Source organism: Neopelma chrysocephalum, unplaced genomic scaffold (genome assembly GCF_003984885.1).
Source record: "Neopelma chrysocephalum unplaced genomic scaffold, ASM398488v2 Primary Assembly neopelma1_83, whole genome shotgun sequence".
In the NCBI taxonomy this organism is placed as follows: domain Eukaryota; kingdom Metazoa; phylum Chordata; class Aves; order Passeriformes; family Pipridae; genus Neopelma; species Neopelma chrysocephalum.
The window spans coordinates 2,084,685-2,226,480 of NW_020897745.1; the positions used below are offsets into that span (position 1 = coordinate 2,084,685).

Genomic DNA, 141,796 nt, shown 5'->3' on the forward strand with positions numbered 1-141,796 from the left:
ATCAGCCTTGCACAGCTTCTACTTTCCATCATTTCCACAGCATCACAACTGCATCCCTGCCCAGCACTGCTGCCTGTGGCACCTCGCAGCAGCAACCAGCTGCTTTCTACTGAGTTTCTTTTAGAGAGCCCAAGGATGAGGAGCATTCATTCCAATTGCTGTCTCCACACAGAGCAGGAAAGTTCCTGTGTGTTCACCAGGATAACTTGCAGCCATCCCCAGCCCAGTGCTGATGAATTTTCATGCACACCAGAGGTACACAGTTCAGATCATGGCTCAGACCACACTGACACCCATATAGTTCTTCTGTAAGCTGCCCACATCATTCCTCACACACCATCCATCAGCATCCAGCCTGGTGTACTTACCAGGATGGTCTTTCAGGCTTGACTTTTCTGGCTGCTCCTACTCTGCCTCCAAGGCAGATGAAGTGGGAAAGTCCAGAACTTAAATTCTTTAGATAAATTCATTCATATGCCAACTGTCCTTTTCTAAAAGCTGAGTGCATTTAACAGGAAAAAAAGATTTAAAATCCCACAAAAACAAATGGCACTGTTACCTTGAGTGAGCTCTGGATCAGCCCCGTGGTGGGTACCAGAAGAAACCCACCAGACACTCTCCCATCCTCATCTCTCTCACCCCTCTGGGAGATGTCCCACCACAGGGCATCAGAAGCACACAGGCAGAGGCTGCTTTTCCTGAGCAAGGGGCATTTTTCAGCTCAGTGGGGTTTCTGCTTGGTTACACCACTTCAGTGGGCACCACAGAGGATTGTCGGCTGTCTGCCCTCACACTCCACTGAAGCACACAGGGACATTTACCCTCAAACAGAAATATTTGCAGTGTTGAAATTCACAGGGATTATTCACAGGTTTAGAATGAGGCGAGTCCAAGTCCTGAGGGAGACCACAGTGAAACACCACTCGTCGTACACCTGTGTGTGACAAAATATCGTTTTGATTCGATTTACTTTTGCAGTAATAAGAAAATCATACCTTGTGTGGTGATACACACAAAGACACTTGGAAGGTAAGTTTTTAAATGGTCAAATTCACAGTCATTTATATCTTCCTTATGACCAAACAAATTAGGGAAATTTTGTGTAGAGGAAAGCCAGAGTTGTAATTTGACCTCACATAGTCGCCACCTTAAAAATCTTAATGAGCCAAAGATGACAAATAAATTCTAACATGTGAAAAGGCACATGGAGCCACAGAAGAGACTTGGGATGCATCATGTGATAGTGTGGGAGGGCAGAGCCAACACGGGTCCTACCAGCAGGGACCAAGTCGTCTGCTCACTGGATATCCATCCAACACCTTTATTCCCTGGAGCAATGCCCTTACATTCCCTCTAGTTCTCCACGTCCACCTCCTGTGCATTTGCCTGTTGCCTTTGAGCTCAGGCTGCTGTCCCCTTCTCATCCACACTGGCCTTCTGTGCTTCTTCCACGCTGGGGTGAACTGCAGAGGAGGAGCTGGACCACAAGTTGGGAAATGGATCACGGGGGAGTAACTGGTCCATGGCTCTCCACTGATGGACTGTAACATGAACCCAGAGTGGCACAAAGCTGTCTGAACGGCCTCAGTCCATCATCAAGCCATCATCCATCTCAAGCTTGGACAGATGGTTCCCACCCTGTTTGTCTACATTTGCCTGATTTGCACAACTTGCCTGTCACGAGATTATTTAGTAGAGAGATTTTAGTCAAATTCCTCTTCTGCACTTTGAAGCAATGCTTTGTCTGTCTGACTTCATATGCAGCCTAAAACCAACTGAGGCTGGTAAGTCTGCTCATGCTGACATGCTTTGCCAAATGAGCATCTCTGTTAGACCCAATGACACTTTCTTTTGAGATAATACCAAATCACAACTCACCCAAGCCTGGTGCCAACTGCCCTTCATGACTGGAGGGAAAAGGAACTCAGCCCATAATTTAGCCCAGAAGGGAAGAGAACAGCGAAAGGGAGCATTTTTCCCCCTCCTACCCTCAATATGTAGCCCAGCTTTTCCTAAGTCAGTCTAGTAAATCCTAGATGAAAACATTAATAATCATAGCTGTAGATACAGCCCATCTCCTGCCCCATGTCAGCCTGCAGAAGCACCATGTGAGACTCGGGGAGGCTTCTTCACATTGTTGCACTGCCCAAGCTGTGCCAATTGGACCAGACAATCCTCAGGGCAAAGAGGGATGGAGCTGTATCAGACATGTCCCAGATGATCATCTTCAAGACACCAAAGGTTTGTTGTGTATTTTGCTTTCACTGCGTGGGCTGACCTCCCCAAGCATTGCATATGTTTGTCTGAGAGTCCTTGTCTATCTCCAGAAAAACAGGATGGTTTCAAACCATCTGTTTATCAGCAGGGGTGACAACTAGTATTGCCAGGTGTAAACTGAGAGCCCTCATCTCATTTGTCCCTTGGAATTGTATTGCAAAAAAAACAACCCCATGGCTGGTCAGGCTTGGCCACGATCCAGAAATACTCTTTAGCAACCTGGCTGCTGGCACCTGAGTGCATTAAATCAGACCTTTGTGGGTGATGAAGGCAATGACAGAGCTGACATGATGGCAAGCACTGCATGTGGGGGGTGTCTGGCTGCCTGGCAAGCAGCCCCATCCCCAGCACAGCCACGTTTCACCATCCATCTGATGGAGAGGTAACGACATAAATTTGGGGGTGTTGCCCTTTGTCTCACTCTGCAAAAATCAGCTGTCGCATTTCTCCCATGCCCTGGCTTGTTCCCAGAAAGCATCTCCCACTCCCACACAGCTTTCATGGAATTTTTCAGCACATGAATCTCCATATCCTCCCCCTGAGCAGCCGCACCGTAGAACAAGTCCAATAAACGTGTCACATCAGGGATTTTCCTATATATCACCTATATTTTTTAAAACTGCATTTCATTCAAAATTTCAAAATATGTTCCTTCTCTGTCTTTGGATCCATCTGCACCTGATACTGATTTCTGGTTCATGAGCTTCACCTGCCTCACTGGAGTTGTTCCTGCTTGGAGTGGAGGTGAGGGACTGTGGATTGTCACCCTCTGATCAGTGGAAGCCTTTTACTAGATTGCACTTCCCTAGCAAGTAAGCAACAGCTTGGACCAATATGAAGTCCTCTATACTTGAGCAGATCTGAAAAAAATCTCTCTGCATCCTCCACTGAATATTTTGAACTCAGGAAAATCTTGTATTCATCCTTTTCACTTCAACCCATCTCTCCTAAAATTGAATTTTCTGCTTTAAGTAATGCAACACTTTGCTGAAGTGTTATTACAGTTCTCTGATGTTGAGAGACTTGGAGGCAGGAGGGGATGTGAGTTGCCTTTATCTGGGTTAGGCATTCCCAGGAGGTGATGGGTCCTGCCTAAAATACATGGGGTGAATCCACTTGGCTCTTTCCACAGGGCTCCACGTTTGCTCAAGCTCATGTAGCTTCTGAGTGGGAAGTTGCGTGAGACAAATCCTGTTACTGATGGGGTAAAACTAGGAATAAGTTGCTCCTGGTCCTGCTCAAGCCATCTATTTGATCAGCAAAATGGGTGTAGAGATGGATCAATAGACAAATAAATGTATTATAGCAGACAGTATTTGTCCATGCTTGCTCAGCCATCTGGCTAAATAGCAGTATTGATCTTGTAAAAAATGACACCCCTAAAATACCTAACTTACTCCTCAAGCAGTAAATACAGACTTTAGGGCATTAATTTCTCCACAGAATTTTCTTGGGAAAGGCAGCCACCTACCACAGAGTAACAACATTATGTGGACTCTCTCTTTCAGATAGGTTGTATCATATATTTTTCTCAACTTAGTCAAATGAAGACTAGAAAGATGTCAGGCTTTTCCATCTCATTTAGTGAATATTCAGTTTGGAACTTTCAGTATTATTTAATCCAAAAATGTTCAGGTTTTCTAAGAATTCATTGACCAAACAAAGCTTGTTTGTTCATTTATAACCGAAATGTTCCCAACCTGGATGATTGAAATAAGCTACAAGTGCTCACTTTAAGCACTTAATGACTGCACCACTTTTTATGAAGCTGAGAGTAAGAGCTGTGTTTAGACACGGGACACGTACAGAAATGGCATATGAGCCCCCATGTGAGATGCTGCTGTCAAGGCTGGGAATAAAATAAAGGCCCAAGGCCAAGTCAGTCCTGAGCCAGAGGGAGTCAGAAATCCAGAGTGAGGGTCTCTGTGGGGCCCTGGGCACCAGGGCTCTCTCCCCTCAGGATGGGAGAGCAGGGGCTGCCCCGTGCCAGACCTAGCTGGTTCCAGATGGTTCCAGATGTTTCCATGACTGCTGGGGGTGCCAGGGTGTCCCTTTGTGACAGAGGCAGATTCCAGGGCGCTTTGTAGCATGGGGGCTGTGCCATGCCCAGAGGTCATTGTGTCCCCAGGGGGGTTTCAGAGGCTCAGACCTCTGGGGCACCCACTCCCAGGAGAGCCCCTCTTTCAGGAGGCAGCTGCTCCCGGGAGTGTCTCTGGCAGAGCACAACGGAGATGCCCAAGGAGGAGGAGACAAACCCCAAATCCCAGCCCACTGAGGGGCCGCCAAGACTGCAGAGGAGGCAAAATGTGAGGGACGGGGCAGGAGGGTAGTGGGACAGGCTCGAGCTGTGCCAAGGCAGCTGCCTTCATCCCTTGCCTCCTCCTCTTTCCCACAGGTGGACCTCAGGCAGCCACAGGAAGAGCAGCACTGCCCAGCTCGTCTTCCCGAGGCACAGGAGGCGGCAAAGGCAGGACCTGCTCCTGCCTTGGGCGAGCAGGCGCCAGCAGCAGGGCCACAGAGCCGGGGCCCTGCCCCACACAGCCCCTGCCCTTTGCCCACCCCGCTGGCAGCCCATGTCCTCGGCGGGCAGCGGGCAGGGACAGCGCCGGCAGCGCCGGAGACCGAGGAGAGGGCCTTGGCCAAGGAGGAGGGAGAGAGGAAGCTCTGCAGTCCCCGAGAGCTGCAGCACGGGGAAGACAACACTGCACAAGAGCTTTCTGAGGGGGAGCTCAGTGGACAAACAGAGCTCTTCCCAGGCGAGGACAGCAGTGACCAAAGGTCACCACACGAGAGCTGGGAACGCATCACCATCCACACAATCTGGGTCAACCCCCAGTACGCAGAGCTCTTGCAGAAAACCCACACGGCTTCCCAGGAGCAGGCAGAGGCAGCAGCTCCTTCTGACTTGGGTGGGCAGGTGCCAGCAGCAGGGTCACAGAGCCAGGTCTCTGCCCGGCACAGCTCCTACTGCCTCTCCAGTTCCTCGTCCGCCCTGCTGTCGGCCCAGACCCTCAGCGAGCAGCAGGGTTCCCACATGCTGCAGCCCTCCCACTCCAGGAGGGCTCTGCAGACTCTCTGCAGCCTGTTCTGGTGCTCCTGTACGGCAGAACAGCCACAGGATTAGTGCCCACTGCCAGTCTCGAATTCAAGTCAGTTCATTTGTTGTTTATAAATATTTTTATTTTTGCAAAGACCTCTGGAAAGTTGTCATTGTCCTTCGTTACCACGCAGAGACTCAAAACAACCAGTGGCTTTCCCCGGGGAGGTGATACATCAGTAAAAGATGCTGATTTTCCAACCATGCTTGCCTGGGCCTGGTCCATCTCAGGAGCCAGACGGGTTTCAGCAGTATCAGAGATTTGAAACTCAATGGTTTCATGGTTGCTCTGGCCAAGGAAGTCCCCAGTCGCTACCTCACCCATGAGAGCCTCTCTGGGAACAAGCATGAACTCACAGGGGCACCTCTTTGGGTCAGCTTCCTGTGGCCCTGTGCCAGGAAGTTGTTATCCAGATGTGTTGGGAATCTCCTGGACCTGTCTGTTCCAGCTGTGGAGTGTTCCAAATTAACATCCAGCCAGTGGAATTCCCCCAAAGGGCAAGGGTGGTTGGGTTGGGGGTGTCTTGTTGGTGTCATGTCCTGGCTGAGTGGCCAATTGCTGCCTCCCACAATGCCAATGAACAATATTCTCTGACTGGTGTTCAGAATTTTCAGCACTTTAGGTAAAGAAATGTCATTTTGAGACAAAGAAAAGGAACTTGGATGCAATATTCCCTGATGACCTGGCATATGGGAGATGTTACCGACTTTCTGTTCATCATCTCTAGAACATCCATGACTTTTAAGGCTCAGATATTCGATTTGCTCCAGGGAAAAATCCCAACTAAGTAACCAGGTGGTAAAGGAAAGAAATTGGCCAGGCTGGATAGATTAAAAAATACCAAACCTGTGAGTAATATTTCAATGGGATTGTGACTAACACATGTGGCAAAACCTTGCTGACACATCCAGCTGCACAGTCCTGTGAGCAGAGAAGATTTTTCTAATGATTCTACAACTGAGGGTGTTCAATCTGCTGAAAGTTTCCTGCTGACTTGATTTAAAAGCAGTAAAAAGCTCTTGGACAGCCTTATTGCTGAGGCAATGGTGTTGGTCAGGCAGAGCATCCCAGGAACTGCAGATGAAGCCTGTTGGGCACCTGTGGGCATCAGAGATACTAATATCTAAACCCAAACTGTCCCATGGGCTGATGTCCCTGCTGAGAGGGTGAAGGAGCCAGGCTGGGGAGGGTGCAGCCCCCTGGTCTCCTGGATAACAAGAATGGATAATGACCTCCCATACAACAAACCTATTGATTAAAAGTCAATTTTTTAACGGTTTTCAGCAGTTTTTCCATCCTGGAGGAAAGGGGTGCTGTGAGGGGGTGGGGGATGGAGGAGACTCTTTGTGGGGTCCCAGTTATCAGGGATGAAAATCCTGCTGCAGGGGCTTCCCCACAGACAGAGCCTCATGGAGTACAAATTACAGCAGAGCAGCTCCTTGAGGAGCTTCCAAAGATCAGGTGACAGAGTGATAGTGGCCTTGGGCTGCTGGGGATCTTCCTGCCCAGGAGAGCCCAGGGAGGAGGCTGGCATGAGGGCACACTTGAAAAGGGTATAGATAGGCAGGGCTGGTCACATCAGCACATCACCAGGGAAAATGTGGAGCCTGAGCAAAAACACACAGTGCAGACCTCAAAGCCCTGGCCAGTCAGCACGTGTTGCTTGAGCTCTCAGAGAAAGATGAAAGAACCTTTTCATAAATGATAACCCACAACCACAGGAGCCTTCTGCTCCCAGCTGACCTGCAAAGAAACCTGCAAGTAACCTGTCAAAAAAGTGGTGGTCTGCAGCACAGTGGCTGAGTTTTCCCAAGACGCTCATACCACGGATCATATCCTAAAGCCACGTGGCCATCTCAGTAAAGAGAAACTGAATATCTGCTCACTCTTCAATCATACAGGATTTTGGTACATTAGTTACGACCTGTTGGATTTGACTCTTCACTGATCTGGTCCAGCCCTCACTAAGCTATATATAAAAGTAAAAGAGAGAATGACAATCTACCTTTCAAAAAATAACACTCATTTAAGGGTTAGAGGAAGGCAGGACTGTCCTTTTTTTCAGCAAGAAATTAAGATAGTAAGAAAAGCATCCCAGTGTACCATCTAGATTTACAGTGAGGTTTTTCAATTTAATTTGTCATTGCTAAATATATTACTTTGGGATTAAAACTGTATGGGTTATTAAATACTGATTACAAGAAGACAGTGTACTGTGGCAGGCAAATAACTTGCAAGTTACTGAAATTAAAGCTTTGAAAATGTTTTAAGGGATTTAATGTTTAATTAGTGATTTTGATCTATAAGGCATTCCAGTAATAGCTTCAGTAAGAGATTACATAAACCTGCAAGACATTTATAAGTAGAAAAGATACTTGATGTAGCGTTTTCTTTAATTAATCCTGCACTGGAAGACCACCAGGAGGGAACCTGTAGTTTGTGCACAGTAAAAGGACCATTCTAGTTAGCAGGAACTTCATCTTCTCTGATTTTTTTTTTATGATCAAAGTTACATGCACGCATTTTTAACTGTGCCATGAATGAATTTTGAGTTTAGCATGACTAAGAATATTTACACCAAGATATTCTTGTACAAAGTCCTCTGTTTTCACTAAAAAAAGTAACAAGTAATTTCTTATGGTCAAACCCAAGTCACTGATCCTTTACTCTTTTGCTCACTACATTTACCTCGATGATTTGACAAGATTTTCACAAGGCTGAAAGTGCAACTAAGGAAGTTTAAAAGATGTTTGTGTCAGTAGCTGTAAAAATGCAAACAGGAAAGTCTAGTGATCTGAAAACAATAAAAACCTGGTTATCAGGGTTACAGAGTTACAGGGATGATATAACTCCCATTAAAGTTACTGGAAGGGGAAATGAGTAAACTTTAGAAGTTTTCAGTACAAAAACCTGGCAGTTTATACGTTTTTAGGTTCATCTTCAATCTGAAACGTGTCACCTTTTCGCTGATGTACTGAGTGAAATAAGACTACAAAAACATTTTGGAGGATTCATAAGGCTTGATAACTTTGAAACATTTCTTTGAAAATGAGGAAATTTCTCCTTTTCCTCCTTCTTTCCTGATGCAACTAGACCAAAGCCAGAGTCATTACACAACTTTTTGTTAAATCCACATGGTTAAAAAATGGATCTGGCATTATGTTTAAAAGATATTAATACTTGTTACAGTGTACTAATATTCATTACAGTTATGCTGTGCTTATTTTATTACTTTAGCTCTAATCATTTGGTTTAATACCCAGAGCACACATCCTCTATGCTGCCTGCTTAATTATTTTCACCTCTTTTTATGTCACATTTCTCTGAACAATAATTATGTCAGATCATAAATCCCATCCTACACTGTAAATAATAAGAACTTGACAGACAGTAATACTTGCTTTGTAACATGGAACAAGGTGATTTGGTTTAACTAAACACGTAATTTCTTTCTAGTTAGTTTAATTAATTCATCTTAATTATTTAACCTATAAACCACAGTTTAATTAAACTGAATCTGGTGCACTCTCTTACTATATTTATATTGCTTTTTTTTTTTTGAATGGAAGTAGTGTTTCATTACCTCCCTTGCTCATTAATTTTAGTGCTGCTGTTGCTGTTTCTTGAAACGTTTGTTTCCTCCAGGGCCAAGTTAATCCATAATTCAATGCTAATGGTAAATCAGCTGTGCATTACCTTCTGTGCACAACCTGAAAGGCAACATGCAGGGGCTGGATCACATCAGGTAACAGGACCCACTGCAGGAATGCACCCTAAATAGCCACGACCAGCCTGCCTTGGGCTTTAAAAGGACACCTCCTTCCACCTGCTTTTGATACCATTTTTTCCCAATGCCATCCTCTAAAAATATGTCCCTGCTTTTCTTCCCAAGGGGCAAGGGGGCAGGGTGGGACAGAACTGGCAGCCTCATTTCTAAAGAGCCTTCTGAAGGCTTTTTTGAAGAGCATCTTGAAAAAAACAGAAAGTCCAAAGCAAATGCCACAGTGAAACAGCCAAGGTGGTAAAATCAAATTCAGCAAACTCGAGCCCAGGAGCTCTTGGGAGCAGCTGAGGGCACAGCTGAGCTGCTCCTACCCAAGGAAGCCACGGGTGTCTGCAGTATGTGCCCTTATCTGGAGATCTACCATGGCATGCTCATCTACAAACTGTTAGCTCTCCAAGAAAACATGTGTAATAATTTCCAGAAAAGCAAAAAACAGGGACTAGAAATACCTCTGCTGCCTGTACATTTAATTTTCATCAAACATGCTCGTGGCTAGGCAGCTAAGCATCAGCATAAGCAGGGCTGTGTCAGGGACAGGGCATGCTAAAGCCACCCCAGGAGGGGATGGACTCCCTGCACCACACCAAGTGTGCCCCACACGCGCTGGCAGATGAAGATGTGGATGGTCATAACAGGTCAGGGAGCCTCCAAAGGGAAAGGATCAGACCATCCTTAAGAGCTTCTTAACTCAAAAACCTACCTACTGACTCTGCAAGTGTGGGCTGGGGCAGTTAGCACAAGGGAAATCTGCACAAAGCCTCCAGAACTGGCTCAGACACTAAATTTTCTCTGGCATTCCAGCAATTTAATTCCACACAGACACTTTAATTCCATCTGTGTGGAACAGTGGCACACTGTACCCATAGCCCACAGCCCAAGGCCCACTCAAACTCCCATTCCAGCAGGGGAATCTCTTGCAAAAGCACCCACAGGTGCTACCTGCTCCCCAGGCACCCAGAGCAGCTCAAGAATCAGACCTTAGACACTTTCAGCCTTAGATCTAAGGAGACCCTGCTAAGCACAAAGCTGAGTGAGATCACAGCTGGTCCAGGGCCAGAAAGTAATGGTGCAGTAATGGTTTTATTGGCTTTTTGAGAAAGAGCTGTTTGATTTCAGAGAGAGGAGAGTCAACAGCAGCATTTGCTCCCACTAATCCCATTTCCAGCAGCACTGAGTGACAAGGCACTTGGGCACAAAGCTGTGCTTGGTTGCTCTCTGTTTACCCAGGGTTACATCAGGAGCCCAAGAGCATCTGAATACAGCCCATGGCAAGAACTGAGGCTTTGCAAATGGCTCCTGGAGCACCAGGCTTATGGGAAGAGGTATTCCAGTGTTTCCAGCAAGTTGTTGGCAGCCCAATTACTTTCTACAAGTGCTTCAGAATTAACAGAATAGATGTGCAGGAAGGGGAAGATCTAAAAATGCAAAAATAGCTCCTTTTTGCAAAAAAAAAAAAAAAGGATCTGCATTTAGATGCACAGGTTTTAGATGTGCAAATTTAAGACAATCTCTATTGAGGCAAGCACTGCAGAGAGCAAGTGTTGACCAGGTAATCTGGTTAATTGTAAATAATGTATTTACCTTAAGCAAAAAGAAATCAAATGCAGAAGGGTGAATTTGGCCTGGGTGAAGAGGGGCTCTTGTAAAGGGCAAATTACAGCAGAAGTTACTCTGACCATGATCTGCCCCATTGTCCACAAAATAAGTTACTTTAAGAAACAAATTACAACCAAGTCTGGTATAACAGCTCTTTTATTTCAGTGTCTAAAACACAAAAAGAGGGCTTGCATTTCGACATCAGAACCATGCAAAGCACCTACACACCGAAAAAGAGATATTTTACGAGTGTCTCTCTCCTGCTACATGTGGAAAATCGAGGCAGGAAGACTCCGTTTTCCTGTGCGTTCTGCTATATCCTTCCACAAATCAACCAGCTGTGAGGGGTGATAATTAACCTTCGTTCCAAACCAAACCATTTGCCACTGAACAGTATTCCACGCTGCCCTAAGCTGCTAAAATATGCTCCTGTAAACTTGACCAAGGACCCAGTTCTGCTCTCTGTTAACAAGGATGAAGTCCCAAACATCTCCAGCTACAGGACAGACTTTAATCAGAGGTACTGAATCAATGAGAGCAGAATTTGGCTCAAAGGATGAATGTTTCCTCCATACAGAGGCCAGGAAAAGGCCCTTATTAGTGTCCCAGAGAGGGGGATGTAGAGACCACACTAGGCTCAGAGAATTGTCATGTGCACAGAGGACAACTAGACATCCTGAACTATTAAAAAACAGTGGTATAGAAAAATAAAAGGCATAAAATACCGAACCAAAAAGGTTCCAAATAAGGCATCAGCAGGTCCCAACTGGATGTGCTCCTGTTATGTATGTCACCCTCCCAGCCAGGGTGGTTAGGAATGATGCATTAGGATTGTATTTCTGACCTCAATCATTAAGCCCTACGAGCAACCAGAAGGGTTCAAGTTCTCTTCGAGAAAAAAGAAAAAAAAACAACCCCAAACACAAAAACAGGGAATACTCTTTTTGGTAAGTATTTCTTAGAAAATAAAATAAAAACATTAAAGCAATTTGTTTAAATGGTTCATTAAAAAAAGACAACATTCCTGTAAAGTAAAAATATATATATAGAAATAGATTCTATTTTTTTTTTCATTTGTTTGTCTGTTTTTTTTTTTAAAAAAGACATTCAGTAACACATCAGCGGATTCTGATCAGCTTCCCATCGGTCTTCTGCGATAACCGCTGCTTGTTAAGGCAAAACATCAGGTTGGCACCTTTACAACAGCTGAATCCAACTGGGCTGAAGGCAAGGCAGAGCCAGCAGAGCCCTGTCAGCGAGGCTGCTTCTCCCTCACGCTGACAGAGCCGTCCTCCATCCCAAAATACACCACCTCAGCCATGTCGATGAACAGCCCCGTCTCCACCACACCTGGGGAACAAGAGGTCACGTGCTGGTTAATGCCAGAGCCACCCCTTCACTTGGATCCTCTGCTCTGCCCCTCGTTTTGTTCATTAAGAGGCACCAGTGCCTCCATCAGAGGTTTGGAGAAGTGTCCAACACCGGGGGATGTTCTATCAGCCACACGGGGAGCCTCCAGGAAGTCTTTCCAATGCAGCCACCCCCCTGCTGCTGGAGAAACTCTCCAGAGACTCCCAAAGTTTCCTCAACATTCACACCACCCCAGACACCCCCATCACACCAACACAACCACAAGTGAGGTGTTTTCAGCTACCTGGTGACCCACAAGAGCAAGAGGAAGCTACACGTGCACCCACAGGATTATTCCCCTTGCCTTTGAACACATTTAAAAGACTATCCTGTTAGAGAATATCTGGATAACACTTGTTCAAATGTTAAGACTCCGCAGGTTTGATGCTACCTCTGCAATTTGTCGCCCATTTGCAAATGTACCTGTGGTTGCGTTTAATTATGGGGTGAACTAGAACTTCCCAGTGATCACTGAGACACAGCCAGAGGCCAGGAAGGTGGATAGAAAGGGAGGACAAGGGCTACCACAACCACAGGGTGGCCAGAGCCCTGCTACCACCACTGTATTTAGGCTTTAACAGTTCTGCCCATCCACTTCTGCGTCGGGAAGATGCTCTTCTCCCCTCAGCAGGTCCATTTCTGAGCAGCAAACAGTGCTGAGACCATCTCCACACTGACACGATGGAATATGTCCCATCATTTCCCATTCCTTTCTTCACCAAAAAGAAATGCAAGGAAGAAGTCCCTGCTGTTTCATTTGCAAACAGCATAACCAGCCACTGTTTGCCTCTTGCACAAAAACAGCTCTAATGATACAGACATTTGTACAGCCTTGGGAAGCAACTGGATTAGGATAAGGAGCACCAGAGACAGTCCAGACCAGCAGCTGTCACCAGGGTATTTGGATCAGTCACTGGTTCATTTGGATCAGTCACTGGTTTGGGTAGATCTGCCTCTGCCAAAGGTCTGAACCTGCCCTCCACTGCTGGCTGCAAGCAAGTGCCAGGTAATTATTCCAATAGCAAAAGCACTGGGACAAGCCACGGGCAGCACCCTGGCAGTTTGCTCCTAGAGCAGGAAAAAAGAAAATGAGTGTATTTTCAGTAAATCAGCTTATAAGCACCATTGAGGGAAGCAAAGCCACTGAACAAAAGCAACTAGAAGTTACTGGTGACTCTTCACCCAGCCTACACCCATGGCCTCTGCCTGCTCCTGTGTTTTAATTGTGGTGCCAGGACAATATATTGCTGCTTTGAGGAGATGTTAGGATTTGTGCAACAGGATCCCAACCTGTTCCTGCATGTTCTGACAACACATGAGCAGTCAGTGAAGGCACTTGTGTTATGAACTTCAGGGCCAGGCAGGCCTGGGATATACTCAAAGATAAAAGATACAACATGCATTCGAAAGTGGACCAGATGAAGAGCAGACTTTGCTTAAGATAACCAGAAAGACATCCAGACGCTGCTTTCCTGAAGTTCAGAGGGTGCTGGTGCCCCCAGGCAGATCTGGCTGGTCCAGAAGCAACTCTGGCCTGGGCAGCAGGTCTCGTGCAAGGCAGGAGTCCTTCCAGAGAGGCTGTTTTGTTTACAAACAGAGGGATCAACCACTGCTGCTCTTGCACAGCAAGAACTTGGATACGTTGCACCCCCATAGCAAAGTGAGCCCGTAGGGCTTCCCATTGGAAATGGGATGCAGAGCTGGAAAATACCATAACACAGTGCAAATCCTCCCTCCCTCTAGAGTCCACCAGTGTTTCCACTAAAAGCGACTCTCTAAATGGGAGAGTTAAGGAGAGTCAGGAAGAGCACAGGACTGTTGTGCCTAATGGGAAACAGTGTCAACATCAACCACCATCACCCCACGTTTTCATCACCGTATGAAAAAGCCACGTGGGTACAGTTGTGCCAATTCAGCTGACAGATCTCTCAAGTAGAAACAAATGTAGGGACCCATAGCAGGGCAGTAAACACACACACACATTTCCTTGTATCCAGGGGAGAGCTCCCACAGTCCAGGTTGCCTACCATAGACCAAACCTTAGCCAGCTTTTGTGGTTTTAAAAAAAAAAATCACAGAAATTACCTGGTATCATTTTTATAGCGGTGTTCACTTCACTCCATTGATGAACCTTGTCAAACTTCCAGTCCAGGATGAAGTTCCCATTGTCTGTCACCACAGGGCCCTGGGAAGCAAACCCAGTTGTTATGACATGAGCTCCCTGTCTTCTGAGCCCAGCCAGGGACTGTCACAGCCCTCACTGGGACCAACCATCCCCTCTGCAACAGTTTAGAGTCATCATTCAAGTAAATCAGGGCAGCCCACAACAACCATCACCCAGCATGAGCTGCCACCCAGCTCAAGACCCTTTCTGGCAGCACAGACTGCCCTCCAGCACCCCAAAATCCCCACAGAGCAGCAGGTCAGACCCAGACTGGCAATCCCTCTGCTCCCTGCTCTGGGATGCTTCTTTAGGAGACGTGAGCCAGAGAGGCTTTCAATGAGGTCTGAACACCTAAACACACAGTTCATTAACCAAGGTATAATTGGGAGAAATAACACAGGATGCCTCTCTGGGAGTGAAAGCCCAGAATTCCATTAGATGGAATTCTCTGGTCCTGCATTTGCCCACGTTCAGGCTGTTCCTCTGGGGCAGCAGGGCTGACAGGGACACTCACTGCTTTGCTGACAGCCATCCGCAGCTCCACCACACCTCCAAATTTTCTGGTCAGGGCTCTGGTGACGGGGACGTAAGCCATGGGGATGACCTCAATCGGAATTCCTTTCTTCCATTGCTCCCCAAGGTTCTCTGATTTTTTCCTGAGGACACAGTTTGAGGTGGGATTGGTGTTGGACATTACATTAACATCACCCCAGTCCCTCTTGCAAACCCCTCAGGCACAAGGCCCGGGAGGACACAGTGGTCAGTTCACGTGTGCCCATGTACAGGAGGAGCCTGTTTAATGCATGATGCTCTGTTGACTCACAAGCCCTGTTTTGACATGTTTTGGACAAGGACAGGAGTTGTTTTTTCCACAGCCCCATAGCTGTTTGTACAGAACAGGAAATTTATCCTGTGCTGACAATCACTGAGCTCAGAGAGCAGAGCAGCCATTTGCCCACAAGCTCTGCTCACTCCCAAGCAGGCCTGCTGAGTTGAAAATTAAGAAAAAAAAGAGAAATTGAAATGCTGAAGCACTGTGAGCCAGGCTCATTTCCACCTATTCCTGCTCCCCTGACCCACTGGAAGGACCCCCAAATCCTCCCAGAGGTATAATGACAGTAGTATTTTCACCTGTAATCAGCAATAACAATGAAGCACTTTGCATATCCTGCAACTATCTTCTCCTGTGTCAAGCAGCCACTGCAAGGGGGAAAAAAAATAAAAATAAAACCAGGAAACATCAGACTGCTCCTCACTGTGCCTGATGGCCTCAAAGTCCAGTCACCTCCACCACATGCTTGCTGGTTTTGGTGCTGCCATTGCCCCCCCACTTATCCTCCTCATCCTCACACATCAATTTATCCCCCTTGTCCCTTGCACACACCCTTAGTCAGGGGCCATCTTCCACAGTGGGTGCACACACGGCCCTGCACAGGGTCCCCTCAGCCTCTCCAGCCCACCCCAGAGAGATCCACAGGCAGACAGAGGCCCCCCACCACCAGCCCCATGCAGAGACAGACAGACAGACAGACAGCAGGGCTCACCCGCCACCTTTGATAAGGTTGAGGTCAGAGTCCACTTCGTCTGCTCCATCGATGGCAACGTCAAGCTGTGGGAAGAGGAGAAGCCACTCTGAACCACAGGCATGTGAGAAGAGGAGGAAGAGAAACCACAACCAACTGCTGGCCTGCAAGGCACATCACGTCAGCCTCTAGTGTCATTTAAGGACCAGCAGGCAAGATTTTCCCAGGGAAAATCCTGGCGACAGTTCAGCAGCACAATATCCCTGCCTCAGGCCAGCAAGCCTCAGTCTGGATGAGATGCCTAACACTTGGAGAAAACACAATCCAGCAACCTACTTGCCATCTAAAGGGAGAAGAACTAGGACAAGACTAAGGCTTGGGGGAAAAAAATAAACTAAGCCTGTCAGAATCATAGAAGCCTTAAGGCTGGACAAGACCCTCTAAGATCATTGAGTTCAACTATTAAACTAACACTGCCAGATCCCTATTAAACCATGTCCCTAAGCATCAAATCTACTTGGTTTTTGTACACTGCCAGGGATGGTGATTCCACCACTTCCCTGAGCAGCCTGTTCCAATGCTTGACCACCCTTGCAGCAAAGAAATTTTTCCCAATATCCAATCTAAACCTCCCCTGGCGCAACCTGAGGCCATTTCCTCTTGTCCTAACTCACGAGTTCTCGTGTTCTGCAGTGTGGCTGCCCAAACTCATCCTCAGGGGAGGACAAAGGAGCCTGATGCTTTATGAAGGACCAGGCGAGAGGAAGGTCAGGTGAGGTCTCACCTCTGCACTCCCACTTACCTCTGGATGTCGGTCCAAGTCACTTAGTGTTAAGCCGTTCTGCAGGATCAGCTGACGGGCCTGTGCACCAAGAAGACAGCAAACACCATTTACCAGGGGCAGGAAAGGAAAACAGGCTTGTGGTGTCATTGCCCAGCTGCAGCAAGGATGGAATCTCCCTGGGAGAGTTCCACTGCTCCTCCCTGAGGAGGGGCTGCAGCCAGCAGCAGGAACAGCAAGGAGAAAATGATGCTTCCAGACCAGAGCACTTCAATCAAAATAAAACCCTGCTGCTGATGTGAATTAAAATGCTCAGATGGTGCAACAGGACTCCTGGGTTCAGGTCTCTCCATACTAAATAGCAGGAGGCCCCATGAGCTTGGTGGGAATCACTTGTATCTAAGCACTAAAGCAGATATGGAATTTTTGAGTCCTGTGTTATTTCAGCTAGGAAATCATTCTCCCTTGCACTCATCCAGCCCCTCTGATCTCCTTTGGCTGAAAAATGTGAGCAAGAAAATTAAATATTTACACCACAGCAATGTGGGACTAACAATGAAAATATTTTTCATATTGGAAATAAACTTAAAAAAAAGCAAAAAGCACAACTCAGAAGTGTGGAAAAAAGTGTGGGAAGCTCCTGAAACAGCTACTTGGTGGCTCTGATCTGCTTTTCCTGAAGTGGCTGCGTATTTCCCTCTAGTGGCAACACATCACAGAGTGCCCAGAGCTGCCCTCTGCTCCGTCCCTCAGTTTAAACCAGGAATCACAGAACTGTTCAGGTTGTAAAAAAAACCCTAAAATCATAAATCCAACCATTAACCCAGAACTGCCACAGCCACCACTAAACACTGTCCCCAAGTGCCACATCTACACGCCTCTTAAATACCTCCAGGGACGGGGACTCCACCACTGCCCTGGGCAGCCTGTTCCAGTGCTTGGCCACCCTTTTCACAAAGAAACTTTTCCTAATACCCAATCTAAACCTCTCCTGGCACAACTTGAGGCTATTTCCTCTTGCCCTGTCACTTGTTACTTGGGAGAAGAGACCAATCCCCACCTGGCTACAACCTCTCATCAGGGAGTTGTGGAGAGCAATAAGATCACCCCCAAGCCTTCTCTTCTCCAGGCTAAACACCCCCAGCTCCCTCAGCTGCTCCTCAAAGGACTTGTGCTCCAGACCCTCTCCCAGGTCTGTTGCCCTTCTCTGGACATGCTCCAGCACCTCAATGTCCTTCTTGCCCCGAAGGGCCCAGAACTGGACACAGCACTCAAGGTGTGGTCTCACCAGTGCCCAGGACAGGGGAGAATCACTGCCCTGGTCCTGCTGGCCACACCATTGCTGATCCAAGCCAGGAGGCCTTTGCCCTTCTTGGCACACACTCCTGGCTCATGTTCAGCCACTGTGGGGCCAGCACCCCCAAGTCCTTTCCTGCTGGGCAGCTTTCCAGCCCCTCTTCCCTCAGCCTGAAGCTCTCATGGGGTTGATGTGACCAAAGGCACTTGGCCTTGTTGAACCTCACTCCATTTGCCTCAGCCCATCTCTGCAGCCTGTCCAGATCCCTCTGCAGATCAACACTCCCACCCAACTTGGTGTCATCTGCAGAATCCCGAACTGGTTGAATTTTCTATGTAACAAATCCTCATCTAAGAGAGACTCCCTCCTTGCACAGACTTTGCTTGAGTCCAAACTTGCCACCATGCTGTAGCTGGACCAAGAAACCCCAGTGTGACAGCCTGGATCAACTGATTCCCTTGGATTTTACCCACCAACACTAACAAAGTGCATCAGTCACATGTACTGGCATCCCAGAACTGTTAGAATTAGCAGGTGGTACTCCTGGCAATGAGATATGATTTCAATAGTTTAACATGGCATTTCATAGCATGCAGCTTTAACACCCATGGGCTGTGGGAACCTAAGGACTCACAAAATAGAAGGAATAAAAATCAGTGGGTTGACATTCATCACATGGTGTCCACATGAAGAAGATTTCAGGGATCTGGGAATTGAAAGCATTGAAAAACACAGTGCTGCACATGCAGGCCAGATCCTGGACAGGCTTAGAGTCAGCAAGTGTGGAAACGAGGTGCCTTGGCTTTCCTCAGGCTCTGCTTGCAAGGCCAGCAGGAATCAAAAGCAGAGCTCCCACAACTGGGGGAGAAGTGGTGGTAACTGCACAGCACTTGCCAGGAACAGTCCCACTCCGTGCTCTGGGCACACGTCCAGGTGAAAAGAAACCACGCAAAAGCCAAGGGACAGATACTTACCCCGGCTCTAGCTTTACTGGTGGTGGTGGAATAACCCAACCTGACAACAAGGAAGGGAGGAGTATAAAAGCCCACTGAAACCAATTCTTCCTTGCCAGTGACCTCAGGCAGCCATTTACACCTGTACGTAGTGAAAATAAAATGCTGTTTTGCTGACTTGGGAACGCTTCAGTAGGAGTTGGTCGAGGTCTAAGACACTGAAAAGGTATAAGGCAGCCTGGAGATTTTGGCTGTGGATCTATCTCTTCCCTTTAACAGCAACCTTTTTGTTTTACTGGTAAGAACCTTGTAATGGTAAATTAACTACACTGACACAGGACAGGTTCCAGCTCACGTTCAGTACAGGAGCTTTATCAATTTTCTTTAAGACCTACAGGCTGAACTCAGAGCAATTTGTCTACGTTCAAAGGGAATACGGTATCAGTATGAGAATATAACAGAATGGGACTATAACAGGATGGGACTATAACAGGATGGGACTATAACAGGATGGGAATCATTTTAGACAGTTTGAAGACAAGACTCTCACCACAAGTCCATATATGCAACAGAAGTAATGATATAGGCTAAAAAAATATTTTTTTTTCACTTTTTGCCCTTTGCAGCACCTTGCATTATACCCCAGTTGGCCACTGGATGTTTGCAACAGCTGGGAAAACAGAGAGTCCTGTCACTCCACACTCACATTTAAGCATCTGCAGGGTAAGAGGATGTTAAGTTTTCATAAGATTTTAGGATAATTCAGGTTGGTCGCTATCTAACCTCCAGGTCAAAGCAGGGTCAGCTACCAGGTTGCTCAGGGTTTTACCAACTTGGTTCTTTCCTGAAAACCTCACAGCACAGGCTCTGCACCTTCTCCTGCACTGCTGGACTGTCCTCACAGTGACACCGTTGTGACAAAAGTACAATCCCCAGGTCCACACCAGGACTATGAGAAGGACACACCCAATTCCTTGAGCAGGGTACTGCCACCCAGCCTTGAAAACCCTCCAGGGTGGTCCCCATCATGTCACCTCTCCCTGCCTGCAGGGAGTTTCTCACCTCAAGGAACTGAGGCAAAGAGACCAAAGCCAGTTGCCAAAGGTGTGGAAGAAGCTCAGAACCTTCCCCAGCAGCTCTGCACTTCACCACCAAGCCAGGTTCCCCCTTTCCCTGCAAACCTCTCTACATCTGGCTTGGTATGAACCACTTCCTGCAAAAGCTGTGCAGCAAATGAAAGGTTAAGCCAATTTCTCTTCTGCAATTTCTTATAAAATCCAGTTGAAGCATTTTAAGCTCCTCCTGAAAACAGAGGAGCTCGCTATTATTCTTTACAGCTTTCAGGGCTTGATACAGACTCAAAGAGTCTCCAGTGAGCTTTGCATTACGAGTCTGGTTCACCACTAAACAGCATTTTTCTGCAAGTGGGATCCAGAGGAAGCCACACACCAACCCTGACACAACCAGCCTTACCACACTGGTTCAAAACACACCTCCCAGCCCTAGGGCACCCCTGAGTTCAGGTCAGGGTAACACAGCACCATCACCTCCATGGGATCTCTCTGCAGGCTGCATCACGGCTGCTTTCACCAGTGCTTTTGGTGAACTCACCAAGGGGAAGATCCACTCCATGAGTGGAATAGCAGAAAGCAAAGGAGGAAAGTGCTCACCTGAAAAGACGTAGGGATGCAGACAATTGTCAGGTTTTCCTCTTTAACCCGCTCAGCTGCAGGGGAAAAAAAGCAGAAGCCTTGGTTTGTTCATTATAGAAGGAAAAAACACACCAGCTTTCACTTTAAGAAATCTCAGTTTGGAGCAGCCCCTCTGATTCATTTCAATTACTTGCTTGGCTTGCAAATAACTCAGTCACGCTCAAAATGCAAACAGGTGCCACCCTGCTTAGGCTGAGGCTCAGTTTCAACAGTCAGAAACGTTCAAACACCCACCCTGGCTCAGCCCAAGCCACCATGAGATGAGCCATTAACCTTTATGTCTCCAGCAGCAGAGGAGCCCCATCAGCAAATCCTCACCTGGGAAATTAGTCCCACGCCCCTCTCTCACTCCATTAGACAGGTTTTTGCTGCTCTCCGTGTAAACAGAGAGCTCCAGCAGCTGTCTGAAAGGTTTGCTGGCTTGTTGCCCTGGGGACATCACATTAATTTATTATAGAACATTTAAATATATGGCAGGGAAAGGACTAATAAAGTACAGTATTCCATTAAATGGAAGGAAATATTTCCTCCCTGAGGCTAACCTCAAATGACTAAAATCTATTACTAAGATATCATTATGGACAAAATGTTATTTTAGTAATTACAATACTTAGGCACAAGCCAACAGCCCGAGAGTCAGCAAGAGCACCAAAGCAAGCCAAGGTAATGCTGCTGCTGGAAGGACTGAAGATGCAATACATGAGGCTGTATGTTGTTACAAGCCACATCCCTGTGCAAACGCAGTCAGGAGACGTGAAAAGCCAGAATTTGCAGCCTGGAACAGGCACTCCTCTTTAAATACAATACCCATTTATTTAGAGGCTGATTCTGTGTTCAGGGCAGGAGTGGTTGCAACACTGAGCCAAACCCAGAAGGCTGAACCGCAGCTCCCAGATAATTAAAGGGTATCACACACACACACACACACAGCTTGGGGCCAGGTGGGTGCCAAGGGACAGGCACAGCATCAGCCCTGCTGTGTCCCTGCAAAGTGAAGAGATGCCTCATGCTCCGACCTCAGCCCAATGTGGGCTGCGGGACGAGCTGGAGGTCACCACGGGACTCCCCAGCCACGCAGAGCCACCCAGGTGTAAAACACTGAACTCTGCTGCCCAGGGAAGTGGTGGAATCTCCATACCTGGAGGTGTTTAAAATACGTGTGGATGTGGCACTTGGGAATATGGTTTAGTGGTGAACATGGTGGTGCTGGGTTAACAGTTGGATTCGATGATCTTGGAGGTCTTTTCCAACCTTTATGATTCTGTTCATTCCCTCTCTGTGTCCAAGCAAGACCCCCAAGAATAACAGGGCTGATCCTGCACTCCCAACCTGCCATGGCACCCACAGCTGCTCTGTTCCACATCCAAGGACATCCAAGGTTCAGCACCCCCACAAGCAGATCTGCCCTGGGGCTGAGTGCCCTGCAAAGGAACTTTATAACTCTGCACACTCTGTAATGAGGCGTGAGAATAATTAACTCTCACATTCACTTTGCAAAATTGCATTTGCCTCACTTGAATATTTTACTGAAATTTTCTGAATCACACCCTGAGCAAACCTGCCCCTGGGGCGAGCAGATAAACCTGGCTGTGGGGTATATAAATAAAATGCAGGAGGATTTCACATTCCTCGTTTTCATTACACCTCAGCAGGCCCCTCAGTGTGAATCAGGTGGATGTGGGAAGCAGTGTGAGCCGCAGATGAATGGGTTAAAGGAAGCAGAGCAGCTGCATGGCCCAAAGCCACACAGCAAGTCAGCACTGGGCAGAGCTGGGCAAAGCTGGAACAAGACCGAGGAGTTTAGCTCCAGTTCGTGGTGGGTGCCAGCAGAGCGCTTTTCCTGGCTGTATGGGCAGAACAGGTGGCAAATCATTACCTCCTCAGAATTCTCTATGCCATAAATTTGGAGCCCTGTTTTAACCTTCAGTTTCAAGCAGTCCCAAACAAGGGGCAAACAACACCCCAAACAATGACCCAAGGCAGGAGCTATAAGTCAGCATCCAGATGATTTAGTGTGTTTTTCAAGTAGTTGGGACAGATGGACAAGAGGACTGTTTGTGGTGGGAGGGCCAGGAAGGGAAGCACAAGGGGAGCACCCTACCTAATCGATGCACCGCGTGTACAATCGTAGAACCGCTTCCGATCCCGAGAACTTGATTGTTCTGCAAATCAAATAGAGACAAAGAGAGCTGTTACTGGGGGTTCAGCACACAAGCTGTCCACTTTTTCTGGTAAAATTGATATTATAAACACATGCAAGAGGAGCCTTGCCCAGAGATGCAAGGCGATACACAACACTGCAGGCAAGGAAAGGAACACGCTGTGCCAGCGAGGGCACGACCATGGTCCACGGCCAAGGGATTTTAAGCAACTTGCCCTCTCATTAAAAAACATGTGCTTGCTAATTACCACCATGCTCTGATCTCGGGGTGTTCAGTGCACACTCATGGCTAGTTGCTGGCACTCCATCCATCCTCTCCTGCCGGAAAGCTGTGAGTTTCAAACAACACCACAGAGGAAGAAGCAGAAACAACCTCAAGATAACATCTCCCGAGGAAGCCGAACAGTAAAAGCCTGGATTTGCTGCCAACTGTATTGTTAGTAAACAGCACAGATGCACCAGCAGCCAAAGCAGAGAGCACAGCAGCTGTTCCTGTGGATAATAAAAACTGTTCTCCAAAACAGAGTGTGAAACTGCCTATATGAGAGTCCAGCAACACTCTGAAGATGGGTGAGCCTGGCAGCATGTGATGAAGAGGATCAAATTTTAACCACAGCTCCATCCTGGCCTTTCTCTGCTTATGGTCTGGTTTAAGAAGGATCGTTACTGTCTCATCTGTAACACAGGTACACTCCTAAAAGGTGCTGCAGGCTGAGGGTGGATGGGTGCACTTGTGTTACTTCTGCAAGACGTCTCCTCTGCCACATAAATCTCTGTTTATTATCAGCTCAGTCTCCCACTCCCTGCAGCCTCTTGCACTCTTCCCATTTTCAGCGTAATTCCCTTCCTTTGGATGGAATCCAAAGCTTAAATTGACTTAAAGAGGCCCAGTATCACTACAGAGACTTCAGATGAGAAAGACTTGGAGCCAGCCAGAGATGCAGGCGCAGAGCTGCTGTGCATTATCTCTTGGACATTGGGCAGATCTGGAGCTCTTTCCCCATGTGCAGCAAATCCAGAGTTTGGCAGCTGTGGAAAAATCCACACCTGCAGCACTTCAACCAGCTAAAGCCTTTCTGGCACGCTACTTTGCCTGGAAAGGTGGAGCTCAAGATAGGTCACGCTACCCCAGGATTACTCATTTCTCTTGCTTCTGCAGGTTAAAGAAAACAGAAGATCTCCAAAACCAGAGACTCAGCTTACACCCCAGCCCACGCCAGCTCTGCAAAAGATGGGCAAAGCAACAGGCCAGAGCTGCACACCTGCAGCATTGCCAGCAGAAACCCAACAGCTCCAGAGGCTTCTCAGTTCCACCAGCCCGTCAGGCAGAGGCAAGCACAGCCAGCCAAGGGGCAAGCAAAGCTACACAGAGGCTGGCAGGACATGGGCAGTACCAGTGTTCCCAAGAAACTCATTTCAACCTGGGAATAGGCAGTTTCTTCTCCTTGCCCTCATTTCTGTAGTGTGGGACAGCTTCCTGGAGCAGCTGGGTGCCCTAAAGGGATGGGGAAAGCCTCAGCATCAGACACTCCACTGTAATGGAAGGGGAAGAGTTCACAAGGGTCCCAGCTCATCCATTTATCAGTGATGAAGGGTGAAGCACTCTCCCTTAGGTGACAGTATGAGCTTGGACAAGGTGGATTTTCCAGAAAAACAGTTTAAAGTCAGTCTAAACAGATGCTGTCACAACTCCTGCCTTACTGCAGCTCCCAGCTCTCCCTCCTCAGCTCCAACCCCAGCCAAAGCAGGGGCAAAACCAACCAAAAACATCCACTTTTGAAAATAGGGGCAGGGCAAACACTGGCAAGAAGCAGAGCACTGAAGAAGCAGCACCTCATGCAAAAAAATTACCTTTCGGATTGCTTACCAAAACCCCAGCAAACAAAACCAAGGCACTGAGACACAGCACAGCTGAGGACCCACGTTTGGGTGAAGCTGGCAGCAACCACAGCATTTTCTCAGCTAACCCAAGGGCCTAAAGACGCTGCCCAGCATTACAGAAGCTGACAAGGCTACACATCAAGCAGTATCAGCACGGGGGTGGACTGGTCCAGTGTTAGTTTCCAAGATTAGAGAGCAAAGAGTTCCTGCTAAAAGCAAGAGATAAATATAGAGCAAAGCCCAAAGCTTGCTCAGTCCTCTCTGGGGCAGCAGGACCTTGGGTTCTCACCCGTATTTTCATTTCTGAGGGAGGCACTCACAAGGCCTGCCTTCAGAGGTGTTGTATAAATGCAAAGCCAGCTCTCCCCAAGCAGCTTACAGCTCTAAAGCCCCAAGCCCTGTGGCAGCCCTGCTCCTCTGAGCTGTCATGGCCTCACAGGCCATGGTTTCTGAGGTTGGTCATCTCAGTGTCTGCTCCAGAATGCAGAAACTTTACTCCCACAGCTGTCCGTGGACAAGTGCTGTGGGTACACAACCTGGCTTTAATTAAAAAAAATAAAGAGAAACAAGTTCTCCTCTCCTAAGCCCTCCACCCACCCTCAGGTTTACACCTGCCACAGGGTGCACAAGGAGCTGCTGTGCTGGCACAGGCACGGATGGGTGTGAAGCAGGATGCCAAGAGAGGAACCTCACCCAGTACCAGTACTAAGCCCCCAGTGCCACGGATTTTCAGCACAGTTAAGCAAGAGAGATTTGTCCAGCAGAACCAAACCCCAAAGTCAGTGGCTTCTCTCACACGCCCCTGGTGTGCAAGGAAGGAAGCCTGTAGCTTTGTTTTCAGAGATAAGGTTGCTCCCTCGGTTAACAGTGATAACTAACAACCAAACACAAACTTATCCATTACAAAGAGCAGCTGCACCCTGAGAGTGCAAACTGACAGCCAAGACCATCCAGCTCTTTGGCATTGACTCTAACCTGCTTCCCCACTGCTGGTTCAAGCCAACTTGCACAACAAGCATTGGGGTATTGCCCCAGACACTGCCTAATTTACTTAATCAGCATCACTAGCTGGGCACTGAACTTCAATCAGTTGGGACACAGCCAAAAACATTATCCTAAGTTTGCTTGACCATAAAACAGCACAAAGGCCAGATATCTCACTAGGAAAAGTCCAAAAGTCCTGGCTTTACCCCAAATCAAAGGCGCACCGAGCTCAGGATAACTCACAGCAGCAGCTGTGCCTTGGCTCCACAACTTGCAACACAAGTCACAGAATCACAGAATGTGCCGAGTTGGAAGGGACCCCCAAGGCTCCTCGAGTCCAACCCTCACACCCTGTGCCTGAGAGTATCATCCAAACTCTTCTTGAACTCTGGCAGCCTTGTTGCTGTGACCACTTCCCCGAGGAGCCTGTTCCACCGCCCAACCACCCTCGGTGTGCAGAACCTTTTTCTAACATCCAGCCTAAACCTCCCCTGACATAACTTCCTTCTGCAACCCCTCAATGCACAATTTTTTCTTGCCTTGGGTAAGAAAGGGTATTTTTATGCAGCTGTCAGAACCCCCAGGCTCCCCCATCCCACAAACTACTTTTGATCATGTTAGCCTGGCAGGGGTGAGGTCTCAAGTAGCATGGGGCTCTCTCAGGTAGGGACAGACTGCTCAGAGGAACGAGGCTGCAAAACAAGCCAAACTTTTACAGGACATATGGGGAGCCCTTGGCAACTGAACCTCAAAAAACTAACCTCGTGGGAGGGAGCAGGAAAGGGAAGGGAATTTTTCCCCCCCTAACTGCTAATATCTAACTCCTTGGCAGCAACTCTTCACCCCGGTTTCATCACTGCTGTTGCGAAAGGGCTTGCACAGCAAACACTGATAAACCCGTGTGGAACATTAACCGTTGATCCTCCAAGCCTTCACCATCAGGCTGTGCCAAACCTCGAGCAGCTCCAGTCCTATCTGACACTCAAGCCCCTTGCTGCACTCCTCTCCCTGCAGAGGACAGGATACCACTCCCTGGTTTGGGGATGTTGCTTGGGTGCTCAGAAACAGGGTGCAGCAGCAGAGCACTCGGACTTGGACTTGGAGAAAGGAGCAGGGCACAGCATCAGCCTGAATTCCCACGACAGCCCAGCTCGCAGGAGGGTGCACGGTGAAAGTCTGGAGGTGCAAGACGCTACCCCAAATTCGGTGTGCACGGTGCTGAGCCGGGCAAGGCATGGAGCCACTGCCGGGGAGGTGATCAGTAGGGAAGGGAAAAGTAGTTTTTCTCCCTTCATTTCAACTAAAGGAGCACAGTCCAAAACAAAGGAGAAAGCGGCTCTGCCCGTTCATCCCACGGTCCATCCTTGCACCCCGGGATGGTCCATGTTCCAAGTGAGGTTGTCTGTGCACCTCACAACCCATCCACGCACCTCAGGGCTGCTCCATGCACTGGAGGGGTCCGTGCAAACTGAAGCCTATTCATGCACTGGGAGGCTCCGAGCACCCAATGGCTGCTTCATGTACTGGGGAGTCCTGGCAGTCCTGAGCCTGCCCCTGAACCCTGGAGTCACTCTGTGTGCTGGGGGATCCGTGCACCCCGGAGCCCATCCATGCACTGGGAAGGTCTGTGCACCCCACAGCCCCTCCACGCACTGGGGAGTCCAGCACCCCAGAGCCTGTCCCTGCACCCGGAGCCATTTCATGCGCTGGAAGGCTCCGTGCACCCCATGGCCCCTCTGTGCATTGAGGTGTCCCGGCACCCAAGAGCCTGTCCCTGCACCTGGAGCCGCTCTGTGCACCCCGAGCTCCGTCCTTGCTCCAGGGAGCTCCGTGCGCCCCGTGGTCACTGCCTGCATTAGGGAGTCCCTGCACATCGTGGCCCCTCTGTGCTTTTTGGGGTCCCGGCACCTCCGAGTCGCTCCGTGCATTCCGGGGTCTGTGGGTTCCCGCAGCCCGTCCCTGCGCCTGGAGCCGCTCTGCAAATCCCGGGATCCGTCCGTGCCCCGGGAGGCTCCGTGCACGCCACAGCCGCTCCGTGCATTGGGGGGTCCCGGCATCCCAGAGCCTGTCCCGGCACCCGGGGGCCACTCTGCGCTCTGGGGGATCCGCGCACCCCAGAGCCCGTCCGTGCAATGGGAGGCTCCGTGCACTCCACGGCCGCTCCGTGCACTGGAGGGGGGTCCCGGCACCCCAGAGTCTGTCCCGGCACCCCGAGGCCACTCTGTCTACCGAGGACTCCGTGTACCCCAATGCCACTGTAAGAATTGGCGGGGAACCGTCCCGGCACCCCAGAGCCTCTCCCGGCACCCCCGAGCCACTCCGTGCACTTGGAAGTTCCGTGCACCCCACAGCCGCTCCGTGCATTGGGGATCCCGGCACCCCAGAGCCTGTCCCTGCATCCCGGGGACACTCCGTGTACAGGGGACTCCGTGCACCCCAGTGCCACTCCATGAATTGGCGGGGAAGGGTCCCGACACCCTAGAGTCTGTCCTGGCATCCCGGAGCCGCTCCGTGTACTGGCGGAGGAGGGGTGTCCCGGCACCCCAGAGCCTGTCCCGGCACCCCCGAGCCACTCCATGCGCTTGGAAGCTCCGTGCACTCCATGGCCACCGCGTGGACTGGGGGGTCCCCCTGCACCCCGCAGCCGCTCTGTGCTCTGGGGAGTCCCGGCACCCCAGAGCCTGTCCGGGCACCCCGGAGCCGCTCCATACACTTGGAAGTTCCGGGCACCCCATGGCCGCTCCCTGCAGTGGGGGGTCCCGGCACCCCTGAGCCTGTCCCTGTACCCCAGGCCCAGTCTGTGTACTGGGGACTCCGTTCACCCCTACACCGCTCCGAGTACTGGCGGCCGAGGGGGAAAAAGGGGGGTCCCGGCACCCCAGAGCCTGTCCTTGTACCCCAGGGCCAGTCTGTGTACTGGGGACTCCATTCACCCCTACACCGCTCCGAGTATTGGCGGCCGAGGGGGAAGGAGCGGGTCCCGGCACCCCAGAGCCTGTCCCCGCGTCCCGGAGCCGCTCCGTACACTTGGAAGCTCCGTGCACCCCACAGCCGCTCCGTCTATCGGGGGGTCCTGGCACACCAGAGCCTGTCCCGGCGTCCCGGAGCCGCTCCGTGCACTTGAAAGCTCCGTGCACCCCACGACCACTGCGTGCATCGGGTGGTCCCCCTGCACCCCTCAGCCGCTCTGTGCTTTGGGGGGGTCCCTGCACCCCAGAGCCGCTCTGTGCTCAGGGAGGTCCCCGCACCCTGGAGCCACTCTCAGCTCTGAGGGGGTCCCCGCAGCCCCTCCGCGCACTCCGGGGTCCGCCCGTGCGCCCCGGGAAGCTCCGCGCCCCGGGCACTCCGCGTCCCCCCGCAGCCGCTCCGAGCCCCCCGTGCCCCGCAGCATCCCCGGGGCCACCTCACCTGGACGTGCTTGTCCACGGCGGCGCAGGCGGCCCGTCTCTTGGCCTCCTCTGCCATGGTGCCGCCGAGCCGCCCGCGGGCGAAGCCGCGCCGCGCCGCCGCCCGCCCCGCTCGGAGCCTCCCCGGCGGCCGGGCAGCCAGGGGCGTGCTGCGGAGCAGGGCGAGCCGGCCGGGGAGCCGCATGCCGCCGCGGCCCGCCCCCGGGGGGCTCTTCCTCACGGGCTGCAGGCCTGGGCCGTGCCGGCTCCTCTCCTCCTCCTCCTCCGCCACCGCCTCCTCCTTCTCCCTCCTCCGGGAGGATGGGACTTGTAGTGCTTGCGAGCCGCGGAACTACAGCTCCCACAATGCCCGACAGTCCCCGGAGCAACTTGTTGCATCGATGTATAGGCATGTATAAGTACCTATGGATCGGGTTTGGCAGGGCGGGAGGGGTTGAGGCATTCCCGCAAAGTGTCCCACCTCGAGGTGATGAGGGTGGAGAGAGGATGGCGGGGGGGAGACCCTGCACGGCCCAGGCGATGCACTGAGCCCCCGGGGGTTGCTGTAACTCACAGGTGTCGAGGAAGTTGAGGAAGAGCCTTTCCTGGAATTTTACTCTAACTTGTAGCACGATTTCCCTCGGAAGTTGCAACATGAACGTGAAAACTGAGATTAGCTCGGTTGGTTAGAGCATGGTGCTAAAAAAGACAAGGTTTGTGGGTTTGATCCCTGTGTGGGCCATTTGCTTAAGAGCTGGATGTGATGATCCTTGTGGGTCCCTCCCAACTCAGAATATTCTGTGAAATTAAAACTTTCACCAGTCCTCTGAGCACGTATCAACCAGAACTCACTAGTCCTTCACCCACCCTGCAGGAGGATCACGATGAAACCCCATGGAAGTCTCCTGTCCTGAAGCACACAGGCCCTTATTTTCATGTACCATATTTTTCCCCCTCTATCCTGGGTTTGCATCTGAAACATATGTTTGTTTCTGAAACATATTAGAGAGGCAGATCAACCTTGAAGTCTTTCTGCAGCAGCATTTTCAGTCCTGGGAGCCACAGAAGGACCAAGCCCAGGCACCTCAGTTTCTCTCCAGGCTGAAATCCCACCAAGGTGAAAGAGAATTGCAGGTATTTACCCCTTACTGCTCACTCCAAGGTCAGGCCGCAATGGTGTAGAGAATAATCTTTTTATTTGCACAACAGAAAAGCCACTATTGACTTCTCTTTTTAAATTCGATGCATGGCTGGCTTGTTCTGTTGCCAACCTCTGCGATTCTGCTGTGATTTTCAAGGACTAGAAACATTTCCTTTTGTTTCCCCTGGGCGGACACACTAGTCCTTGAACAATGGGGTGGGATTTCAACAAAGACTCTATTATCATTACCCAGGCTTATCTCAGTGTGGTGAGGCCTTACCTTTCTGTACAGAGCAGGTGACTTGCTATTAAGAGCAGCACGTGGTTATATACAGTGGCTCTTTCGCTGTCTGGCAAAGATCTTTCCTGCAAGTTACCCATTTAAAGTGTAAATATGCACATCTAGTGGTGTATATATTCAGAGAGAATCAGTCCAAAGCACAGTACTGTTCCATGGTGCGATAAGGGTAAAAGTGAAGGAGCAAATGACTGGATTTTGGGAGAGTATGTGTGATTTTGGGAGGGCATATAGTGACCTGTAGTGACAGGACCAGGGGGAATGGCTTCAAACTGAAAGAGAGTAGGTTTGGATTAAATACTAGGGAAAAAATTCTTTACTGTGAGGGTGGTGAGGCCCTGGCACAGGTTCCCCAGAGAAGCTGTGGCTGCCCCATCCCTGGGAGTCTTTAAAGCCAAGTTGGATGGAGCTCTGAGCAACCCAGACTAGTGAAAGGTGTCCCTGCCCATGGCAGGGGGGTTGGAATTAGATGGTCTTTAAGATCTTGTCCAATCCAGGGCATTCTATGATTCTATGATTATTCCATTCAGTGTCCTAAATGTTTGACTGCTACCTGAAACAAAGAACAGTCATTTTACACTGATTCAGGAAGGCCATCCTTACACGTGGGCATCTCTCAAATCCCATCAGAGTGGAGACTGTTAGCCCAGAAGTGTGGGGTCATAAGCCTGTTGATATCCCCACAGCAACAGCTGATGGTTTTGGTTTGAAACACATCTTGCAGTACCTCTGCCTGGGGAAACACAAACATTTCCACTCCTAGATAATGGGCTTTCTGTTAGCAATTTATCTGAATCTGCTGGTGAGTTAAAGCTCCGGTGAAGGCAGAAAATCTTTCATTTATGGTGTGCTGAGCCTTGCCTATGCACAAAAACATGGCATTGGACATTTTAGAAATGGATTTTCTGTGAGTTTCAGCAACAACCTGCTCTGTTTGCAAACACCTCAAGTGCTTTCCTACAAGCCTGTGTTTGCCCCATGTCAAAGCCTCTCCCAGAACCAAGTCAAACCCTTCCTGCTTCATTATGAGGAGGTGTTTGAACCTGCTTTGTTTGAACAGACATTCTGCTTGTCAAACCTGTGAGGTGTTAACCCCAAGAAAACTCCACTCTGATGAACTGAGCAGCTCAGGCCACCAAGCTGTGAGGGTGACTGTGATTCTGGATGCTGAATTCTGCATCTGAGGCTGAAATTACAGGGTAGGAAATTACATGGTAGCTAACAGCTTGTTGTTGACACGAAAGGGAAGATCCTGCTCTTCACTCCCTTCAGCCACCATCCCCTCTCAACCTGGGTACAGAGTTTATGCTGGCTCTGGCATTCCCATGACCCTGTGCTGACTCACCTTGCCACCACACAGGCAGAAAAAAATCATTTTCTTCTTGCCAGGTGAGTGAGGTTGAGCTGAGTCAGCCAAACTTAATATATCTCTCTGAAAGGGAGTTTTGTAACCACCTTAAGCTACCCTGGCCTAAAACAGCAGTGTCCCCAAAAAGAAGCATTCCCACCCTATGGTCCATCACTTGCATTTCTGACTCATCTTCCCAGATAAACTCTCTTTCTGGTTGGCAGCAGCACCCCAAGCCTGTCACATCCCAGCAATTTACATTCCCGCGACCTAATTTTTTATCCTGCAAACTCCAGTTCAGTGGCATTTCCTCTGAATAACACCTGCCTCCCTGCCTGTCTCTGGTTTGATCTGTTGGATGAAGAATTACTTGGGTTTATTCTGCTTGTGAAAAGACTCCAGCAGGGGTGCTGGTATGTTAATTACAACATATGGTCTGAATTCTCCTGGAAAAGGGAGGCTATAAATGATCCTGTTCCAGGGCACTACGAATGGCCCTGGGCACAGGGCAGCCACGAGGTGGCACGCTGGGCTTTCACTGCTGTGCCTTGCTATTCCAAGAGCAAGTTATTCGGGAAAAGCAGGCAGATCCTCAGTGGAGTTAGGTAAAACACCATTCCTGTTAACATCCATCCACCCTGCAAGAACGGGCTTTGATTTCCACATAAATGGCTAGTCAGATTCAAAGTTATTGTCATATGACTGAAATAGATCTCTTATGTCAGTCAGTCAAAACAGAATGGAGGATGTGAGTCATGCTTTGCAAAAAGCAGGAAGTTTGGTTTTATTGGCACAAATTTTTAATACAGAGAGAGAGAATTATACGGCTGTGTTGCCATGTTTGTCATAAGGATTCGAGAATAACATTGTCCATCCCTTAGAGAAATGTTTCCAAAACAGAAAAATAAGAGCTTTTACATTCTGATTGTTATTCCTTATTCCTCGGTGCTACGGAATCTGGGAGGAGTCTAGAAGAAAACGTGCACTTGGTGAAAATTCTTAGAGCCTCCCTTACAATAAAGGGCTGCAATTGGAAGAGTCTGATGTGGGGCGGGGGCTGGGAGGTAACACAAGAAAATGAGGTCATGCTTATGGGTGAGACAGAGACACTTGCTCATGATTGTTATTGCCTTGCCTGAAGCATAATAAATAAACCTTCATAATAAACCATAAATAAACCAGCACAAAGGTAGGAGTGCAAGTCTGCTTGTGACATAATCTGACATTCTGGAACTTGGTTGTGGTGTATCTGTCTCTTAAGTCCCTCCAATAACTGGTGGGACAAGAGATAAGTTATTGTAAAGAGCATGGCACAGAACTAGCTTTTCTTCATAACCTAAAAATATAATGGCGTTTAAAATTTAAATAGTTACCCTTCAACGTGACCATTCAAAACATCACTATGCAAGAAAAATTCATTTAAATGGAGGCAGGTGCAGGGGAGGGCAAGTGAGAGCAGAGAGCCAAACGTGTGAGGGGAGAATAAAAGCCTTTGGCTTGGTTTGCTTAGCAGAACAAGGAACTTGATTACTCTTTATAAACATATGAACAGGGAGACACTCAAGAGAGAGGAGTTATCTAAATAAAGAAAATAGTAGCACAAGACCATATGGGTAAAGTAATAAAATGTCATTTAAGTTACTAAAAATGACATGAGCCATTTGGCATGTGGCACAAGGTAAATTCTTTTGGACTGTGTTATAATGAAGTAAGTAAAAAAACCCAAACAAAAACCTCTGGATTGCAATTCAATGGTTGGCAGGGGAGCAGTGTTCGTGACCTGACTTTGCATATATCTGGTCCTTTAAAAGAGCTGTATTTTCAACTCACTCAATAAGAGTGCAAGCAGGAAGAAAAATTTAGGTAGAAATCTAAAAAAGGCAATTACAAGCTCTTTTTAAAGAGTCCATTGGGTAATCAAAGAGCCACAACTTCAAAATCAAGAGAGAAAATATATTGACAACTCCTGTTTTATTAGTGGACATGAGAGAGTGAGTAAAAACAAATAATAGCCAAAATGGAGAAAGCAAGAAATAAAAAAGTGTTGGTATAAATGAGAAGTTATGAGAAGCAGAGTAATTATTGGAAGTGAAGCACATCAAAGGAAATCCATACCTGTCAGAAACCCCCAGTAATGTTTCTGGCCCATTACTAGATGGACATGATTAAAATGTCAATAACAATGCAGAAGTGTTCATTGAACATTTATGATCTATGTTTGTAAAGAAACAGGAAGATATGTGGTGGGATTACTTAACTGTGATTTAATAGACCTCAGTCCATTAGTAGCCAGTGAAGCTCTAGTCTTTTAGGGAAAACTGTGGCCCAGGAGCACAGAAACAGCTGACTGCAGAGACCCCTTGCCTGTTGATGTTCCTCTTTAGTAAACCTTGATATATTAGGGCAATTCTAGAAAGCTAAAAACGTGCCAGGTTGGTGTCTGTCTTCAGGAAAGGCATTTAGAATGATATATAGTAAATGTAGATCCAATAACATTAGATCTATGGATAATGTGTTGGATAAATACCAAAAAAGGGTGTTATGTGACTCATTAAAGAATTAGTAATGCTGGTCAGAGGTGTAATAGAAATCTCATTTCATGCTTTAAAAGGACAACAAATAATTCAATTTCCTCTGGAAGGTGTAATAAACTTTTAAAAGGATTTTTGCCTAGAACTGCACAACATTTTAATTAAACAGAGTTATAAAGCATCAGTTAAGAATACATTGAACACTGGCCACGGAGATTATTTTTTTCAGAAGTGGTTATAAATCATTACTGAATAAGGCTACTTCTAATGGGACCCTCCAGGATCATGTGTGCTGTATTACACATGTCCTTAATCAATATTTTCATTAGTCATTTGGAAGTAAATACAAAATCAGTCCTAATGCAATTCGCAGACGACATCTGCGGCAGCTGGGTGGTACCTTTAGGATGACAAGGGCCATTGTTCAAAGCAGGGTAACCTGGGTCTGGATAAAGGGAGCCAGACACAAAGCCACCCATCTCAGGTGTGCACAGGGGAAGGAAAGAAACCTGCTGTGTGCTCTCTGTGGGTTACAGTCACCCCCTGTGCAAAGGGGGACGTACCTGGGGGTGCACTACAGCCTTTCCTACCCATGGATGTGGATGGACACAGCATCCTAAATCTCCATATTCTGAATTGCAATGCTGAAAAAAACTGGAAAAAGGGACAGGAAACTGTAATTTAAGGGCAGGAGGAGACACCTCACAATGTAGAGTTTGTAACTAACTTGGTTTGTCACAAAGACACTACGGGGATGAATACGGACACAAAAAGTGTGGGATCACCTGGCTGGGCACAGGTGTGGGGTGACCTGGAGTGGGCACAGGTGTGGGATCACAGGTGTGGGATCACCTGGGATGGACACAGGTGTGGGATCACAGGTGGAGGATCAGCTGGGGGGGCACAGGTGCGGGGTCACCTGGGATGGACACGGGTGTGGGATCACCCGGAGAGGGCACAGGTGTGGGATCACCTGGGGTGTGCACAGGTGGGGGATCACCTGTCCTGCCCTGGACCGCCCGGGGGGGTGACCTGGGACTCACAGAATCAATGAAGTTGGACAAGATCTCTGCGATAACCGGGTGCCACGTCCAGTCTCTCCCCACACACCCCCAGGGGCGGTCGCTCCCTCAATTCCCCGGGCATCCCATTCCCAAAGGCTCCGCGGGCGCCGCTCCCGCGTGACGAGTCCATGTCGCTCCGGGGGGGCCGTTCCTCGCTCCCCCCCCCCGCCCCGAGGTGGTTCGCTCCGCTGGCCACGCCCCTCCCGCGCGCAGGAACAGCCACGTCTCCAACCCGGCCGGGGAGGGGGCGGGGCCACACCGCCCGCGCGCGCCCGCCGGCAGCCAATGGCGAGGCGGCCCGGTGAATCATGCGCTCGGCCATTGGCCGGCGCGGCGGGCGGAGGAGGTGGCGAGCGCGGCGTGGCTCCCATTGGCCCGGCGGGCTCTGTTGACAAACACCCCGGCTCCGTCCCGCCCCCTCGCCGCGCCTCCCGCCAATTAGAGCGGAGGGGAGGGCTGAGCGGCGTGTCGCCGGGCCAATAGCGTGCGCGTCCGCCTCGCCGGGGGGCGGGCGCGCGCGCGGTGCCGGTACGTGGCGGGCAGGGCGGGGCGCGGCGGTCAGGGCGGCGCGCGCGGCGGGCGCCCATTCCGCGGCGGCGACAGCGGCGACAGCGACAGCGGCGACAGCGGCGTTCAATGTCCTAACGGGGAGCGGCGGTGGGCGAGCCGGGCCCCTCCATGCGGGGGCCGCGGGGCCGCAGCGCTCTGGCCGCCTTCGCGCTGCTGGCGGTGGTGCTGTGGGGGGGAGCGGCGGGCGGCCCGGAGCCGCCGCGGCCGGGAGATGCCGCGGCCGCCGTGGAGGCCGCGTTCGGGCTGGGGGCGGCCGCCGCGCCCGCCGCCCTGCCCGCCGGGCCCGCCGACGTGACGGTGGAGGACGATGAGGGCAGCGTGGCCCCCGCGGCGCCCCCCGGAGAGCAGGAGGCGGAGGGGAGCGGAGAGGCCCGGAGCGGCAGCAGGTGGGCGGGGGGGGTGACGGGGGCTGGGGATGCTGAGGAGCGGTCGGTGAGTGGGAATAGTTGGGGGGGTCAGGTGCCTGGGGCTGCTGAGGGGGGGGGGGGTGGGTGGGGCTGCTGAGGGGGGGTCAGTTGTCTGGGGATGCTCAGGGAAGTCGTGGCTGGCCTGGGTTGGGGTGGGTGCCTGGGGCTGCTGAAGGAGTCAGGGGTCAGTGCCTGCGGCTTCTGAAGAGGGCTGAGTGCCTGGTGAGAGTGAGTGGGTCAGTGGGTCAGCGAATGGGTGAGGGTCGGTGTTTGGGGCTGCTGAGGGGGGTCGGTGCCAGTGGCGGGGTCAGGACGGAGATGGTGGGGAGGGGGCTCGGGTCCGGTGTGGGGGTGCTTGTCGGGGGTCAGTGCCTCAGAGGAGTGCCCAGGGTCGGTGTTTGGGGGTGCAGGGGGCAGACACGACTGTGCCTGGGCTGGGAATCAGCAGCTGGGGGTGTCGGGGAGGAGGAAAGGAGCTGCGATGTCCCGGGGGTCGCATGTGGGGAAGGGGCCGTGCAGGAGTCGGAGTAGCGCTGGGATGGGTCGGAAGTGTCGGAGTGGAAAAAGCGGAGAGGAGAAGCGGGAGAGTCAGAGATGGAGTGATGTTGGGCTGTGGGACACGCAGGGAAGCGTCCCGGTCGGGAGGAGAGGCGCAGGGAGTGGAAGAGGTGAGTCCCGTGATGGGGCTGCAGTGATGGACAGGCTGGACCGAGGGGGAGGATGTGACAATGAGCAAAGGGAACTTCGGGACCTCGCCAGCGCTGAAGTGCTTGTTCTTCACGCCGTTGTTAGCAAGGAGAAAGGGTGCCTTAGTTCTTAGACAAATAAGCTGCCGGATGTCACGCTATGTGACATCTGGCCCGTCTGCTCACCCTGGTAATACCACGTCTCGATCCCTTCCTTGCCCTGGTCCCAGGTGGCAGTTCTGTGCCTGCGGGAAGGAGACCCGCATCTGTGGTCTATAAACTCTTCCCAACACCTGCAACTCGCAGTTGTTCAGAGCATCGTGTCCCTCTCTGTGACCGCTTCTTTCTGTTTTAAAGAAAATTCAGTTCTCCTGTTTACTTGATTGCCTGTTAAAGCACAGACACGGGGGTGTGCCTGAAGGGAAGCCAGACGAGCAAGACAAATTGATGAACAAGTTTCATAATATAACAAGGGGAAATAAAATACTTAATAACTGCGCGTGGCAAGAAGCTCTGGCAAAAGCACGATTTAGATGAATGACTCAAGTGCAGAAATGTTACTGAGCCGTTTCCCGTCTGTTTCTGAATTGGCTGGGAGCGATGAGGTGATAAGCCACAGCCAGAGTTTAAAGGAAGAAGAGCATGACTAAATGCTGTATTTGAGAACCTCTTCTAAAAATGAATAGCCCAAAGCTTGTTGTTAGTATATCTGAGCATTCACTTAGAGGAATAAGCTGGCTGATAACTTCGTATCCTGTTTTCTTTGAGGGCGGTCTCACCAGTTAGCAACAGGATCATTCTTTTGTGTATCAGCTCATCAAAATCCTACCCAATGTATTGCAATTCTACTGTATTCAATTTTTAGTAACACCTTTGTTTATTTAGCTCTGAAAATTTTTAAAAATACATTTTCTCTTTGACTACTAGAGCTAACCAGAATACACTGAAGATGTTCAATGTAGTAAATTAAGCCTGAGATTAAATGTAGCTGTTCTGTAATTGATTAGTGCGTAGGAACAGATTTGCTGTCATCAAATAAAAATAGAATGGCTGCCTGGCCATAGTATTTGCCTGCATTTCTTTATTTTTTTCATCTGTATTTCTGAGATTTCTACTGACCTCAGGTAATTGTTTTTCAGCAACATCTATGTAATATAACAGGGTAGTATAAGCTGAAAAAAAAACAAAACCAAAACCTCACCTATTTTTTGCTGTAGAAAAATTAATGTTTGGCTTTCAAGATTTTTTTAAATTTCCTAGGAGAAAATGGGAGGGTTAGTGAATTACTGTGCTCTTTGCATACAAACATGCAGGTTTGGCTGTTAGAATAGCTGCTTGGAGTTCAAGTTTGACAAGCAGCTGTACTTGCAATGTCCCAAATGGCTTTTGAGGGTTGAGGTTATTAGTGTTGAGGGTTCTTTTAAACTGAAACAGGAATAGTGGTAAATGCTGTACCAAAATGATGGCAAGTTCTGCTTTGTTTTCCTAACAAAAGCAACTTATTTGAATCAATACAAAGTTTTGGTGCAGTGAAAGGGTGGAGGTGAACTAGAGAAGTGTTCCTCCTCTGTCCTGTCTACATCTTCCCTTGCCACCTTAGCCCTTTCCTTCTCTTTGCAGGTAAATCACATACCTTCAATTCTGTAAGGTAGATCAGGCCACTTGATCTCAAAAAGTGATCTGTTTTCCTGATGGGATACAAATAAAGGATTTAAGGCCCGGAAATGGCCGTTTGTCAATGTACGTGGAAGTTTGTAGTAGATGTTTTGCATAGTTTCAAGGGGGAACATTATCACTGCACTCGAATAGCAAGCTCCTGTCTGTGAGCAGAAGGGAATAGGAGATGGTAAGAAAACATTTTCTTTTAGCCCTGGAGGCTGTTTGTAGATGGTCAGGGTGGGGGAAGTATGTCTAGATGTGTTTTCATAGTGACAAAGTGCAAATAAAATCTGACTATACAAAATTAGCTTGTTCTCTGCCTGACTACTGATATCTTTGTATGCTCTGTGTCCTGGCCCCTTGCTTTAGTCCTGTGCTGGCCATCTATAAGGGCCCAGAAGGGATTTTCTTCTCCTCCGTCTCTTGGTTCATAATATATTCTGGACCAGGAGCTACAGGCAAGGTGAAGTTCATGTCTTTATTTTACTGATGTTCGTTTTTCAGGTGTCTGGTTGATGGAGCCTGGGATTTAAGTAACTGCTTAATCTGGAATAATTCCTTTTTGTATCTTTTTTATTCTGGTCCAGGCTCGTGGAGACTATTGAATTGTGGGTTTGTGGTGTTGGTGCTCATTTTTTTCCCCATCTCTAATATCTCTGTGATGTGTTTCACTCCCCAGTCTAGTCCATGGTTTACTTTCAACAAATATCTTGTTTCAGGAATGTGCAGCCTTGATGCTGTTTGTCTCTATCCTCCTCACTTCCTTGGTGTTGCAGTTGTGTCTTTTGACCTTTGCCCTGAAGTTGGGTAATATTTGGTGTTTTCTGTGGGATGGTGGTATGCAGGATGGAGTCTGGTTTGGTGGTGTTCTCAGACTTGTGTGTTGCTGGAAGCTGCCTTTGTTGGTCAAGGTAGTCTTTAAGCTCTATCCCAGACAGGAGGTGATGTTGATAAAGCCAGTGATAAGGTGTATTTTTCAGAAAATGGGAGAGTTTATCAGGCTTGACCAAAATAGAAACTGCTTCAGAAATTCCTTTTCATTGCAATTTGTCAATCAGGTGTCCCAAAGATGCATCCAAAATAATGTTTTTTCCAGTTTATTGTAATGGAATTACAGGTACAGCCCTGACATCTTCAGCCAGCAAAGGCTTGCAAACAGATGGCTGAAAGGACCCTCTTTATTCTTGAATTGTGGCTGTATTCTGCTGGTGTTTCTAAGAATTTGCTGTAAGAATTGGGCATAATACACTGCAGTAAACTCACAGTAGGGCTGTGGGGTTGTCACCCCAAGTCACCTGCCTGTTTTTTAAGCTCTGAAATAGTTCCCTGAAGCAGTTACCTAAACTGCTTTTATCAGAACATGTTAATTCTAGTGCTTGATTAGACTACCTGAGCAATGGGAAGATCTCTTGTCACCACTTCATACTCTCAGTACAAAAGCTGCAAGCAGTGGAATCTCGCAGGGGAAGGGGGGAAACTTGAAAAAATGGAAAATCTGATAGTGGGAAAGTGTAGCACTACCGTAGGTCTTGGGCATGTGTAGACAAATTTAGGATTTTACACCAATTAGAGTTCAAGTGACAGGATTTAAACTTACTGGAGTCCATCAGAGAAGAGGAGAATGGGGGTTAAGATTTTAATTCTTAGAAAAACAGAGTAAGTACTGAAGGATTTTATTACAAGAGTAAGGATTTTTAGCGATTTTTTTTTTTCTCACATGCAGTATTATTTTTGAAGAGCAAGATAAAGGTGTAACCAGAAACATGGATATTTAGTTCAAAACGAGTCACTCATTAAAAAATCAGAGAGAAATGGATGTTTTTCTTGTGCCTAGTTCCAGTTCTGAAGGTAGCCACCTGCAAGATAAAGGTGTAGCCAAGCTGGTCCTGTTCCTATGTGTCATGGAAGTGTTTGCTTAGGAGGTGAAACAAAGTCCATTCTAGAGCTATGGCCAAGGGGACAAATAAAGAGTTCCATTGCATCCAAGAAAAGTCAGGATTTTTATGATTTGCAGAAGCAGTTGGTTAAACCAGTTTCTCCAAGTGTGTGCTGTTGGTTCAAAGGTTCCCCACATCCTCCTCCTCTTTTCTAATCATCTAAACTTAAAACTGAAGTGTGGTTACACTATGATTTGGGTGGCTGGAGGGCAGGATGCAGGTGCAGATTCCAAAACTGCCGTCTTGAGTGGCAGTGGAGAGGATTAAATAGTGAGGGAACTCGTAGGGAAGGCTCAGGTTTGCATCTGGTGGGGAAAGATAATATGGAAAGGTAAGATACAAAGGCATAAAACATTTGTTACCTGAGGGAGAAGTCAAATGTGAAGAATTAGATAAAGGAAAACAATGGGAGTACATGGGAAGCAAACATTTCACAGTGTGATTTTTGGGATTTTTCTTCTCTGCGTTATTGCTGTCAAAATTCCCTTCATTCCAGCTACATTTCTACCTTTTTTTTATAACCTAGTTGTCAGGAGGATCAACATAAAATTTAAGTAGACCCACTTGGAATAATTTTTTTTGTGCAGTGCTAGAGGGGCTTCAGATAGATTGTTTTACCATAAAGCAAACAGATGCTGTTAAATGTGTGTCCAAGGCCTTTTAGTGTGAGAGCACTTGTTTACAGCGCTTGAGAATAGTCAGACTCCTGCAATCTGGTTTATTATTAACCCAGTCTTGGTTTCTGTACAGTTGGAATAAGTGTTTGTGCTCAGCTTATAAAAACTTAAGTCTTCTACTGTGCAAATATTTGCACAATTGGTATTTTTCTAACAATTTCTTAAACTTACCTTTTGGGGAGGAATGTGATGTTTGGCTGCCTTCAGAAGTAGGAGCTGCTGTGGTATTTTTGGCAGAGGTTGAAGATGTATTTACTTTTCTGTTTATTAATAGTATAGTGCTATAGTACATTATAAGGTCCCATAAATTGTTTGGGCTGCTTTTACATGTAAAACTGCCTTGTTTTACATGACCTTTGTTATAGGTGATGTAATGAGCCATTATTCCTGAATGTGTTTTTAAGAACATGGTTTTGGTTTTTCCTTCCTTAAAGCACACTGAAAGCCCCTGTGTTTCCTCCCTAAATTTCATGTTACTACCCTGGTAACTTCAGACAATCAAATATATTTGGCTTCAGTTCTACGATAATTTATTGTCCTTTATTGTTTAAAATAAAGATTCCTATACATGTCTGTGTGTGCATTACCAGCCCCCTGCCCTTTCACCTCCACCTGAAAATGGTTAATTTCCCCATCACTTTATTTGCACGGTCTCTTATTCTCATTGAAACCAGTGACTATAAAGGTCCTTCTGGGTCACCAGATCCAGCCCCCCCTCAGTGCAAGCAGCCTGTAAAGTGATCAAGCTCCACTCCCACAGCCTTTGAAGATTGTTGAGCCTGCTGCAAGCCAAAACTGACAACACAATCCCAGCCTTTTCAGGTCAGAGAGAAACAATCTTCAAGGGAAAAAAAAGCCCTTCAAAAGTGCCTTGTCAGTGCTTTGTCTCTGATGTGTTGTTTATTTTGTTTGTTTGTTTATTTTAATGCTGGAGTTCTACCCCAACCAGAAATGTTTATTCTAATTGTACAGCTGTGTAAGAAAGAAGATTTACTGAAATCGAGGAGCTTCAGGCGCTGTAGAAATCAGCAGCCGGCCTGCCATGGCCACGTACCCCCAGACATCAGAGTGCTTAAAGCCTGAGCTGCATAAGGCACTTTGCTTGCTTTGTGGTCTGCAGGTGTTGGAGGTTGTTTCTAGTGCCCTGTGAGTGCCTTAGGAGGGACTTGAGAGATTTGTCAAATAACCAGGATTTCCATGTTTGATCGTAAAGCCATTGAAAACTTAGCTGCAACTTAGTATTTCTTACCTCCTGATTTGCTGGGCTAAGAGTTTCATGTTTAGGTTACTTTGAAAGGATGGGTTAAAGATCAGTTTGGAAGGGATTGGGAAAAGTAGGATCCATACTGGTCTTACAGATACCTCAAAAATATTATCTCATTCGGTGTTGAGGTGTTAACATCTGCATTTGTGGGAGCAAAAAGTCAAGTATCTTACCTAGAAACTGAACTCTGAAAGTGTCTTATAACATGTAAATTAGTTTATGACATTCAGCCAGAGACTTCAGCTCTTCTACACCAATAACTCTGTTATTGGTCTGGGTAGAGCTACCAAGCTGAACTGCTGTTCTGCAGAGTATAGAGACTTAACTTTGGAGTTGCATTTTACTAAACATAAAATAGGTGAAGTCCACACTGCTGTAGTTTTGACTGTGAACGTTTCCAACTTGCAGATCTCTAGTAATTATCAGCACTTTGGATGGACGAATTGCTGCACTGGATCCAGAAAATAGTGGGAGAAAACAGTGGGATCTGGATGTGGGATCAGGTTCTCTTGTGTCATCCAGTCTCAGCAAACCAGAGGTAAGGCTTAATCTCTGTCCGGACAAAATCTTTAAAAACAGAATTGTTTCTAATAAAATGAAAGCACCTTCCTCTCTGTTTGGTAGATGTTAAAACAATGCAGCAAACTTTTAGCTACAGAACTTTATCCAGACTGTTCTGAAACTTTTTTTTTTGGAGTGCTTACATCATGTTGCCATTTCAAACTAGAGTGTGTCAGCATTTTGGCCTTGGCATTGATGTATGTGATAACTATCAAACCAGATGATGTAACCGAGTTTGGGAATTGTAGGTAATTGCTGATTGAAAACAAGTTACTTGTAATTTGAAGCAAATAAAAGGATCATCTGCTTTGCATTACTAAAGTATGTTTTGGCAAGTACTGGCTTTTTTTTTTTTTGTCCCTCAAGAAAAGCAAAAGTCCTTGTGACTTAATAGATGAACAAAGGATTGTTTTGGGTGTTTTAGACTAGATAAGCAGGCTGCCTGTGAAACACAATGTCTTAGCAATTAAACAGTGCTGAAGGTCACCCTGAAGTACTAAGTTGTAAAGGGAGGGTTGCATCACTTCTTGCTGGTGAACTAACTGTAGGAAGAAAATCTGGAGTTAAATCTTGTTTGGTGCTATTTCCACCATCAGTTTGAATGAACTTGGGCTAAAAGTTAGAAGGAAGGGGTTTTTTCCCTTTCTTTTTCTTTTCTTTTTTTTTTTTTTGGTTGTTGTTGTTTCTGTTTGTTTGGTTTTTTGTTTGTTTGGGTTTTTTTGTTTGTTTTTTTGCCTGCACTGGAGAAGTGAGATCTCTGAGTCATTCTCTCCTAGAATGAGGAATAAAAACACCAATGTAGTTTGTAGTGATGACAAAGTACACGGTCCTTCCCTGTCATGGATGGTTGGATTTGATGACCAGTCCTATATCATATTTTTGCACAATGATCATCAGAAAATGAAAGTTGAATTCAGGGTTATTCATATTGTATGAGCTTCTTGCTTGTGGTTCTTTGTTGCTGTCTGTGGAGATGCCCTCTGTTCTGGTGAAAAGAAGTCTAAGGAAAGATTTGATCTGTTTAGGTGCTAGCGTAAGGATGAGAGCTAGTAACGAGTATCTCAGATTGCAAAAGTAATATGAATATTAATTCATGTTCCTTTGTTTCTGAGAGGGAATTTTATTTATGGATGCAGCTTTTGGAGATTTGTTCAGATGTGTTCTTGTGGTTTAGAAAACATGCTGTAGGAAAGAAGAACTTCCCCCTAAAAATATGTTCAAGAGCAGAATTGAAAAGAGTGCAGAAACTGTGGAGAAGTGTAAAGTGGAAGGTGTCAGGGATAGTGTGATCCTTCACAAATGTTTTCAATGCCAGATACTTAAAATACTGGTCTGTTACCTGTTGCTGCAAATGACCACATGAAAACAGAATCACCGGTTATAGAAAGAACATATGTGAAATCTGAGCAAATATAAACTTCATTTTTCACTACAAATTAAGGCAGGAACCCAGGCTTTTAAAGATTTTTGGGAATGCAAGCATTTCGGAGTATAGAAGTGTTTTTGCACGTCTAGATTTTGTCACTTAACTGGTCTGTCCAGAGTTCTGATATTTTCCCAATGTGGTATGACTGTAGATCTAAAGGTTGATGATCGAACAACAAAAATTGTATCTTGTCCGTGCAATATTTAATTGTCTTTTGTGGCTACAAGTCAGTAGGTCATAGGAGTCATAAAAATACACTTTTAAAGAGAGTTTGTTATGCATAGAGGAAGTTGAGCTTTCAGATAAAGCTGCGACTGAAGACACTGATGGATTTTGGCAGTTAAGATGCAGAGCCTGTCAGAGAACTAATTTTGGAAGTAAAACTTCATTTTGGCCTTTTAGAAGCCGTTAAGCATTATGAATATGGACCTTTTTAGACTTACTGTCATGTAAACAAATGCTGTTAAGACAGAATTTAACAGGAAACAAAAGTAATGAATACTCCGAATAAACTGCACTTAAATATTTAAATGTTTAATCTGCTGTGGGTATCAGCTGAAGGACTTCATGCAGTGAACCTAGAATCACTTGAGTAATTTGCATAAGTGTTGGGAAAATTCTAGTTTAGGTCAAAATACTAAATTCATTGAAGTTTCAGAGTCTGTCATCTCCCCGCTCGATGGTATTTCCTCTCTGTTTTGGACATGTGGCATGTTTAGTTTTACTCTCTCAAACTAAGTATTGAGGCTTTTTTTTCCTCTTCCAACATTTTTGAGGTAACAAGGGTTTCTGTGCTAGCAACCACAAATAATTAATCATAAAACCGTAGTATTATGTAAGCTGTTAACCTACATCTTCTTACAAGAAATGGCAGATGAGAAACTCTTTTTGCATTACACTTGCAGTGATAAAGATTTGTGTTCTTTCAGAGCGAGCAAAGTGTGTGCTTCTGTGTCTTCACTGTTTTGATGAGAGTTTTTTAAACTATCTTGAGTTAGAGTGCAATGAACTGTTGTTCTAGGTTGTGGGGCAAAAGCATGAATTTAATTTCCAAGTGCTTTTTAAGAATAGACATTAATATCTTCAAACTTGCAGTGTTTAGTAGAACTGTAGTTACTTCCTTTGCCTGTAAAATGTCAACCTGGCTGTCTGGAGCTCGTGTGTTAATTAGCAAAGTGAGGTAGTGAAATTTCAAGTGTTCCAGCAGCTCTGTCAGACGCTTCAGATCTTGAAACTACTGCTTAAGACACTGACAAGTGAGATGTTCATCATTTGTCATGTGAACAGATCAATTAGAAAGGAAAGGCTGCTGAAGAACTAATTGTGTGTCTGGGTAACTAAAATGCTAAAATTCTTTCCTTGGCTCTAAGCCCCAACATAAACAAATCATGGTCAGGATGCCAATGCTGAAAAGTTATGACTCTGCATTTCAGTCTTGTGCATAAGAATTAAAAAACTCTGTTTCTCTATGGGTTGAGGTAAAATGGAAAACCCTTCTCTGTATGGTTACAACTCCAAGTCTTCTTATTACTTGCATGTAAAGAATGCTTGATGAAGTTCAGAGAAAAGTCACTGAGTCACAACTTCTCTAAAAGAGAGCTTACTTTTAATGGAAATACTTTACTCTTTAAAACTTAGGTTTGTAATTAATACATTGGCTGTACTTAAAATACTTTTGGGAGAATCAGCCTGTTGAAGTAATGATGCTCAATCATAGTGAAAATGGAGAACTGCCTCTTAAGCAGTGGGAACGGTCCATAGCACATCATAAGACTGTTGTAATTTGCTAATAAGGATGGTGCATTCTCTTACCTTCAAGGCTTTATACTACATTCCTTAATGGGTTTCTGTCTTTTAAAGGATCTATCAATGAGAGAAATGCAAGTGTGAACTTGCCTGTATATTAAAATGACTGGCCAGCAGTGGCTGGCATGGTTTGTGGGACAGTGGGAAGCTGGAGAAGAGATGGAGTCAGGGAAAAAAAAACCTCCTGTGGGTTGGGTGGATGGTGGAGATACTCCTGTGTAAGAGCTAGTGGCTGGTGTTTGATGAGAAAGGGGAGAATAGTGGGATACTGGGTGGTGATGAGGTGAGAGTAACAGCTTAAAAACACTTCCAGGAAGGTGACACCACTTTTCCCTGTGCTGTCAGAAGTGCTGCAGGAGCTCGAAGTTGTTTCAGTGCTCTGGGCAGAGGCTGCGCTGGGATGGACTTGATAAAAGTAACTGCCCTGGCTCGGGCTTGGGCTGTTAGATACTAATCCCTAAGTAAGCATCTTATTCCTTATTTGAGACATTGAGGATCATGGGACAAAATCAGTTTCCGCCCACAAGGCTGACATTTATAGCAGTCAGAGTAAACATGCCACTGTATCCTGGAAAAATGGAATAATTGTTATGCCATGTCACCAGATCTGTCAACACCCTTATGCCTGTAAAGACTGTTATGACCTTAGAATTGCACTGTATACATATATATCTTAATTTTTATCTTGTGATAGCCACATAAAATCAAGTCTTGTACAAACTGAGGTATCTTTGTCGTCTTTTTTGGACATAAAAGTGGCATGTTTTTGTGGAATTACATTTTTTCTCCAGAGAAATGTGGAGATGCAAGGAAGTTTTATACTGAAGTCATCTGACACCTCATTGTAGGCAAATAGATACCTTAAGCAAATTATTCCTTTTTTGCCCTTTGGAGAAGACGAACTGGCGCTGAGAGCAGTGAGTTGGGAAAGGATTTTGAAGTCTCAAAAAAAATCCACTAGTGCCTGGATTTAATGTACACTATGAGTGTATCTTCTTTTTGGGGGGGTTTCTTTTTCCTTCCCTTTATCAGCATCATAAACCTTTCCAAATTTTCAGTGATTTGGTTCCCCAAAAGAAATACTAAATTCTACTGTGAAGTGTCCAGTCACCTGGGATTCATTTTGAGGTACTGACTGCCTGCACTTTCCTGCACTTTGGACAAGGTAACCTCTGTAACCAGTCAAGCCAGAGAAGAGCCAAAATCTGCCTTGGGTTGCTTTGGGAACACAGGAAGAAACTCAGCAATTCTCATCCTTCGACCTCTTACCCTTTGGAATGGAAGAAAACTCAAAATCCACACTGAAAAGGGTCAGGACAAGACGAGGTGGAAACGCCCTCTGAGGGGCTTGAATTGTGATTTTTTATGTGCCCTCCCAGAGGTTTGGGGAGGGTGAATAATTTAACTTTGAAACAATTAGGAAAGTCTCACCCACCACTTAGGGCACTCCTACAGCAGCATTTTATTAGTTTGAATAAAAATTAGGTTTTTGTTTGGTTCACAGCTTTTTACTATAGTTGTTTTTCAGTTGAGTCACTGCCTGTAAATATCATCCAAGGAAAAGCTGAGATATGTTTGTCTTGGGTATGGGTGGGGAACACTTAAGGCTGTCAGTCAGACTTGAGTGTTTTCACTTAAAAGGTTATTACAGCAGCTGTTAAATGCAGTGCTGAATATTAGGAATTTATATTAATCGTGCATAAAACTATTCTGACTCTGCTAACACTCAACTGGACAAACAAAAAGGAGGTTTGTCTCAAACTACACAAACATTCTGAGAAAATGGCTTTCTCTCTGAATTCTGCTTAAAAATGAATGGCTCTGTCTAGTTTGCTATTGTTAATTTTAACTTTTAATGTATTTGTGCAGCTTAAAAGCATCTGGCCTGGGACACACCAGCAGCAGAACCGATCTCTTTGTGCACTGCACAGGTTTCTCACAGGAGCAGATGCTGTGCTGTGGGGTCAGACTTTCATATACAGAGAATAGCAAGTTGGTTCTCTGAAGTGTTTGAGTGTGTGCAAGTTTTTAAAGGGCAGTTTTACTCAAAGGGAAGAATGAAATTTTTTAAAGATCTATTAATGCTGTAAAATTACTTTCCAGCTGTAGTATGCTGTGACCAGGTGTAAAGCCCTGAATTGCCACTCTGTTCAAGCAGGCAGAGTGTAAATCAGTGGTCTGGTTATTGCCTAATCTGGGGAAAATCTATCTCCTTGTAGGTAAGGTGGTATAATTTTTGGTTGTCTAAGAGTGTAAAAGAGCATTCTAGTGTCCTGTAGCTGGCCCTTATTTTTGTGTACTACTGAGACCACCAGATGCTTTGATAGCTGAAGATATGATTCCTCTAGAGGAAGGCTGAGGCATCATCTGGTTCTCAACAGAACAGGTTTTCTATAATAGAAATGAAATTAAACTGTACTAAATGAAATACGAGACGTGGGGATCGATTACAGCAGTTTTGTTGTTGAAGGTTGGAGATGACCAGTTCAGAACTGAAAAAACTGTGTACTGAGAGATCCCGTGACAGGTTATCAGCTGCCCATCTCCATTCCTCTGCAGGGCAAGGAAATGTGATCTGTGTTGCCTGCGGGGAAGAGAGAGATAGAGAGATTAGTGCCTTAAACGGTCCTGGAAAAGCTCGTAATGAATAACAAGTGAGTGTCCAGAATTGTACTTCAAAGCAAGATAAATTGTAATTGCAATTGATGAAGAGAAGGCTTATTAGGGCTTTCGGGGGTGTGGAGCCTGTGTTTTGCAGGGAGAGAATGGATGTGACTGCTCTCTAACTACATGGATGTGTTAGGATTCTTGATGGAACAAGCGGTTCCTTTCAATTCTGTTGCTGGAAAAACACACGGTGTGCGTGGACATGAAGAGCTGACAGGCTTGGGAAACTTCACTAGAGACACCTGTGGATTTCTGAGGACAGATTTTTGCTGCTTTCTTGGTGAAACTAAAACGTATCAATTATAATTCTCTTGAAAATAAACTCCTAATGATGTTTAGTGGACAAAAAGTCACCAACAAAAGACTGTTTTAAAGTACTCTGATAGCTTGAAGTTGTGCTACTCTAGGAAACGCAACCAACTCTTTAAGTGGGAAGTGGTAAACTTCCTTGAGGAGAACGGGAATTGCTGACAGATGCCTGAGCTGAGTGGGTGCTTAGTATGATGCAGTACCGTGTTTTTTTGTTGAGATGACAAGTATGGCCATTGCTTAGACAAGTAGTCTTGTGTATTTATCGACACTGCACATCTTCAGTCACCTTAGTTCAATGTCTTGTTCAATTAAAAAACCAAAAGACTTCCTGAAGCTGCAGATCGGTGGCTGCCTTGCTGACACTGGTTGTAGTTAGCACTGATAAGGCCCTGATGAAGTGCTGATGTGCGTCCTTTCACTGTGTTTTAAGGATGTTTGGGGGGGATGACAACTTCTGTTACGAGACGTGGGCAGCTACAGAACAGGATATTGTGGCTTGCGTGATACCAGAGCTCTCAACTCTGGTCCTCACAAGTGATGCTCTGCCTTGAACAAAGCCAGGAAAGTTTCTCTGAGTCACTCTGGGCTAATGTTTACAACTAACTTTCATTTCATGCTCACAGATATAGTCAAAATCATGCAAATATTGGAAAGGTTGTTTACCATCAGCACAGTCTCTATTGTTTAATTGTCTTTAATGGAAACATGAAATGGTTTAGGTTGGGATAGACCTCTAAGATCGCAGAGTCCAACCCTTAACCCAGCATTGCCAAGGCCGCCACTAAACCACATCCCGAAATGCCACATCTGCATGGTTTTGAAATCCCTCCAGGGATAGTGGCTCCACTACTGCCCTGGAGCTGTCTGTTCAAATGCTTGATCACCCTTTCAGTAAAGAAAGTTTTCCTTATAGCCAATCTCAATCTCTCCTGGTGCAAGTTGAGGCCATTTCCTCTTGTCCTATTGCTTGTTTAGTGGGAAAAGAGTCTGACCCACCTGGCTACAACCTCCTTTCAGGTAGCTGTAGAAAGCAATAAGGTCTTCCCTGAGCCTCCTTTTTTTCCCGGTCTAAATAACTCCAGCTCCCTCAGCCACTTGTTGCAAGTCTTGTGCTCTGGACCTTTCACCTACTGGGTCAAAATAAGGGCAGGGAGAGAGTTCATAATTTAATTGCCTGCAGCACACTGTGTGTTCAGCAGTTCTGGTGTTTACAGATATAAAAATGGATCTAGTAATATATAGACAAATACCTGTTTCAGATAATGGATAACTTAGTTGGGATTCAGCTGCCCAGTACACAACAAAGTAATTTACTGTGCTCTAAAGCCTTTTTAAACTTTCAGCCTATATCTTTATCAGTATACAGAAGTGCCTGTTTCAAGGGCTAAACATTTTAGACAGTTTAGCAAATCATTCCTCCAGCAGCACAGCTGCTGACATCTCATTTCCGAATTTCTTCTGGACTTTGTGCTCCATAAGGAGGTAACTATTAATCTTTCTGTCAGGCTCACTGCATGTTTCTTTCACTCTACTTTCTTTGTATCCTTGAAAGAGGAGACTGTGATTTTCTGTGTTCTGTCCTCCTCCTATCAGGCTCTCTTCCTATAGGAGTTGCTCTATGGCTTAATTTTTCAAGACACACAGACTTTGTGTCCTTATCTGAAACACCAACCTGTCCAGGCAGGGCCAGGGGAAGAAACACTCAAGGTCCAGCAGAGATCAGCTTGAATCCTGGACCCCTGAAGTGCCATGAGCTTCTGCTGTTGCCCGTGCTCCGTGTCTCTGAAGAGCAGCATCTTGGTCAGCTCTCAGTGGTGCTGTAGGAGTCCAGGTAGTCTGTAGGAGAGCTTTGAGGTGGGGAAGAGTTAAAACATTTTGTTAAAACATCCCAATAACGGAACAGGACTGTGGTGGGTTGACCCTGGCTGGACACCAGGTGCCCACCAAAGCTGCTTTGTCACTCCCTTCCTCAGCTGGACAGGGGAAGGAAAATACATTGAAAGGCTTGATAAGGACAGGGAGAGATCACTTACCAGTTTTGTCACAGCCAAAAAAGACTTGGGAAAACTAGTTTTATTACCAATCAAACCAGAGTAGGATAATGAGAAATAAAACCAAATCTTCCTCCTCATGGGAGGATTCCTCATGTTCTTCCCCTGCTCCAGCATGGGGTCCCTCCCAGCCCTGTAGTCCCCCCCCCCAGTACCAAAGCCTTGCCATGCAAACCCAATACAAATACCAATTTTACCATGGTGGCTGATGAACTTCTGTGTAGGGCTTCTTTCTGGAGAGGCAAGGCTTTGAGTAATTTTCATTTTCCTCACTAATCTCCTCCCTTATGTGCTGTTAGTTTCAAGGAGCTCAGTGATGGGCTCTGTAGCAGCAGCACCAGTTTGCCTCAGAAAGCACCTGCTCTTAAGTTTCAGGAGACTTACAGTCTTACTAATAAAACTTGCCATAAAAAAGAGGGGGATGGAATAATGTCAAAATAAAGTCTTTCTTAAAGCACTGTGCAGTTGGATTTTTTATTATTATTAAGGAGAACAGTTTTTAAAAGTCTGTTACCATGGCAGCAGAGCAGGCTGGCATCTCTGTAGTCAAAGCCCAAAGTCTTGTTTGACTATGATTAAAGTAAGAGTGGTATTTTAGTTTGCTTGTCTTCAGAAGAAGGGTCTGTTTGATTGCACAGCAAACACTATTGGGTTCGTGATCTTTTTTGAAGCTGGGGTGGCCTGGTTAACACAGTGTGATTCCTCCGATTCCCTGTGTGGCTCTTCAAGGGAGGGCAGAGGACAGAGTAGGAGTAACTCTTCTAAGGGCAAACTCAAGCTAAACAAGATACTGTGCCCCTGATGTTGGAAAGGAGAGTATAATTCTCTACTGTGCTGCTGTCATGTTGCTTTTTACACTATTGGTGTAAAAGACAGTTTTGCCGGGACCCTGGTGGTTACAACTGATCAGATTTTAAGATCTGAAGTGTTAAAATCATGACAGAGATGTCAACCCCTGTCATTTATTAGAGTTGTGGGAAGGATGTTGCACATGTTGCTTTGAGGACGGAGAAAAAAGGAGTTTGGAAATGAGTTCCTCAGTACTTATCCAGGCACAGGGTTACAGCAACACTTCATATGCTCATCGTACACAAAGTACAGGGCTGTGAAAGTTGCATTTATGACTTCTTTTCATGTATTCACGAAAATGAAATCGAAACTACAAGCTTGTGGAGTATGGGGGATGGTGGAAGGTGAAGAAGGACTGTAATAGATCTAAACTTGTGTCATAAGGATCTTAATGTAGGCAGGAGTTGGGAACCAGGTTTGGCCAGTAGACAGATGCTGTGAACTGTTGCTGGGTGAGCTGTGCACCCAGGTTAAAATCAGCCTGAGGTTTGAGACACGTCTCTTCTCACTGTTGCTGTGCAGAGCTGGTGTGTGTGTGCTCTTTCAGTCTGTCACACCCCAGCTGAGACAAAACCTTATTTCCATGGCTCCTCTGATGTGCCGCTCTGGCACAGGCTGACTCTTACCTGTTCAGAGGAGGAAGGCCACCTGATCCTGCCTCATAAACAGCTCAATAAAATACTGATTTATCCGATGTCCAGGTGCAGCCTTTCTCACGGTCCAGGTCCTGAAGCTGGTCTGGGCATGTGCTCTGCTTAACAGACACAGGAGGTGGTCAGGAACAGGTATGCACTTTGTAAACAAGTGTAGTGCTGAGATCAGAAGTAATGCCACTCACAAGGAAAGATTTTTCTAGACAAACAACCACCTGTCTGTTGGTATTTCCTGCTTCAGCTTCCTTGTTGCCCTTGAACACGACTCAGAAGGTTGTTTCACTGATGTAAATCAGGGACTCCCCTTTGCAGTCAATTTTCTTCTTTCTTGGCTGGTTAAACAGCATTGTATGCTCTGAAAAATACTTTGCTCTTTTACCAGTACTTTACACAGTGCAATAGCTTAACTCAACAGCCTTTGTTTTTCAAAAGATTTTACTAATGCCTGGGTCTTTGTTCTCTTCTTCTGGAAGTGGGGATGTTGTGGGCCTTGCAGAAGTTTGAAGACTCTAGCTGGCCCCGTCACCCCAGTGTGCTGCTGTTTCATTAGGGTTTGCCTGTTAGTAATACTAAAATGTCACCCTTGTAGTGTCCTGTGCTTCAGGATTTCTCCAGGTATCTGGAGGAAAAACAGGTGAATCAGCATCCTGAAATCTAAGGTGAAGAGGAGAAATAACCTCTTTGGAAGTCATAAACCGGTGGATCTGTGCAGATAATGTCTCTGCATGCTAAGCAAGAAAGAACAGACAATAAATCAGTTCCTGACCAGCCTAAACTAGGGACATCTCAAAAAATGTGTGTGTGTGTGTGTGTGTGTATCTATCTCTAACCTGAAAATTTGTAAACATTTACAGTAGGAATACCTGCATTACTGTCTGTCTATGAGCTTTGGGTTTTTTATTTGTTTGTTTTTTAATGTGGAGCATGCAAGATGGCTTTCTCTTTCCCAGATTTGTTTGTGCAGACTCTTGTTTCTACCCTTTAGAACGAAGCTGCCATATGTGACTTTTAATATGTTGCCTAGATTAATTTTAAGGAGGCTTAAAAGACACAGTTCTCAGTGAGAAGTAGCTTTCTTAAGAGCATGCTTGATGTTGGCTTTGATCCTGTTTGTTACAGTGATCCTATTGTAGGGATAATCATAGAGGGGAAAAAAATTGGCGCCCTTATAGTTTAAGATCATATAGGTTAGTCTTAGTTAATTAGTAATTGGAATGAAGCTCTCACAGTTTATAGTAACAGCGAGGTTTGAAAACTACAAGCTGAAGTGTGAGAAAAACATAAAGGCATTAAATAAAGCTTCCTATTCTAAAGAAAATATTTTACTTATGCCTAGTTGTTTCCTTGAAGTCATTAGACAGTCCAGCCCATCTGTAAACAATACTATTGACTGTTTTGGCACCAGACTTGGCTCAGATGTGTCTGCACGTGAGCAGGCTTGATTTTTGCTTCAGATGATAAAGAGTGTTGGGAATGGGGTAGAATGTCACGTTTGCTGTTAAGCCGCTCCTGGAAGCTTTAGTACTTCAGCTCGTTTTGATCTCTGTTTACACATTTTTTTTTTCCCCTTTCTCTCTCTGTTTCCCTTTCCCCCACCGCTATAAATCATCAGCTCCCCGCGCCCATCAACCTGCCGCGGCACCTGGCGCACGGTGCCCTCCTTTCCAGTAAAGAGTCTAGACAGCAAATTCCCTGGTAGCGAATGCCATTTCGGATCGTTATTGCCTTTTCGCTTTTTTTTTGTGAGGGCTTTTTAGAAACTGCATTACCTCACCCGTCGGCCTGGAGATTGCGCAGCCCGCGCCGCTGATAGGGCTGCAGAGCCCCGCGCGGAGCCAATGGAGAACTTGGGCTTCAAACTCTTTAATGAGCGAAAAGAGCAGCGTCTCATTTAGGGCTCGATAGTTAATGTGGGTTTTTTTTCGGGGTTTTTTTAAGTGTTACTTCTGAAAGACAAGCCACTTAACAATTATGTGCCATATTGCTGACCGGTGAGGCTGAACAAATAGCTATTTACATTGACAGATCAGAGGAATGTGTAAGTGCATCGTGGTAACCTACATTTTCTGTGCCAAGAGATTTGCAGCTGACTGCCTGGGTGACTCACTCCTTGGATTAGGAGATGAGGTAATGCTTTTGAGATACAGGGTGATGTCATTCCTTTACCTGAGCTGCATGCCGATGCTAGTTGCTGGTACTTTCAAGGAAAGTCCCTTTGCTGCTTCTGATCTACTAGAGAATGAGCTGCATAATTTGGATAGGAGTTGATGTTATTATTAATGCCCTTCCAAAGCCTCTGGCTGAACTGCTCTTTTGAAAACCAGATGTCACCACAAGTGGCCGCAAATGGCCACAAATGGCTTTTGTTACATGTGTATATGGGCACCTGCAAGTGGCACATTTGCATACCTGCCCCTTTCTTCAAATAAAGCTGTTTTAGTAAAAGAAGACCTTTGCGGTAATCAGGTGCAATCCCTGGTCAGCGCTGTGTAATGTAATCCCTCTTACAGATAGAGTAATCTTAAAAGAAGGTGATTTTTCCCCTCTTCTGTTTCTGTAGTGAAATACCACGTTTGTGATAGTAACCCAAATATCTGGCTTGCACTTACTCATGGTCGGTTTAACCTCATCTGCTCCTGCCCTGGCTTTGTCCTTCACTGCAACAGCTCTTCCTGCTGCCTGTGCTCCCTTTCCTGATGTGTTCACCCATAGCAGTTGTGTCTTTTCTCAGCCTTTCCTTCCCAATGTCACGCAGGACGTGCTGCTCCCACAGATGCCCTCAAGGCTGGGAGCACGGGCAGGTGATCACAGAGCTGACCACACGGTGTCATCTGTCCTCCACAGCCTATGGGAACCGAGGCTGTGATGGATGAGTGACCCACTGCCAGGGAAGTTCTGAAGGCATGACTTGATTTGATCCATATCTTGGGAGTATTACAAGTGTGTGTTGCTGAGTGATCTTGATGCGTGCTGGGGATTTGGGTGTGTGATTCCTAGAAATGGCCAACGTTTCTGTGTTGTTTGCTAGTGGAAAATTTCAGACTCAGGACCCCGGAGCAAGAGCTTTGGGACAAGGGAAACGCTTAAGGTGACATGTGTCACACTGTCCCCAGAGCTCACAGTTGCCCACTGAGAGCCTTCCTTGCTCAGCAGCAATTCCTGGGCAGTTTCCACCGCTGCCTTCTCTCTTCACAAACTGATGGGGTGACCTGCAGCCCTTGGAGCAGGAATCTCATTTTGCTGGAGGTGAGCAGAGCCTCCAGGCTGCTGGCAGGTATATGGATCATGTGCAGGAAGAAACCTTACAGAGGATTTATTAATGCAAGGTGACAGCTGCACAGGCTAAGCATTGTCACCAGAATTATTACGCATTTTTGAAAGAATACATTACGAAAACATTTTGTGATATTACTGTTCTGTGATGCATGTTTTAACAAGGTACTCCACCATGGTTGCAGCTGCAACTTTGGCACTGGCATCTTTTGTTTTTAAAAAGGTGTTTTCCAAAATCTGTGTGACTTTGTTCCTCAGGATCACAAGGCAGCTCCTGAATATGAATGCTTATGTAAATCTTATTTGTTTGGTTTTTTTCCCCTGCTGATCAGGTGATTTTTACAAATGACCCCTCCCTGCCCCAGGAATGTTACCTTTTTTGTTGTTTTATTTCTGTGTGTCTATAGAGCCGCGCGTGTTTATTTTTCCTCCCAGATGGTAGGCCTTAATGCAACATTTATTGTGTATCACACATATCTCATTCAATGTCTCTTTCAGGATATTTGACCTTTTTTACCATAAGGTAAATATCTGGGATGGAAAGAACACACCTCATTTTGCTTTTTAAAGAGCTTCACAACTACTCTCAGGGATTTGTTTTTATCTTCTCTTCAATTACACATTGTGCTCCTGAGAGGAGTTTATATTTTAATTGTCAGTCATCGTGAGGCTTTTCAAAGCCAGAAAGTATGGGTGTTGAATCCTTTGGGGATCACTGTCGGGTAGCTCACCTGAATTTTCTCTGTGAATGAGGTGTGTCAAACAGTGTAAGGGGAGAGAGATATTAGTCATGACATGCACACGTTTACAACATCTGCCGTTCCCTGCCTGTTTAGGTGAATCCCAACTTTGCTTAATGCTCTTTGCTCATCTGTGACCCAGTTGGAGGAATAAAAAGTCTCATGTTAGAGAGAATTTGAATCATGCAGAAGATGTGGTTTCAGATCCTCACAGTGGTTCCAGAAATAATAACCAGAAACCTTCTGCATCTTTTGTATCACTTCGTAATACACGTGTGTGCCTCAGAGTCTGAGCAGGAATATTTTGTTTGAAGTGACTAACATATGTGAACTAGAAGTAGCCTTTAAATGCTAATGTTTAAAGTATCTGAATTTAATGTAATAATGTAGAATACTGCCCAAATGGACAGAGGTTCTGGAAAAGCATTGAAATGTTCCATGTTAATCCATATCCTCAATAGCTAAGATTATGTGGATAACAGTTTCTCACTGCTCTTGATGGGCACAGCCACTGTGGCTCCACAGTATTAGTTACGGTCCATCATGCTGATAATGAGTTTCTTAATAAGTCCCTTAGTACTCACTGACAATGACTCATACTTCCGAAGTAGGATCTCCTTGAAAATCTCACTGTAATGGATGAAACGTTGTATCCCTGTGAAGATTTTTTAATTTCTTTATTTTTTTTTACTTGTATGTTTAGGAAAAAGCCAGGCAGGTTTTAAAGGAACAGTGTGCTTAAACATAAATTCTGTGTAGTCAGATTTAACTGTCTGGAAAGGCAAAGGGGAAATGTGAGCTCTGATTTCAGTGATAATTGTTCTCCCTGCCTAACAGAACGTTAGATATTCTGGAGCAGTCATTAATTGTAAAAACAACCTCGGTTTTTCTTTTAAAATGCCGCTGTCTTGAAACTATCACAAAAAAATCTGCAAAACTTTGCATTTTCACCAGTGGTTGCCTCTTGGAGAGTGCCCACATCATATTTTCTGCAGTTTGGATGAACACTGACCTGTCAGCTGGTTGAGCTTTAAAATGTTTTGAAGAAGTGTCACACACTGAACTGTTTTTCAAATAAGAGTAGTGAAATATGGATTTGATTTGAAGGCCTGAAAGTTTTCTGTCTTCAGTGTGACTTTGAAAAATAAGACTCTGGGATATGAAACCATAAAATAGGACACTGGAATATAATAAACTGGACTTGCTTCTACAGCATTTCCATTTCCATTTGTGGTCTGTGTATTTTGATAAAATTGTGGCTAAATCATAGCTAACCTTCAGTTCAATTATTTTAGGTATTTGGAAATAAGATGATAATCCCTTCCTTGGATGGGGACCTTTTCCAGTGGGATCGGGATCGAGAGAGCATGGAAGCAGTTCCTTTCACAGTAGAATCTCTTTTGGAGTCATCCTACAAACTTGGCGAGGACGTGGTCCTGGTTGGGGGAAAGTCTTTGACGACCTATGGGCTGAGCTCCTACTCAGGGAAGGTAAGAGCCTGAAAAGTTGTCTTGTGTGTGTGTGTGTTTTGAGCACTGTCTTGCAAACTCTTGTAACTCTTGAGATTTAAGCTGTGGTACAGCTCCAGGGTATAACTGCAGGGCTAAAAGGGCAGAGTCTGAGCTTCTTGGGCAACAGCTGCAGTGGGCTGGAGTAGGTTGCATGGCTGAGCCCCTCATGCCATCTCCTCCTGCCTGGGAGCTCCTGCCGCATCCCCTGGTGCTGGCTTTAACCCTTGTCTCACCCTTTGCTCAGCTGATTCGACTTGCAAACGCAGCAGAGCACTGCCCAGTTTTTATTGGATTAGTTTTATGCTGGGTGAGCTGTAGGAAAGGGTCGGGGAGTGCCAGAGCCAGGACAAGGGAAGGGAACAGGGGGTTTGTGACCAGAGGTGAGGGGGAGGATAAGAGGGATGACCCCTTTCTACCAAGCTGGGAGAGGAGTTCAAGTTTATCACTCGGCTCTGCTTGAAATAAACTTTGCTGTCCAGCTTACTGCATATCAGTTAAGGCTTTAGGTGACACTTTTTTCATAACTAATTTCGGATTTTCCCAAACTAATGAGAAAAGAAAAACATTCAACATATTCAAAAGTTGAAGACTTGTAGTTGTTGTCAGTGTGTTTACTATCTCTCAGAAGAAGCTCTTCTTACATTGTAGAGTCATATGTAAAAGTTAAAAACTACTTGCTATCTGACTAGTACAGAAGGTGTTTTTCTTCTGAAACCCGCTGGTTCAAAATTGTATGTCCTGAAAGAGCACAGACGGAAAAAAGGCTAGAAAAAGCCCAGGAATTAATTGCATTATTTGGAGTCCTAGAACTGACATCCCCCTCCCCCTCTTTAATGTTAGATGTCCTTAAAGTGCTTGTAGATACTTTATGTAGTGAAGAAGAGACATTTGGTAAATCAGAAACATTGTTACATTTTGAAACAAGTTAAAAAATAGATTCAGTTAAAAAAATGTAAACTTCCCAATGTGTGTTTTCAGCAAAATTAGGATTTTTTTTTTTTTCATTTTCACCATACATTTTAATGTAGAACACTTCTATGGTGTGGTGTAGAGTCATCACTAGTGCTAAAGAGCATAGACCCAAAACAAGAGTTCATGCATTCCTTTTGATTTCCTCACTGGGCTCTGTGCACCAACAGAGACTGCTTCTCCCCCAGTGCTCAGGAAGTGGAGATTTTAATTTCTGGTTTTATTCCTTCTTTACACTCACAGTAGCAGTGGTGTCTCATAGGAGAAACAGTGCCTGACTCTTCCTTCTTAAGAGTTCGGGCAGTCTCTTGTCTTTGGCAGTTTGGTGTCAATCCAAACTTCCTAAGGGTGTTCAACTCCCTTTTCAAAATACAGTTGCTCATATAATACAAATTCTGTTTGAGATTTGGACTGTTGCAAAGTCTGTGTGACTGTGAGAGTTCAATAAGGTTTTCTTTCCCCTAAATAGCTGACAAGGCAAAGAGGAAAGGCTCTGTGGTATTTTATATAAATCAGTAGTACTTCATTTGAAGCTGATAGAGTTATGCTGAGACAAATATGACATGAAAGCAGAATTATGCTGTGGGTCTTGTAGGAATGCTCTTTTGATGTCCATAAAAATAGAGGGAAAAGAGAAAGCTGAGATCTCTTTCTGTTAGAAGTAGAAATACATGCAAAACATAGTCAAATGGTAGTCAAAATACCACAAGCTGTAAACTTTCTAGGATCCTTCGAAAATCCTGGTTCTGAAAAGCCCTTATCTCTTAAACCAGGCTTTTCAACATCCCTCAAGTCGAGCATCTAAAGTCACTGTGCTCGAAGTTGCCCGGCAGCCAAAAATGTGTTGTGAGGATTGTTGGCTTTGAATGTTGCTGTTGGTTACACTTGTTTTGAAGTTGCACAGGGGAGTCTCCTGCCTTGTCCCTTAGGTGAAGTACATCTGCTCGGCTGTGGGGTGTCGCCGGTGGGACGACGATGAGACGGAGCAGGAGGAGACGCTCCTGTTACACCGAACCCAGAAAACAGTCCGTGCTGTTGGACCCCGCAGCGGCAATGAAAAGTGAGTTCAGAGACAATGCCATAGAGTTCTTGATGCGTAATGTTTTAAGGATTTGACCTTCTTTTTACTCTCATCAGTTTAGGAATTGCACAGGGAGTTTAGATTGTTAACCAAAGGAATGCACCGGGCTGTTGGCAAGGATCGAACCCTTTTGCTCTTCAGTGCTTTTGAAAATGTCTTGGGCTTCAGTTTTAGAGTTAGACAGAAAAGATGAGAGTCAAATGACAGTTACTTCCCTTGTCCTTGCATACCTCAGTTTATCACTGTTCTGCTGCACAAGGCAAATGTCACTAACACTAGTTCTAACTGTTGCTTTTTGTACAAGAAGAGGCAGTTTAAAAGTCTTCTTACAACCTACTGATTCATGGTTAAGTTCTTCACCTACTCATGGTAGCTATCTCTGGTGGTTTTTTTATACTTAATGTCTTTAGCTTTCATTTTAAGTTGATATTTTAAATCATTCTTAGATCTGTGTTATTCATTTCATAATGTAGGTGGTCTGTTTTTTACAAGTTGTAGAAACTGGTTCAATCTGTGGCTTTCCTAATGCGGTCATGTTTAAGTTTTAATACATTAAGATTTTTATAAAGATACAGACATGTATTCTGCTAAAAAAGCCCACCAAAACCCATTTGATAAAATACAGATTCAGAAGGCTGGTTACTCTATGTAGATACAGTAACTCCCCAGCAATTTAGTGGAGGATCCATCATTCCTTGTTCCCCTGCTCCCTCTTCTGTTTGCAGCAGGATGTGACAGGTTGTGAGTCTGTAGTGTATCAGGGATGACCTAATGGGAACTCCAATAGATTAGAGTTCAGATCTGATCTGATCTGATCATCTCAGATTAGATGTCTGAGAAGATAAATCGGGGGTTCTGTGATTCTTGGAGACTGATATGAGCTGGGAGAGGTGTGTCAAAACCATAGTATTGCATCTTGTGCACCAGAATTCTCCTGTCTTTGTGGTTAGAAACAGAGGTGCCTTTCCTGGTGACATGGAATGAATGGGATAGATCTGAGGTTTTAATTCAGAGAAAGAAACATGTATGTAAAATATGCCAAACGTTTCCTATAAGGGTGTAAATTCTTTAAGGAGACTGTTTAGGCTCCTGGTGGTTGCCAGACTGATAAGAAACTCTGGATATCCAAACATACTGTTCAAGAATATTTACCCCTTCGTGCTGTTCAAGACACAAACTTTCCATCCTTTCCCATCTGTATCTTTGTTGGTTTACAAGAATTGAAGTTTGCTATGCAGTAAAACTCTGTGTTCTTTATACAGTTCATTATGTAGTTGTCTTTTTTGAGTGTTAACTGATTGGACACGAGTGGTCCTGGTTTCATGAAGTATCTGCCAAGAGATCTGTGTTAGGTTGTACGTTGGATTAAAACAAACAAAAAAAGTGTTGTCCCTTCCTCAGTTTGAAAAATCTTACATTTCCAATTAAATCCACTCAATTAGTGAAGAGGAATATGCCTTGTGTAGGATGCTGCTTCATAAAAGCTTTGTACTTGTTGCTTTCATCAGCTCCACAATGTTTTCCTACTAAGCAGACCCAGCTGTACTATTTGATGATTTTAATTGCCCTCTCCTTATACTAAACCTTCAATGGCATTGGTCCTACTTCAGCAGCTGTTTTCTCAGCTTAGCCATCATGTTAGGCAAGATTTCTCAGCTTGTTTGGTTTATGCTTTGGATTAGCACTCCCCTCCTGATACAGTTCTATTCATCTGACAATCTGAGAGTTTACTGTGAAAATATGGGCCAAATATAGGTAATTTAGTTTAGGAATCTTCTGGACAGAGGATTTGGGACTTCCTTGGAATATACAAGTTGCTTCTACAAAGTTTTTCTCTTTTTCTTTAAGGTGGAATTTCAGTGTTGGTCACTTTGAGCTGCGCTATGTCCCAGATATTGAAAGCAGAGCAGGATACATTGAGAGCAATTTTAAATCAACTATGAACAAAGAAGAAACAAAAATAATTTCAGATGTGGAGGAGCAGGAAGCTATGATGAAAGACACCGTGATAAAGGTCTCGGTGGCTGACTGGAAAGTGATGGCTTTTAACAAACGAGGAGGACATCTGGAATGGGAATACCAGGTAGGGGAAAAGACAGACTATTAAATATCACAAAAGTAGAAGTTTTGAAGATGTCTTTCATCTTGGGTTTCAGGCACTGTCTTTGTAAAAGAGCACACATCTGCTTGTAATTTTTTAACTAAAGTTCTGACTTTGAGCTGCTGCATCTGTTACAAAAATTAAAACAAGGAATTTAGGCACATTGTTTAGCATTACTCTTATAAAATAGCTCGTTAATACAACATTAATTTTCCAATTACCTCTCTCTCCTTCAGTTTTGCACTCCAATTGCTTCTGCATGGCTGCTTAAGGATGGCAAAGTAATTCCAATCAGTCTGTTTGATGACACAAGTTACACTGCAAATAATGAAGTACTGGAAGATGAAGAAGATCTTGTGGAAGCTGCCAGAGGGGCCACAGAATCCAGTGTTTATTTGGGTGAGACACCAATTGCAGCATTATCTGTAGTAAATGTTATTCATTTCCCTGTTGAGGTTGTAGTAAAGCAGATCTTTTTGTACTGATAGATTTCAAAACTATAAATCTTTTCCATTTTGGTTCTGAAATGTTCACTGCTTCGTAGTTTCAGTACATTGGAGAGAACTAAAAGTCTCGAAACTTTAAAAGACAGGTTTATAGCTAACAAGGCTTATTGCCTGCTGATTTGTACACTGATTGCAGTAACTTACCATGAAGAAAATTCAGATAAGATTTTACAGGACTAGGTTTTCATCCAGCTGTCAGAATTCATTGGATGTGGCTTGTAACAATTTGAAGTAATGGCCCCGGGTCCTCCTTCTCAGCTGTCTGTCTGTGTCTGGGAGGTAAATGTGCTTTGGTTTTCTAAAACTTGGTTTGTCTTTGCCTTTTTCTCCAAATCTTTACACCTTGCAGCTTTCCTGTTAGTGGTTAGAATAACAGATAAAGAATAACACTAGGAAGAAGCCAGATAGTTCCAGCCTCCTTGGTAGTGTCTGTTGAGGAGTAATCTCTACAGCATTAACAAGGGTAGGAAGTTTCAGAGGGGTTTTACCTAGGCAAAGCCCAAGCTGCTTTATAGCTCTTAAAAATTTCTGGCGTATTCCTGTAGCACCTGCTCTCCAGCAGTGAAAATGAGGTGTCCTGATCTCTTGATTTTCTAGAACAGGGGAAACACATTACTTGAATTCATCCAGCCTAGCAATCAGAGTAGGTATCTCTGGTTCTCAGAATATAAAGAAATATTTTCAAAAATGGTTTTAGCACATTTTACTGGGCAATTTTATTATGAGGGTGAAGAGAACTAAATCTAAAGACTAATATGCTCTCTGTTTTATTACTTAGGTATGTTCAGGGGCCAGTTGTATCTTCAGTCATCAGTCAGACTTTCTGAGAAATTCCCAACCAATCCAAAGGCTCTGGAATCCAAGAACGATAATGCAATTATTCCTCTTCCCAAAATCAAGTGGAAACCTTTAATCCGTAAGTAACAATTCAGAGTTTCATTTATTGTCTTAGCTCGGAAAAAAAACAGGACATCTTTCTGATTTCCAGTATGTTCCAAAATAACCTAATATTTCCAGCTGTAAAGCAGTTCAGGAACTATTTCTGTGCTTTATTAAGTGTTTATTTTTTTCTAATTAAATGTTTAATGTCTGCTTTCTTTTACTATGGATTTGACAGGGTCTCTTTTAATAATGAAGTGTTGGGTCTTCTAAATTGAATTTTTCAACAAAAAGGGGAAGAAGCTTTTCACAGTGATGTGAATATGAGTGAATTGACTCGTCCAAAACTACTCTTTTAGCAAGGGGGGAAGGTGTTAAGTAACTGTAACCTTAAAATATCCCTATTAATGTTTCCTTGCATGAAATTTGCTTCTCGTGGTCTGGTCCAAGAGGGATTTTCTAAGATTAGGCAATTGGAGTTCTCATTAAATTAATATGAGAACAGAATTTTTTGAACAGTACAGCTTAGAAAATTGTGTCTTTTCTGCTTAGATTCTCCTTCCAGGACTCCAGTGTTGGTGGGCTCCGATGAGTTTGATAAGTGCCTCAGCAATGACAAGTATTCTCATGAGGAGTACAGTAATGGAGCACTGTCAGTTCTGCAGTATCCTTATGGTAGGTGAAGTTCTAAATTTTAAGTGTTTCAAATAGGCTTACCCATTTATTGTCTGTGAAATTCGACAAATGACCAGTTGTTTGATCTTAAATACGTGTATTTTTTTTTAACATTCAATGAACTCTGGAAATCATTGTCCAAATTAGGATTTCCAGGTTGTGGTGTAGGTACAGCGAGTGCCACACGGAGCACTTCAGAGTGCCTGGAATTGCTACTGCAGAGCTGTTGTGTGTACTGCCATTGCCCCTGATAGTTGGTCCAAGTGGAAAAAGCTTGAGAATTATGTTATTTAGAATTTGCTAACAGTGCTACCACCACAGCCTGGTGGTGGAAAGTTTTCCATATGGAAGATATTCTGGCTTAAAGCTATCAGTGGTCAGGCCTTCTGAAGAGACGAACTTTGATGGGTGACCTAGTTGCTGTCCACCACCTTGATTTACTGAATTTGCTCATGTGCCATTTAAAATCATGGGGCATGCAAACAAAAATACCCTATGTCTGTGTAGGAAACCTTATTAATGAGAAGCCAAAATTGTTTTGTAGTTACCTGCAAGTAAATCTTGTCTCTCTGTGTCTTTCGTACACAGATAATGGTTATTACTTACCCTACTACAAGAGAGAGAGAAACAAACGTAGCAACCAGATCACTGTTCGATTTTTTGATGATACGAATTACAAGAACATTCGCAAAAAGGATCCTGTTCTCCTGCTCCACTGGTGGAAGGAAATTGTTGGCACCATCATATTTTGCATCGTGGCCACAACTTTCATTGTACGCAAACTTTTCCATCCCCATCCGTACAGCAGAGTAAGTGTTTTTCTCCTGAGTTCTAAAAGATTATTATTTTAGCTGCTTCTTTCAGTTTTGAGTTTGCAGTGAGTAATATTAATAAGTTAATAACTAATGAGATTAAAAAAATATCAAAAGCCTAAATTTATTGTTTAATCTGTCTGTGACGGCTGCCAGCTGCCACAATTTGCTTAACTGCTTCAGCAAGCAGATTAGACTGCTTCAACATCTTGGGAGATATTTATTTAATGCTGTATCTGGGGTACAAACTAGTTTCAGGTACTTAAGGAATTGATTTTGTTTGTTTGTTTGTTTTGTTCTTGTTTTGGAAACTGTGGTTAGCTGCGGAAGGAATCTGAAACACAGTGTCAGACTGATTGCAAATATGAACCCACTTGTGGAGATGTTAAAGACAACAGCTGGAGTGATGTCAAGAACTCTGGATACGTGTCAAGGTGAGCTCTGTCCAACACAACATGAACAGGGTGTTGTCAGTGTCACAACTAATGCTGTCTGGAGATAGAAGAGTAGGTGTTCACTTGTTCTTACCTAAGTACTCCTAGTCCTCTGACTGTAGGATGATCAGCAACCGACACAAAGAACTCTGTGACCCCATTACTGGCAGGAGATTGCAGTTATGATGAGTCTAAGCAATTCCAGAGAGTCAACAGGTTACATGTCATCAGGAAGGTTGCTGTCATATTTCTTACTGATATGCAAAATGGGAGATTGATTGATTCTTGAAGGTCTTTATCAGTGTTTACTCCCTCTGTTTCTGTGTTTTATGGTTTAAGGCAGAGAAAGGCAATTGCAGGTGGAAACAGATGACGTTTTATATACTCTGCACAATAAGCAGTCTATACTTGAAATAAAACCTTTGTTGCTGTTACAAAGGAGTTGGTTAAGATAGAATGCTTCATAGGGGCATGTCATGAAACTTAGTCTGGAGCAAATGTGACCATTTCCTGTACATTTGGATGGAAAACAAGAACTGGAGTATTTAAAGTGAGGAAAAATAAGAAAGGTTTAAGGACAGTGATATTTTGGAAAGGATATTTAGAAGGACTAGTTGCAGAAATAGTTATTTGGGGTAGGGCTAAAGGCAAATCATGATTCAGAAAATACTTAGCTGTCACCACCTGGTTTGGTGTAGAAACTTAGGTTACATCCTGGTGGTCCATGATCCAGTAAGTGTGCAACCTGATATTCTGAAAAACCTCTTCAGTTGGTCCAGTGCATACAGAATGGATCCTGCTGGGTTGAGATAGATACTGAATAAGGGCACAATCAGCAACTACCCAGTTCATAAATAGAGAACCATCTGACAGCTTCAGTGGGTGAGCAGGGAAAAACAAGAAATGCTTCAAGTCATTCAGCGTGTTTTGCCCTTACAGAACGACTTCGGTCGAAGTCATAAATGACTTTATTTTTCTATCTATACTAATGTATTTTTCTCCTCTACCTCCCTCCATTCTTCTGTCCCCTCCTCACACTCTGCTGCTCACAGATATCTGACAGATTTTGAACCAATTCAGTGTCTGGGTCGTGGAGGTTTTGGAGTGGTTTTTGAAGCCAGAAATAAAGTGGATGACTGCAACTATGCTATCAAAAGGATCCGTTTGCCCAACAGGTAATGAATGGGTTTGTTGAGACACAGAACTAATGAATGAATGGTGGAATCCTGTCCCACCCTGAACCATCTGCTCCTGAGCTGAATTCCCAGATATTTCATTGGGATGAATGGCACACTTTTTAATGGGGGGCTGACTTAGTTTTGGCATCAAGAATTTGGCATGTGTAATCACAGCAGAGGGGTGACCTGCTTGGCTAAAATACTTGGATAGCAGGACCCTTGTGACGATGCTGCAGCTCCATGGGAACTCCTGTGATTTCCTTGATGAATAGAGCCTTTGCTAACAGGACCAGTTATTGTAGCACACTGTTAATTTGCTTCTCTCCTTCCTCTCCTTACCTTTCCTACTCCACCTTCTCTTTCTTTTCTCTCTCCCTCACCAGCTTTTCTGCCTCCATTTGTCCGTTTTTTTCATTTTCTGGTCCCACAACCCCTACCTTTTCTCTCAGTCATAGGTGGTCAAGCCATGCTGCTGAATTACCCTACCCAGAGCTTGCAGCACTTCCTTTTAGTGGGAGATGGGAGACACTGCTTCTGGAAATCTCAAGTTAGAACAGCAAGAGGGAGGGGGTAAAGCTATGAAATCTAGAATTACTATTTTTTTGAATGTATTAAATAAGCGTGACTATTTAAGATTAAAAGTTTTGTTCAGAAATTTCAGGTAGCCTGAATTCTTTGTTTCCAAGCATATTCAAACCCATTAAATAAAACCATCAGACTTCATTTGATTCAGTTAGACTTATGAAGAGAAATAAATGACTTCAGTGAGACAGAAGGCTACCTGCTTTCCTGTCCACAGGACAGAGATAGTCCTTATGCAGTCTCCTTACATTATTCCAATTAAAAACAAATCCCAAGGTATTGCTGTCTGTCTTTTGTGTCAGTGTCTTCTATATCCCTGTAGAATATTGCTGTTCAGTGATTTTTTTTTCTGTCCCTGAGAACAGTAGAGAGGCAGATGAACCTTTTCTTCTCAGTTTTGCTGCCTGTAATTATGTGAAAAGGGATGACTAAATATTTAGCCACTGTGAGCACATACTGCTCTTCCACACTTCTAACCTAAAGGAGTTACTCTGGGGAATTTAAAACATACTTGTCTTTTGATGTGAAAAGCAATACTACTGGCCTGGTTTGTACTGGGGCAGCTTTTATTAAATCCCTTGCAGAAATTTATGTGCTGTGCTGTTGCTTTTTGTGACCGTGTCTCTCGTTGTTGTCCTCCCCCCAAATCCCAGGGAGCTGGCTCGGGAAAAGGTGATGAGGGAAGTCAAGGCATTGGCTAAACTTGAACATCCAGGGATTGTCCGGTATTTCAACGCATGGCTGGAAGCTCCACCCGAGAGATGGCAGGAAAAGATGGATGAACAGTGGTTAAAAGATGAAAGGTACATGGGGGTTTCTCTCTAAAAGTTAAATTTGAGATTGTACATCAGCAGAACTGGAGAAGTGGTAGAGGATCCAGGAGAACTGAGAGACTGTGTAGGAAAGAGTTATTAACTTGGCCTGTTAACTGTTCAGTTGAACAAGGTACAAATATATTGCCCTTCTGCATAGAGTCTCTCTATTTTTTGATCCTCTGTTGTGTCAGGGTCCTTCTTTCAGCTTAGGAAACATCATGTAGTTCTTAATTTAACTTGTGTAATTGAATCTTTGGGTGACTGGATTTCTATTGCTTTCCTCCTCTTTGTTATCTTGGTTTAGATGGATCTGATTCAGTACTCCAAGGCTTCAGTGAATTTATTTTAGCAGAAATATGCGAGGGATAATCAGAGTGACGATTTGTAAAGCTCGGTAGAAGTAGGTTAAAAATGGTAAATTAGATATAGGAGTTTAGAGAGTGTAAAGAGAAAGGAAAAAGTGGGTGTATGTTGGCATTTAAAGAATGAGGCCTAGTGCAAGACTATTGAGTGGTCTCATAATAACATCTTAACATGCCTCACAATTTTTAGAATACAGCGATCTTTATATGTCAGGCATCAAATTAACATTTCACAGCTGTAATTCCTCCAAGGCACTTTAAATAGTCATTGCAGTGCATGTTCCAAAGGACTGAATTTCTTTCAAGCTGAAGATAAGCCTGATTGCACATTGGGAGTCCAGGCAGCAGAGATTGCTAAATTTTCCTTTACCAACACTTTTGTCTCAATGAGAAAACATTATCCTTGCTAAGGCAAACGGATGCTAAATCCCGGTTGTTAGTGATTCCCACACTTTCGGTAGTGCTTCACTGTTACAGTATGACATGGGTCTCAGAGGTAGCAGTTGTTAAAATCTTCTGAAAATGCATTTTTAGTGGAATGAGTGGAATGATGGAACCTGCTACAATTTCTGTAGTATTGATCTCTCAATTTTTGCTTTCCAGCACTGACTGGCCACTCAGCTCTCCCAGCCCAATGGATGTCCCATCATTTAAGATCAAAACAGAGCCATTTTCAACGCAGGAACACATTGAAATTATTGCCACTTCATCAGAGGGGGTGGGATCTGTGGGGATACCCTGTGGTCAGTCAAATTCGTCTGAAAGCCAGTTTTCTCCTCTGGAATTTTCTGAGACAGACAACAGGGACTTAGAGCACTCAGAAGATCCACTGTTAAACCTTCAGGACAGTGTCCTTACGGGCTGTGATGTAGAAGACAGTACTATCAACAGTAATGAGCTGGAAAATTCCTCCCTGGAAATTTGCTCTTCAGCTGTTCCTGTTGTACACCTGAAGGAAGGGACCTCCTCTTCCATTGTGTTTGAAGATTCTGGCTGTGGAAATGCTTCTAGTAAGGAAGATAAAGTTGATGTTTCACATGATGAGAGTCTTTCTGAGGATAAAGGGAAAAGTACAAAGGGATCTGATAACAAGAAATCTGCTTCAGGAAGTCCCCTCTCTGTTTCTCCACCAAGGCCAACAAGTTTAAGCCTGGACCTTTCTAAAAATACTGCAGAAAAAGTCAAACCCACATCTCCAAAGGTGTATCTTTACATCCAGATGCAGCTCTGCCGGAAAGAGAACCTCAAAGACTGGATGAGCAGAAGGTGTGAGATAGAGGAGAGGGAAAGGACAGAGTGTCTACAGATATTTCTGCAGATAGCTGAGGCAGTTGACTTTCTGCATAGCAAAGGATTAATGCACAGGGATCTCAAGGTTTGTATTCATAGGTTACTGTAGAAAATATGTTGGATTTTTAATTTTATTCATTTATTGCCATGATCATCACCGAACGCCTGAACTTTGCACGTTATGCTTGTAATCGTTATCTCAGTGGCTGTGTCCTATGGGCAAACGTTTTCTGGTTTAGTACTATAGCATTATCTTTGGAGCTATCCTAACTTGAATTACCTATGCCCAAATATCTCACCGAAGTCTCTGGTGCTGTAAAATTCCTGGAACATTTTACTGACACAAATGGTATCACAGAGTAACTGTCCCTCTGCTACATTACAGATTTGAGCATCAACAGTTCCAAATTTCACTGATCCTAAAGCAGCAGTGCCAGGTTGGTTAGTTCAGGGTCAAGTTCTGCTTTAAACTGACAGATGATGAGTGTGTGGATAGAGGTAAAATTGTTTTGTATGTGGGAGTAATATGGCACTGGAGACAAATCCTGCTAAAATAGCTGACTCTTATCAGTGACCTCAGCGTGGGTGTTACAAAAGCTGGGTTAACGTCTGTACAGTAATCTGGAGGTGCAGTGCTCCAGGAAATAAACATTCATCATTGCTTATTGCAATTAAAGTCTTTCTTACAGCAAGACTTCTTGTAGCTGGCACAGATCAGTTGCATTTGTTTTATGGAATCTTTAATTCATGTTCTTTTGACAGGGTTGTTCAGTGCTGAACTGTGTGACAAAGCTATTTTGGATCCTGTTCTACCATTTCAAGTGAAGCAGATAATTGGCAATGTTAAGTTTGCAGTTGGACTCAATCTTAGAGGTCTTTTCCAACCTAAATAATTCTATGATTCTGTGATTGTATTTTCCTTCTTTGTGTAGCCATACAGCCTAAGAGGATGGTGTTACTCTTGGTTAGAGAAAGTAAAATTTGATTATTAGTGCTCTGGGATTGAAATGTAAACTGTCCTAGGGTTGAATTCTGAGTCAATGCCAACTATCACAATGCAGCTTTCTGCAGGATTCATAATATTTTTAATGCCTGATAGCATCCAGACAGTTAGGACTGGGAAAAGTGGTTTTAACCTCTGGTATTCAATGTAACTGAAGTCAGGAGTGACTTGTTGCACCTTTTCTTTCGTTTTGCTTATGATCCTCCTATGCTAGTGCCTAATTTTGCTGACATTTGAAGTACTGTATGTGTTACCAAATACCAGAATTCAACTGAAGAGCCCAGCTTAAGTTAATTTTATTAGCACAAGCTCTGAGAAATGGATCCCTTTTGCCAAAGTGGAGAGGCAGTTCCCATTTCTCTTTGCTTGTTTGGAGGCATTAATACCCACCTTAGTGGAGTCATCACTGAAATAGCTGTAACTGCTGTTGTAGCTTCTCAGATGGTGATCATTTGGTATCAGTAGAAGCAAAAGGTAAAAATGCCATCTCAGATGTGGCAGTAAAAGGGGATTCAAATTCAGTAATACTGAAAGGATATGTCAAAGTTAGAAAAACTCATTAACCCATCCAAGTATTTTCTTTTCCCATCAGCATTAGGCAATTACCTTGAACAAGTTATCTGAACAATCTTTAGTGCTTGAGAAACTGACCATAAAAGTAATTAAATCCCTGTACTAATATGTTGCTAGACATGTTAATTAATAACCTTCCTTAACAATACTGTCAGTTGTAGCTCCCTTGACTGAGATCACTGTTCAGTAAACTTTGTGCAGAGCTTCACTTAAAACTGTGTTAGTCTTAATCACTAGGTGTGGAGGGTTTTGTTGGAACATCTTAAAAGTTCAATGCTGGCAGCGATTTGAACAAGAGATTTAATTTTGTTTACTTGGTATAACCAACTTGGAAACTCTCTCCCTGAATGAACAACTTCCTCCTTCAGGAAACTTTCTGTGCTTGTACAGATGTTATTCTTGGATCCCAGAGTTTGTCTGTTATGTGTTAATTTGCCCAAAAAAACATGCAGTATATTTAATTATTTTCTGTACTTTTCAGAAGCTCCTTGGAACAGATCTCACCTAATTTTGTAATTTGTCCAAGAGGTTGGTCATGCAACCCTGAGTTCATGCCAGCACTAACAAGTGAATAACCTGCAAAGCTGCTTTGGCCTTGCTACAGGCAGAGCTAAGTGGTGGCAGAGGCCAGTTCTTGCTCCCATTGGCACCAACAAGAACTGGTAGATCTGTGTGTAAATAAATTTGTATGTATGAATGTTAAAAGATCCAAGAAGACATTTTAAGTATTTAAATTAACAGTGCACATTAAGATGCATTAGCTAGGCTCCTGCTAATCAGAGATACTGGCAGGAATTTAGGTAGGCAAGTGAGTAGGTCACAGTTCAAATTCTTTTGAAGAAAATGGAGTACAGAAACAAAAGTCTGTCTGTCAAGTGAATTTAATGTTATTCCCAGGATAAGCTGTCGGTCATGCTTGGCAGCTCAAAAGAAATTATCACTTTCATAGAACTGCAAGAACAGTCTTGGATACATTTTACAGCATTAATTAAATTAAACAGAGTCTTCCAGATGTGTGAGAAGCTTATTCATGTCTGTGAAAAGATGAGAATTCTTACTTTGACTGAAGAATATGGAGAGAAATTTCTTTGTGCAGGTGGCAAGATAACTAAACTAGAGGGTGGTTATATTTGATGTATTCTTCTGATGATTTAAATCAAAATAGTGTGCATCTGCCTTAGACTTCATCTTTCCAAATGAGATCTTGAGGGTTTATTTTTGCTGGTACTTTGCAATAGCAGAGAGTCCCTTCTCCTTAAATTGTAGAAACTATACTCCAGCCTATTCAGAGACAGTCTGTGTCCAGCCAGAGAAGTACAGAAATAAAACTTCCTCTTAAGAAGAGCTTTTCCTCCATGAAGCAAGACAGATCTTGTTGAACTCTTCTGTGTTTGTTGGAGGAGAGAATGGGGATCAAGGCGGTGGGATACAAACCCCTAATGGAGACGTTTGATCCTTGAGCATTAAAATTCTGATGCAAAGGTGTTTGGCAGCATGGGTGTGCAGTCAGAGGGTGGGTGCTGTGCAAATGCTTCAGCAAGAGCCTGGAGGTCCTGTGGGCTTACAGGGTAGTAGCTTTTGTGCCCTAAGTGTGTTGTGACTCTGAAGGATTTGACATTCATTACAGGGAAATATAGAGGAGATAAGACCCGGCTCAGAAGGCAGTTTCAGAAGCAGGATGTGGGCACTGTGAGAGCTGTTTCTGCAGTGCTTATCTCAGAGCTGTCTGTTGCTTAAAAAAAAAAAAGCCAAGAAGCCTTTTTTCTGTCTCATTTCTCTCTTGCACACAGTGGGTTTGTCTTTAACTGAAGAAGTTGGATGGGCTTTGCAATAGGTCAGTTTTGTAGTCCCTTGGTCTTTTGGAAAAATATTGCCCTCTATCTGTCTGCCTCCTCCTGTTCCAGCATTTGTGTCAGCAAAGCATGGACCGTGTTCTCCCAGTCTTGAGGGTCCAGGAGCTCTGAGAGGACCTTACCCAGCACCACCTGCCTCTTCACCACACCTTGGCCCTTTCCCTGTACATTATCCTGCTGTTTCCTCCTGCTTGCAGGATCAGTCTCTTCTTTCCTCAAAACTGTGTGTTCATCTGTATTTGTAACAGAGGCGGAGTGGTTTTATTTCAAAGAAATAATCATTCATTTGGTGGGTGCTGTTCTATCAGCCAGGATGCAAATCTCTTGAAAAATCATCTGGTTTTTAAATGGTCCATTTAATGGACCATTAGCAAAGGGACATCTCAGTTCCAGTCTCTTATCAGGTTAAGCCAGGGATGGTGGTACGTAGCAAACAAGCTAAAGGAAAGTTTAAGCCAGATCATCACTATTGCTGCTCTTGTGAATTGCCAAGTCCTTAAGCTTCTATCAAAAATAAACTTTCAGTTCTGTTATGCTGACAGCTGTTCCCCAGTCAAACTGCACATTTACACTGCAGCTGAAAAGCAGACCTTGTTCCCAGGCTTCCATTATCTGTAATTTAATGTTAGGATGACATGCTGTGCGCTGGTTAATAATAAAGCGAACGAGTTTAGCACTTCAAGATTAGAATAAGAAAGACCAGGAGTCAGAACTGCAGCATCTGGTGTGAATGTGCCATGTGATAGGGAGCTGGATAACTTATCTCTGCTGTTCCCAGCAGCTGTTGACTCTTGTGTATGTTCCTCAGCAGACCTGTGTGGTGCTGGTAAACCTCTGCTGGATGGCAAGAAAAGAGCAGTTTGAGTTTCAGGAAGGGACAGTGTTTAATGCAGGAGTAATTCGTGTTTCCTCAGTAGCTACAATTCTTAGCTGTTACACTTCAGCAGTTTAATGAGTGTTTTTAACCCTGACAGCATGGCTTCTGAATTAGAACCAAGTGTTGTGATGATTGAAACACAGACCCCTGTTTATAACTTATTTTTTCTTTTCACCTCTTTGTTTTCTCAGCCTTCCAATATATTTTTCACGATGGATGACATAGTAAAGGTGGGGGATTTTGGACTGGTAACTGCTATGGACCAAGATGAGGAGGAGGAATCAGTACTGACCCCAATGCCAGCTTATGCCAGGCACACAGGACAAGTAGGGACCAAACTCTACATGAGCCCGGAACAGGTTTGTGCTCTCTGCTTTAAAGCTGTATTTGGCAGTGCCTGGAAGAGCCCTGAGTTCCTGGGAGCTCAAAGATCAGGCGCTTCTAGTAAATTGTTGCAGTCAAGCCACTTAAATTCTTCCTCATCAGAGTAGAGTTTTGAGCTAAATTGAATTCCAAACCCAATATTTTAATATAATATTTATTATAGCAAAAAAGTGGCTAATGATTCAAGCTTGATGTAATCATTTTTCTTGCTTTGAATGCCGTACAAGGATAACTGTGTAACATTCCAGTTAATTGAGGAAGGACACACTCCTCCTACATGGGGCTTAAGTAAGGTGAAACGTTGCTTTGCAGTTGGGTGTGCAGAGAGGAGCTGAGGATCAGACCAGGATCTTGGTCCCTGCTGCTCATTGCTGAAGTTTGCCAACATGCCTGTGCTGTAGCTTTCAGCCCTGCACAGGGCTGACCACTTCCATAGGTGGCCCTTGAAAGGGTGCTGTTTACTTGGTACAAAATGACATGCAGTGAGTAGCTTGATTGCCCTAACCCTGATTTTGCCTTTTCAGATCTGTGGGAACACCTACTCGCACAAAGTGGATATCTTTTCTCTGGGACTGATTCTCTTTGAGCTGCTTTACCCTTTCAGCACACAGATGGAGAGGGTCAAGGTATTTATGTGTTTGGGTTATCCTCAGTTGGAGCATTTGTTTAAAGTAGCTATTCACTTGGTGAAACACTGGCAAGAGGTTCCTGTCAGTTTTGAGAAAGCCTTGCAATTAGCAGCACAACTTCTTTATCAGCCTTGTACAGACCCCCTGAATCACGGAAAATAAATTGCAGTCTTCCTAATGTGTGCAGTTGAATGGAGGCTTTAATTTCTTTACAAAGCTCCTCTGTTGTCAAGCCAAGTAAGAGAAACTATTGAACTAGGATATCCAAGAACTCAAGCAACAAATATAGCTTGTGACTTTAAGCCTACCAGCTTGGTTTTCATTCAAGGAACTGGAACCATGCGGTGCATTTTTATTATTTCTTCCCTCGTTTGTATCTGCACTGCTTTTTCACCCAAAGCACTTTGTGAAAAATTGCTGTTCCTTTTCCTGTAGTGAGTCCTAGCTGTGAGTCTCACTCAGCTTCAGGCACAATCTTCCCATAATTGATGACCTTCATTGCAACAAATGTGGATTTGGGATGTTTGGTGGTTCGTTACAGCTCTTGCTTCCTGTTACAATGAGATCCATCTTGCTCAGGAACAAGTTCATAGAGAACAAGGGCGACAGCCAGAAAGGCTTTTCCTCTTGTGCATGGTGACCAGTGACCTGTGCAGGAGAGAAAGAGTCATTATAATTCGTATTTATCATTTATATGTGCTTGGGGGGGTTACATTCTCATGTGAGGATGGAGTGGGTTTAGCAGAGAGATAAGAAACAACAGCCTGACCAAGTGCTTCACCCATTGCAGTCTCTTGCTTAAAATGCTCCGGCTTTTTATGGCACAAAGGAGCATAGTCTAGGGGAGGAACTGGTGTTTAATTTTAACCTCTTGCACTGAAACCAATTTCAATTTCCCTAAATCAGTTTTAGTAGAAAAGATTCCCAATAAAGAGCCATCCTCGATTCTCTATCTCTCACAGCAGAGACTACAAGCTTTGCCCTTCCAGTTAGCAAGTAATTAGAATCAAATTTAAATTGCATCTAATTCCAATGTTTGACTTCAAAAAAGGGTTAAAAGAGTGCCCTGACCTCCCGTGATTTTCACTATCATCCTGCTCCTTTTACTAAAATCCAAAAGGAACCTCCAACCCCCTTCATTGCCAAGTTCTGGAATTTGGCTACTTCAGGAGTTTTTTCTGAGTTGTTACACTGAGGTTTTCATTGGCATCAGCCAAGCATTAGCATTGCTTGCTGAAGCAAAACATGCTCTGCCTGACCAAGTAACCCAGCAAATTCTAGGAATCTGTGACAACTGGCTGGAAAAATCCCCAGAGGTGGGTGGAGCATAAGACCTGCCTCTGTCTCAAGCTGTTAGCAGTTAGTCTGTGGCAGTGCAATTTATTTCCAAATTAGATGTTTTGAAATTGGTCACTAATTGCAGACTGAATTGGCAGAGAAGGGGAAAAGTTTTTTGAAGCATTTTAATGTCATAAAACTCAGTTCTCTTGAGCAGGAGTGTGACTGTTGCCCATCACTATTAACTGGTCAGTTTATACTTTCAGTGGAGTAACAGTGAACCGAATTTTGGTTTAACTTTGAAATTTTTATATGCTCAAACGTTTGAAAAAGGAGATCCTTCCTTAAAGAAATGAAGGGCTGAATATTGTGCTTCTGGCTGAACACGGTAAAAGTACTGTCACTAGATGGAGCCAGTGGCCTTGGTATGGAAGAAACACAGAAATACCCATCACAACTGCTGATAAATCTGCTCATTCCTCCATAAATGTTAAATAAAGACTGGTGCTTATGTTGCTAAGACAGAGACAGTCATTTCACGTCTTAATACTGGTGTAGACCATCTTGGGGGTTATGGGTGGTGCACAGATCTGTTAACTTTGTTGAGCTGAAGTGAGAAAGTACAAGTTTGTGTATCTGACTGATTTAAAACTGCAAAGATCACAATTCTTGTAATTCCTGTTGCAGGCTGTATACATGGAGAAGCAGCAACTTGTCTGTTCAAGTATGTTGTGATTTTTAATCACTAAAGCAAGACTTTTTAAAAGAAATTTTTTTCCATGAGGCTGATTTGTTTGCATAGTTTGCATATTTTTGAAGAATAGAGTAATATTACTGAAGAATGCTATTTTGGAAAAGTTATATGTTGTTCTTCCTATTTTTGCAGACCTTAAGTGATGTTAGAAATTTGAAGTTTCCACCATTGTTCACTCAGAAATATGCACAAGAGGTAAGTACATCTGATGCTATTAATGATACCTTTTTCTTTAATCATTGTAGCTTTTTTCTTTGTTTTCCAGTTGCTTTGCAGGTAAAAATGGAGAAAAAAACCTCACTTTAGTGTTATTAAGATGCATTTCTCTCTCCCTATACTTTTCTACATTTCAAAGCTATGACATTCCACTAATGTGGATGATGATACTTTTGCCACAAAGTTTACCTCCAATAACTGTACAATATTACCTGGCCTCCCTTTGTCACTTGCAGTCATTCATGTCACATACTTCATGATATAATTTTTTGCAATAAATCCATATTCCCAAGGAGAAAGTGCAGAGTTCCATACAGACAGAGGGGAGGCTGTAGGTAGCACATCCATGGCTGGATGGGATCTCCCTCCAGGAACTGGATCTCCCAAGTGGGAAAACATATGAGCAAATTGTGCTGTGTTCTTATTAGTCAGGACTGTAAAGTGATGTGGTTGCAGATAAAGAGGAGGTGATGCACAAAACCACTCCAGTAGAAGGCTGAGGTGCTTTCAGTTGTTCATGGTAGCTTCAGTCCAGCAGCTAAATGAGACCAGCCTTTCCTGCTTTACAGCTGTAGGCTGCCTGGGGGAAAGTGATGTGCTGTGCTCAGCTGGAGGAGGACACTAATTCTGATTAAATTTTAAGTAAATATTCAAATTACCTTTATATTTAAGGGAAAATCTCTGATTTGCTGTGAAACTGTGAATTACTGCGTGACTTAAAACATGGTGGCTTAAACGTGAAGCTAAAAATCACTTGTAAATTATATTTCATATATTTAAATTTTTTTTTATTGCAAATAACGTAAAGGTTTTATAACTCTTAAATCTTGGATCAGATTTGGTTTGCCAAATTGTTTGTAGTCCTTGACAGTGAAGACAGTTTAACAGATGCGCACTGATACATTTTAAAATATTTAATGCACTTCTAGCTGCTAAAGCAAAGCACTAATACCCAAAGTATTCAGAAAGAACGGGGGGGATTTTATGCTTGTTCACACAGCCACAGTTGAAGTCAAAACGTTAAAGAAGAAAGGCTTTATGACTTGGTTCATGTAAAATGTGTCATGTTTTCTTTCAGTACACCATGGTGAAGGACATGCTCTCTCCAAGTCCCACTGAAAGACCAGAGGCTGCAGCAATCATAGAAAATCCTGTCTTTGAAGACTTGGAGCTCCCACCCAAACCAGTGCTTAGGCAGAGGTCACGGACAATGAGTCTATCAGGAAATAAACATTCCAGACAACCAAGCAAATAACTATCCTCAGGATCACTTCTTCCACTCAGCAGGTTTTACAGGGATTGTTCAGCAGAAGGATCCTATGATGCAGAATGTTTATCTTGGAAACAGTTTACCTAAACTTTTTTTTTGCCATGTTTAGTGTATAAGACATGTTGGACAGACTTTCCTTTACTTTGACAGCCAAGGAAAACCAGTAACCACACTTTCCACATTCCATTTTCCTTACCTTAACTTTCCGAGGCGGACGGGTCCAGCTACTGTGCTTACCAATGTTGTGCTCCATTATCAGTTTTTTTGGGTTTCTTGGGGTTTTTTGAAGCTTGTAAATGTCAGCTTGCTGGGTAAGTGAGAGATCTGTAACGTGTAAATAGAATTAAAATACTGTATTTTTATAGAGCAAATTACAGTCTCCTAGCCTAGTGAGTATCTATCTGGATCACTTGCTCTTTGGTGAAATGAAGATGATTTTGAAATGAACTATGACTCCATTTTTGTCCCTGGTGGGTGAACTGGGAATCTGCACTATTTTTGAAGCAAAAAAGTACCACAGTTGTACATATTGTCACTGTCCATAGCCAGTCATTAGAGGAAATCATTTCATACTTCTGCACTACTGTAGATCTTAGGGAATGCATCTTATACAGATGAAGCTGTAGAGAAGGAAAAGGAGCTTTTTGCCGTTAAACGGGGGGTTTTATAGGCAGTGATTGGAAGAGCCATAGTCAAAATTATGTACAAAAATGTTGTGATTCTGAAAATTTAAACCTAATGAAGTCATACGTGTCGTATGTAATCTTGTAGATTTGTACTTTTTAAAAAAAAAAAAAAATCAACCGGTAGGCATTTGTGTAATCTGCTAATTTAACTGCCTAATGCCATGCTTTTATTTCTCACTGTAAATATGTTAATTTTTATTTATAAAATACAGAATCAATCCATTTGGGTTGGTGGTGTACAGGATGCACTTGCTGTAATTGTTGAGTGCATTGATTATTGTGACTTCTTTCAAGTCTAAATGATTTAATAAACTTTTTTTATTTATAAGACAAAATAGTAGTTGCTTCTGTGGGAAGCCCAGATCTGTGCATGCTGCAGGTGGCAGCCCCATGCAGTGGGAACAGGATGGGCTCTGCATTCCTGTAACTTCCTTTGCTTTCCTGTCTCACACTGGCCACAGCGTGTGTGATGACGCAAAACCGAATGTGCTGCTTGGAAGTGAGATATGATCTGGAGAAAGAAGGGAATTGGGCTCTAAACTGAGTGGATTGTGGAGGCAATCTCACACCTGTTAACAGAGAAGGAAGAAGAAGGGATAATTCTTATGCTGTTAGAACTGCTCTTGTAGAAATGCATTTTTACATTTCACAGTTAAATTTGTTAAAGTTGTAGCCTCTGAAATCAGTTTCCTAAAAAGGTGTCGGATGCAAATCCTTCTGGGGATCACTGCAGTGTGGTGTGACACTGTGACCAGCAATTAAACCAGCTTAAACTCTGCTGACACTCTGCAGCTTTGTGATAAGACTGAGGTGAATTACAAAGATGGTTTCCCCTGTCCTCTTGGATAACTGTCTTAGATACTGGCTTGTCCAGGTGAAGCCAGAATGCTGCAGAGAATATTTGGTCAGAAACAGAATTTAATTGCTTTTAGCTGGGTTAAAGCAGAAGACAGTTAAGTGTGTCCTCTTCCCTTGGATTTCCCAGTTTGCATCAGCTACAACAGCACAGTGAAATGGCCACATCTGAAACTTCTCTGGCTTCCCTGCCAGCTCAGTGATTACAGATGGGAGCACAGGAATGAGGAATAGGGTATTTTTAACTTGATGTAGGCAGATGCCTATTCCAAGGGCCCTGCAGCATTTCAGTACCAACACTGGTATATGTGTTCACACTAGGTTTGTCTGCATATTCTGGGATGTTACACTTACCCTCAGAGGTGTGTACAAACCCTCCCCTGTGTGGCCCATGCCCACAAAAGCATCTGGCCATGCTCAGCCTCTCACTGCCTGGGTCAGTCTTTGCTGGAGTGTGTTGTCCCTGTCTTTGCACCTCTTTGTTCCAGGATTTGACTGAGAAATCCTTTTCCCTGATCAGAGAGGTTTTTCTGTGAATGGTGTGTTCCTTCCTGCCAGCTGTTTTTGTGGAAGGACACCTGAACTAGGATAGCTGGGAGCCTACAGCCCTGCAGGAGGGGCTTTGACTGGGGCTGTGATGCACTGTCCCAGTCCCCTTCTTACAGAGGATGTTACCTGTCCCTCAGCTGCCTTCCCCCACAAAGCTCTTGGGGCTGGAACATCATTCCTTGTCCTGTTTTATCAAAATTAACAGGGTGGCAGCAGCAAGAATCCTGCCCTGTCCACCCTTGTGCCCACTGGACTTAGATGCTGCCCCCAGAATAAGGTGTAGTTGCTCTACTTACCATTTCCATGTTGTTACTGGAGTCGTAGGATCTGGGAGACCCAACCCACTCCATGAAGAGCCATTTGACGGGAGAACCAGCGTTGCAACCCCAGGTCAGGGTTGTTTTTTCTACCAGACTCTTGAGAGAGAACTCCTGACCCTTGTACCTGTGTTTTCAGTAGCTGAGCTGCTCCAGGCAGGACATACTTGCATTTTGCTACACCTCTGAGGACAGTCCTCAGCTACCTCTGAGGTGAAAGAGCAGAAGGACTCCCTTTTTTTTAATTTTTCAACAAAATGAAGTTCTTCACCCCTCTCAGTGCCTCAGTCTGGTAGTTTTAGCATTAAATGTTAGCCTGGACATCTTTCTGCTGTGCCTGCTCTGCTTCCCAGGCTGCAGAAGCTTTGCCTGTCCCAAAGAAGTGATTGACACTCAGAAGGAGGTATTTCAGAAACCATCTTTGAAGCGTTTCATGCCCATAGAAGATCAGTCTAAGAGCAGGCTCTGAGTGCAGCGACCCTCCCACGTAAACCAGTGTGAGACCCCACCACAACTGTGTTGGGGAAGCGATGGCTGTTGTCTCAGGGTTCACCAGCCCTCATGTCACCCTGCTACAGGAAAGCTGTTGGAAGTCCAGACAAGCACTTGGGAGTAGTAAAAATAATGGTTTCCATTTATCATGATTTTTTTTGTGTCTGTGTGGTCCATAGACATCACAGTGCAAAACACACAGGTGAGTAATGATTCCTCTTCACATCCTCTCTTTGGGTGGTATCAGCCACCTGTAGCCCCCTTTGAACCTCCTGGGTACCCAGTGCTCTTGGCATTACAGCAAGCCTTGCTCATCTCCTGGGCTCTGCCACATAGGATGTTCCCTTCCAGAATTAGCTCACAGATAATTCACAGAAAGCCCCAGAAGGCTCTAAACCTCTCAGTATCTCAGAAGCAAGTGAGCTGAACCCTGAGCAACAGCCCAGGCTGCAGACTGGTGCCTCAGTAACTAGTGAGCTCTGCTCTTTGGCCACATCCCTCCTAATTCCCACACCCAGACTGATACACGTGGAGTTACTGAAGCTGGTCAAGTCTGTAATGAAGTTGTGAAATGAGAGCTACAGTGGCTTGATAAGAAACACTGTCCCACCTGACACAGATCACCAGGATGCACACGAAGATGAGTTCACATTATCATACTGATATTTTTTTCCCCAACGTTATGGTTGGATTTGTCTTGGGAAATGCTCATTAAAAAAAAAAAATATCCAGGAAGGAATTAACTCCATTAGTATCACAAATTGTCCCGAAAATATCAAAGCTCCTCATTCTTATAACTGTGGAAGGTTAAGAAATGCATCTTTGTTGTATGTCCCCAGCTGCCGTATTCCAGCCCCTCCTTCCCTTATTTTGCTGCCCACTATTTTTCCATTAGGATGTGCTCTGGCACTCTCTGTATCACCACCTCCAGCAACTGCCCCTGCATCCCTATGACTTGGGTTTGCCCTTCAGGGCACCGTTGGGCACCGGCACCGCCGTGCTGTATTCCAGATCTGGAGCGGTCTTGGAGAAGGTGGCTATGGAAACCATGTCTTCTCCAATGTCCACCTGAGACCTGTGCCTGCAAATGAGCAGCTTCTTCAGGGCCCGCTGGAAGTCCCTGTTCAGGAAGGCGTAGAGCATGGGGTTGATGGTGGAGTTGCAGTATCCCAACCAGGTGATGATCTTGAAGGTGTCGACCAGGACCGTGCTGGTGGAGTCGGTGCCCCTGGCAGCGAGCCAGACATTGAGGACGAAGTAGGGCAGCCAGCAGAGCACGAAGACCGAGATGATGATGCTGATGGTCCTCGTGGCCTTGTTCTCCAGCTGCAGGTGGTTCTGCCGCTTGCTGTTGGGGTGGTAGTGAATCTCCAGGGTCTGGGACATGATACGGGTGGCCTTGAGCCGCGAGGCTCGGTAGATGAAGAAATACATGCTGCACATCACCATGAAGGGAACAAAAAACGCCAGGGCAGAAGCCACGATGGCAAAAATCCAGTTGGTGACAAAGATGCATTCCCTGCCCACATCAAAGTCCACCCCGGGGATCTCGTTCCAGCCTTGCATGACAGGAAGGAAGGAAATGAGGGAGGAATACACCCAGACCATGCAGGTCATCACAATGCATCTGCAAAAGGAAAGAGACGGGGAGGGGAGAGAGGGTCTGAGTAATTTTGAGTTGAGAACATCCAGTACGATTCGATCCCCATGGTAACCTGTGTGGGATATCACTGCTCAGCAGTCCAGCAGGGCTTGGAGAAGGGAAAAAGCTGGGGTACAACAACTCCAGACGTGAATATCTCTAACAACTGGGTAATTGGTTGGTGGTTTACAGAACTGGGGGCAGCAAAAGGAATGCTCAGAGCTGGTTGAAAAAAGAGGAGGAAAGGTTTTACAGAGGATGTTTGTTACTATTTAAAACAACAGCGTGTGGATTTTTCAGTTTGGTTTCAGCTTTAATATCTGGCCAATATCTCACCCTCTGAGGCACGATGGGGGTGGAGCTGATGGACACAACATCACAGAACCTGTGCACTGGGGGCCACACAGCCCCTTCCTCACTTCTGCAACTGCACACACTCAGCATATCATACAAAGCAAGGGGTACAGAGGCAGAAAAATATGCCCAAAGGAGCCTGAACCCCCCCGTAAAGCATTCCACGGCTGCAGAGTCCTCTCTGCCCACCCTCAGACGACTTTCCCTACCTACCCTTCAGTCCTCATTTCAGCCTTTCACATGAAACCAACCCAGGAGCTTATACACTCTTCTGGTTTTCCCTGAATATCACTTCAGAAAACATGATGAGCTTGAGAGAGGGAAGAGTAGTGCTACATGCATTCTTCTGAGTCTCTTTCCCCTAGTCCTTGGAAGTGCTTCAAAGTCCTTCCCCATCCATGGCAGTGTTCAAGGCCAGGCTGGATGGGGCTTTGAGCAGCCTGGTCTAGTTGAAGGTGCCCCTGCCCATGGTAGGGAGGTTGGAACTGGATGATCTTTAAGGTCTCTTCCAACCCAAACTATACTATGATTCTGTGAAATGCCCATGGAGTGCCTGCAAAGGGCAAAAGTTGTAGGTCCAATCAGCCCGTATCACTGGTTTCTACCCATTTTGCAACCCATCCTTAGCTCAAAAACTGCTTTTCCAAGAGCACCATCAAACCAGCTCAGCTGCATCCTCCTCTTCTCTGGCACCACGTGGAACATTTTCAGCAGAGTTTTAAACAGTGCAAAGACTCTTTTGCCACAACACTCTGCTTCTGGGCAGCAGCTGTCAGTAGCTCATTTGGTCCAAATTCTATGCAGGCCACACCCAAGTGATGATTTGGAGGAACCCAAAGTGAGAAGCAACTCTACTCACCTGCCCCGGGACATCCTTCTGGAGTAGTGGTAGGGGGTCACCACGGAGCAGTATCTGTCCAGGCTGATGAAGCACAGTGTGACGATGGATGCGGTACAGAACATGACATCAAAGGAGATCCAGACTTTGCAGAAAAGCTTCCCAAACAGCCACATCCCCGTCACCTCGTAAATGATGCTGCGAGAGAAAACAGGCGGAAATCAAAGCTCGAAGGGCTGAGTTTGTGCATTCCCTGGAAGTGTTCAAGGCCAGGTTGGATGGGCCTCTGAGCAACCTGGTCTAGTGGAAGGTGTCCCTGCCCATGGCAGGGGCTTGGAACTGGATGATCTTTAAGGTCCCTTCCAACCCAAACCATTTTGTGATTCTATTTCTTCATGACTGCACAGAAGTAATGCCATATTTCATCATGGAGATATAAAGATGGGGATGCAGCTCTGACAGCGGGGATTCATCCTCAAAGCACAACCCAGGGCAATAACCCACAGGTGGACCATGGCTAAAGAAGACCAAACCTGTGCTTCTTGCCTGCATCCTGAGTAGGTGCCTTGAGAGAGGGGCTTTGCCCCACTAAACTCCCCAAATTTACATCTGCAGAGCTTCGTTTATCACAGCTTTTTTCCAGTGCCCTAAGAAATTCACTTTACATCTCATCTCACCCTTCAAAACTAGAGGATTTCAACTCTTGGTTAAAAAAAAAAAATTCTGGTAGGAAGACTATGCAGCTTGTTCATTATGTAGCTCATAAATGCCTCAGTGAGGTAAACACACTAGCAAAAAGCAGACATTATACCAAAAATACTTCCAGCAAAGTCAAGAGGGGCCTGTGAGAAGTGAGCAGCAAGGGAAGGAACATATGGCAGCTGTAGGAAGGCTGATGCATGTTTCTATAGCATTCAATGAGATGCCATTCACTTCCCCTTTCTTTCACCAGCTTTCTGCAACTCCTGGGGTGCTGCTGAAATCACCATTGTGTGTGAATTTGATGAGTAACTCCCTAGTCCTGCAAAGCTTTAATTACCCTGTAACTTCCCAGCTTGCTGGTTAAATGCAGTGAGATCAAGGCTTTTGCTCTGCAGAGCTCAGGTGGGCTCTGCTTCCAGCAAGGGCAGAAAGAGTAACTTGGTGTCAGAGGAGAGAGAAAACAATGCCTGGTCTATGTCTGATTGGCAACAACTCTTTAAAATTACTTATGAAGGTTGTTCCAGAGCACAACAACTGCTGTAGGTGGGTGCAGTGCAGCTAAAAGGTCCCAGCCCTTGGCAGCTCTTTGTTCTGGAGGATGACCAGTAAAAATTCAAGCAAATGTTGATCTACAGCAGAACCTGTCCCTACACCATGATGGTACCCATGAGGGCATTGTGGAGGGTCCCACTGTACACACATGGAAAGGTTTCATGGCTCTTTTTCAGATGGGGAAATGACATGCAGAATTGAAGCACAGGTTCTGTTATGGACTCGGGTGCCTTGTTGCCATTCCTCAGAGCCCTCCTTATCCCCAGAGATGCTGCAGAGCCTGTGGTGTGAGTGCTGTGGCCTTCCAGAAGTATCCATGCTGCTGTCAGGACATTCCCACACACAGACCCCAGCTGAGGAGGTGCCTGGCTCTCATCTGCACGCATCTGGTGGGATGCAGCTGTCCTAGCAGGTGTTCTTACACTGCGGGGTAGTGGGTACCTGTTCCCTCTTCTCTGACATAAGAGGTCTCTCTGCAGCTTGGAAATGATGCTGGGTAAGAAGGAATAGTAAAAGTCAAAAAAAAAAATGCACAACTTGAGCAAAAGTGAAGCCACCTCTGTGTTTCAATTACACTTGCAAAAGGAAAGAGTAGCTGGAAATATTCAGCCCAGAAATAACTGGGCTGTCTGGAGTACCCAGACAACAAGCTGTAAGCTCAGCTGAGCCACTCCTTCAAACAAGCCAAGCCAGGAACAAAATAGATGTTTTACTCTTCAGATTAAGGCACCAAGTGACTATGTTGTTCTTCCTTTCTGTCACATTTTCCTGAGCCAAACTGGCTCCTAGGGTCACTTCTTTCCCTTCTCTTTGGCATGTGCTAGCATGCCAACTGAGGAGCAAACTGAAATTCAAAGGAGCAACATAGATAGGAAGCCAAGACAGTGGGAAAGATGGGATACAACAACCACTCCATCAGCAGTCACCGCTCTTAATGCAGTCCTCAGCTCACATTCCCCAAACACTTGGAGCCTGCAAAATCATCTACCAACCATGCTGGCCCCATGTGCAACACAGAGGTGTTCATGGAAGAGGGGACTCATTGCCCTGGAGCCACAGGCAAAGCTGGATATCTAATTCAGGCAGCCAGGGTCCCTGTGTGGCCAGCAGGAAAAACACCCTTGGGAATTGTCTCTCCACCCATTATAAGGGGATCCATAATACAGGGTAGAGACACAGAAGCACAAATAATCACCAACCCAGAGTTAAACCCAGCCCTAAGCCCAGCAGGTGAACTTCCAGCCAGCCCTGCTCAAAGAGTGGATGCAGAGCCAGGAGAAAGGACGTTCGTGCACGTGTCACTGTACCAGTGACACTCCTCACCTGAAGGGCATGACCAGACAGGCCACAAGGAAGTCTGCCATGGCTAAGGACATGATGAACATGTAGGTGACAGTGCGCAGCCTCTTCTCCACCACGGGGCAGAGGAAGACCACGGTATTTCCCAGGAGGGTGATCAGGTCAATGAGGGTGAGGATCAGCCCAATGACCACCTCCTGGAGCCCAATCCCTCTCCTCACAAAGGAGGAGGCAGCAGAGGAGAAATTAAAGAGCCAAGTTTCGTTTTTGTCCATCAGCATCTTCCCACTGTTAAAATCTGGAAGAGAGGAAAGGGGAAAAACAAAATTACTTTGATGCACGACTTGTAGGTGTGTGAAATGAAAGACAGAAATATTGTTCATGCTTTATTTACTCCAAGGAAAATCCACACACCCTGCTGTGCCTGTGCCATCACTGTCCCATGGTTCTGAGTCCATTAGAAGTGTCTGAAATGCTAAGGGTGCGGATAAATGTCCAGCATAAGTCCTTCATGGCAATTAAAAGCCCTTCTGTGAACAAAAATGCATCATAAGATGAAGTGTGAGACAAAAAAAAAAAAAAAGAAAAAAGAAATGTACTGAGAACAGAGAAAGGACAAGCAAACAACTGAAAGCAAAAATTAAAGTAGCTGAGCTAAATCCCACTGAACAGCATGCCATGTCCACAATGTGAGGGGGCTGGAATTAGATGATCTTTAAAGCCCCTTCCAACCTAAGCCATTCTATGATTCTATATTCTCATCATCATCATGTTTGCCACCCCCAGACCAGTTGAGGCTGCTTGCCCAGGCTGGCTGCTCCCATAACCCCACTGTCCAGCCCACGCCCTGCCTGGGCTGTCCTGGTGCTCTGAAGTTAAGAGGTTTTTTACTGCCATCATGGGCAGCTTCATTTTCCAGTCTGAATGACCATGCAGGGCTGCCTGTAACCACACAGGGAGCTTATTCATTTTTCATTTTGGATTTTCCAGTTGAGGAAATTCATGTGTTTGTGTCCACAGCTCAGTTCCCAGACTTTGACTGAGTGGTGCCACAAACACCTGGGAAGGTGGGAATGGTGTGCTGCAGAAAATCCAGCAGTTCAAAACACACTGGTGTGGCTAAGGGCAAAGACAAAACCTGTGGAGAAAAGAGAAGTATAGAATTATTTCCAGATGTCAAATTGTTATTATTCAAATACCATCACTTCTCCTGTGACCAGGCTCTGCTTGCACAGTACCCTCAGATCAATCCCATGTCTCCAGGGCATCACTGCTGAGTGCAGCCTGAAGGTGGGTCTCCACAAACACCCCTGTAGTCCTACGTGTCTTATCTCACAGTGGCCAAACTTTGCCTTAGGATCATTGTAGGAACAAGGCAGAATGTAGCAAAACATCCCCAGCATCTGTTTTTCCTTCCAGTAGCCTATGATCCAGAATTACCTCTAAAGATGGTTTCGAGAACTTCTAAATTATGAAGTTGTCCTGCTTCCCCTTTGGCCCAGCAAACTTTTAGCATCCATGACCTCCCATAGCAACACCTCCCACAGCTCAGCTGTGCACCATGCAAAGAAACACCTCTTTTTGCTTGTTCTGAGCCTGTCACCAGCTAGTTTCATTTGGTGCCCGCTGGTCCTTGGAAGACACAACATGCAAACAATCCCCATCCACTCTCTCAACAGCACTGGTGGGCTCTTTAACCTCTGTCACATCCCCCAGGACCCTCTTCTTCTCTTAGTCAGGCTGAGGATCTTCTGCCAATTTGCTCATTCCTTGTACAGAAGCAATGGAGGATTCCTGTCCCTCCCTCCTGCTCTTCTGAGCTTCTGAGATGGACCAAAACTCAAAAAAAATTCCAAGAGGTAAATGGACTGTGGATTTATCTGGATTTATCTAAGGGCATAACCTCTGTTTTGTCCTGCTTCCTTTTCATGACCATCCCAGGCTCGGTTTGCTGGTTTGATTGGTGCTGAGCACTGAACTGACCTTTCCACTGGGCTATCACCATCCAAAGGTCTTGTTCCTGAGCAGTAACAGGAGCTTTAGATGGGAAAATAGGATGAAATGAGGAAAGGAAGTTCTCTTCATCTTCCCCAAACTCCATCACTTCACAGTTGAGTTTCTTCTTCCACTTTAATGCTCACCGAGCCTCATAAAAGCTTTTCTACAATTCATGGAGTCAGGCCTTCCTTATCCTTCATGCCCTGATTAAACTTTATTTCAGCTGCAAATGTCGCCACTTCAGGATTCATGATTTTTCCAGTTGGAGGTTTATAGGTTCCCACACATCCCAGCCCCTATCCTTGCAAAGAGCATCACTGGCCTCTCTTCCACATGGTGACTTACTGTCTGCTTTCCCCCCTGCATTTCACCTTCCAGACAAGTATTTATTCACACAAGGAACTTCCTTCTTAACTCAGGGCTATTAAGTTTCCTTAAAATCCCCCACCACGAGGGACCATATTGAAAACCTTTCAGAAATCCAAGCAGGCTACACCAACGAGGTGCTTCTCATCCACATACCTACTCACCTCTTCCAGGCACTCCTATATGATTGTGAAGCTGGGCTGCTTTTTCTAATAGCAATGCTGACCTTGTCCTTGGATGTAATCATGTATTACATGCACCCACTCATCCTTCAAAATCCTCAGCTCCCTCCCTTTACTTCTATTTATTTGCTGGATTTAGTGCTTTCCTTTTTTTCAAGTTTAAAACAAAAAAAGTAAAATCAAGAAATAACTAAAGCTGTCTAGAAATAACTAAGAAAGTAAGAAAGAAAGCTCCTCCTCAGCCAAGCTGGGATGAACAGGCACATTTTTTGGACATCATCTCTTTGGCAGCCCCCTGAGCCAGCACTGCTAGAAGTCTGCAGGGTGTCTTAAGTACATCAGTCTTAATGAAAATGTTCCTTGGACGACATTTCACATCCCAGTAACACCCCATAAAATGAAATGAAGCACCCTGTCTCCAGCTCTTCTGTTACTGACAGGAAAGGGGATAATCTGCGCCACTCTTTGTAACAGCCCCACTGAGGATGTCACCAGGCTGGATGAGCTCCTGCAGAACAGTTGGATTTCAATGCAACCACACTTCCTGGCAGGAAAACTGTTCAGCCCGTTCTCCCCCCCCTCCATGGTCTGCACAGACAGCACAGTGACTGCCAGCTGGGAAAACCACATGGAGAAAACCCATGGCCACACAGCCAGCCAAACTCCAGAACCCGCCACTGCAAGGGCCATTCCATGCTCCACGTCCATCTCCCAGCTCATCTCCCGTATCTGCTGGGAGATGCTGGTGTCCCCACACCCCTGGTACCTCTGCAAGGTCTGGAAACAGTCCTCTGCTTCCCACCTTGAGCTGACCCCTAACCAGTTTACACACATGAGCACCACCCAGTCAGCCCCACATTCTCCCAGAAGACCATGGGACTTCTAAGACATGAACAGCAAAAATCAGGTTTGACGAAAAACCTATGGTTTAAAACCTTAAAATCAATCCGACATTGATTGGTAAAACATCAGGTCTTAAGGTTTTAAAAACACGGTGCCAGATTTTTGTTCTATGGCTGTGGATAGATGAGAATGATAGAGGAGAAGTCCGGATTAATTATTTGGGGTTTTTTAGATGTAACTCTGAAACATGAAGGTTTCAAAGCCACATTTCCTTTTTCTGCAAATGACTGTTCCCAGACAGTCATTAAGCCTGTATCAGTGTTAGTACAACTCTAATTGAAGCAGATCGTTACTTGCAGAACATTGCCCTGCTACTACTCTGCAAATGCACACCACTCTCCAACTTTAAGTAGCATTAGGACAGGGTTATTAGAGTTCCTCTTTGCAAGCGCCCTGTGCTCCTCAAGTGCCATCTTAGCCACCAGCCTGGGTTAAAAGGTCTTCTCAAGTGGAAAACTCACAGAAGGTTCCTTAATGCAGGATATATCCAGGAGTATGACTCAGTGATGAACAAAAACAGGAGACAGATGTGCCCACACTCACAAAACATTTGGGAAAAACTCTCTTGTCTTCCTGTTCTTTGGTCAATACAAAGACAGGCTGAGGACTGGAAATAAGGCTGTCCTTATTTGACATCCATGACTTCTCTGATGACAAAAGGAAGGGATGATGGATGCTTGAAACTTGAGGCCTGGACCCTGAACCCTAATTTAGAGTGCAGACAACAGGGTCTTGCTACTCCTGATTCCTTTTCAAGGATCCCCAGGCAGAAGGGCCCTGGAAGCTCATCCACAGTCCCTGTTAACTTAACTGAGAAGTGCTGCTTCTCCACCTGGAGAATTGTTAATGCAGGAAAGTGGGAGATGAGACAATCCTAACATCTCTGTGGAAATTACTGGGACAAAGCAGGATGTGCCATCCTTCCCAGGGATGTACTTCCACAGCTTAAAATATTGCAGCTTTTAAATTCTCCCATGAGCTGCACCAGCCCATGGGGTTGTGATGCTGATATACCCCAGAGTCTTTCTACAACATCAGTCTTTCAGTCTTTACTGTAAGGAGCCCTCTTAAACCAGTAGGATAAATGCCCAGTTGTACCATGATGTGGGATCATCCCAGGTTTCCTGGGGATCTCAGATGCCCCAGGGTTTGCATTGTTCTTATTTGGACATTATAGTTTTACTTCCCTTCAAAAAAACTCGTGGGCTAGATTCTGCTTTCGGGTTGCCTGAGCAAAGCAACCCCACCATTTCAGTTTCCCTTTAATATCCAGAAAGTTTGACCTAATTTATTCTGCAGAAAAATCCCAAGCAAAAAGTTAATTTCATCAGTAAAATGTATATTTTGATGGCAAGGGAGGAAAAAAAGAAACAAGTTCTGCAATCTAAAGGCTAACTGCACTTTAAAATCTTACAGGAAAGATGAAAAATGGGTATATGTTACTGGAAATGTATTTGCTGTCAGACTCTGCTCTTCTGCTAAACCAAGAATGAACCAACATATGGCAGCAGGTTCGAAAATCACACCTGGCCCGGGACCTCAAACACATTTCCCTCCTCCTCCTCCCCCTGAGTGAAAACTGCGTCAGGTCAGTAATTTCTTGAACAGTCCATTACAATGCAAGGCTCTGTGAGGTGATAAAGGAGCAGGAACATCCCTGGGGATGCTTCCACCTGTACAATCTGCATTCAAGGAGTCCACGCAGCGACTGAGTCTCTGCACTGACTTTCCTTCTCCCTCACTCTCTCCAACTTTCCCATTTGAAGGGCAGCATTGCTCAGGGTACGAATGGTTTCTTTCCACATTTGAAGATGTGGAATCGGCACAGAACCCTACAGCCTCTCTGTCAGCCCCGGGGCTAGAAACCAGGCAAAGTACAGTATCCTTACCTTCAAAGCTGACAGCTGAACTCAGCCCGCCGGCTTGAAGCAGCTGAGCAGTATCCCCGAGCCCGGAGCGTGGATCTTGCTCAGCAACAGGGTACAAAGGACTCAGAGCAGCTCGCGGGGCTCCCGGATCCCTCCCCACGGAACTGCTCCCAGCCCGGCTGCGTGAGGCTGATGGCTCCTGCCCCAACGCAGGACATGGAACCCGCACCTACAGCCGGCACAGCGGTTTGGGATCAATCCCCGGCAGACGGGAACGCTCCTCCACAGCCAGAGCAATTCCCTCGCAACCACTGCTCCGAGGAGAGAGGAGAGACTGGAGCGTAACCACAGCAGTAAAACTCAAGGCGAAGTTAAACCCGCGCTACAAACATGGGGGTGCCCTTTGGTGCTGGGGTAGCGATCGAGCCGGGGTGCCAAACCCCAGTCCCTGGGGAGGCAAAAGCCTCACCCTCTGGGGTGCAAAACACACAGTCCCTGGACTGCAAAACTACCAATCCCTGGGGTGCCAAACCCCCGGTCCCTGAGCGCAAAACCACCAACCCCCGGGGTGCAAATCCCGAGCCCCGGGGTGCCAAATCCAACTCCAAGGGGTAAAAAAATTCCAAAACTCGGGGAGTAAGAATACCAACCCTCTGGGGAGCAAGAATGCCAGCCCTCTGGGGAGCAAAAATACCAACCCTCCGGAGAGCAAAGCCCTCGGCCACCTCGGTAGGTCAAAACCTCGAGGATGCTGGAGAGCACATCTGCCGCTGCATCAGCCCGGGGCAGGGGGAACCAGCCATGGGTCTGTCTCGGGGATGGAGAAGGAGCGGGAGAAGCCCTGCCCGGGTTGGGAGACGCTATCCGGGGGTGTGTGTCCTTTGGGCAGGGGGCACAGGATCTGCCTGGGGGAAGCCTGCTAAAGAGGGAGTCCCACCCGGAGCGGCGAGGGGCGGCAGTACAGCCCACGGGGAGCCCTGCCCGGGGAGGGGATCTCAGGATCTGCCCGGGGATGGGGATGAGGATGCCGGCGGCAGCACTTACCGAGGGAGCCGTGGAAGCCGCCCCGCTCGTTCCTCTGCCCCGCTCCTCCCCGCGCCTCCGCCCCACTCCCAGCCGGGAGCCGTTTCATCCCTCCGGGAGCAGGGGCTCCCCGTGGAAACGGTGCTTTTTTTTTTCCCCCCCTGCCTTCAAACCAGCCCTTCCCACTTCCCCCGCCCCGCCGCAGCTGCAGGGGCACGGCGATCTGATGCATGAAAATAAAAATAAGCGGCGTTCAGTGGGGTTGTCTCCTCTGTTGCTAAATAGGGTGTTCTGTTCATGAACCAAAATGCCAAAAAAAAAAAAACAGACTGAAAGGGGAACCTGTGGCATCAGCGTTGGTGACATGTCACCTGCCCAGTCTCTCCCTGCCTTACCAGGGAGGTTGGGTCGGGCTCGGAGCTATGGGATGGTGGGTGTGGGGTTTTGGAGCAGCTGGAAGCTGGACGGTGGGTTGTTTAGGCATGTCTCGGGGGCAAACTTGGCTAAATTGGCTGCCTGCAAAGGAGAATTCCTCTTCCCAGCTGCAGGTCTGAGCTTGAGGGAGTGACTGACACCTCTCGGACTCCTCTGGGAGCTCACTCAACTTAATGAGCTGGCAGAAAATGAGCTCGGCAAGAAAAGGTGTGAAAATCTCGTTCTTTGAGTGCTTGGGTGTAAACCTCATCCATAGCCCCTGCTCTAAAACAACCCCCTAAATCACACCCAAATGCATCAGCTCTTCACACTGGCTTGCTGCCACCAGTAAGTCCCTCTCCTTTCCCACCTGTTTTCCAAATAGAATTGCAGAGGTTTTGGACTGTGGCTTCACATATAACCAAAAACGTCCTTGGAGAGTTTTCTCAATGAGTCTGGAAAAGAAATCTCTTGAGTAGGATTGTGAAAAATAAAGAAACCTAGATTTACTGTCCTCTCCCCGGAATAGCCCAGCTCTTGGCTGGCCATTGGCCTCCCAGGTTTTGGATTTGTGTTTGACATTGGTAACTAAATTGTGATGGAAGAGCATGTTTGGATCATTTTGTATTCAGAAATAGCAGATTACCCTTTGACAATAATAAAATATAGTTTAAATTATGTTTTTCCACTCGAAGGAAGGGAGGGAAGGAGGGAAGGAAGGAAGGCAGGAAGGAAAGGAAGGAAAAGAAGGGAGGAAGGAAAGAAAGTAAGGAAGGAAAGAAAAGCTGGGGAAATAAGTATTTCTTATTTGTGGATCAGAGTATTTTGTGAATTTTGATTGATTCCATTACTTTAGCCAACATAAGCTTCCATGTGTTTCTGAAAATGTCAGCTTTGACAACTTTGGTGTAAAATTCTTTAATATTGTGTTTCAAGTTATCTTCTAATTTACATTTCATTTTAAAAAGGCTTTTGTAGAAACTGAAATTTGAGAAAAATATTTTATTTTAATCAAAATCAAGAGTATTCAAACCTGAAGAAAAATTTCTGTCTGTGGTTCACCAGTCCTCTTTGCCAGCTGAGCTCTTGGAGCCACTTTCTGATCTCCTTTCTCACACCATTAGTGTCTGACCAGGGAAAAGGAGCAAAGGGGTAGAAGTTATAATAAAAATAATTTCTGGATTGAGGGTTTTATTTAAAATCCGGTACCAAGCTCTGTTATTTCTCCATTTGCTGACAACCAAACATCAACAAATAGAGTTAAATTATATATAAATCTACAGATTTATATTAAGTATAGCGCATTTTATATTAATATTTTAAAATTATATAATACATACATAAATTATGCAAATGAGAAAAACCTTGTAATTTTAAATAATAGCTAGTTCATCTTTTTTTTTTTTTTAACAGAACTTTCCTAAAGCGTATTTTCCATAGAATCACAGAATCATAAAACATTTTGTGCTGAAAGGAACATTTTGGAGTCGTTCAGTTCCAACCCCTCTGCCATAGGCAAGGACACCTTCCACCAGACCAGGTCACTCAAAGCCCCATCCAACCTGGCCTTGAACACTTCCAGGGATGGGGCATCTACAACCTCTCTGGGCAACCTGTGCCAAGGCCTCACCACCCTCACTGCAAAAGATTTCTTCCTTATCTCTAGTCTGAATCTACCCTCTTTTAGTTTAAAAACATCACTCCTTTCCTATGGCAACAGGCCTTGCTAAAATATCTGCCCCCATGTTTCTTATAATCTCCTTTAGGCCCTGGAAGGTACTGTAAGGTCTCCCCAGAGCCTTCTCTTCTCCAGGCTGAACACCCCCAGCTCTCTCAGCCTGTCTCCATAGCAGAAGGGTTCCAGCCCCCTGAGTATCTTTGTGGCCTCCTCTGGACTTGTTCCAACAGGTCCACGTCCTTCTTATGTTGGGGGTCCCAGAGCTGGAGGCAGCACTGCAGGTGGAGTCTCACCAAAGCAGTGTGGGCAGAATCCCCCCCTCACCTGCTGCCCACACTGCTTTGGATGCAGCCCAGGATACAATTGGCTTTCTGGGCTGCCAGGGCACATTGCTGGGTCATGTCCATCCTCTCATCCACCAGCACCCCTAAATCCTTCTCCAGGGCTGCTCTCACTCCTTTCATCCCCCAGCCTGGATTGATACCAGGAGTTGCCCCAACCCAGGTGCAGGACCTTGCATTTGACCCTGCTGAACCCCCCTTTTTCTCCTCCTCTCTTTCCCTTGAATTGATAGTGCAAAAATAGTTCAAAAAACCCAAAAGAATTTGCCTCTCTAATTACCTTTCCTGGGGGCCGGAGGGGTCTCTGCTGCTGTCCATGGTATCAGAGGGTCACCTGGCCATGCTTTCCTCCTGCTGGGCCTTTCTTTGTCCTCATGTAATCCAGGCAGGCTATCAGACTCCAATAATTGTGTTTTTATGGAGTAGAGAATAATAGCAAAGGCCTGCAGCTCTTCAATAGCACCAATCTCAGAAAAATGGCAAAGGAAATAACAGCAAGAAGAGGAAGAAAGTGGCTTGGACAGAGTGCTGCAAATACTGTGTCAGACACTTGTATTAATGTCATCTGTGATTGATGTTACAGACTATCAAAAAACATGACACAATTTAATATTTATTGGAATTTCAAGGGTATTGTCAAGCAGGAATTCTTAGGATGTCATGGGTTGCTGGGGTTCTGGTTTTACATTATATTCAGTGCTATCTGGAAAGGGAGAAGTGAGAGAAAATAGAATTTATCTTGCTTTCTGATCTTTACCATGAGCAGAGTAATAGGAAACGTACATTGCAGAGCCTTTTGTATATAAAAAGCATCCCGATCTCAGAAAATTTGAGGAGTAGTAGAGCTGCTTATGCAAATACTGAGGTACAGCTCCTTAAATTGGCAAACAAGATGGTACAGGGGATGGGATACTCAGAATGGTTTGAGGCTTCATTTACACTTGGTACCCACTTGGAAAGCAATGTTAAAACCCCTGAGGAGTGGGGGAAGGAGCTCAGATCAATATGTTACGTTTCCAAGCGGAAGGATACAAGAAAACACTTTCCTTGGTGGGTTTTAGACTTCATGGCTTCAGCAGTGGGGCTGCTGCCATGGCATATGGTAGCCCCACCACACGTGGAGATTTAAGAAATGCACAGAGAATAACAGGTAAGAAAGGCCTGTAAATCACGTGGAATTGGGTAAATAGGCCTGTAGGAGTGGCAGGTTTGTTTTGGTGTTTTCTCTTCCCTTGCCTCTTGAAAGGGGGGCACTGATGGCACTGCCTCTTGTTCAGCCCCTTCTCAGGGCAGCGGTGTGAGAAGTTGTAGGAAGAAATGAGCATTTGCTTTCCTGTCTGTCTTGATTTATCCAGGTGTGAAACTGTACAAGCAGTTGTCTTGACTGTTAAATAACTCTTTACTAACTCTGCTGATTGACAGGATTCCTGAACAGAAGCCTCTGAAGGCACTTGCTAACCACTTTTCTGGCAGCCCTACGAATAAGAGGCAGCTGCCTCTGAGATGTGCTCACTGTCGGGTTGCATTGGCATGCTGGGCTTGATTTCTCTGTAAGCAGTGTTAGTCATCAGCCCAAGCAATGAAGTTCCTTTGACACATGATACCTGCTGTGCTCTCTGATTGTGCTTTTTCAATATCTTATGTGTTGTAGCGTCTGAGGCATTTCTTGTGCTTGATGAATTCTACCTGACAATTTCACTTGCAATTTTCCCTCATCAGAACCCATATATTTATATTTCCTTTTTCAGGTGGGATTTATAATCTTTCTACCTCGACGTATTCACTCCTAAGATGAACACTGAGGGATTACTTTATTGCCTGTGCCAGGCACTCAGCTCAACTGTTCTACACTGCTTCCACTTGCCCCTCGGACCCCAAAAGTGGTCTCACTTCTCTCCAGTGGCTGTGTGGGAGATATAAACTCCTAATTTCTCCTGTCTCAATTATGTAATTTATATTCTGGAAATAAATAGTACAGGTATTCCTACTGCCTTCCACATTTGCCTTCCAGCAATGTTTCTCTGGGATACACTTTTAACCGTGCAAACACCTCCACGTCTCTGTGTGTGCCTCAGCTGAAGTGCAGCCTGTGTTGCTCTGTTGAAAAATCAGCATATTCCCGATTTTCAAGGGAACTGGAAGGACTGAAAACATTCTTCGTGAAATCCATGGGAGTTACTGGAGCCCAGGGGAGAATTTATCAGAATTTACTTTCACATCATCCATTAATTCAAGGCAGGAAGATGGATATACAGTCACAGACAATTTTGGATCATTGGATCAATCCCACTTGGAGAGGAAGAAGAACAATCATAATTTATCTCTTCAAAACCCAAACTGTAAAATGTGGCAGGCATCTCTCACCCAAGTGCAGACCCAGCCCAGTCCTTCCTGGAGTTCAGGATGTGGATGCAATCTCTGACAGAGAGCTGGACTGGCCAGCTGTGACAGAGATCAGGGCGGTGCAGAGGGCTGGTTTGCAAGGACACTGCTGAGGTACAGACTGCCTGACTCATTTGAGAGGACAGTGTATCCCTCGGTAGCTGTTTGATGATGGAAATGAGTTTCAAAATCCATTTTTTCTGTCATTCTACACGAGTTTCTCATTGGTATCAACAAGCAAAGTGTGGTTGCCAGACAGAGCTGTGGTTGCTTGCCCCATATCTCAGCTCACAACCCCTCAGCTGCAGAGCTGTAGGTACTTCAGTGACTTAATTGATATATGGAGTTTTGTGTCCAAATTCTGCTCTATTATGGATTGACCCTTGAGCTAGTGAAGAGTTTGAGGCTCCTAAGCTGTAAAAGCATGTTTAGAAGCAGAAATGGCATAGTTCTGCCTTGTGATTTGTAACAGTGACAGCTCCTGAACGCCCTTGAATGTTTGAGTCTTTCATTGTGGCTTCATTTCACCCACACTCTGGTGTCCCTCCACAGAGCAGTGAGCAGCTCCAGCTGAATCTTCATCACTCCTTGGGAAGACCTTGGGCAGTTCATTCTGTAGAGGTATAATAGATCTGATGCTGCCAAATCACAGTCCTTTTGCACTGGCTGATAATATAACAGCTACAGCTGTGCTTGAGGTATCCTATAGCTCACACGGAGGTATATAAGGCTGTCAGGAAACTACCCCTGAGTTTTCTTGAAAGCAATAATGATTTTTACAGTAGGGCCAGCTGTTAGACATCAGGACACTCCCTGGGAACTTGGGATAGCTTGCACTGGACTGCGCACGCATCTGCTGCGTGTTCTCATGAAATTGCTTGTTCACATCTCTGAAGTGGCTTGTTTATCTCTTCGTAGCTGTTGGGCAGGTGCCTTTTATTTATGTGGGAAATTTCTCCAGAAATTTGATGGTACTTCTAAGCAAAGTGTTTTTGCATGTGTAGGGCATGTCCCAGTTATCAGATGGTCAGGGTTTCAACGTGGGCACGCTCCCTGCCCTTGTTTACACCGCGGCACTTTCACTGAGGATCCCTGTGTTGTGCAAACAGAATCCCATTGTCAGGAAGGAGCCTTGGTATTTTTACCCTTATGTTAATAAGGAATCAACCGAAACCCGGTGAGTAAGACCAACGTTCCCCAAAGTGCTCCCTAATTATGACCACCTCCGTTCCTCAGCACCCAGATTGGGATGCCTTGGCTGGGTTTGCAGTGGGGTTGAGCAACTAAGCCTTGTGTGTGCTTTGAATTCTCAAAGACCATCGGAAAATTCAAGCCCAAGAGGTATGAAGATGCTTAAACTGAGTCATCAGAAGTGAGTGGACATTTTTTAAGCCTTCACTGCCTGCCAAAACTGCATAATGACTCAACGTCATGGTCTGAATCAAAAACCCTGGTTCTGTGTGTCATCTATTAGACCACGTCAGATGTGAGGGATGGAGAAAATGATAAATCTAGTCAGCAATTCCACTGAGTAGACACTAGAGAGCTGTTGCAGAGACCACCAAGGGTGGATGCAAAGGCTTTTGTTAACCTTTGAAGAAAAGACACCAGTGGGCACAGTGATACAAAAATCTGTGTCCTTAGAGGGAGGAGAGCACTAAATGCCCACACACAAAACCACTGGAGGAAAAAAGTCAGTGTATCCTACACACTGTATCAGGACAGAATATCTATTTGAATAGCTGCCATGTTTTACTTGCTTCCAACAATTATGTTTCCTGGCTCTGTCATGTATTTCTAGCAACAGCGCTGAAATTATTGTGTAGCTCTGAAAGAAAAAAAGCCATCTAAGAAACTTATCCTCAAAACCACTTGTCAGTCTGCAAAAAGTTGCCAAAGAAAATTTTCTTTTCCTTTTTTATTGTTCTTCTGACAAGGTGGACAGGGGCTGTTTTCTCTTGTGCTGAAAAATCTAATTATATACGTACATAAAAAAATAGACGGCACTAACCATTTGTCTCGCATGACTCACCACTGTCTTTCCAAATGTCATAAACGCTGGCAAGCAAACTACAATCACAAAACACATTAGTGTCTCTCAAGGCTGCTTGGCTCGATTACAGACTGGAAAGGATTAGGCTGAGTAATTGGGAGAAGATGGGAGGAAGATTTCACCGGGCATCTGGGATTATCGCATGCTGGAAACATTGCAGAAGATAAGCCACTAAAAGACAATCCAGTGCCTTCAACAGCGCTTCCCACTGCAGGGTGATACTGTTTGTGCATCCCAGAAGAGATGAAGAAACAAACCATTGGCCAACTGGAAGAGGAGACACCCACATTTTGCGACACCCAAGAAGAACAATGTCTTGAGCACCACCATTCCCTGGGAACTGCTTTCTTCTCATGCACTCTCTTACTGCAGCAGCCACAGAAACCAAAAGCAAAGCTTGCTCCTACTGAACCTTTGCTATCACAGCTTGAACTTCTGGCCCTGGATAAACCTCAGGAAGCACTGTGGATGGGACTGCGAGCTACATCTTTACCACAGACACAAGCTGAGAACTTCTCTGGGGTTGCCCTGCCTTAATCAGGCTGTCCAGAATTCAAATTTTAACCTAGGAATTCAAATGTAGCTTTGCCTCTAAAATAAAGGGCTGTTAAGCCATCATTTGGGCTTCCTGTTTTAAAGAAAAAAGTGGATCCCTCTCTGGATTACATCTTCATGGGCACCTCCCGTGCAGGAGCAAGGCTGGTGCCTGGAAGCTCTGCTCTGGACCAGGTGGTGCAGAGGAGGGTCTCCAGCACACCATGGTGAGACCCCAGACATCCTCACTGGGATGCCCCCTCTCACATGGCTGCAAAGTGCCGTGCAGTAAATGCATTTTACTTCCTCACAAACCTCAGTGGAAGATCAGGGTCCTTCTGGTTATCACAGCACAGCTTCTCCTCTGCCCTGGGACTACAACAGGTATCGAGACCCACCCTGCAGTGCTGTGTCCAGCTCTGAGACCTCCAATACAAGCAGGACATGGACTGGTTGGAACAAGTCCAGAGGAGTCCATGAGGATGATCAGAAGGCTGGAGCACCTCTGCTCTGGAGACAGGCTGGGTAGGCTGGGGTTGTTCAGCCTGGAGAAGAGAAGGCTTCAGGGAGATATTAGAGCTGCTTCCAGGGCCTAAAGCAGCTACAGGAGAGATGAAGAGGGACTATTTACAAGGACATGGAATGACAGGACAAGGAGGAATGGTTTCAAACTGACACAGGGTAGGTTTAGATTGGATATTAGGAAGAAATTCTTTACTGTGAGGGTGGTGAGGCCCTGGAACAGGTTGACCGGAAAAGCTGTAGATGCCCCATCCCTGAAAGTGTTTAAGGCCAGGTTGGATGGGGCTTGGAGCAACCCGGGCTCATGGAAGGTGTCCCTGTCTATGGCAGAGGGGCTGGAACTGGCTGATCTTTAAGGTCCCTTCCAACCCAAAGCATTCTGTGATTCTGCGATCCTAAGCATGTCAGAGCAGACCAGAGCCAAAGAGAAGTGCACTGGGCTGAGTAGAAGATGGGATCAAAAGACTAAGTCTCAGTCTCACAACACCAGACATGATGAATCTGCTGTAGATTGGCTTTAATAAATAGGTAACTTTTTAAAAAAGTCAAAGTTACTTCTGAAATCCTGGAGAATTTTGAAGAAACTCATCCTTTCATAGTGAGATGGGCAGTGTACTTCTGAAACAGAGTTTCTTAAATGCTCTTCCTCAAATTCCATGGCACCAATGCCAGGACCTGTCATTTCCAACAAGAGCCAGTCTCATTTCAATTTTACAATCCCACTGGAAAATGTTTTTCTCACTGTTTAATGCCCCATCCCCAGAGCATAGTGCTGAGTCTCATTCACATGCACAGCATTTCCTGGCGTGACTGGAGCCAAGTCTGGCTGCTGAGCTGTGAAATGTGTGTGTTTCCACTCCGATGGCTCCTTCCAACGAGCCTGGAGCACAGACTTTATCTCGCTGGGTGACGTCAGGGTGGTGGTGCCTGATCTTCAGAGAAGATTCTTGGTAGGAAATGACAAATCACGAAGAAATACTCAGGTGGACAGGGAAATTGTGTGTAGGAGAAGAGCTGGGCTCTGACTGTTAATATCTCAGATCATCCTACACTGCACTGAGATGTTGTGCTCTTCTCTACAAAAAGATGCATCATGTTTTTGTCATTGGGCAAATATATCTGTGGCTTATTTTTATCTTTAGTTGGATATCGCCTTTCAAATCTTATCCCTTCCTACCCAGATCAAGTGGAATGGACCTAAATACAAACACAATGTAGACTACCTTATGCTGAAGAGCACAGTAACAGCACATTAATAGTCTTTTTTCCCCAAGGCATTTCATCTTGAATCCAGGAGAGACTTGTTTACTGATGTGATTTGTTAGCTGAAGGATAAAATGTTGCCCGGCAAGGTTAATATTTCACATTTTAATATGGATTTTCACTTGAGGAGCTAAAAATTATTTACAAGTCTTAAGGCCTGAACTACAAACAATTTTTTGCAGCATATTCTGGATGCCCCATCCCTGGCAGTGCTCAAGGCCAGGCTGAATGGGGCTTTGTGCAGCCTGATCTAGAGGAAGGTGCTTGCTTTTTTTTTCAGGAACATGACCCCTCCTCCCAGTACCTGTCAATAAAACAACAATTACAGTTACAAAATATTTTGGAGCTGAACAACATAACTCCCTTGCCAGTATAGAAAAACCTTTTACTAACTTCAGTAACATGGTGATGACATATCCATAGAACATTTGCATGTAAAAGCACATATCACTTGTCTTTTTAAGCTTAACCGATGCTGCAATATGCCTCACAGCTCCATGGGTGGAAAGCTGATCAGGGAAGTCAAAGCATTGCTGTTCCACCAGGAATTGTGGGATAATTGTGGGATAATTGTGCTGAGAACACACACCTGATCCGAATGTCTATGGAAGTGTTTGTAGAAGTGAGGATGTGTTTGAACTGCCAGGATGAGAAACACGCCGCTTCACTGTGATGGGAAATTAAACTCTGGAAATGGTGCTTTCTTCCAAAGATAAGTAAGCCCTGGGGAGATTAAAGAAGCATGTGTTGGAAATTATGCATTATACTCCAAGGATTTTTGTTTTTACATGATGTGTGAGTATTATTGGTCATTAAATCTGGATGGCAAGAGAAGGGCTAGAATATAAATACAGAGTCGGGGAAGGCAGATGAAAAAAATGAAACAGTTTGGAGGGCAGCAAGAATCATTGCACATGTTGGTAGGTTGTTAAAGGCCTGTGTTCCTGCCAGCAGCTCCTGGCATCTGTGCTGGGGATGCCCAGCTGTGCCCAGCTGTGCCCTATGCCACCTCACAATTGCATCTGCTGGCTCTCAGAAGGAGCAGGAGAGAGGGAGATTCATTTGATAGGTCATGGTATAGAAGCGGCTGAATAGAGGAAAATACATCTTGTCTGATAAAATGATGAACTGCTTTGAGCTGGATTACATGGCCCTTCAGGGGCAGGACAAAAATCCTTCTCATCAAAACCTTGTCCTTTCCAGGAACAGATATAAAGAGAGTGAGGAAGGGAATGAAAAACAACATCATTGATGAGGACAACAGAAATTGGGGGCAGGGGGTGAGAGTGAGTGCACATTGCCTTACCAGAATCGTGTCCACCCAGCAGATCTCTATATCATTTTATTGCTTTCTCATATTTGTTTTTTTCCCCCTTTTCCCCTAATATCCCAGCTCAGTAATTCTCTCCCAAGCATTCATGTAGCAATGCACCAGGTGCTGTCTCTGTGTGGAACTATAAAACTAATTGTTTTATCTAGCCAGTAACTTATGAACAAAGTCTGAAAATTTAATTCTGTTGACAGCTGTGTCAGACTTGACTTCTAAGGACCCCCAAAGACCTCTTTTCCCAATAATTATCTGCTTCCCATTGCCTAATCTAGAATACTAAACCTTTTTTTTTTGGTTATTCCATTTTTCATGTCTGTCTTCATGCAAGCCATGCTACGTTTGTTTATATGACACTGACTTATGCTGGACAAATATGGTTTATGCCAGATAAATACAGGTTGGATTCAAAGCATTGGTATCCAGCCTATTTATGTTACCAGCTTGACTGAGCCAGCTTTAATCAAGGTAAGGAAATAAAATCTGGACATAGAAAAGTAACCATATATAAACAAGAACACAGGTTATAAGATGTTCTGACACATTTTATTTCCTTTACAAAACTATGTTTTTCTAACTTTAATGATGAAGTTGCCATTCACCCCTTTACATCTGACACTATCCATAGCCCCAAAGCTGGCATTTCCCAGATCAGGTACATCCACAAAAGCAGATCAAGGTCAGAGTGACCTTCAGGCTCACCAGGACACTGGTGGGAGGCACTGTCCTGTTTGGGTCTGACTGTGAACACCACCTGAAGCAAAGCTTTGCTCTCTGCATCGTATCTCAGGCTGTGCAGCCCTCCCTTTCCCCTCGCCCAGCAGCAGAGTGCAGCCCAGTGTAAAGCAATTTCAGAAACATTTTCTCGTCTCTCTTCTATTTGAGAGCGAGTAAAGCAATACTTTTCTCCCTTCTATTGCAATTCCAAGATTTTCTCAGCTCTTTTCTCTTTGAGAGTGAGTTAAGCAGGACTTTTCTTTCCTTTATCTAGACAGCATACACACCTGAGGTAATTTTCATTCTCCACCTCATGCCAAGGACTTCTCTAAGCTCTGGGGAATATGTATCCAGCTGTCACAGTGGGAAAATTGCTTGGTCTTGTCTCAAAAGCAATAGAAACCCATCTCCTTTATGGAGAAATAAGAACTGACAATACCAGAAATGCATGTTGTCCTCTGATTTTCTGTCCACATTGTCTGCTCAGCTGGGACATGAGTGTGTGTAGACAGTGTGTGTAGCACAGAGACATGGATTCAAAACAGAGGAGATCTGCAGTACCTCTGTCACTGGTGGGGTGTGAGTTCATCCAGAGTGGGAGTTTATTTCTTCTTATTTTTTCAGATGTTCTTATAAATGTCCTTTTGAGCTCAGTGGCCACCTCAGGAACTTGGCAAAATATCTGAGGAGCAGGAGAAGCTTTCCTGGGTCCCTTCATTCAGGAGGTACAGAGCAACCCAGTGAGAGGGCTGAGGAAACCTTCCCATCCCACCATCCAGTGATTTGCTTGACACAGCTGGCAGAGCATCTCCAGGAGTCTTTGGGCAATCTGACTGGAAGTGGCTGCATTTTACAGAAACTCATAGTCAAAAATTTAATGCTTATCCATTGAAACCATGGCTGAAGAAGAGTCCTTTGGCTCTGAGGGATGAATCCCACATTATACCAGGAATAAAATGAGGAAAATGACCTGAGCTGAAGCCATCACCACAGACAGCAAAGACTTCACAAGCTACATAACCAGGGGTAGGATGCTGCCAGCTTCAGGTCTGATGTTCTGAGGAATGGGCATGTCCCCAAAGCATCCAAGGGAGGATCTGAGCCCTTCTCATGCAAGAGACTGAATTAAAGCATTTTACATAAGTACCTTCCTGCAGGTTGGAGATGAGCCAACAGAGGAAGACGAGGTGATAGGTGACTTCTGCTTCTGATGTGCTAAAATCAGACACTGCAAGAGGAAGAGCTCCAGCTTTTTGGCTCTGACTATGGGGAAGGGTCTCTGTCCTCTTCTCTGTGTGCCTTCCCAAAGGTGACCATCCTTGTTGTCTGGCCTCCTCAGGGTGGTCCCCAAGCATCTGAGGTTTGTGTGGAAAACCCAGCAAAGATTTAGCTGCAAGTCAAAGTCACAGAACACAGAATCCTGCATTTCATAGGATCATAGCATCACAGAAAGGCCTGGTTTGGAGGGGACCTTAAAGGTCATCGAGTTCCACCCCCCCGCCATGGGCAGGGACACCTTCCACTAGACCAGGTTGCTCCAAGTCCCATCCAACCTGGCCTTGAACACTTCCAGGGATTGAGCAGCCACAACATGTCTGAACAAAAAGCTTCATCCTGGCAAATGGGTTCCTTTGATGGGTCATCAGCTCTTAGGCTGTCAGACATTTTATGTAGATTACTGCAGAAGGTTAAGAGGGACCTGAAGATATGTTTTTCTGACAATGGCTTTTCCTTTTTTCTTTTCTATAGTTCATGTTGCATGGAGTATTAATGAAGAGTACTGTGTGCTGTCTCTTTTTTAATGAACATCCAGGAATGTCTCAAAAGGCTGCTCTAATTAGAGCAATTTTAGCACTTTGCAGTGAGGTGGCTGCCTGAGGAACGCTACTCCATTAAATAGAAGAAAAATATTACACAGAAACCTCCTCAACACCTGCTGACCCCCTACTTCCTGCCCCCCCAAAAAACCCACAAAAAAACACCCAAAACCAAACCAAACCAAAAACAAAAACAAAAAACCAAACAAACATAAGAAACATTTGTTGGAAAACAGAAAACAAAACTGAGTTTCTGGCAAGAGAAAAAACCTTGTAATATTAGGTTTCCCCCCCACTGCCCATTTCAGATTTTTGGCTGCCTGACAGGTCCTGGTGCTACATCGTGTCATGTTAAAGCCTTCATTTTTTGGTGAAACAAAATCCTATTTTTTCTGGCTGGTGCTTGTCATCATGACCCCAAGGGAGCTTTAAATATTCATTTACTTTACCAGAGTTCAGAAGTACTTAGCTCAAACCAATTAAGTTTTTAATTAAACATGCATTAGGAGAAGAATCTTGCATATTAAATTTCTTCCTTTTTTTTTTCAGAGACCCAGCAGTCAGTGGAGTTTGGCAGCCCCTGCATTGCAACAAGTTAAAGCCCAAGAACACTTTTAACCTTTGCTTGCGAACCGCATGACTCACAAAATTGAAGGTCTTGGAGCAGAACCTTGCAACTCAAATTTCTTTTTCCCTGTGTGCTGATTTGTGTATTGACCATATTCCCCAGGTTCCTGTGATAGAAATGCTGCCATTTCAAGAATAAGCAGCATCTCATTTGTGGGCTCCGTGCTTCTGTGGGTTGCAAGGCCAATATGTGCAATTCTGTTAAAGCAGGAGCGTGTGCAGTAATTGATCTGCACCAGCATCCTCCGCCACTTGAATGATAATACATGTTTTAAAGGAACTGGTCTCAAAAACTGGAGACAGACTGGCAAAAAATGCCTGAAGAGAGGCAAAAAAGAAAGATACAATAACATAAACTGTTATAGAGTCTTCTCTGTGCAATGTCTTGAGAGGGTACTTAGATACTTGGTGTCCAGAAGAGGTGGCTGATGGTGTTGATATAAAAAAAAATACTTCGATGTACTTATTGCTTTGTGTTTACCAAAACCACCCAAAATCCCATAACAGAGGGACAGCAGGATACTGAAAATATTGCTGTTAGCAGGATGAATCTGAAATCCAGTTTTTCTTGCTTGATATTGGGGAAAGAGAAACTTATTTGGAATCTTCACAAACCTGAATGCATGTAGGGTTGCTGATGTATTTTGTTAGAAAAGGAAAAATCCCACTAAAAATGCAAAAATATTTTTAGTTTGGCTGAAAAAACAAATCATGTACAGCGAAAAACAACCATCTCCAAAGTGAAGACAGGAATATTTTATAAAGATACATTAGTCTCAGGTGATTCTCAGGTGAAATTTCTTTTCTGTAAGATGAAAACTATAGGAAAGCAATAAAGGGAAAATTCAGCCTTCATATCTTTTCAAAGAAGAAAAATGTCTTTCTCTGAAGATCTTCTAAACTCCTTAGCTGGAGTTACCCAGCAGCACCTCTTCACTGGCTTGTGGTGTAACATAAAATAATGAAAATACGTTACTGCAGAGGCAGAAGTGGATCCTCAGAGGTGGAGATTTAGCAGCAGAGTCAATGCTCACCCAAAACATGCTACCAAGGTACCCAGGAGACTCTGTGAACTTCCATCAGTGCAAACTAGAAAATGTATTGATTGGCTTTGAGTCTGAGATTAAACAAGCAGCAATTCTCCCTGTATAATTTATGGGTTACCAGTTACAATGTCACACTTGCTGTTTCTTCTGAAGTGGCATCTTTTTTACCATAGTTTGTCCTCATCCCTATCGAGGATAAATGTGGAATTAAAAAAAATGAGGCGGTAACCAATCAATATTTTTCATTTCAAACTTTGACACATGAAAAATAGTCTCTTTCCACTTTTAGTGCTTGGATTTTAAATTTACACTTCCAGCTCTGTGTTTAAGCAAAAAAAGTCTTTTTGGTCTTTAAAGATTTAGATTCCTGTTATTCATCATTCTTTCTTCCTTGAAATAGAGGACCACTGTTACCTTTTTCAAGTCACCAAAACACAAAGAATTTTTAGTTTTATTTTATTGAACAGAGAAACAAATGTTTGGTTTGTTTTTGGTTTTTTTTTTTTTTTTTTTTAATCTTATAGCAGGTAGAAACTAGTTTTGGTGAGCAAATGAACAGAGTTATCTTTTCAGATGCTCTTCCAAAGCTGTCTGAGTGTCACCTCCTCTCAACCATGGCCTCACCACCAGATCCCAGGGCTGAGCTACAAGGAAAAGGTCATGAAGAAGAGAAATTTCTTTCTGCCCATGAAAATGGGGGGAGTTACCTGATTTCCCAGGGAAGAGCTGGGCTCAACATTGCCTCACATGCTCAGCAGCTTTCCCATTCCACTGTTTCTGGATCATGTTTCCAACATTCCCAGTTCTCCCTTTGCATTGTGGTGGGGTTGAAGGCACCAAACCCAGGCAGACGAGTGTCTAAAAGAGGATAATGGTATTGTAAAATGGGTGCTCTGAGCATTTCTGTCCACCTTCCCCAAAGAGCACCTTCCTGCCATACTGAGGAATTTTCCAGTGGTTTGTAAGCTTCTGGCCCTCTGGTCTCTGACAGCCCTGAAGACTGGTGGGAACTCAGTGTGGAGAGGAACTGCAGCAGAGCAGAAGGGCTTGGGCAGCTTCTCCCATCCCAGTCTTGTTCCCAACCTCTGCCTTCTCAGCAGGTGTTCAAGGCCAGGTCCTGTTTGAAAGGTCATCAGTCCCAAATGATAACCCAAATGTGAGTTATAGATGGACTTGGATCATCCCTGAAGAACTACTAGGATCCTCTTTCTTTGTCAAATGATCAACTGCCTAAATACCTTTCCTACCAAAAACACAGGGAACACATGGACTTCCAGTACTGCCTGAAAGGGGCACCTTTCAAAGCCATAACTGGGACTTGCGTACTTGAATCCCTTTATGGCATAGACATTGGCCTCTAACTCACTTTGGGAAGCAACCCTCCTTTAGAAAACACTTTTTCAGCGTTGATAAAGCAAAACCAGGGTTTTGTTTTCCTTTTTACCTACAGGAATCCTTTAGCAAATGCATCTGACAGTGCCTGCCAAGCGTGGTCAGTTGGGATGTCAGCTGGGGATGAACAAACATGGGGGAGGAATCTGCTGGAGTCTGCAGGGTTCCTGGAGGCACTCAGAGATCTGTTCACAAAAACAACGTGTATCTGCACACCAGGACTGACCCACAGCTTTGTGAGCCCACCCAGGGCTCAAGGGAAACAAGGCATGAATCTGAGCAGGGATGCAAGGAGGATTTAAGCCTACTTACAGTGCTCTCACCTGTCCTGAGGGTGTTTTTGAGACTCCTGGTATAAGCCAAAGTCCCCAGTGAGAACTCTGGCCATACTAGTTCTGACACTGTGCCCTGTGAGTCTCCAATTGGAGACTCCAACTGCTGCTGCTGTGCCCATTTGTCACTGCTACAGTGCAATTCTGAGAAGGCAAAACCCCCCAGCAGTGAAACACATCTGTGTTGGTAGCCATCAGTGGTCCACACCTGGGAGCCAGTGCTTCTGCAATAAGAATTAGTCTGAAGGTCAGAAAAAGTCTGAGAATAAAGTTGTCTGAGCTGCACGGAAGTTCTCAGCTCAGTGTTAGACCAAACCAATACCCTTGTTACCCAGTGCCACATGGCAGCTTCATGAAACAAACCCAGACCCTGGGGGTTTAATATTTGGTGAAAAGCTGAAGCTTCATTTTGCACTTGGCACAATAAATTGACTGAAGAAAGAGCCTACTCTGTTTTATAACTGCAGAGTTCCCACTGACCCATAATAGGCTTCCACAGAGCATCAGTGCTGTATTCCCAGACACAGGATGGGAGGGGAAAATGCAGATTTCATGAGTTGCCAATGGAGATTTATTTTCAGCTGGTTGAATCTATGAGCTTTCTTCACAAGAAAAGTGCTGTTAGTTGTCACAGCGTGTTGTGCTGTGTGGCCAAGCCTGGCAATGCAATTAGTGCTGACCTGGAGGTGAGGGACATGCAGGCACCACCGGGATGCTTCTGTGTTAATGGATATCACCACTCACCATTTGTGATCTGGCAGCTAAATATGCTCCTTCTCATGCTGTGTCAGGTGTGTAACCACCCATTCTCAGCTCTCTGCAGAGTCTTTGCTGCCAGAAAAACTACATGATGATGGCACCTGATGTAGGCTCAAGAGAAGAATGTTTATCATTTTTTAATATCTCTCAATAAATGTCTGTAAAGTATCACAAGACGAGCAAAGGTTAGCTCACTGTACTGTGTAGAGGAAGGTGTGCAGCCAGAGAATTCCAACTGTGGCATTAAAACTTGAACTCCCAAAGCTGAATTCTTCCTGGAGCTTGCCTGGGTGTTGAACAAGCGGGTAAAAGAGTTGTATCAATGAATGATTTGTGATGGATAAATGGCAGATGGAGACTGTGTGAGGGAGGTGTGGTGTGATGCACAAGGAATTGATTAAGAGGAGCTGTAACTTGGACACTTGGGACATCTGGAGCGTGGGGTGCACATGCTGCTTTTCCTGCAAACACAGTGTTGTGCCTGTAATTAGGCTGACACACACATGTATATACATACATGCACACAAGTGTATATACACACAGTGCTAAGTCAAAAGTGGTCAAGACCAAACCCTGGCCACAAAGCTGAGCAGTCAGAACGGGCTCTCATTCACATGGACTGTCACTTATCCTTTACAGCAGGTTTGTCCTGCAGAGTCCTGGACTAAGCCATTAATTCAGTTATGTGGACCACCGTGTTCCAGTGCTTCAGCTGATTTCCCTGACCATCTCATTTAGCATCATAGAAGTGCCTTCAGGATTCCATTTAAACCCATTCTCCACAGTCTGTTTAAATGTGGAAACCATAAAATAAAAACAAACAAAAAGACTCAATTGTTTTCAATGCTCCCCCCCCCCCCCCCCCGACAAAACTACTGATTATTCATATTGGTCAAAGTTTTGAGTGATCAAGGGGCAGAGGAGTGGGTTTCTGCCACCCCCAATGGGAAAAAAAACCCCACCAAACAGTGCTTGAATAGGAAAACATCTATTACAGGATGTGCAGTAACCAGGGAAAATGCGAATCCATGAGCAGCTTTATGAGGGGTGACTCAGACATTGGTCATCCCCAGAAGAGTGGTCAAAACAGTGAGGAATACAGTGACAGGCAAGCACCTGCATTGCAGAGCTGAAGTGACTCAGAGGGAGAGTTTAATCTCCAGCCCCTGAGATTTCTCTCCTGTCATGCAAGTCCCATCTTCAAGAGCATCCCAAATCTACCCAGTCACTGCTTCCCCAGCAGCTGCAGACCTGTGAGTATGGGACTTACACTCAGGAACTTTTCCTTTCCTTCCCAGAGGTGAAATTTGGGGGGAAAAGAGGGTCCCCTTCGATGCAGTGTTCATTCAGGATGAAAAACTGTTTTGGCCACAAAACCACATTAAAATTCAGGTGGATTTCACCCAACACCACGTGCAAGCATGGTTAGGATGATGCTGACTGTAGGGACTGCTGACTCTGCCCTGGGAAAGGGGGCTGATCGAATTAGGTCCAAAATGAACGGAAAAAGAGGATTATAATTTTCTAAAAGACCAAGTATTGTCTTTGTTACAGTTCCTTTGTTTTCCTGTCCTCTTTAAAAGCTATGAATGTGCCAGTGAAAGGAAAAGGCCTGATTCCAGTTCAAAGACTATTCCCAAGCTTCTTTTGACCTATAGCAATTTGCTCCCCAAACCACAAAACACCCCATCCGCACACTCACCTGACATTCTACACCCCATTCCCAACCAGAATGATCTGGTTCCCACAACCTCCAGTCATTCCTTTCTGCCTGGAGATCTCCAAATTGTTCTCCATCCCACATATCCACACTACAACCCTCTTCTCCTAAGCCCCCCACCCCTTTCTTAGTTAACAGAGGAACTCTGTGTGGTCTTCCTATAGTCTTCTCCTTCATGTCTCACTAGTGTGACCTTCAGGGAGGACTGGAGTTGGATGACTTCCAAGGATTGCAGAAATGCTTGATTTGATGTTTTTCATGCAAACACAATGTTGGAATCAGAAAGAATTGTATGAAAAGCCAGAGCATCAGAGCTGGCATTTCTCCAGCTGGCTGCACAGCTCCATTTGGAATAAAAACCATTTATTATGTAACAGGCAAACAGGAAACTGGTACAAGCAGCGTGGCTGCTGAATGCACACCTTTCCCTATATGTGCCTGGATTTCAAGGCAGGCACAAATAACACTGATCTAAGTAATGGTTTCATCACCATCCAGGCTCATGTCCCACCACACCAAGTCCTCCATCATCCTCCCACACACCAAAAGCTTCTTGAAACATCAGCGTCCCTGGGGCAGACAGCACGTTTGCTGCTCCAGTGACCCCACAAGGACCCTCATCCCCTTAAATGAGCCCCTTATCCTCCTCCAAGCTCAAGATCTCTCCCTTGTATAAGATGTCAGAGTCTCTAGGCAGCCCCCAAGTGCTGCACGGACTCAGAGAGCATTTTATTCCCCAACCACACCAGTTGCTGCTAAACTGTTTTCCTTCTGTTTCACCATTTCTTGATTTCTTTGCTAGGTTTGAAACATACGTTTCCCAGCTCTCAAGGCTGTACTTCTCCAGCATCCTCAGTGAGGTGTTCACAGGTTCAGGGCTCTGTTTTGAACCAGTGCCCCTATTTTTGAGGGTTCTGTTATTAACTCATCTCTACTGCTCCATCACGTCCAGCACCAGTCTGTGAACAAGCCTCACTCAGCACCAGCGTCTTTCAAAGCCAGTGCAAGGCTCAGTTAGCATAAAACCTGCAGGCTGGTATTTGTAGCAGCAAAATTGGGTTTATTTGGTTCATTACAGGGAGCTGCAACATCTGCAGGAACCATGGCAGGGAAGGGCAATGAGGAAGGTGAGCACTTTTAGCTTTGGGACTGCAAAGAGCCATGGTGGGGGCTCCTCTCACTGATTTTTATTAATTTTAATTTTTAAAATTTTTTACTTATTTGCTAAAAATTCTGAGCCTGTCAAAACTAGGAGAAATCTTTCCAGGGAATTTAATATCCTTTGGATGTAGTTTTCAGGGTGTGTGAACCCACCAGTCCCCGCAGGAACGCACAGGGGTGATCATGCCGCAGTAAGAAATTAAATCTGATTTTGGGAACCCTTCCGTCACGTGTGGTGCAATGCAGCTGATCTGGCCCTCCAGGTAAATTAGGTTTTTTTGCTAGAAAGTGTCACAGCTGAATTGAAGAGGGTGTAGGTAATTATACAGGTGGAACATCTCAGCCTGTATCTGCTCTTTGATGTGACGCTTGAGCCTATATGACTGAAATAAAACACTGAAGTGCTTGTTTTAACTTTTTGTAATTATTTATGTCTTTTATATGTACATTCCTCACATAAATACAGTGGAATCTCTTAGTGTGAACCATGATGGAAACCAGGAGCAGTTGGTAAAGGAAGGAGCAGCTTCCAGGCTGGAAGGCGATCACATGTTGATTAGAGCAGGAGCTTTCTGATGTGACTGTTTGCCCTGCTGACCTGTTTAATTAATTGGCTCATTATCAGCAACCCACCCAGGAGCCATGTATCATCTGTGGGAATATTTTCTCTTGATATCCAGCCTACAGAGAATTAAAACCTACTTATTTTTTCCTATTGCTCTGGCATCTCATTTTACCGCTGTGACACATACAGCTGGATGTCTCCAGCTGCACATGGAAGGATGAGAACTGAATTTGCAAATATTATAGCATGTTTCCATTTAACAATGTTTTAAAAAAAGCGAAAAGTTTCATATAGGCTAAGTTCCATGTAGATTGATTTCTCCTTAGGAGGACAGGCCTGGCTGGATGGCACCACTGTTCACTGGGAGAGCATCAATGCTTAGGTCTACAAAGGCCACATAATCCCACCATACCTGAGATGGTTCTCTGTACCAGGAATGACCTGCAAAGTAAAGGGAAGGCTCAAGCTACCCAAAAGACAGTTTTCTGAAGGTCTGGTGACCAAATATCTAAAAAGGAAAGTAAAACATGGAGGGGTCAGCCCAACCCTGGGCTGAAACATTTTGCTTTGAACTCGTGGAAGGAGAACTGAAAAATATGGGCAAAAATAAAATATATTACAGAATATCTTGCTTGTAATTTAAAAAGAAAAAATAGTATCAGTGGAAAACTCCAAGTTTTACCAGGATGGTTTGTATCTGATGGAGGCAAATCCATCAAGCAGTGAGCAAGCTGACCAGGAGGCGCATGGAGGTGCCAGTGCCAAGCCCAACAGCAGGCACATGTGTTTCCTCCCAAAAAAAGGAGAACAGAGACAAAGCTTTTGGTACCTGCCTCTGAGCAGAGCACAGGCCAGGCAGTTGCATGCAGAGGACTTGCCATCTTCATGTGGTCATTTACAACTGCAAACTCACTTTTGTCTGGCGGCAGCATCGGGCAGATCTGTGCACCAGAAATGGGGTCATTGCAGCTCAGGAATACATCCCCTTTCATTTTCTGCTGGATGATTCATGTCATTTTTAACCCAGTCAAAGAAACTCTCTTTATCTAAGCAAGCCCAAAAAAAGGCAGTGAAGACCATCTAAGTGCTTATGAATTTCTGTGAAGGTGGTGTCCCACATTCAAGCCTGGCAGATGTAGTCCCAAACACTGACAGCACCTGAGCTGCCACACAGAAACAGCATGGAAACAGGCATGAGGCCAGTCGAGGCTGCTTGGACAGCAAGAGACTTGATTTTAGGGGAAATGGGGTGTAGTAGCTGGCAGTTCCTTTTGTTCTGGACTGCCAAGCCAACACAATAAACCTTTTATGCTTCTCCTCTCTCTTTCTCTCCATCTGTTTTGGACTCTATCATTTGTCCAAGAAAGTTTCATTAAAACCGTACTATTCAAAAAGAGTTGTTTTACCATCATCCCTTGACAAAAATCATAGTTTGGTGAAATATATCAATTGGCAAGTTCTTTCCCTTTGCTTATAATTTCTGCTCAGGTTGGTTGCTGAGCCGTGGTCAGGGCTGACCGGAGGAGACCTGGCTTCAGGAAACAGTGGATTTACATCCTTAACTGTTGCTCTATTAACAATAAGCATATGCTGGATGATTTATTGCATAACTGTGGGTTGGGTGGAAGCCATGGGAAGAATTTTGTGCAAAACAGAAGGAAAAGGTGATTGCTCAGCGATGGGCTGAGGATCAGCCCTTGAATGTCCTTGCAGCCCTCCAAGAAGTGGTGGCAATCATGGCCAACACTGTTTGCAGAGCAGTGAAGGTGTGCAAGCAGTGTTAGCGCAGGTGCTTCTCTTTTATAAGCATCACATTATACCACTGAAATCCCAAGCACTGATGCTTGGGACTCTTCTGGGCTAAATTCAGCTTCCCATTACAACTGAAAATTTACGCCTGTTCTGTCACAAACCACCACGTCTTCCTAACCATGCTCTTCCAATGAAGCTGCTTGTAGTAGAATTTTTCCTATTCCCATGCAAGCTTCAGGCAGCATCAAACACATTTGAGGGTTCAGTCACTCCTTGGTAAAGTAGGTGCTCTGTGGTGGGGACCAGCATGGTCACAGACATATTTTAGCCTGCCTTTCAGCACTGTGAGATTCATTAAACTATTGAACAAGGAAGTTTTACACCTCCAATGTATAATGAGATAATTTGTGGAGAGATCTAAAAAGCCTCAAAGTATAAAACCAATCGTTATTGGATTAATTAACCTATGATCATTTTGAATGAATGTTTCCATAAAGGATGCATGAAGTAAGGCTTAGGGTTCAATCTGCTCTCCACACTGGGAAATAGAAAAGAAGAAGTTAAAGATGGAAAACACGACTTCAATATTCATGGTGATGATGAGGGATGAACCCAGAGCACCCTTTGCCCTCAACAGACATCTCCATTATGAATCATAAGGAAGACATTTCTTTAGCAGTTTAGCAGGAGGAGGCACGCACCCACCTGCTGATGACTGAACGTGCACAGCCAGGGGTGTTGGGACGGCGTGTTCCCCTTCCAGAATGAGAATTTCCCCTTCCACCCAGGAGATGGCACTACGGCACTCACACAGAAAGCATCACTTCAGCCTTACCAAAAACCTGTTTTCCCTAAAGTTGTATTTTGGGGAGAAAACCTGCAAACTTTGCATTCACTGGATTGTGCTCCTTGTGATGGCACCGAGTGTCCTAAGAGGAAACGTTTCTGACTCTCAGTGGGTTCTACCACTTGTACTTGAAGTCCTTCTCATGGCTCCAGTGAGTTTCCCACCAGAGAAATGGAGGATCACAGCAGCCTCCATCCAGGAATGTTCCTCTGTTTTGGACACAGGGCAGCACCAAATGCTTTGAAGAAATATGCCTCGGGTCAACCATAGCAATAACAAGGCAACAAGGTCCTGGAAAGCATCTCCTAATCTCCACCAGCCACATTCTGACTCATGCCCAACTTGTTTCTCTCAGTTGTTTTCGGTTTTTCCTCTTGGACTTTGCTACTAGTGTAAAACTTGGTGTATTCCTTTTTGAATCCTGTTGAGCTCATAGCTGGTGTCATCTGGTACTGCGAGCCCAGGTTGTGCAATAAAAGGACTGAAAACTAATGGTGTTGAGGTAATGCCAGTATTAGCTAGAGCTTCTCACCTCTTTTTGACCCCAGTGCTCTTCGATGTTAACCCTGTGTCACTCACGTGAAGAGAATCCATCCACGGAAGCACCAGGGAAATAGAGAAGCTGATTTTCTGTCATCTGGATATATTTGCATGCAGTCTGAATGTCCCCTGTTACAACACAGAAGTGACTCCCTGGGGCAGTGTGAGAGCCCTCTTGTATGCTTGAACTGCCATCACCATTTCCATTAGCAGGGATTTGGGAGGGGCAAAAAAAGCATTTACAGCAATCAGTGCCATGGTAGGCATGTTGGGATGGGGCAATGAGGGCTGAAGAAACAAATGTTTGGAAGAAAATAAATGTAATTCTGGGAAAAGAAATGGCAGGAGACGGGGATACAACAGGCTGGATCCTCAGCAGGGACTGAAGTGTGTGAGAGCAGGTTTCCAAAGCCACGTCTCTAAGCCTGGTCTCCAAAAGTGGGAAGTGCCTAAACAAGCATTGCTGCCAGAAAACCCAGGTAGGACATTTATCTTCAATATCAGCATCTTCCTTCCTTCTCCCTGGTACACAGTTAAGGACCACTTTAGCAAACCCAGCATCCATCTGCCGGATTGATTATCCTCATTAGTGCTCCTGACGGGGTGTAGCACAACCGTATATTCTGATTCAGATGTTTGTTTCCACCGTGGTTGCCCATTTTGATTAGCATTTAGCAACATGCTTTTTCCTAGTGGTTTTACCTCGTATATGTGCTCTGAGTTTTCATCTAGACACAGCCCCAGTCAGCGTAACAAAACGATACAGGGGAGCAGTGCAGAAATCAGCTGGAGGAGCCTGTCTGCAGCACCGGGATGCAGGATAAAGATGCTTTTTCGTGAGAGAAAACTATCAGTAAGGCCATGAGATTAATTCTAAGTGGTACAAAAGTACGTCTTCCCATTGAGAACATCTCTAGTCTTACGGTCTCGTTCCCCAGACAAGTCAAACTGTCTCCTCAGGAGTTTCTGATGTTAGCAAGTATTTTCCCCTATATTTTAAGTTAAAGGTTATTTTGTTGTTTCTGCCCTCCAAAATTGGCACTAGTCCACTATACTTAACTCCAGTGGAAATACTCTATGTCAACCTCAGGATCCATGGGCTGTGGTCAGCAATGCCCCAGGCCAGAGCAGCTTTGCAGAAGTACTGGACCCTTCTACTTCCCTGTAACACCTGGTTGGAGCTTGGCCTTGCCAGACATCATTTTGCTAAATGCCCCAGTGCTTCTTTTCCCATGGGGAATTACAGCCATGCATGTGACTTTCCTAGGGTTCTACAGCAAGTGAATTGGTAAAATTTGCCATGGGTAAGTCGTGATGGGCTGAAACACCTGCGGAGTGTAAGGAAGCAGGAGAGGTGATTCCCTTAGATGATGAACTCCTTGAGGCAGGGACCAGCATGCTCCTGTGTCTGCATAGTCCCTGTCACCAGCAGGTCTAGGGATGCTTGATAATACTGTGAAATAAGTTATTTGCTGTCTTTAATATTGATATTTAAGCTCATGCTTATCCCTCAATACTGCAAGGATGTCCATTAAAAGAAATGCCTTTCAGGAGTCAGGGAGAGGTTTCTCTACACCATCTACTCCACGACAATTCTGGTTTCAATTTAGAAGACCCAGAGTCAGGTCGCTAAAGCCACAGCAAAAGGGCTGTCAGCCCTTCCCGGGTCTGGGATCGGTGGCTCTCCATTGCCATCTTCAGGCTGGGAGCCGCCTTGCTTCTTTCAGAAATCCTAGAAATCTCCAAAATTGACACGGCAAACTCAATTCCATCTTGCCGAGCATTAGCTGAAATTGATGGCCAAACCCTGCAAAAAGGTGTTAAATACAAACGAGGGGAAGGAGTTCTGCAGGGCTGGCACTCAACCACCGTGGATAACATGGATATTTTTCACCCCCTGAGTGCACAAGGATTTAGAGAGTAAATTAACACAAGCAATGCTGTTTAATGGAAAATACTTCTTGCTGAGAGACAAAGTTTACCATCAAGCTTTCTTTAAAGTACATAAATTGAAACTGTCTAAGTGGACTTGTCTCTGTAGCCCACACTGTTCCCCAAAAACAGTCTTTTTCTGACAATGATAAAAGCTCAGGTTCTTGGGAGATTTTAATGATAATTTGCACTTAAAGAAGTCTTTGCCATACGTTTCACATCTGACAGACATAATTTGGAAGAGAGGAGGTTTCCAGGCTTTCAGGGTCTTGGATGAGCAATATTACAGGCAGCTTGGAGGGCCAAAGAGCTGTAATCACAGAACAACATAGGTAACACATACTAAAAGAAACCAGAAAACCATGGAATAATGTAGGTGTCATGGTCCAGCAGGGTCAGCTTAGATGAGGCTGCTCAGACCCAGTCTTATCACCCAGTGAACATCTTCGTGCCATTCCCCTCCCTCTTCTGTACCTAGACAGTGTTTCACCACCCTCATGGTGAAAAATATTCACCCACTAATTAGATCTGATTGGATAACCACTTTCTAGGAGTCCAGAAAATTGTAGAATCATAGAATGGTTTGGGTCAGAACAGGACTTTGAAGGTCATCTAGTTCAGCCCTCCTGCAATGAGCAGGGACAAATGCTGATACTCAGAAGAACATTCCAGCATTGAAGCTCTCACCATTTTATCTCAGGTCTCATGGCATTTTGTACCAGGTCTTATGACTGAATATACTTTTTCCCACTGCCTCAGTCCCTGAAATCCCAAGTCTCAGGGCCAAAATGGGTAATCCTGGTACTTACCATGGCCACCTTAGCACCACGAAGGGCATCGTGGTGTGCATCGTGGTCTCCATCGCATATCCTTCCCAGAGAGCATCCATGGACAAGGGATTGGAGTGGACCAGTCCAGCTTCTTCAAGAAAACACTGTAGCTGTCTGCATACTCAGATACCCAGCGACCCCTGCAGAAAACACGAAGAAGGGGAGAAGGAGAGGAGCTCCATCCTCTGCTTCCCGCATCGGGACAAGGAACCTGCCTCCCCTTTTTGACCTCCCAGCCAGGAGACTATGTAGAGCAAACAAAACCATATCCAGCTGGCGTTGGGGAGAGAGGGAACAGCCTGTCTCCATCAGAACGGCGCAGATGCTGCGACACACACGGCTGTCACTGGGATCAATCTCCCACCTGGATCAACCATTACACAGGCTCAGTCTCCAGCCCACATATAACTCCAGGATCACAGATCAAAATCTTCAATGCAGAGCTGAAATATATGTGTGTTAGGGGAAGGTGGGGGGCATGAGGCAGCAGGGAGGAATTGCCTTTCAGTGAGAAATGAGAACTCAGGAGCCGTTTATGCCTGTTTGGTTCATAGTGTGCAGATGAGTCACGTTGCAAACAGATCCTGCCCTGTTTGATTTGAGAGAGCCCTTTCCCAGGGGAAACCTGGGCATAGAAATGATGAGACATGCCTCCTGCCCCAGCTCCACAGAGATCTCAGCACCTTCTTTCCACAGGGATGAGGCTGTCCCAGCAGCTGTCTCCCCACCCTCATCGACCCAACTGCAAAACTTTTCAAGCAGGTTTTGAGAATGGATTTGTCCCTGAGGGAATTCCTTTGGGCTGATTTCATGACATGAACAGGGAGAAATACACTTGAGAAACACTGTCCAATTCCAACCAGCTCCAAAACCTCCCTGCCCTACTCTTACCCCGTCTCCAACTCCCACCATCCACCCTCTCCTCCCCAGCCCACTTCTCCCTTACTGGTTGAAGCGGCCGTCTGCAGGGAAAACGGGAGAAGGCCTCATCTGCTCTGTGTATAATCCACCATGGACTCCTGTCCGGCGTGGGAAATCCAGCTGGTAGGTGCTTCTCCAGTCAGGTACGGAGCAGTCTAGTGAAAGAGAGTCCAAATAATTTAAAGACTTTTTTTTAGGCTCTCTGTCTCCCGTATCATGCAGTATGAGTGTTCCCCCTTCTGAGCTCCATCGGCTGTTTGTGCTTCCAGTGCTCCTGCTGGAGCTACCACAATGAAGGGATTAGCCAAGGGAAAATGCAAAAATTGCTTCCCTGGTATAGATAAGGTCTTTTAGATGAGATTATCCAGCCCTTATTTTCCATAGCCTTTTATGTGTGAGGGAAGCCACACAAAGCAGACCTGGAAACGATATCTTATGCTCTTCCCATCTGGACATTGACTTGTCACCTGGTGTATATCTTCCCCACCTGACTAAATTTTCTTTTCCATCATGCCATTAAGCAGGAACTAAACAAGGGAAGAGATTCATGGCCCACTTAACCCCTAAGTGAGGACCATCACATCTGTTATGCTATCATCTTCCCCAAAAATCCCTGTGGGAGTGGTTTGAAGGGGCGCCATCTCCTATCCAACTGTTCCAGAGATGTCTCATCTGTATGTTAACAGCTTGATGTGTGTCCTGATCGAGCATATCTGCCTGTGGATAAACATCTCACAACGTCTCACTCACAACAAAGCAGGGTTGCCCGTTGCAGACGTTTCAGATTTTCTGTGTATTTTAAAAATGACACATTTCTATAATGAGTCATTAGTAGAGTAATTTTGTTGTTTTCACTGAGGCTGAGGTTACAGGTATCTCACACGTGCGTGACCATGTCAGGCTGTTAATGCAGCCTGGGTGGTTGCAGCAGCAGTTCCTGTGCTGTGACGTTATTTCCAGGGAGACCACATTGAGCAGAGCTGTGCTCCATGGGGTGGCCCATATGGAAACTGGGATGAAAGAAAAATCATTTACAACACTAACACTCCAGCCTCTTCTAAAAGATGTTTTTCTCTGCCTTGCTTCTCTCCCATGATCGGCAGGTGGTTATGGGGGCTCTGTGGACCCTTCCTGTGCCAATCACCTTCCCTTCACCTTCCTCAATTAAAAAACCCAAAGCCAGGTTGAAGGCCACCAGTCATTCACAAGGGGCAGCTGCCAGAACCTCCATCCACTGACCGTCCATCACAACAGATGAGCCCAGGACCTTGTTTTTGTTTTGGTCAGCATTGTCCAGCCTTTCCCGGTACAAATCCCGGGTGAATTGCACGTAGGAGACCAAGCCTGGGGACACTTTATCCCTGTGCAGCATCGTCCCTGAGACATTGGAGGAGAAGAAGGTGCATTAGTCAGGAATCACCATCAATCACTCACCCAAATCCAACCCTTGGGTGGGAGCAAGTAAACAACCAGAGCAAGTTGGAGTCTCAGCTGGCATAAATCGGGGGAGACCCAGTCAGCTCAGCAGAGTTTTGCTGAGGTGCATCAACTTTGCATTGATCTGGTTCATGACGCAAGTAGGGGAAGGATTTACGTTGATGCCAAGCAAGTGGAAGGAGCCATGATGTCTCCACATTGCCCTGGAGGGCAGGAGGTCTGTATATGAAAGGGAAAGGTTTGTAGGAAGTCCTGCACTGCTGGGATACACAGGAGCAGAGCAGGAAGGGAAAAGCCCTCAGGAATTTTGTCATTAGCACAAGACAGCTTCAGATGGGCTTGGAAAGGAGATGCTCAAAGCCCTCAGAGGTTAAGTGGAGCCTAAATGGACTGTCCAAATGGACAACTGACTGTCCACGTGGAGACGTATCTGTATGAGCTGCCTGTCCAGAATCTCCTTCTAGTGAGTGGAGAGACAGAAAGTCTGCTGGGGCTTCCTTCAACTCATCTTCAGGGTGGCATTTAAGCTCCAGGAGATGGCTGTGTCTTTGCTCCCCGCTGATCGTGAAAGGATCCAGACACAGACATCCCACTCTGGGAGAGGTCAGCTCAGGGAACAGAGAAGAAATCCCTGGCCATGTCTTCTGTTTGCTCCTGAAGCATTGCTGAGCAATGCTGCCCTCTTCCCTCTCAAGCAGGAGCTCAGAGGAAGATCTCCACTGCTTCGGCACGGTTGAGCATGGTAGAGTGATGTTTGGTGACCTCTCATTTTGTTTTCCTGTCTTCCCATCAGCGTTTTAATCCTTGCAAGCAAGCTGTTAAATGGCGTGGCTGAGGGCTGGCTACCAGTGCCTTTGCTGCATTCGCTGTCAGACAGATACCCCCAACAGAAGGGGTTTGAACCACCCAAATCCCCCATGCTCAACCCCAGAGTCCTTTTCCCTCCCTGCATTTCTGTTCATGATCTGCAACGTGGGATTAACTTCATCTCCCTCTGTCTCAACAGAGTTGTGAAGATAAAACTCTCAAGAGACTCTGCCTCACTAGCAGGGGCTCTTCATGCACTGAGATGTTTCCAAGGCTCCAGCTCACTACATCTGTGCTTTGAGCTGGCCTGGGAGATGCATTTGTGGTGACAGGGTGCTGTGCCCATACTGCTAATCCTTGCCAGGCTCAGCCCAGCACCAACACACCATCGGGATGCTGCCATCCATGTGTGTGCAGCCAGCATGGACCACGGGTCGGTGGGGCTGGCAGAGGCCCAGTTAGACAGACCTCAGGTGGCTGGACGTGGTCAGTCAGCTGTTTGAGAGTGGCTGGCACCAGCACTGGGGGTTACCTTCTGTTTCAGCTGCGTGAGCAGGAGGTGGGAGATCCCGGCAACAACAAAGTATCCCTTCCTGCGGCTCAGCCAGGATCTCCAGTTTCCCTGACCGGCCTGGTGTCGCTTGGATGGGAGGCTGGGACTTGGGTAGGTAGCACCTTGGTACGTAGCCATCTGAAGTAGGATGGTATGAAGTTGTCTGCAGGAAAAAAAGCCCCATGTGAGCGGAGAGGCAGCGACTGGGAAGGGCAGCTGCTAAAGCATCATCGAACACCACTCACTACCTGTGCATAGCAAAGCCTGGGCTTTGGTGGGATCAGTATCCCTGAGGATACAACAGCCACAGGGCAGATCCATAACTGTCATTGAAAGTGCAGGGACACCTTCCCCTCTCTGCCTGTCTTACAGCTTGGGACTCTGCTGGGCAGCAGGAGGGAGGGAGCCACAGCATAAGCAGTGGTTTGATGGTGGGAGAGGGTCATGTCAGGGAAAGGCTGAAGGGATTGCTGGTGTGGCTGATCTGGAGGGGCTGCTGCCTCCAGCCTCTCCAGCTGCAACTGGATCTCCAGATGCTTCTTTCTAGGGGCTCAGGAAGGGACTCTCCTGCTATGAGCTCTGCCATGCTGTTGGGGCCAGCAAGAACCATCTTCACAGGTGGTTGTTGGGTCTCCATGGGTTTTGTTTTGTTGTTTTGAGTCTCCAAGGTCCTCAGGGCTCTCCCAAAGGTGATTTCTCCTTCATCGTGCTGACAGTAGGGCAGGTGGAGGCTGCAGAGCTACAGGAACTACCTGTATCTGGGGGCTTCCCCCACTGAGGATGGCCAGAGCTCCTCATGGGGCATCTCCAGAGGCACAGGAGCCTCCAGGAGCCCATGGTGCAGATGGTTCACCAGTCAGTGCTTTCTTCCTTAACCCAAGGAGTTCCCCACCTTTCCCCTGGGAGCAGGTCACTGCCCAAAATTTCACATCACACTTGTTTTATCCGCTTAAAAAAAGAACGAATCCTATCAGGGCCAAGAGGGAAACTTGGGCCTCCCAAGTACCTCATCATCATGCTCCCCAGTGGGAGAGCTTTCCTCAGCAGAGCTTGGGAACTAATAAAGAGCCAAAGGGAGCTGCCATCCAAGAGAATCAGACATAGCTCCCTCCCTTCTTATCTCTCAAACTACATCACGACCACCACAGCAAGCGTGCAGCCTTCAGAAAATAAAATTAATAAAATTTTTAAAAATTAAATTAAATAAATAAAGGAAAAGGGAAAAAAAAAAGAAACTGAGATACACGGCTTGGAAACTGTGCTCCAGCAGGCAGGGGTTAAACCCTGCCCTTCCAGCCAGGGTCTGGGCTCCTGGAAGTGGAGCAGCCACCTAAGGCTGGGGCTGCCCGGGAAGCCCTCGCCAGCCCGGAGAACAGCGGGAGCCCCGAGCAGGACTGCTAATGAAGGCTGCTGGCAGCGGGAGCGCTCCCCGGGGCAGGAGGAGGGGAGAGGGGAGGAGAGGGGAAGAGAGGAGAGGGCTCCCCAGGCTGCTGCCCGGGCGAGGATGGCAGCGATGGCCGCAGACAGCCCCTCTGCCCCGACGGGCACCTTCACACAATGATTTCTCTGTTGCTGTCCCCCCCTTTTCCTCCCCAGCCTCAACTTTTTTTTTTCCTCTTTCGTGAGTGTATGAGCCCAAAGCACTTTAGCAACCGAACATGCCCCCCACCACTTCTCCGCAGTGGCCCAGTGCAAACCGCAGCTGTCCCCACCGGGCTGCCACAAGCAATTAAGCCAGGGCAGGCGGAGCGAGGCAAATCAGATTAAATAGCTCAGGGGGTCGCTCGCACTGCAAGGAGATTAGAGAAAAAACAACCTCAGCTTCCCCGCAGAAGTCTTCTCAGGCCCGTGTCAGGGCAAGGAGCCATCTCCATCCCAAACGCAATCCCCCTCCTCAAGGCGGTACCGGGATGGGTCTAATCCTGACGCGCTCCATCAGCCCCACGGGGAGCAAGAGGAGTCCAAGGCTTAGGCACCGGTTCAGCAAGCAGTCGTTAGTGCCCTGACTTAATGAGTGTAATTAGCATCACTCCCCACGAACAGCTTTACCGGAGGGTGCGAGGGGGATTTCCCGCAGAAGGGATGGGGGCACAAGCCAAGGGCATTTGGGCGTGATGGGACCTGCTGGTGGGTCACAGCGGTGGGGACCAAAGCAGACCCTGCCAGTGCAGGCAGCACCCGTGCCTGCTGCCTCCCTGGCACCATCCCAGTCCCCAATTGTCCTGTAGCCAGGAGAGGGGAGCTGACAGCAATGGGCTAAGCAGACAAGCAAGGAGAAGACCACGGTACCGGTACGTCCTCCTGGTTGGGTGGCTGGTAGGTGTTGTGCCAGCAAAAGTCTTTCTGGTACATACTCTTGTACATGTCCAGTGCTGCAGGTAGCTAAAAATGAGAGAAAGCAAACACAAGGAAACACTAAGCTTCAGAGGAAGCCTTCAAAAGCAGTGATACAAACCCAAAATGCTCCCTCATAGCTCTTCTGGACACAGTCTCTGTCCCGTGGGCCACCTGAGGCAACAGAGGCAACTCCTTGCTCAGTTAAGCCCCAAGCAGGGTGGCCAGGAAGGTCCTATCCTCTTTTGGCAACCGTTTCTGGGGCTCTTCTTGTCCCAGGCAGTCCCTTGCAACAAACACCTTCCTTCTGCCTCTCTCAAGCTTCCTCTGACTGCCTGGATGGCCCCAGGCAGAGCATTAATATAAAGCTGCTGAAATACTTTGATCAACTGCCGAGGTCCAGTGTCTCTCAAATCAGCACATGCTTCCATTTTGTATCTCAGTAACATTTCCTATGTGCTTATCCCATATTTAAAGTGCTGGCTAATGTCAGTACTCATTCTGCAAAGCGAGTGGAGAAACTATGGAGGAAAACTCTGCCAGGGGACATGAGGCCAGTGACACCTGCCCTTGCCCTGAAAATCCTTGCAGTGCAAACTTCTGGAGACTGGGAGAGGATTTTAGGGAGAAAGCACTAGCTGTGTCTTCTCCCTCAGCATGCACCATGAGCACTGCTGGAGGCAGAAAAGCTGGTGAGATGAGCTTTCAGGCTGGTCCAAGAGCTGTTTTCATACTAAAGCATTAGGTGTGATAACTTGTCAGTGCATGGCAAGGGCTGGGGGAGATGAGCTCTAATTGAAGGTGTTACTGTGATCTCCACTGCTACACAGACACATCCACCACACAGGCATGGCTTGGCCAACCAAGGCAGGGTCTGCATTCCCATTTCCCTGTGATTAAAAGGAATCCCTAATAATAATAATAATCCCCTACTAATAACTCCACTGGCACACAGCACCTAAGGGAGGGCTCCTTACGCCTTGCCTTGCCAGCCATCCACTTTTATATTCTATATTCTATGATTCTATATTTTATATTCTCAGTACTTTTTTTCCTAACATTTCACTCTTTCCCCCCTCTGGGCTTCCCAGACCAGTGTCTGCCTTTGGCCAGGACCCAGGATCCCATTGTCACCAGTTCCTATTATCTTCCCAGACCAGCAGACCCAGCAAACCCATTACTCAAACACTCTGAGGATGAGAGTGTTTCCTGTTTCCTGTGCATACTTCACCTTCCATCGTCTTGTGTTCTTCATTAGGTCCATGGTGAACCAGGAACCTGCACCAGAAAAGTCACTCAGTTAAAAACCAGCAAACCAGATCCACTCCTCCATCCCACGTTGAGGGATAGGGGACCTGGAGGTCTGAAGCTGGCTACTGGCAGGAGGAAGGGGATTCAGCTGGGGCCGTAAGACCCCTGGGCACCTCAAATTGGCAAGAGTGTGACTGACTTCATTCAAGTTCAGCAAAGCAAAATTTACCCAACCAGGACGTATGGAGATGGACACCTCAGGGGATGCAGCCTGTTGGAACCCAGAAGGGATGAGATGGAGGCATCCCAACACCAGCAGCCCCAGAGCCACCCAGAGGGTGAACAGGTGTGACCTCCTGGGACAGGGTATGTCTGGGATGGGATCCACCAATGCCTGTGTGGCCACGGGGTTTCCAGGGTCAAGGGAAAACTCTGTCCCATTGTGACACAACTGTAATTCAGAACCCTGGAGGCCTTGGAGGGGGGAGGGGGAGCCTGGAGGGGTTGGGGATTGTTTCTTGGAGGAGAAGGCACCCAACAATCCTACTGGGGAGCTGTTACCCATTCCTTCAGCTGCATCCAGCTGTGCTGGGGACACGTGGCTGGGAGAAGGACAAAGCCTTCCCTTTGTTAGCTCTTGAAGCACCTCCAGCTCCTGCTAAAGATGGGAGCGAAAGATGGGGAAACGGGGGAGGAAAGGACATACTTTGTGGGTGTGCTGAGAGGAAGAAAACTGCATCCTTACCTTCTGCATGGCAGGATGGGAACTTTGCAGAAGTAAGGCAGGCAGGGATCTCCACTTGTACTCCGAGGGTGGCTGAGTACACTGAGTACACAACTGCCCCATTCAGATGCTGCCGTTCTCTTCCTCTGATGAGCTGCAACAGGAGACAACTGGGGATGCTCAGACTGAGTCCTCTGTCCCACAGATAGACAGGAACACCAGATCAGATCCACAAAGCAGTATTTACTCCTTAAGAAACGTCAGGCCTTGACCAGGTTTGGATGCATTTCATCAAAGGACTAATCTTGCTTAATTTTAGATGTCCACAAGGACAACATCTCCCTCTGAGCTGATCCTTCCTGACTCCCTGGCTCATTTAGCCCAGCTCATGTGACCAGTGTAGGTACAGGGTCGGGGCTGAAACACACTGCTTTCTCAGAAAGCCTGTGTTTGGTGAGCTGAATCTCCTCCAGGACTCCAGTTTCTGTAGCTACACACGAGCCTGGCTATCGGTTCGGAAATGAGATTCTCTGCCACCACAGTGATGCAAATAGCAGTAAATGCTGGTGATGAGCCAGAAAGACGAGATCTAAGCTCCAGGATCCTCCACAGATGAGAGCCAGTCACAGAGCTGTGTTCACAGGCACCATTGGAATGAGCTGAATTCCAAGAGTTATTTCTCTTTGCACACTGTCAGGCACCAGCGTGCAACTGGAGCCCAAGGATGTTAATGCTCTGGCAAGGGTTGTGTGCTGCAAACAGCTCAGCACTGGCGTTAGAAAGGAAGAGAAGCCCTTCGTCCCCACTGCATTTTATGCAAATTAATATTAGAATAAATGATACAACAAGGAAAGAAGTTATTTCCAGAAATGTGAAACTCCCATGTTCTCCTGTGCTTATATTAAAGGGATTACACTCCATTTCCTTCTTAATACAGCTAATGCTCTATGGGAAGCCCTCAGGCCAGGGATTAAAGCACTTATTCAATTAATTAGGAACAAACTTCTGCCTTAAAGTCGAACACATAAATATCAGTAAGCCCTCAGAGTGTCTTCCTTCCAGGGCAGATAAAATGGATCCTATTTCTTGTGTAAATGACACCAAGTCTGCACTCTAAAATTAACTGGAATAATATAACTTAAGAAGAATCACTTTAAAATATCACAATTCTGTAATGCAACACGGTAAAGGAGGGACAGTCCCATCATCTTGAACTCATTGGAACCCCCATCAGTTACAGGGGGAGCAGAATAAGGTCCTACAAGGCTAATATAAATGAGATAAAATTTTAGGATGCAACATTGGTAACTAGTTCCATGCTTCAGGCACAGCAGTGTTTGGATGTATTTGAAGTTAGGGGCGAAATCCTGACCCTGCTAAACACAAAAAAAGAAAATGCTTATTCAGTAGGATCCGAATTTCACCTAAGGTGTCTGATTCATTACTGAGATAGAAGACAATTTCCAAAACCTGGCTCCAAATCCTAATATTCCTTGATGATAGCTTGATCCTTCCGTCTTCTCGCAGGCACAGCTCACATGAAATTAAAAGGCACTTTGCCAGAACAGTTTATGCAGGAACAGCCCACTATTACTGTTCAGTTTCCCACTTCTTCTTCCCAAATATCAAAAGATGGGTCTGATAATTGCCAACATAATTCCAATTAGAAGTGGATAGGAACCAAACTCCCAGCTCTCATCTTCCTCTGCCTCCAAGAGAGTTTATCTGCCTCCTCGTTGCTAATGCAGATGTGGAGGAAAAGTAAACCAGCCACATGCCTTTTTCAAAAATGTTTTTATATATATATAGACCTTTTAAAATTTCTCTTACAGTAGCTAGTGGGCTGCAGTGCCATTATCTCTCCTGTGTTACCAATTCCCTGCAATGGTCCCGGTTTTCTCTTGAGTCCCCTAATACATGGAGATGCAGCTGAAGGATGCTCGCGCATATCAGATCCGTCCCCTGGCATCCCCACAACACTCAGCACAGGCTGTTCATGGGAGACATCCACCTGGAGTGACTGGAAATACTGTGTTGGCTTCACATTTAAGCTGGAATTGCCCCTTCCCTGCACCATTAACCTCTGCATGATAATTCAAACTCTGCTACTCAAAGCAGCATCGGGCACTTCAGTGTCACCTTGAATCTCAGCCATGGGGTTGTTTTGTCAGAATTTTTTTGACCAGGCAGATTTTGCTGTGCCTCTTCCTGCCCACCTTCCCCCACTTAAATATTTTCTGTATGTTTTGCTAGATCTTCCCCGCCCTGGGAGCATTTCACTGAGGAGAGCTCACTCTACCCTGTATGGCTGCTCCCCATGTAGCTGTCTGCACATCCCTGAAACAGCAGATATCATGCTGAAGATCAACACCGGGCTATAAACATCTGCAGGAAAAAATTGCACTTAAATAATTGATTTATTTTCACTCCAGGAAGGCAATGGCTGAGATTCCCAGGGTCAAAGCCTAAACCACTCACCTGAATGGAAGTGCCCCTGTTTCTCAAGGCAATGATAACCCCAAACATCCAGGGAGGTTTTCAGAGGGTCCTGGTGATTTTGACCCTTCCACATCATGCATAGTAGCAAATTACAACAAGACAGATCGTGAAAGGCAGACAATGATGTGGTTTAGTAGCACCTTGGGATAATTTGACAATGGGCCCAAAGTTCTGATAGCTGAGCTCAGGTCCTTTACAATCAGATTGGAGGAGTTTAACTTATAGTCAAGGACCTTAATTATAATGTAAAATGATGAGATTTCTGTACCTGACCTCTGCAGCTCCTTCCTGACATCCTGCTGGTGCTTAGAAGTACCTATGTACCTCTGGAAGTTCCATCTCATAGCCTCAATAAGACTGTAGGAGCACATAGGACATGACACAGAGATAAATTTCACCTCAATTTGTCCCTAACTTACTATATTTGCCATCTTTTCCCATCTGTGAAATGTAAAGGTGCTGTCTAAGCCTGCATAGCTCCTGTGCAAGGCGCTGCACTGGGTACTGCCAGGGTTCAGGGGAACCATCCCATCTATTAACAACTCAGTGCACGAACACATGGCCAAGGAGGACATACTTCCCTGTCAACCCAGCCCTTGAAAAGTGCTCTTTGGGCTAGGAATAAGATTCATTGCCCCCATGAGGATGTTGAAAGAGGGAAGTGATCAGTAAGCAGGACCCCCAACGCGTGGAGTGTAATCTGTGCATCTCCATTCAGGTTATCACCATGAGAAGACAAAGCACAGAGGGGAGACACTTCTTCAAGGGACAAGTGTTGACAGCCCGTTCTGTCAGCATGAGGTCAGTCACCCATTTGGGTCTAAAAACATGAACTTTGGTGGCAGTGCAGCAGTCCAGCATGGGCACGTTTCCTATGGAGTTATTTATTTCATCCTTCTCTCCTGTTTTCTTGATAAATTGGAGGGGCCATTTAGGGCATCTTGTGAGCAGAAACAAGCAGCATCCTTCAGCCTAAGTCTGAGGTCCCTGTAGCTCTCTTCCAGCCACCTAAATCACTCACAAGACTGAGCCCTCAAACTCCTTGTTGCACAGACACTCCTCTGTGCAGAAGACAAGGGCATCTGGTGACCTCAGGGGTGGCGCCCCAAATCTTTGGGCAGTTCTGCCGTAACCTGCCAAAACAATCAGCTGTTTGTTCGTGATTATCCCCCAAAAAGCATCCATCAGCAGAGGATGGCTGAAATCTCATCAGTCTGTACAATATGTCCTGTGATATAAATCATTGCATATTTATGGACCTGTGTAAGGCAAAAGCATATCTGTATTGTTGGAGAACCTAAATCTGCTCCCTAATGCCCGTTGTTTAAACAGCCCTTTAACCACATCACTTTTCTCCTCGTTAGGTTAAGTCCCTGGAGGTGAAAAAGTCCTTCCCAAAATGGTTTTCACTCACTCACTCAGTTCAAAGTAAACATGCCTCTGGGACCATTATGTGTATCAGGTGTCCGAGGCTTTGTTAAGAGTTTGCCTGTTAGGTAAATTCTGCTTCTCCTTCTCCGTGGAAGGAGAAGGTTAAAAATTAGAGATAGGCTCACACAAGTAATGCAGAGCAGCTTTACAGACAAATAGGAGTAACAGATGAAATTCAGAGCAGTGCACACAAGTGACCCAAATCTCGGGGAGGCTCTTGATCTGATGTAACTCTGGTTGCAATATGACACTGGTTTGACTTATGCCTGTCACTTGTAATCTCATTCATCACACACCTCATGGTGGCCAAGAGCCGACATTTTCACCAGCAGTCAGCAGAGCCAGTGTACAGAGCTGAGAGCCCAGAATGACAAGCATAAGCCTTTGCTAACAATGCACAGAGAGGAAATGGGCATCTATGGCACATCACAGAAAATCCTCGAGCCATATGCCCACATGTCACGGGTATCAGCCAGCTGGGCTTTCCTTGAGTCTCACCTCACATTACAACCGCATCTACTTCTTAAAGGCAAGTTTGGCAGGACAATGACCACTCTGAATCAGCTCATCCAGGCCTCATCCACAACTGCTCCAAGGTTTGGACTGCATATGCAACTGGGAGATTCTCTCACTGCAGCCATTAGCTGTTCAGCTGATCTGAACTTGTCGGGGAGAATAAAGCAACCACCTGCTCCCAGTGACAGGAAAAGTAAAGTGAGATCAAACGCAAGCAGGAGGAGAGAATTTAAGCCATGCAAGAGGTGGTTGCATGTCATTTCAGAAGTCACCTTTTGTCTTTGATCTGTGCTTAGGAAGCGGGCACCTCCTGGATGAGATGGTCATTAGAGAAGTGTGCCAGCAGAGTCATCCCACCTTGAAGTCTCAAGTGTTTGCTTTCCCCAGGGATCCTCCTCCTACTTCCGCCACCGTGTAAATCATCTGCCCGAAGATTTCCTTTAGAGAAGCCAATTCATACAGGTTGGGGAGCAGGAACCACATCCTCATTCACTGCGATGAAGCTGAGCTTTTATAACTGTGTTATACACGCACAGGTAGGTCCTCTAGAGATCAGGGAGCTATTATAAAAGCTGCAAGGCACACAAAAAAAGCCCTGGCCCTGAAGAGCTTACAGTTGAAACACACAACACAAATAAAGGACTTTGACTTGAAGGATTTTAAAGACGAAGCACTCTGAGACAAAGCAAGCTACAGATCACACAGAAAATCTGTGTGGCAAAACTGGATAAATCCCACTTTGCTGAATCCTCACTTCTGCCCTTAACAGCTCCTTGGAGCACTGCCTGGGTTTTGCTAACAAAGTGTTTGTTTTAGCAGCACGCTTTGGGGGAATAAAACACGGTGCCATTTTAATGTGGCAAGTGCACACAGCTACTTTCTAAAGGTTGAGATTTACAGCAGGCGTGAATGCAGATATTCACCGACCCTGGGCATGCAATAAAATAAAACCCCTTGCATTTAGTTTGTTGATGCCTTCAGTGAGTGTTAACAAGAGGAAAAACCACGGGGGAGAGAGAGCCTGGTCTCAGGTTACCCCATAAATTGGTTAAGGCTGCAGAGAGGATTACAGTCCCAGAGCCATCCTAAGTATGGAGGTGTCATTACGGCAAAATCAAAGGTAACCATGGGGCTTGGCAGGTAACTGTCAACAGCCACGGGAAAGAGCCGGCCTGGGAAGGAGCTCCGCATCAGGATGAAATTCAGTCACCTTTATTTTCATTTCAGGTGAGGGGTCAAGCAGAAAAGCTATCCCCAGCGGCCTTTATTTACAGTTTTCAAGGGAGCGGCCGATGAAGCGTTTAGAGGAAGAAGGATGAACCCGCTCACCCCTCACTCACGGAGACCAGCCTGATGACAGACAGAGGATGCTGTAATGGCACAGGAGCTGGGAAGAAGCCTTTTATGAATGAAACAGCAGTGGTCCTAATGAAATCGTTAACAAAACTCCCAGTGGCTTGAACGGGGTCAGGGCTTCACCTGTAATATTTGCTGGGAGACCAAGGAAAATATCTTCCCATCAGGAACTTGCTCCCAGAAGTGATAGCAACAGAGAGCCCCCACAAGCAGATTTCAAGACATTTCTTCAGCTTTTTTCTTTCACATTTCTTCTCTCCATCCTATCTAGGCAACAAACTTGAATTTCTAGAAAACCACAGTATGATATTTTTTTCCTTCTAGACATGTTGAAAATTTGCTATAAAAAGCTAAAAGGTTTTTGTGTCTCTCTGGATGTCTTGTTGATGAATGAATACAGCAGCTATAAATGGTTTTGTGTTGTCAAGTCAGGCTAGCTACATCCATGTTGGAAAAAATACCAGGGACTGTTCTTTGGCCCTGAGCTCACATCCACACAGCCCAGCCAGCACTGCCAGTAACAGACTGGTCCCATGAAAACTGCCCACTAAGTTCATATCCTCTGAGCCATGCCTGGGGATGGGAGAGTACTGTGAATCCCAAAGCATGGCTGGTCCACACCAATAATTTAACAGCATGGACTACTGCAGGTCACAGCTGAGCCCACAACAGGGTCCTGTCCAGTGCAGCAGTGGAAATGCAGCCAGTGTGTGTGTGTGTGTGTGTACTGGGCACCCAGTGTTCTCCTATGCTGTTATCAGGTAAATGGAAGATGACTTGCAAGGGAATTTTAAGACCCCACAGCTTCAAGCTGGCCAGCATAGGGAGGCAGAGGGTGCTTGGACCCCACAAGAACACCACAAGGCACAGCTCCAGCTCCTCCATGGACTGTGAGGTGCAGCAATGCAAGGAGCCCGGTGCCTCCTGCCAGTCCCAGAAATCCCCACACAGACAACAAAAGGTGGAATTTCTCCTTTTCCACTCAGCCATTGGAAAGCTTCCTTCACCCTCCCTCCCCTTCAAAGACCTAAACCCAACCAGCAGCCAGTTTTGCAAGGGTTAACCAGCATGAAATGAATGTGGAGAGACAGTTTGGGACCATAATCACTTATTATTTTCAGGTAATATGCTTTATCTCCGACTAATCTCCTCATCTGGAGAAACACTCACAGCAGACAAGAGTCACTGAGGTTATCTCTGATGATGGGGCTCCACGGACTGCTGGCTGCGAGGGACCGAGGAGAGGCCAAGGAGAGGACTTCAATTATGGCCTGAACTATGCTCTGGTAGCTGAAAGGCCATTGTTTAATCTACTAGAAATCATCTATTTTAGCAGATAAAGGGATTACTTGGGTTTTCTTTTCCCCAAGAACAGCATGTTATTCCAACTACTAATGGAACATTTGGTATTTAATTAAAGAAAAAGCACGGGGAGAAGCAACACAGGCATCAACATCACTTCTGGGGAAATTCAAATTGATTGTCACCCTTTGATGCTGCTCAATCACCTCTATCTCACTCACCCTTCCTACAACCCAGATTAAATCATCTGGTTCTCTCCATCCTGAACATTTTATTTTTTTTTTAGGGATCCCATCCAAAATTTTGGAAGCACGCAGTGTGAATTCACCACTCCACAGAAATTTCCTGACATGCAGAAAGCCAGATCATACATCAAGGGAAGAGTGTGGAAATTTGAATTGGATTTGCCTCCTGTTCTGCATGCTTGGTGCTGGTTGCTGCCTGTCAGGGTTCTGCCTGCCTGGTCCATTAGAGTGATCTGGTGGCATGGGTCCCATATTTGGAAACTCAAACCGGCTTCATTGTTCAAGGATGAACTGGAACTGCTGCATGCATAAATCTACCCTTTGTCCCTTTTCCTTCCCAGTTCCCTTGTCTTTGCCACCTCCATTTTCAGAGAGTTTTGCCCTTTATTTTTTGTCTCAGACTAATGACCATAGGGTACAGTCACAGACCATTCTCAAGTGCTCCACTGTGTTCAGCAAATAAAGGCTCCTTTTCTTATGTCTTCTACCCCTTCGATCCACAGACTGCAGACCCAAAGGGTCTATGAGGGAATATTAAGGAGTAGCTGCTTACAGGTGTCAATGCAGTATCTAAGGGTCCACACCTCTGCTGAGAAAAAAATGTAAAACAACAACAAAAAGAAATCAAACCAAAAAGCAATGTACTCATTTCTCCTAGCATCTGAATCTTAATCCTCTTCCCTTTACCAGAATGAAGAACAGGGTACCTTGAGTGTGATTATCCAGCCAGCCAGCCAGCAGTCAGAGCTTCCTCATGCCTTTTGCACATCCTCCTGATGTCCCAGTTCTGGCACACTCTCACAATCTGTGACATTTCATTGCAAAGACCAGTTGTCCTTTTTTTGTTTTGCCTTCCTGACCATTCATTTCTTTGCACACAAAGCAAGGACAAGGACCTACTAAACTGCCTGATTTTTGCTTCCATCATTTGTCTGTGTCTTTTCATGACTGTTGAAGTTGATCTACGCCTACATGTGCCAGCTGCATCCTATTTCAGATCTCTGTGAGGATGTGCTGCTGACCTGTGTGGTAAAATTTCTCAGATAAATGGGGCTGTCCATCTTGTCCACCTGGCTGCTACCTGTCTGTGTAGTTCTCTTCCTTTCTCCCTTTCCTCCTGGTCTTTGTCTGGCTCACACCAATGTTTGATCTACATCATTCATCTTGGGACACAGCAACCTGACTTGGCACATCTGATGAGCGGGCACCACCACTGAATCTGTGATCATCCTCAGGGTTTTGATCTTCTGACTTTGCCCAAAGTCTTTGGTGACTGTAACTCCATCCTTCACTTTCTACAGGCAGCTCCAGAAGTTACTGTGAATTATCAAGTCACCCTGTCTGCTACCAGTCATTGTGTTGAACCAGTTGTTCAGCTTGTTCTTGACCAGGACTGCTGACCTCACCTCTTCATAATGTTTTTCAGCAGCTTCTTACACATATCATATAGCCCCAGGACACTCCACACACCTATTGCCACATACTGGGTCAAATGACTTCTTGAAATTGTGCAACTGAAGAACTGAAGTGCTTCTTGATATCTCTGAACTCGCCAGTGACCTGCCTCTGGTTTTGCTGTAGTGTCCCTCTTACTTTGTGGAAACTGAATCTACCTTCTGAATCCTCCAGCAAGGAATACAGTGAGGAATTTGCTTGAGTATCAAGAAACACACAGAATTTGGAAGGTTCCTTGTGAGAATTCACTTAATAGGAGCACTTTTCCTTGTCTAAAGGATCTTTTCTTTCCTGATAACATACAGTTTCCAAGTTGAGTCAGTGATCCATGCTACAGCCCCATCGATCCATTCTCAGCGCCACTGATTTCTTCAATCTCCTGAACTTTCACAGAATTATAGAATGGTTTGGGTTGGAAAGGACCTTAAAGATCACCCAGTTTCAACCTCCCCCCCCATGGGCAGGGACACCTTCCACTAGACTAGGTTGCTCAAAGCCCAGTCCCGCCTGGACTTGAACACTTCCAGGGATGGGGCATCCACAACTTCTCTGGGCAACCTGTGCCTGTGCATCATCACACTCACAGTAAAGGATTTCTTCCTGATATCCAATCTAAACCTGCCGTTTCTCAGGTTAAACCCTTGTCCTGTCACTATATGCCCTTGTAAAAAGTCCCTCTCTGGCTCTCTTGCAGGCTCCATTCAGGTACTGAAAAACCACAATAAGGTCACCTCAGAGCCTTCTTTTCTCCAGGTTGAACATTTCCAATTCTCTCAGCCTTCTTTGCGCCTCTGTTAACAAGATTCTTCTTGTCAATCTGCTTCTGAAGCGTTATAATCTCCCAAACACTGAGAATCTCTTTATCTCTTGATCAGTCATCTGTAAAAACTCTGGTAATATTTCACCCATCTCTTCAGCCTGTCCTTCTCTGAAAGCAGGGAGCTCTACTCAACATTAGTGTTGAGGAGGATACACTAGTTCTTCTTCCTTAATGTCTAATATAAAAAGACAATCTTGATTTGGACTTCCACAAGAATGTTTTAATGCTGCCTTCTTTTAAACCAGTTCTCCTTGACTGCCCTTGCTATTTTCACTTTTGCTCTGTGTAAGCCTGCTCAGGGTATGTGTTTTCATCTATGCTTTCTGCTTAGCTCTGGCCAGGTGGAGAATGTCTTCCAACACCCAGGCTCGGTGGCTGCTTGCTTTCTCTCTCACCAAGCAGCGTTAAATAAATATTGTTGAGACAGTTGATGAGATTATGCCTGCAGAAGACCCCTGCTCCAAGGGAAACCCAGGGCTTGTTCTTCCTGTACTTGCTAATTTTGGTCTTCCTAAGTGCCAATCAGAGCTTTTCAGCTCTGTTGTCTGTTGCAGTTGCACTTCTTTTTGCTTATGTAGAGCCTCACAAAAGCCTGTAGGCACTCACCAGATCTGCTCCTGGTTAGTATTGTCTTTGCCAGTGTTTGACATGTGCCAGTCAGTCACAAACATCAGTCACTGGGCACATGAATGGTTCACTCCCAAGGTATGGCTTAGGCATGCCTTGACTGGCAGCAAAATCACCTGAAGCTCTTCAAAGAAATCAAGGAAATTCTTCCTCCGCATCTGTTATAGGAGCCCATACCTCTATAAGCATTAGGAAACCTGTTCCACAGCCCTGAATGGGAAGACTGATTTCTGTAAGGTGGCAAACCTTGAGTTTACCAGGGTTTTCTTTTTACAACTCTGACTCCTGCTGATGTCTCTCCTGCGTTTTGCATCACTGCCTCAAAACAAGGTTTTCCCACACAGCATCGCTCCCTTGTCTGTCCACCCGATTTTCAAATGCATACAGTATTATGCTGGTGCATCTCTAATGGCTCATTAGCAGTGAGATTTTACCCGAAGTGATCTCAGATTCCTGTTTCTGCTGGCTAAAGCTTCCACTAGCAGCAATTCTTCTGCTGAACCACATCCCCTCATCAGACACCGAGTCACAGATGTCAGATAGCACCTACATGGCCAAGAAGAATGAACAGACCTCAAAATGTTTCTTTCCAGCACACTTTATAGCTGACATGGCCCTGTGGGTCTCAGCACCTGTTGCTCTGCATTTTTTGATACTTTCCATGAGTGGGGTTTCGGCTTAGGAGATGAAAAGGTGCTCAGCCCTTCTCATAAGAGCCACAATTCCAAGAGAGGGCAATTCTAATTTAGGTATCACAGCAGTATCTAAATTTCCAGAATCACCTGCCAGACTGGGCAACAAAGCCTGGATAGAAATATCACTGAACTTATCTGTACTGGACAAAATTAATCACGGTACAAAGACGGCAAAGCAACTGAAGAACACCTGAGTCTGGAGCAGGAGCATAGTCCAACATTCAAGGCAGGACTGCTGGTAGGAAAATAGGAACATGGGAGATCACTGTGGACAGCTATCCCTGTGTGAGCTGCTGAATTGAGCCCCTTCTATCTGCCCTGCTTCAGATCTGGCCACTGAATCCTCTTCTGACTTTGTCCTTTATCCATATGCTTCAGCCCTTGCATAGATATTTATAGACTGCAAACAAGTCACCCATAATACTCCCCACATGTAATTAATTAAAGAGAGTTCCTTGAGAAGCTTCAAGGCATAGCTGCATGTTGAGTACAGTGGTATCTGCTCACGAACATGGTTCCTACCAGTTTTATTTGATATAGCTCTTTTATTTGACTGGATAATAAACAACTTCATCCCTGTAACTTTACCCTGCTACTCATTATTTTATATGTGCCATCACAATTTCACACAGCATCAATACGAAATTACTATAATTCCTTATTTCTACGCTTCATTCATCCAAAAACCACAACAAGGAACAGCTGATAATTCACAAGAACTACAAAAAGGTTAAAAAAATTATTAATTCCTGAGACAGACTCCCTCACCTCTTCAATCTCAGGTATTTTTCCCTAATGTGTCCTTTTGCTTCTCCATATCAAAAGACACCCTGATCCTTTGCTCTCTGTCCCCGTGCAGAGGTAGCATCATGAATTGTCTTCTTCATTATTTAACACTCCATAGCCCCAGTTTTAGACTCCTAAACATTTGGTAGACAATGACTCTTTATTTTCCCCCCAAATCAGTGACAGAAACAGAATAATGAGACAATTTCCACAAAATTTCCCTGAAAAGAGACTCAAGGACTTTTTTTTCACATTGGCATTCTGAGATATCTGTTTAAGCAATTAGATCCACTTAATTTGCACCATGGGGATTTCATACCACTTCGTAAAAATCCACCTCCAAGATGGCACTAATCAAATACTTTCAGAAATCAGTTACATCAAGAGTCGCTTCCTCTTCCTGGAGAACAACAGCAAATTAATTTGACGAGGTCTATTTTCTGTGTACTCACACTCATTGGCATCGATTCCATTGCCTTCCTCTAGGAATTCATTAATCAAGTGATGTGCCCACTATTTCTTGCCTTTAACAGTGATAGGCTGACAGTCCCAGCACCACTCAATCTCTTGCCCAATCTTTTCAAATAATGAGCCAATATCAGCTTTCTTAGTCCTCTAAAACCTCCCCAGCGTCCCAAAATGAAAAGCATAAATGGCCCACATGATACTGGTTCAAAGAGTTCTGAAACTCTTGGCTGTGAATTATTGGGCCTGGCTGATCATAAAATATTTCATTTATGTGGTTGCTATTTAACATAATTCCTAGTTATTAATGGAGCCCAAAATGCTCTTCCATCAGTACCTGATAGTAATACACTATCTGATTTGTCTCCCCCGGACAAACATGGAAAAGAAATACTAATTTAATACTCCTCCGTTTCCTTGTGGTTTTGGTGATGACAGCTTTACCTACTAATAGTTCCAATTATTTTTTTCCTTAGCTGACCATAAATTTATGTTTTTCTGTTTCCATTATTCATTCCAGGGCACAGTTGGCTCATTTGGACGAATTGAGACCAAAAGATACTGGCCTTTACCTTCTCCTGTAGGAGTAACCATTATAGGGCAACCAGCCCAGAGCACCAAGCTCCATTTGAAATATCCCATTACACATCAAAAATATGTAAAAAGCAAGAAGGTGATTTATTTCAACCCAGATCAGCTTCTTCCTTTAAGCAAGAGAGAAGAAGCCCTTTGTTTAACACTCCCCCCAAATAAGTCACCATCCAATAGTACCAAGCCAAGCACACCTCCTTGCCAGGTGGACTTTTTTACTGTTGCAAAAATAAAATGAGGAAGGATTAAATTCACAGGATCAGAGTGGGGATTTTAAAATACTCTTTATGAATCTTAAGCCCGAGGAGAGGATAGAGGAATGCAGGGCACTAAGAGCTTCTGCAAACGCGTTACCAAAGCCCTGGAGCATGTGCTTAATCCACCCGCTAACAGCTGATTTCCTTCTGTCTCCCACCAGGTTCCTTTTTCCCCCAAAACACAAAAGTCAGGCTTTTTTCCCAGTTTTGGTAAAATCACTTCTGATACACAGAGTTACTGAAGCCTGGCCACATCCCTCTGTCCCTCAAAACTCTGCAATTTCCACTTGCAACTGTCTCACTCCCAAGGTGTCTATTTAATCCCACTTTTATTAGGAGCACAGCTCCGAGTAACTTACAGAGGTTACAAACAATGAAGCTTTTATCAAAACTTCGGCTAATCAGTCGCTAACAAGCTCTCACTCAGGAAGGGGCTAGCTAGGCAGGCCCAGGCTAAAACTAACCTGAGGGGATAAAAAAGGGGAAAAAAATTTAAAAATAGGATTGGGGAGAGGGTGTTCCTCTCAAGCTGGATTAGTGGCCCAGTCTACAGCGACAGAAACACTTGTGTGAGCACAGAAGCCATAA

At 45.4% G+C, this 141,796-nt stretch overlaps 5 protein-coding genes across 12 annotated transcripts; 2 read left to right on the plus strand and 3 right to left on the minus strand.

Annotated features, from left to right (window-relative positions):
• The first annotated feature begins 4,374 nt into the window (after positions 1-4,374).
• LOC113971395 lies at positions 4,375-6,469 on the plus strand. 2 transcript variants are annotated; one of them, XM_027691252.1, is made up of 2 exons: positions 4,375-4,583; positions 4,673-6,469. In XM_027691252.1, the coding sequence occupies exons 1-2, from the start codon at positions 4,380-4,382 to the stop codon at positions 5,399-5,401; spliced, it is 933 nt and encodes a 310-aa protein (XP_027547053.1). In that variant the 5' UTR covers positions 4,375-4,379; the 3' UTR covers positions 5,402-6,469. The 2 variants fall into 2 exon arrangements, with proteins under 2 accessions (XP_027547053.1, XP_027547052.1); XM_027691251.1 differs by having other exon boundaries at positions 4,375-4,576.
• A 4,424-nt stretch (positions 6,470-10,893) lies between these two features.
• On the minus strand, positions 10,894-29,522 carry RPIA (ribose 5-phosphate isomerase A). Its single transcript, XM_027691254.1, is given in 10 exon segments — positions 10,894-12,105; positions 14,251-14,350; positions 14,844-14,985; positions 15,461-15,529; positions 15,874-15,938; positions 16,655-16,714; positions 20,554-20,609; positions 22,697-22,757; positions 29,030-29,344; positions 29,346-29,522. Coding segments are annotated over 10 exon segments (1,041 nt in total). The 5' UTR covers positions 29,421-29,522; the 3' UTR covers positions 10,894-12,007.
• A 6,675-nt stretch (positions 29,523-36,197) lies between these two features.
• Positions 36,198-79,975, plus strand: EIF2AK3 (eukaryotic translation initiation factor 2 alpha kinase 3). Its single transcript, XM_027691260.1, has 17 exons — positions 36,198-36,345; positions 42,998-43,127; positions 58,223-58,417; positions 60,337-60,467; positions 62,337-62,571; positions 62,826-62,988; positions 63,874-64,011; positions 64,527-64,649; positions 65,238-65,458; positions 65,783-65,895; positions 66,948-67,070; positions 68,309-68,458; positions 69,436-70,207; positions 74,620-74,787; positions 75,337-75,438; positions 77,606-77,668; positions 78,768-79,975. Exons 3-17 carry the CDS (start codon positions 58,238-58,240, stop codon positions 78,942-78,944), a joined length of 2,859 nt encoding a protein of 952 aa, XP_027547061.1. The 5' UTR covers positions 36,198-36,345; positions 42,998-43,127; positions 58,223-58,237; the 3' UTR covers positions 78,945-79,975.
• Positions 79,976-81,362: 1,387 nt separating this feature from the next.
• Positions 81,363-92,665, minus strand: LOC113971404 (octopamine receptor-like). 5 transcript variants are annotated; one of them, XM_027691267.1, is made up of 6 exons: positions 92,584-92,665; positions 89,229-89,282; positions 87,660-87,720; positions 87,270-87,543; positions 84,714-84,890; positions 81,363-83,485 (listed from the first exon to the last, which is right to left on the minus strand). In XM_027691267.1, the coding sequence occupies exons 3-6, from the start codon at positions 87,676-87,678 to the stop codon at positions 82,807-82,809; spliced, it is 1,149 nt and encodes a 382-aa protein (XP_027547068.1). In that variant the 5' UTR covers positions 87,679-87,720; positions 89,229-89,282; positions 92,584-92,665; the 3' UTR covers positions 81,363-82,806. The 5 variants fall into 5 exon arrangements, with proteins under 5 accessions (XP_027547068.1, XP_027547066.1, XP_027547065.1 ...); XM_027691265.1 differs by having other exon boundaries at positions 87,660-87,775; XM_027691264.1 differs by having other exon boundaries at positions 87,660-87,775; positions 89,229-89,466; positions 92,584-92,637.
• Positions 92,666-119,457: 26,792 nt separating this feature from the next.
• On the minus strand, positions 119,458-127,861 carry LOC113971405. Of its 3 annotated transcripts, XM_027691272.1 has the most exons (9): positions 127,793-127,861; positions 127,544-127,710; positions 127,420-127,466; positions 126,144-126,236; positions 123,834-124,017; positions 122,297-122,434; positions 121,083-121,212; positions 120,116-120,276; positions 119,458-119,616 (listed from the first exon to the last, which is right to left on the minus strand). In XM_027691272.1, exons 3-8 carry the CDS (start codon positions 127,450-127,452, stop codon positions 120,126-120,128), a joined length of 729 nt encoding a protein of 242 aa, XP_027547073.1. In that variant the 5' UTR covers positions 127,453-127,466; positions 127,544-127,710; positions 127,793-127,861; the 3' UTR covers positions 119,458-119,616; positions 120,116-120,125. The 3 variants fall into 3 exon arrangements, with proteins under 3 accessions (XP_027547073.1, XP_027547070.1, XP_027547072.1); XM_027691269.1 differs by having other exon boundaries at positions 127,544-127,860; XM_027691271.1 differs by having other exon boundaries at positions 127,669-127,859.
• Positions 127,862-141,796: the final 13,935 nt, after the last annotated feature.

Bases quoted from the DNA above. Each gene is read 5' to 3' on its own strand.
- LOC113971395 (XM_027691251.1), top strand. From the start codon at position 4,380: ATGCCCAGAGGTCATTGTGTCCCCAGGGGGGTTTCAGAGGCTCAGACC. The intron at 4,577-4,672 runs GCAAAATGTGAG...TCTTTCCCACAG, and splicing joins CCGCCAAGACTGCAGAGGAG to GTGGACCTCAGGCAGCCACA.
- EIF2AK3 (XM_027691260.1), top strand. From the start codon at position 58,238: ATGATAATCCCTTCCTTGGATGGGGACCTTTTCCAGTGGGATCGGGAT. The intron at 60,468-62,336 runs GTGAGTTCAGAG...TTTTTCTTTAAG, and splicing joins CCCCGCAGCGGCAATGAAAA to GTGGAATTTCAGTGTTGGTC. The intron at 70,208-74,619 runs GTTTGTATTCAT...TTGTTTTCTCAG, and splicing joins TAATGCACAGGGATCTCAAG to CCTTCCAATATATTTTTCAC.
- LOC113971404 (XM_027691267.1), bottom strand. The intron at 84,891-87,269 runs GTGAGGAGTGTC...TTTCTCTCGCAG, and splicing joins TGTCTGGTCATGCCCTTCAG to CATCATTTACGAGGTGACGG. The intron at 83,486-84,713 runs GTGAGTAGAGTT...TTCCTTTTGCAG, and splicing joins AGAAGGATGTCCCGGGGCAG to ATGCATTGTGATGACCTGCA.
- LOC113971405 (XM_027691272.1), bottom strand. From the start codon at position 127,452: ATGGACCTAATGAAGAACACAAGACGATGGAAG. The intron at 124,018-126,143 runs GTACCGTGGTCT...TTTTTCCTGCAG, and splicing joins CCAACCAGGAGGACGTACCG to ACAACTTCATACCATCCTAC. The intron at 122,435-123,833 runs GTAACCCCCAGT...CCAATGTCTCAG, and splicing joins TCACGCAGCTGAAACAGAAG to GGACGATGCTGCACAGGGAT.